This window comes from Lycorma delicatula, chromosome 2 (assembly GCF_047948215.1).
Source record: "Lycorma delicatula isolate Av1 chromosome 2, ASM4794821v1, whole genome shotgun sequence".
Classification (NCBI taxonomy): Eukaryota; Metazoa; Arthropoda; class Insecta; order Hemiptera; family Fulgoridae; genus Lycorma; species Lycorma delicatula.
Genome location: NC_134456.1, coordinates 54,895,918 through 55,019,236, shown reverse-complemented (window position 1 = coordinate 55,019,236; position 123,319 = coordinate 54,895,918). Strand labels below are relative to the sequence as shown.

At 31.2% G+C, this 123,319-nt stretch overlaps 2 protein-coding genes and 1 long non-coding RNA gene across 4 annotated transcripts; 2 read left to right on the top strand and 1 right to left on the bottom strand.

Moving 5' to 3' along the window:
- Positions 1 to 1,873: 1,873 nt before the first annotated feature.
- On the top strand, positions 1,874 to 44,516 carry LOC142320175 (RING finger protein 17-like). Of its 2 annotated transcripts, none has more exons than XM_075357855.1 (8): positions 1,874 to 2,389; positions 5,975 to 6,050; positions 11,316 to 11,545; positions 14,040 to 14,193; positions 29,486 to 29,701; positions 33,117 to 33,265; positions 41,916 to 42,072; positions 44,315 to 44,516. In XM_075357855.1, the coding sequence occupies exons 3-8, from the start codon at positions 11,316 to 11,318 to the stop codon at positions 44,423 to 44,425; spliced, it is 1,017 nt and encodes a 338-aa protein (XP_075213970.1). In that variant the 5' UTR covers positions 1,874 to 2,389; positions 5,975 to 6,050; the 3' UTR covers positions 44,426 to 44,516. The 2 variants fall into 2 exon arrangements, with proteins under 2 accessions (XP_075213970.1, XP_075213971.1); XM_075357856.1 differs by having other exon boundaries at positions 44,296 to 44,369.
- A 15,156-nt stretch (positions 44,517 to 59,672) lies between these two features.
- On the top strand, positions 59,673 to 66,494 carry LOC142320174 (uncharacterized). Its single transcript, XR_012755308.1, has 3 exons — positions 59,673 to 59,857; positions 63,138 to 63,322; positions 66,336 to 66,494. It is a non-coding gene; the product is annotated as an uncharacterized LOC142320174 (long non-coding RNA).
- A 5,431-nt stretch (positions 66,495 to 71,925) lies between these two features.
- LOC142320173 (uncharacterized) lies at positions 71,926 to 79,069 on the bottom strand. Its single transcript, XM_075357854.1, has 3 exons — positions 78,898 to 79,069; positions 74,118 to 74,384; positions 71,926 to 72,097 (listed from the first exon to the last, which is right to left on the bottom strand). Exons 1-2 carry the CDS (start codon positions 79,010 to 79,012, stop codon positions 74,152 to 74,154), a joined length of 348 nt encoding a protein of 115 aa, XP_075213969.1. The 5' UTR covers positions 79,013 to 79,069; the 3' UTR covers positions 71,926 to 72,097; positions 74,118 to 74,151.
- Positions 79,070 to 123,319: the final 44,250 nt, after the last annotated feature.

The window sequence follows — 123,319 nt, the reverse complement described above, 5'->3', positions numbered from 1 at the left end:
AATACTGAGATCTGAATTTAAGAGAGCATTAAAAGATTTAAATGGCAGAAAGGCTCCTGGAATAGACAGAATACCTGTACAATTACTGCGCAGTGCAGGTGAGGAAGCGATTGATAGATTATACGAACTGGTGTGTAATATTTATGAAAAAGGGGAATTTCCGTCTGACTTCAAAAAAAGGGTTATAGTCATGATACCAAAGAAAGCAGGGGCAGATAAATGTGAAGAATACAGAACAATTAGTTTAACTAGTCATGCATCAAAAATCTTAACTAGAATTCTATACAGAAGAATTGAGAGGAGAGTGGAGGAAGTTTTAGGAGAAGACCAATTTGGTTTCAGGAAAAGTATAGGGACAAAGGAAGCAATTTTAGGCCTCAGATTAATAGTAGAAGGAAGATTAAAGAAAAACAAACCAACATACTTGGCGTTTATAGACCTAGAAAAGGCATTCGATAACGTAGACTGGAATAAAATGTTCAGCATTTTAAAAAAATTAGGGTTCAAATACAGAGATAGAAGAACAATTGCTAACATGTACAGGAACGAAATGGCAACAGTAACAATTGAAGAACATAAGAAAGAAGCCCTAATAAGAAAGGGAGTCCGACAAGGATGTTCCCTATCTCCGTTACTTTTTAATCTTTACATGGAACTAGCAGTTAATGATGTTAAAGAACAATTTAGATTCGGAGTAACAGTACAAGGTGAAAAGATAAAGATGCTACGATTTGCTGATGATATAGTAATTCTAGCCGAGAGTAAAAAGGATTTAGAAGAAACAATGAACGGCATAGATGAAGTCCTATGCAAGAACTATCGCATGAAAATAAACAAGAACAAAACAAAAGTAATGAAATGTAGTAGAAATAACAAAGATGGACCGCTGAATGTGAAAATAGGAGGAGAAAAGATTATGGAGGTAGAAGAATTTTGTTATTTGGGAAGTAAAATTACTAAAGATGGACGAAGCAGGAGCGATATAAAATGCCGAATAGCACAAGCTAAACGAGCCTTCACTAAGAAATATAATTTGTTTACATCAAAAATTAATTTAAATGTCAGGAAAAGATTTTTGAAAGTGTATGTTTGGAGCGTCGCTTTATATGGAAGTGAAACTTGGCCGATCGGAGTATCTGAGAAGAAAAGATTAGATGCTTTTGAAATGTGGTGCTATAGGAGAATGTTATAAATCAGATGGGTGGATAAAGTGACAAATGAAGAGGTATTGCGGCAAATAGATGAAGAAAGAAGCATTAGGAAAAATATAGTTAAAAGAAGAGACAGACTTATAGGCCACATACTAAGGCATCCCGGAATAGTCGCTTTAATATTGGAAGGACAGGTAGAAGGAAAAAATTGCAGGCCACGTTTGGAATATGTAAAACAAATTGTTAGGGATGTAGGATGTAGAGGGTATACTGAAATGAAACGATTAGCACTAGATAGGGAATCTTGGAGAGCTCCATCAAACCAATCAAATGACTGAAGACAAAAAAAAAAATTAATGTTTGTTCTTGTGGACTATATGGTGCTGAAATTAATTTTTATGATTTATGACTGAGCTTGAAATTTCATATTGGACACTTGCAACTGTTTATTGTGTGTTAATTATTTTGGAGGTTCCTTAAGGACTCCCGTATCACATGTTTTTGTCAGGAAACTTACTTTATGGCTCCGCAAGAGAGCCAATTGTAATTGTTATTGAGAAAAAAAATTAGATAAAGTGAAATGCCCTGGTTTACAACAAAAAAAATCTGCTTTGTTTTTAGTAAATGTACTTGCTCAAAGTAACACTAGGTAGCATTGTTTTCGGATAACCTTTTCTACGAAACAGTTTTGTTTGTTATTTTTTAACCTCCGGGACCACCGTTATGTATTGCTTCAGAGGAGAGGATTAGATGAACGATTTGTAACGTGTATGAGAATGCCATGCCCTGACTGCGACTCGAACCCAGGATCTCTGGATGAAAGGCCGAGACAATACCACTCGTATCAAGGAGGCCGGCTACGAATCAGTTTAGGCGCCAAAAGCGTAATGAATAAATCAAAAACATAACCAATAAATCAACTGTTGGGTTTCACTCTTGTTATTCTATTGGAAATTAAAGTTGAAGTTTAGGTGATTAGTTTTGAAGCCAACATTGTATTATCTGAACCTAAGTTAAATTTTTATTATGTTTGGTTTAAATTTTTGACCATGGATGATACTCGCGATTCGTTTGGAATAGTTTCTAGATGTCGTTTTATTCCTAATGGAATTAAATGTTTAAAAATAAAACATCATTTAAGGTTATTTATTGCAGTTTGGCATTCGTGTTATGTTACAATCTTTAATTGTATCGATGAAAAAAATAAAGCGTTGTTTAAAGAACAAACTGTAGAAAAGGTATGTTACAAATAATTAGTGATGTACTTATTTCAGAATGTATATAGAATAACATGTCTTATTTAAGGGTTCAAAATAAGTTTAATGTTTTACCCAGGTACTTATATGATTCAAATTATTTTGAGTTACTTGGTAGCATGAATTGCAATTCTTGTATTCATAACTATTATAATAGACATAACTTGAGTCATTATCCTAAGAAAATTAATAATAATTAAATTACTAATTCATTTTAATTATATTTATTTTCTTTAGTAACTACATCCACATATTACCAAAAAGGAATTTTGGAGCAAGGAAAAAATTCCATGAACCTTCCAGATTAAAGACATTGTTGATATCCTAATATATCAGTTGCTAAATATCTTAATTATTCTTGTATAAAAGTGTATTTTTCAAATTTGACATGTTTTTGCTTGACTAATGGCAGATGTAATCTAAATACTTATTTTATAACAACTAAAACAGTGCAGTAGTTTCATTTATTCTGTTACCATTGCAAACAGGATTTCAATTAATATCTCTGTAGTGTAGTACAAGTGAAGAAGTTTTGCATTCCTATATTGTACTGGTTTACATCAGTTGAAATTTTTTGTTGGTAATATATAAATAAACTTACGTGAAAAGAAAGGCCAAACTCTGTGGCAGACCAATAGATTCTTGGCCTTTAATCTGGAAGCCCCGAGTTTGAATCCCAGTTAGGCATGACATTTTATTTTTTAATATGCTATAAAAGTATCGATTTTCATGTTCCCATACACATGCTTCTTTGTAAGCATCTGTAATGAATTAATTCATCAATAAAAAAAGGAAATTTTGCCAATGCTTGACTTAATGCAAAACTTGTGCTAATGCAACCAGTCAAAGTAATTTTTTGAATAAATCTCTAAGAAGTTGAAAATGATTTGTTCAATTTTATAACAAATTTGAAATTTCTAAATAACACTACAATGATCCAAAAGGTAAACTTTAAAAATACACTGAAAGAATGAACATTATTGTAATCTATAGTTTTATCTGTAGGCTCTGAATAAAACTGCAGATGGGATTGCACAGTTTACACATAAGCATTATTACTAATAGACTAACCGTACCTTTCACTTTATTGCAGTGTATTATAATAACCATTTCTTACAAACATTCCATGCTAAGTTAACAAATGCAAAACTGTCATTTTCTACCTAATCTATTTTTCCCAAATCTGACCAATTATTGTGCATCTAAGTTTTTTTTTTGGAATGTAAAGGTTGACATTTGCTGGCATACCAGTAAAACTAAAATGTGTGTGTAAACGCTTGCTGACATCTAAGTTGCATGCAGACATAGATAAAAGCCTTTCTGTTTACTAAAATGTTATTTTATACTTATGTAGTCATATACCAAAACTTTCTGCTGTTAACATCTTATTATTGTCAGAGTTTTCTTCAAACATTTCTAATAGTCTCGTATTCTACAGATTTTATTTAGTTATCGATTCTGAATGAAAAAAATGGAATAGCACACAAATTATTAACTTTTGTAGAAGAATGTGAGCATACAAGTGTAGTACTGGTCTTTATGGTAAGATTTCTTAAAAGTGCCTCACATGGCCCCAGGATTTGTCTCCAAGAAATTCATTTTCTCACTCATATAAATTCTTCACCATAATTTATTTTATTTGTTATAGATCAAATTCTTGACTTCCACCTTTACAAAAATTCTGCAGCTGTTGCTATCTTCTATTATCATTTTCACACTAGTTGAACATTTAAAAAATGAACTTTCTTTGAAGACCAAGTTGTAATAAAAATATATAAATCTTTAGTGTTTGCAAGTTCCAGCTTATATCACTACTAGTCTAATTAAGTGAAAGAACATTTTGAGATGTTTAGTAAAGTTAATTGTAGTTACAATATCTGAAAAGTAAAATTGTATTGATTGAAAGTTTGTAGATTATTGAATAAAATTTACATAATCCCAAACACACTGCAGTCTCTGCCAAACTGCTATTACACAAGAGAAATATTGACAGACATGAATTTAGAAACTTCCCTAATTTATCAACAGTATCCTTCAACAATGACGACTTGCTTATTTACTGCCAATACTTGAGAACCTCCACAGTGATTTCAAAGAACAATTCCAGGGCATTTTAAATATGGACGTACCAGACTGTGTGTTGGATCCTTTTTCAAATGTCATTACAACAGGATCATCCCAGTTAGAAGAACAACTTATAGAACTGACAACAAACAAAGAAATAAAATTCAAGAATGGGTACCAAGAATTTTGGCTACAAAAGCCAGTCTCAGAACTGTACACTGGATTATGGTCTATTGTTCAACGATTTCTGATAGCATTCCCATCATTGTATTTGTCTGAACATGGATTTAGTGCTGTAGCAACATTGCTAACCCAAAAAGAGAAATAGGCTGCATTTTACCAAATGTGTCAATTTAGGGCTGATTTTAAGTAAATTCAAGCCTGATAATAACAAACTCATTAAAGCACATCATATTCATCCTTCACATTAATGTAAGTGTAATTTTTCAATTGAAAGCTTTATTTTAATTATTGTTATATTGAATATGCTATCACTGATGTTGCTGGATAACTATATAGATACAATTGTAATTTCTTTGAAAGCAATTTTAATAAAAATATTTTCAAATATGACTAAATATGCATTTTAATTTTAAAATGTAAGTCTCAACTCAGAAATAGGATAGCCCACGCTTAGAAACAATTGCAATTGCTGTTTTTAAGAGTGTGTCTAAATTTTTAAGAGTTTAAAAATTTTGGGGGGTGGTAGAAAATTTTTGATTCTCAATGCGGGCGAAAGAGTTTGAGAATCAATGCTGTAAACCAAAAAAATTAAAAAGCTACCGAATAATGCTCGGTACTTTTTAATGAAAATTTGTATAAGAGCTGTTTTGAAAGTAATAATCATTCGGTAACTTTTCTTGTTGAGATTACCACATCTCCCCGCTCAACGTTAACATTTCTGTTGACATTGTTTGCTGCAGTTTACAATGCCTAGGTTTCTTTATCGCCTTGTGATCATAAAGATATTCACAGGCAGTAGTTGGTTGGTGTGTAAAGTGTTAGTATGGTGAATGAAAGTGGTGCGAGGTGCTTCTAAGTTGTAAAACAAAGATGTTTGAAAAACGTATTCAGGGTGTCGTTAAAGAAAGATGTTGATAATGAACTAAAAAAATTGAAGTGAAAATGGTTGTGTCAGTCTCAGGTTTTTAATTTATTTTCCCAGATGTTTCTAGAACAGCTCTAAGAAAAATTGTACTGGTTGACAAAACATGGTGTGTTGTTTAATAGTAGTGTATGTCTATCTTTTACAGTTATGAGGTGTATTTTTAAGCAGCTACAGATTCAGCTCTAATTAATCTCATTCTATTCAAAAAGTTAAAACTTTTATTTGGTAGCAATTCATAAGTTAATCAATCTGTGGTTAAATGAAGAGATGAAAAAAATTTAAAAGGGAGAACCTTTTTTTTAGTAGAGGAATGGTGATCCAGTCTTAATTACATAAAGTAAAGTATTATATTGTAAGCTAACAATTTTGTAATTTATATTTATAATTTTTTTTAGATCTACACTAGCTGAATTCCCAAATTATGGTTTTAAAAAAGACAGTTCATTAAATAGATCTTCAGGAAGAAATGATGTAAGTTCTTTTCATTTAACTTCTGTTCTGTTTGTATTTATAGCTTTATTTTATTTTTTAAATTACTAGTTTTTATAATTTATTTTATTTATATTTGAATTTCTAAGCAGACCAAGCAGAATATTTTAATGTGATGTTAAGTAGATATCTACCTAACATCACATTCTAATCCTAATTTTACCAGAACTATCCTCATTGCATCATTATACGATTCTATTTCCCAATTTATTACCCTATCTTTTTTTACACGCTTTGCCCTTTCAAAATATCAGTTAACGATCTTGCCTAATTGAATTTTTGTGGCAGCAATTGTTAAGTCTGCTACTGATAATATTACAAAAATTTTTTAAAACTTGCTTTATACTTTTAAATCATACATTAATCAAATGATTATTATACATTGCATGAGTTTAATTAGTAGGTTAATTTGGATTTAAAACCCTGCAGATAAAAAACCCATGGGATTTAAAAACCCATATTGCAGATTTTGCAATTTTTTACACCTTCACCCTTAATTCACTCCCATATGAGAAGGGATGTTTGCAAAAGTAATGGTGGAATATTGTATTGTCACCCAACCTTTGTAACTGCAAAATTTCATCAATCGGCAATGTCAGGAAGCTTGTTAAGGATGCAAGATTTGAGGACAAAATGAAAGAAATTGAAAATTGAAAAAACATTGTGAGTTGAAGTAAAGCAAGTAATAACAATATAGGTTATACATGTTGTCCAGCCAGAAGTTTTCTCATCCTGGTGAAGTAGTTCACCATCTACGTTACCTTGCATGATATTTCTGCATCTATCTGTATTTATCCATCCCCACAGCCTACGTTCAAAATATATTATAGTTTTCTTTAGTATTATGTAAAATTTTAAGGTTTTTATTGAGATGTTAGAGTATTTCAGAGTTTCAGATTGTTTCTAAGTTACAGACTCTTATCACATAGCTGATTAGTGGCTTTTCTGAAAAAATGAACAAGAGCCAAATCTTTTACAGTAATAACATATCTAGTGTATAATTGCTAGCACTATAATGTATCTTTAAATAGTTTATGAGAAATTTTTTTTTTTGTTTAATATTTGCTAAAAAATGTAAACTTTTGTTGTAATGTTATTTTTATATCTAAAAAAATTTAAACAGCATAAAAATAATGTTAGACCTGATATTAAAAAATGTATATTTTATGATTGGACACATTCTTTTAAATAGTTTTGTTTATCAAAAATAAAAATGATCAAAATGCTGCTATTTTTGTTTATATTTCATTTTCACTTTTACAGTCTTATGTAATTGTGGTGCGTAAGAATCTATACTATTTCACTTATTCAATTCTTCCTTCTTTTTTGCAGACATTCAATGATTTATTATATACTCTATCCTGATTATTTTAGTTTTTATAGCATTCATTTTCATTCTTTATTCTGTCCTGTTCTCATTTAAGTTTGAAATCATCTGTTGAGTGTCTTGTGCTTTTGTTTATAAGATAAACCATGTCATCTGCAAACCTTACACAATTTATTCTACTTCCTTCTTCTAGTATATTTTCGTTCCTATCTTAAACATATATATTAAACAAGGTTGGTGATAGACAGCAACTACTCTCCTTTTTACATCAAACCACTCAGTTGAAGCATCCGTTATTTGCATAGTCATTTTCTGATTAAGGTCCAATTATTTAATATTAATCTTCTATTTTTCCAATCTGCTCTTTGGTTTCTTAATATTTCCATTATTCTACCTCATTTTACACAATTGAATGCTTTTTCCATATTCATGAAATTTGCATTTATTCCTTTACTTCTTTCTGTGATAGTTGATATTACTCTGATAGCAACCCTTATTCTCCTCGTGATCCTGAATCCAAATTGCTCTTTTGTAGCCATTTTTATTCAAAATTATAGTCAGAATTCACAGATGAATATTTTTTTGAATGGAAAATTAGTCTATTTGCCCCATAATCTTAAAAGTTAACTGCACCATGCTTTTTAGAGGTTTAAATCTTGGTTATTTTAAGAAAGTCTTCTGGCCACATCCCACTATTGTAAATTGTATTACAGTCACCATTTTTCATAATCCTTATTCACTTGGCCGCTCATCTGTTCCTACTTATTTTCCATTCTTCATACCTTTTATTGTTTGCACAACCCCAGACTTTGTCATTACTGCTCCTACTTCATCCTCTTCCATTTTAACCTGAACTTCTATGGGAAGATCTTGTGATTTATTGTAGATAAATGTAGTTCCACCATATATTCCTTTCACTTTTAAGTACATCTCTCTCGTTGTATAACATTCCCAATTCTAATAGAAATTCCGTTAGGCCTTATATTCTTTCATTTACCCTATATTATTTCTTTTATTTTGTTAGATATAGGAGGACTGCAAATAAAATAATGAGATTAGCTCAGAAAAACTTTTTATTTACAATCCAATTATATATGGACTCTATCACCTTCGAAATAGTTCCCTTTGATAGCCACACAACACTTCAAACGGTTATCCCACTCTTCATTGCACTATCAGAACTCAGAAACCAGAGTATCGTTCAGATGGTCAGTTACATTTTTTTAATGTTTTCTACTATTCCAAAATTCCTTTGAAGTGTTTTTTTAAAGTCGGTAACAGGAAAAAGTCACTTGGACTCAAGTCAGGTGAATAAGGTAGTTGAGGAACTACAGGAATGTTTTTCTTTGCCAAAACTCAGTGAGTGTGTCAAGGTGCATTGTCATGATACAGCATCCAGTTGTCTTTGATGGCTGGTCTCATGTGGGTAACTTTTTTCTGCAGTCTTTCAAGAATTTCTCGGTAAACATATTGATTTACAGTTTGTCCTGTAGGCAAAAACTCCTTATGGACAATGGCATTGCTATCGAAGAAACAAATTAGCATGGTTTTGATTTTTGATTTACTCATTTTTGGGACGTGGTGAGTTTGAAGTGTGCCACTCCATGCTCTGGCATTTTGTTTCTGAGTTTACTCAAATATCCAAAATTCGTCACCAGTTATAACATTTTTTTTAGAAAATCAGGATCAGTTTCAATTTGCCCTAGAAGATCGTAGCACACTTCCACCCTGTTGTTTTTCTGTTCAATAGTAAGGTTTTTTGGGACTAATTTTGCACAAACTTTTTTCATGTCCAATTCGTTTGCTAAATTCTGATGGACTGTGGTATGGTTCAAATTTAATTGTTCTGCAATCATTCTGACAGTTAATTGCCGATCATTCCGTATCAAGTTTCTGATACACTCAACATTGTCATCACTTCTTGATGTTAACGATTTTCCAGAGCATTTTCTTTGATTTGAATTAATTATATTTTTCCTTTAGTCATGGAGTTACATAACAGAAAATGGAAAGTGATTTGTTTTTATTTTATAATTATAAAATTATTATGTTCTGCTTCTTCATTATCTTACACATTTATAACTTTCTTCATCATTACAAAGAATCTCCGTATGCATTTAACAGATTTTTTATCATTCTCTCTAGAATACAAATATTCCTAATTTTTCCCTAGTAAATTACAAAAAAAAAGTCCAGTTATGCTGTAAATTATTATATAATCATAATAGAGATGTTAATAAAAGAAATATTACTTAGATACAAAATAAAATAATCTTATCTTACAAAATAAACTCTCTAAAAAAACTTTAATTTTTTATTAATCGCAATAAGGTTACATAATTTTTGGATGGACGCAGGGAGAGCAAACAATCTCTTTATAAAACCCATTTAAAGTTGCTCAACTTCTGTCACATCACTTTATACCCCAAATCTCTGCAGCAAAATTCCTATATGGCAACAATGCATTTGTAAAAACTTGATATTTAGCTGGTGATGGTGTCCCATTTTAGTTAAAAAAAAAAATACCTGTCCAACAAAAACTCACTTCCCACAGCTTTTCCCTTAAATGTTTCTTAAAACTCTGCTGAGGAGCGAGTCCATTTTCCAGATATTTAAGGTAGTTAACAACCTCATTTAATTTCTCCTTATAATGCTGTTGTTAATTTGCTGAAAATTTCCTATCTTTCCTAAAAACTTAACTTTTTACTTATCTAAGTTGAGAGTTAAATTCTAAATTTCACAGTACTCCTCCATAATTTTAATTGTATTCTGAAGTGTTTTCAGGTCTGATGTAGTAATACAGACGACATCTGCATGTAACAAAGATATTCATATTATCTATCCAAACCCACACCATCCAAAAAATCAGAGAATCATTAATAAACATATATAAAAGCATGTCAGAACACATCCTTACTTTAAACAAGTTTTTGTTTCAAGACTACACGTTAATTCATACCAGTTAAAAGTGACGATTGACTGTCATTATATGAACTTTTCAAAATGTCTATAAATTTTGTCAAAACACTAATATTAACTTATAATACAAGAGATTTCTCTCCATCGAATCAAAAGCTGTGTAAAAATCACACATGGTCTGACTATCATTTAAATTACAATTAATTTTATAACAGAATTACCCCTCCCCCCATAATTAATTGAGATGCTTTCATCTCTCATATTCATGACAAAAAAAAACAACCTATCTGTCGATATTTGAAGCCAGACAGTTTTAATACAACAATTTTTTTTTAAAGTTTCTGTCAATATTTAAAAAACAAATATTATTTTTAAATTTCTTCTTTACCACTTAAATAAGCAGGACTTACAAATTAACTGCACAATTCTTAAGCAGTTTACAAAAAAAAAAAAACACTTATGAATGCTACTATCTTGCCTTTTACATATTCATAAGTACTTCAGTGTATTACTGAATCTTAATGTAAACAATTTAAATTTACTGTTTGCCTTTTAAATATTTTTCAATAATGTTGTGATTTTATTGTTGGATATTTGATATTTCAATAGAAAATAACTTTGAAACTAACCTATAACATATTAGAAGAAGAAAAGCATTAAATTCCAAAATGTTAAATCCAAGAAAAAGAATAATGTGTAGGATTGTATAATTTATTACCTGATTAATTCATAATAATAATAATAATAATAATGATTGTAGTGGTGGTGATTGTGGTGGCAGCGTTGTTGGTGCTGGTTGTCAAATTACTAATTAGCTAATTAATGTAAAGTGAAGAAATACTTAATCTGGTCTGATCTAATATCTTTCCAAATACCTGATATATGTACTGGGTACGTAAGCTTATTATTTGTTTATGACAAATATAAAAAGAAAACTTATTATTTAAATATTATGTTAATTTTTTTCAATATTTTATTACTAGTTCATATGGTAATTCCAGATGCAAGCAGAACATTTATTTGAAACTGTTAGTATTCATTCAAGAAAGAAATATAGCAAGAGTTTAAGTCGAAGCCTTCAGTCTATAAGTACAGTTAGTAGTCTTGAAGTGAAGTCATCTACTAGTGATGATGGAATGATTAGTACAAGACTTCCTGTTACTGTGAGAAAAGTTATTAATCCTGGCAGCTTTTATGTCTCTTTTAATATACAAATTGATGATATGAAAAAGTAAGTAAAAATTTTCTTAAAATTAAATAAAATATTTTTTAAGATTATTGTAAATGTATGTTGATCGTGTCAAATTATGTAATGAAAACACAGAAACAACAGAGTTAGGAAATTATGAAATTATTTTAATTGATGGTTAGTGTGTTTGTTATTAGTGGCCTGAACTTGTGTAGAATTAGCTATAAATTATAGACAAAGACCAATAATTGTACATAATAGTTAGCATCTTGAGTTACAATTAATTGTAATTGGAAGGTTTTAAGTTTGGCTTTAAGTAAATATCTTGTTATAGTAACAAGAACCTGAGCAAGTGGTTTTTTACAACGTATAATTTTACGTTATTGGCTTTTGTGTAGTAGTTTCTAAATGCACAAATTGATAATCACAACTCCACATCATTCAGTGATAAGTAAAAATATTAACTTGCCGTTTATAAAATTATTGATGGGTATATGAAGAACAGCTGTAGTCCCTTTGCAGAATTTCCTAGGTAGGCTTATTATTATTCTTCATATTTATTTGCTTATTATGCAGGAGGTGTTGAATCCATTGGCCTTTCTATGTTATCGCTTATTATATTCAGATAAACTAGTCGAAACAGCAATTCAAATCCCTATTTTACAGTAAGACCCATAAATCTAACATTGCTATGCCACTTCCAATTCTGAATAAAATCATTGCTAAAACACTGTACAATTTTGAGATGTGCAGCATCTGCATTTGGTATATTTATAGTCGAGATCAAGTTTATGTGTGATTTGATTATCTGTATCAACTGGTTCTCTGTTATCATTTGATTTATAAGGACTGAGATAATTACAAACATTTTTTAACAAAACCAACCTTAAGTTACTCTTTAATAGTCACTATGTACATTTAAGCACTAATCATACTGCCCAATACTTTTTCCCATGTCACATTGCTCCACTAACAGTTTAAATAGATAAGTAGGCACTCTTTTTTACAGGTCTTCATCACTCTCAAAACACTTGCCTCCAAGTTTGGTGAATGGATTATAGTCATTAGTGGCCAAGTCAGGACTGTAGGCTGATAAAAAATTTCTCACTTAAATTTTCGAGCAATTTGTTTGTTTTCTCACCATGCATTGTCAAGTAGGATCTAACTACCCAGTACACAATTGGCCCTTATGATTTTGAATTGCTTGATACAAGGACCTTTTTGGTCCCAGAAGACAGTAGCCATAACGTTTTGAGTAGAAACTGTCTGCTTATCTTTTTGATTTGAATGATGAAAGAGAGTTATGTCATTCCATAGACTGTTTACTCTCTGACTTAGCATCATAGCATATAAAACCCTGATTTCATTCCTCGTCAGAATATGGTAAAGAATTTATCTCCATTCTTTATGTAATGATTCAAAAATAACAATGATTTGAACACTTTTTCTGTTCATTACTAAGCCTATGAGGCTCCCACCTCATACAGATTTTTTGTACTTGAAATGAACAGTGGCAATTTTATGGATAGTTGTGCAAGAAACAAATGAAAAATTTTCAATTATTTTATCATGTTACATGCTTCTCCTGTTTAAACACAATGTATCATATCAACGCAATGTAGCAGATCATCTGTAATAATCGATGGGTGACTAGTTTGTTCCTCATTGCATATGTTCTCTCTCTCTCTCTTCCCATGCATTAAAATTTCACCATCACCATCACCGTACTGAAGATTCATCCATCGCATCTTCATAAACTTCCTTGGTTTGACATAGAATATTGCATGGTCACATTTTTCTTCCAGAAATTAAGAAATTGAATTACTTCAGATGTAATGATTGAATAACCTGTTCTCTAGATATGTCTGGTAAATGTATTACTTTGATTAAATAATGGATTGAATTTGTCCCTAAATGGCAGTATTATTGGTAAATTAGTAAAAAATAGTTGAGTAATTTATTTTTATTTTGTATTACTGTTTTTTTTTTAATTTTATTATTAATAATAGTCTCATAAGTGCTATATAAGAAAATGTATCCAAAATTATACCAATTCATGTTACTATTATCTAGTTATTAGCTAGCTATATTAGGTAGTTTTTTATTAAGCAGATTTTTTTAAAACAAGTTTTTGAAAAATAATTCTATTATTTGTCAGTATGTATTCTATTCTTTACTGTGTATGTGTAGCACATTGATTGAGTAAAATCAATAATATTAAGTAAATGAGTAAATTAAACAACAGAAAATTTTTTAACTATACATTCAATATATTTGTTAAATTATCATTGTCTTAATTTATTAATTAATCAGTTAGCTAGTGAATGTATTATCTTTATACCTAAGATGTATTTTAAATTCTAATACAAGTAGAACATAAAATGTTTTTTGAATATCTCATAAAAAAAACATAAATGTTGTATAAACTTTAGCCACTTGTCTCTTTTTCATTTAAAATATTCATAGTATAGTAAATTCTAGTATATTATTTTTAAGATTTTTTTTGTAGCCGTGATTTTATTTTTTTTATTTTTAGATTGTTTGAAGATATGAACATTTACTATAAATCATCAACACCTACCCGGAGTGAAATCTGGGAAAAGGGTATGATTTGTGCTGTATTTAAAGAAGATGAAGATCAGTGGTTTAGAGGAATTATTGAAGAAAATCTTCCTGAAGACAAATTTCAAGTATACTGTTATAAAGGATATATTAAAATTAAATGTGGTAAATCTTAGTATTTAAATAATGTTTTAAAGAAAACAGCATCATATTTGCTTAGTATCCAGTAATTTAATTTGTATTAGTGTTTGTCATTTATACAGGGTGATTCAAAGAAATGGGAAATTTAAAAAATTAAATAACGTTAATGAAAAGTTTTTTTTTGAAAATGAATTTTATTTCATGTAATTGTACAATTGTTGCCATTTTAGGATACATACATTTTAGTTTATTTTTTAAAGATGACATATTGCAGGTGACCTCCTCTTCTACGTAAACACTCACGAAGTCTCTTCGTTAAATTTTTCATGGTTTGATGTAACATCTCCACTGGAATTTCCGCAATTGCTTCTCGGATCTTTGCCTTCAGTTCTTCCGTTGTAGCAGGTCTACTGTGGAACACTTTGCTTTTAAGGTAACCCACACAAAAAGTAACCGCAAGCTGAGAGATCAGGCGATCTGGAAGGCCATCTAATGTCACCATTTCGTGAAATGACACGTTGTCCAAACAATCGGCGTACAGCTGCCATCGATATTCGTGCAGTATGTGACAATGCTCCGTCTTGTTGAAACCAGGCTGTGTTAAGAATTGGTGGAAATCTCTTTTGTTGTTCCACAACGAAGGTTTCAAGCATGTCTACGTAACGAGCCGACGACACTGTAATCACAAGACCGCTGTCATTCTCAAAAAAATAAGGGCCTATAACACCGTAAGATGACATAGCACACCACACGGTCACTTTCTGGCTGTGCAACGGATGCTGGTGTAGCTGCGTAGGATTTTCTTGTGCCCAGTATCTGAAATTTTGCTTGTTAACAAATCCACTGAGGTGGAAATGCGCCTCGTCTGACATCCACAGTTCGTGAACAAACTGTTAGTTATCATTTATCTTCTGAAGCATTACATTACAGACTTGTGCTCGCACAACTGCATCGTTCGGTTTCAGTTCCTGGATGATCTGCAACTTGTATGGATGGAATTGCAAGTCCTTCACCAACATTCTTCGAACACTTGAACTATGCAATTGTAAAGATGCTGAGAGACGATGGATTGACCGATGTGGACTTCGTGTGACAGCATCTTGTAAAGCTTGAACATTCTGTGGTGTACGGACGGTTCGCTCACGGCCTGGAGGTTTCTTTTTCATTGCCGAACCAGTTTCCTCAAAATTAGATATCCATGTTTTAATTGCTTGTGCTGATGGAACACGGTCGTGGCGTCCCAGATTAAAATGACGGTGAAATTCTCTACACGCGCCCTCCACACTGTCATTGTTTTTGTAAAACGCTTTGATAGCAAATGCACGTTGCGCACCACTCCAAGGATCCATGACAACTAAATGGCAGGTTAGGTTAGTGAGGCTGGCGCCACTTATCAAGTGGTACCAATCACCCACGGCTACCAACCAACTTTCTAAATTTCCTGTTTCTTTGAATCACTCTGTACATACTCAGCGTTCCTTAGAAGGCGGAGGAGTATTTGCAGTATTTTTCATTTTATCTATACAGTATTATTTTTATCAGGTTTACAATATTTTTTCATTGTTTATATTTAAATAAATAAATAAAATTAAAATATAAAACATGAAATAATTTTTTATTTAAACTGTTTAGAAAACTAATAACAGGACCGTCACAGAAACATACTGTACAACATAAAAAGTTATCATCTAATACAGTCATACGGTAAAGGCTAATGCTTGATTATAAATTAAAAAAAGAACATATTTATTTGTATGCATGTGGGTCTTTTTGTTGAAATCTGTTAAAAACACTTTCTTTTTATGGCTATAAACATACTTCTTCAAAAGATGTAAATTTAATAAAATAGTTAAATACTTACGGATTGTTCATTAGTGTGCGGTGTGTGCTGTAGCAATAAAATCCAATTACTACTGTGTATTTGTTTGTATATTATTAAAAACATCATCTGTGTGTTTTTGTGTTGATGTAGCAGTAGCTAAGTGCAGGCGACACTGACTTCTGAGCATCGCTCTACTTGCGTAATTTTAATTCAAGCTTTCACGAGTTCTAAGTATTGTTTTTACATAAAATCATTCCCTGTTCAAGCAAGTTTTATCAGCTTTATTTATTGTGTTGCCCTTAACGCTCGTTGTAGCAGTAACAGATATTTTCACATTTAATTAGATACTCATTAGAATTTAATTACTGTATTATTTATCGTAAGAAAAGTAACTTACATACATCAAAATTTAATTTACATTTATACATTACACTTTCGCTGCCTATCCTTAAAATAACGATAGAATATGTTAAAATTGGCCCAAACTTGAAAATAAGCTCTGTTAAAAAGAGTTATTATTAAAGTGAAAACTTTGTAAATGTAAAAAACACTTGGTATAACGTCATTCAGATTTTATATAAACCGGCAAAAGTACACGAATATTCTAATTTTTTCTGTCTTCCTCTAAAATTGGGGATTCAGGAATAAAAAAATATAGTAGACATAAATAAAGAAGGGAAAATTTCAGAAAATTCAGTCTTAAAAATTTTTACCCTGTAGATAGATTTTTTAATAAAAAGAATATCATCAGTGTTTTGTGCATATACAATCCATGAACTAATTTGAACTCAAAATCCTGTTATAAATGTTTGGCATGATGGCAGATAATCCCCAACAATCCCAAACTAAAAGCCAAAAATCCCTAATTTCATATTCCAACATTTCAATATAAGAGGGACATTCAGTATTTAAAGAGACAAATTGATGTAGAGAAAAAACGATTTATTCAATGACAATGAAACTTACATTACTTTTCAACATAGTCTTCAGCAACATTTATACACTTTTCCCACCATTCTGTGAGCTTTCTGATTCCTGGAACGAAGAAGTCTTTACCTTGTTATTTGAACCATTCATGTACCGCTTTGTTGTTGTCGAACTTCTTGTTGCATAAAAAATCTTATCTCATGCAAGAGAATCACACCTTTTGATAGAGTACTCTTACGTTATCGCCTTGTTGCAGGTCTCACTTTCTGTTGGAGCATGTTAGAATAGTACTCGCTGTTTACAGTACATTGTTCTAAATATTCACTAAAAATTGATCCTTGCAAGTCCCAGAAGACCATCAACATCACTTTACTGGTTGACATATGAGTTTTGAATTTTTTTTGGTGGGCAAATCCCGATGTTTCCACTAAAGACTTTGCCGTTTGGATTCGGGCTCGAAATGGTGTATCCACATTTCATCACATGTTATTATACAATCTAGAAAGCCATTACTTATTGCTTCAAACTGTTCTTTGAGCTCAGAACAAATGCGAATCTGGATGTCTTTACGGGCTTGAGTCAACTGTCTTGGAACCAATCTTCAACACGTTTTTCGATAATTCAACATGTCAGTAATGATTGAATGCGCAGTTCCAACACAAAGTAGCAATTTGGGAAATTTTGACTTGCCCGTCTTCACAATTAAGATCATTTATGCGATTTTGCAGCGCAGTAGTCAAAACTTCAACTGGTATTTCAAAGTGATGGAGATCAGTCACACTTGTTCTGCTGAATTAAACTGTTCCACCCACTAATACATGTTACTGCGATTTAAACACTTTTCACCATACTGTTTCAACATTCTTGAGTAAATTTCCACCTGTTTCACACCTTCTGATAGCAAAAATCCGCTGCATGTTGCTCTTTCAGCATACATGTTTCAAGCATACCTGACCTTCTGAGATCAACAAAATAGGTTATGTTAAGATTAATTATTATCAGACAGGTGATTAAATATGTTTCGAAGGTTGCCAACTAGATCTCAAAAAGATTCATTTTCATTGAATGAACATTGAAATTAATGTTCAGGTGTTACTTCAGAGGATGAATGAGGATGATATGTATGAGTGTAAATGAAGTGCAGTCTTTACAGTCTCGGTTTGACCATTCCTGAGATGTGGGGTTAATTGAAAGCCAACCACCAAAGAACACTGGTATCTATGATCTAGTATTCAAATCCGTATAAAAGTAACTGCCTTTACTAGGACTTGAATGCTGGAACTCTTGATTTCCAAATCAGCTGATTTGGGAAGATGCGTTCACCACTAGACCAACCTGGTGGGTGTCATTGAATGAACCATTTTTTCTCTTCATCAATTTGTCTTATTAATTATTGAATGTCCTGTGTATCCATTAATAGATTTATTAAACACTCTTACTTTTTTCAAAAGTTATTGATAAAATGTTAAAAGCTATACTTAAAATAAAATATAGAGAATGAATTTGAAGTTATGTCACCAAAATACATACCTGTGTAATGTAAATGACACTATTTATGTAATTAAAACCAAACTTACAAATAATTCAAGAACAGAAGATTTTATTTAGTGTAATTACTATCATTCAACCTTGGCTGGTCTAGTGGTGAACGTATCTTTGCAAATCAGCTGATTTGGAAGTTGAGAGTTCCAGCGTTCAAGTCCTACTAAAGGCAGTTACTTTTATATGGATTTGAATACTAGGTAGTGGATACTAATGTTCTTTGGTGGTTGGGTTTCAATTAACCACACATCTCAGAAATGGTCGACCTGAGACTACAAGACTACCCTTCACTTTCATTCATACATATCATCCTAATTCATCCTCTGAAGTAATACCTGATGGTAATTCCCAGAGGCTAAACAGGAAAAAAATTTACTGTTATTCAGTATATATTCCATCAACTCTAATTTGATACTAAAATTTATCTCTTTCATTTGTATGGCATTATAATGTGATGCACATCTGTCTGAAATTTACTCCATGAATTGGATTTCAAATTAGCATTTTATATAACACAAATACTATTATGGGTCATAACTTATTTATTTATAATCCATTCATAAATGACAAATATAAAATAAATGTAATTACATTAATAATAAAAATAAACCTTGTTATTCTGTTGAAACAAGTTAAAACAGTTTTTTTTTTCACATTACTGTAAGTTAAAATAATAACATTGAAACTGATATTTATTATAAATCCTTTACCTTTAATATTTACCATACAATTTTTAATATGTAAAATTAATTTTTATTCTAATCTTATTTTTACTTCAGCTGTGTTACACACAAGGAGATGTACATAAATTAAGGAAAGAAAGAAATTATTAAATATTTGTAGTATTAATTTCATCAACAAATCTATGAAAAATGTGCAAATAAAAGTTTTGTAAAGTATAACTGAAGTGCATAATGATTATATAACTCTTTTTATCTCTCATTTAAGTGATCTTTTTATATGATATCCTAGTAGTATGTTTGAAAACAAATATCTAAAAAAGATGTTAAAATAAAAATATTTTAATAAAAACATTATAAATGACATGAACAGTTAATTACAGTAAATATGGCATCAAAACACGTGATATGGTTACACTGGAAAAATGAACTGAAAGTTTAAAATAAGGTCTAATGAGGACATGCTTGCATTTAACCTAGTAGTCATTATAAAATGTCAGTGGTAAAAATGGAAAGAAAAAGGATAGAGGCCTTTGAAATATAATGTTATTAGAGAATATTAAAATCTTGCAGTATGAATTGAAGTGGTTTTTTAGATAAACAATTTAAGAGAGAGATTTGTGACAGAATCTTGTAAGAGATTGTTAACACGTATTAACATATAAAATAAAAACAACATAAACAAAGTACAACAAACATTCTAAAATAAAATAAATATGATTTATTTTCATTTATTAATTGCTTTTACATCATAGTTTTTTTATTAATTTAGTCATTGAGGGATATATAAAAAGTTAAAAATGTAGAGAAGACAAAGATGAATTATATAAACAGATAAATCAGGTTGTAAGATAGTAAATTATGCTAAGCGTAAACACAAACACAGAAAGGAATGGAGAGAAGCATCTGGTAACTAATAGCATTATTTAAAAAATACATATATGAAATCAAATGAGACACTTATTTAAAAATAAACATACTATCTCCAATGAACAAAGTAACTTAAATTTTTTATATATTAATAATAATAATAATGTATTTAAAACCTTTCCAAAAACTATACTTGTGCAATTATAAGTAAAAATGTATGATCCACCAAATTATTGAAAAGTATGGTTTTGGTAAGTTTGTAGAATTAATAAAATAAGCAGTGTAGTTTTTTATTTCAGTAGAACAAAGAAGTTTAATAAATATGTGAATAGTCTTTTTTATTTCATTTTTTTTACTGATTGTGATATTCTAACTATGTATACATGATACATGTAATTGAATAGAATTTACTAACTGATAGAAGTCTTTGATTGTTTACGTAAAATTCAAAATTGATTTTTAATGATAATTAAAAATGATTCTTAATGCTGATAACAGTAATACTTTACCATTTTCTAGGCTTCCCTGTTGGGTAATTCTCCATTTATTCCTCTCCAAAAAAACATCTTTTAACGTGATTCTTCACTTCATGGCTTTTTTTTACTTTGCAGTCATATCACCTTCCTAGGTCTCAAACCTAAGTCTTCTACTTTCCTCTTCTGTTTCAAAAAATTACCGCTTCCCATTCTGCACTCTTTTCAGATGTCCTGAGCCATTTCGGTTGCTCTTTCTCAAATCTCTTACTGTATAATAAGCTTTTGACATTCTGGTAAAAATTAAATAATTGTCTTGAACTTTTATACCCAATTCTTTCTCTTACTTGCTATCTTCTGCAAATCTTATCCCTAAATATATAATTTCTCTCATTCATTCCAGTCGAATACAATTAATTACGCATAGGCTTTTACCATCATATAACTGTTCCAGTGCATTATTTTTTCTCTCATAATTTTCATTTCTATCTTCTAGATGTGTACTTACATCTTAGTTCTTTTTGAACCTTTTTTCCTTTTATTCCCAGATGATTGTGCTGAACCTGAACCACTTTTTCCCTTTTAGGTCTAGTGGTTAACGAGTCTTCCCAGACTAAGTCTGGGAAGACTCGTTAACCACTAAGTCCTAGTAAAACCAGTTATTTTTACACGGATTTGAATACTAGATCGTGGATACCGGTGTTCTTTGGTGGTTGGGTTTCAATTAACCACACATCTCAGGAATGGTTAAACTGAGAATGTACAAGACTACACTTCATTTACACTCATACATATCATCCTCATTCATCCTCTGAAGAATTATCTAAAAACTGTAGTTACCGGAGGCTAAACAGGAAAAGAAAGAATGAAGGTTGATTACATAAGAATGCTACCTATTGTAATGGGTACCATGATTTGACTTCTGGAAAATTTTGACATATCTTTGCGTTTCACATTCCCAAACTCCAAAACCACCATCAGCTCAAATTATATAACTATATCTATATATTTTTTTTTTCTCACTTTCTTGTGGACACAATAACTGCTGTAATTTTACCCCAATCACTTTCAAATAATTCATAAAATTACTAAAGGTTATTTTTCCTTTATTAATTTATAAGTACAGTATGTGGTAAATTTATTTTTATTCATATTTAGAAAAAATAGAAAGGAGTGTGGAAAATCTGATCAGTATTATGCAGCTTGTAGAGTAGTAAATTTCATAGGTGCTTAATTTTATTAAGATGTGTTGCTTAGAACTGTCAGCTACAAAATGCCAACTAGAGAAGTATCGGCAACCAAGTGATCATTCATCAAAAGGAAAGAGGGATGAGAGATCCCTATATGCACGTGATGGATGCATAGTCACCTTTTTTTTATTAAGAAGTTTAATTATAGTAGACTATTGTTTTGATGCCATATTTAATTATTAATTTATTCACCTTTGAATAATTTAAATTAAATATATTATTATCATTCTAAGCAGCCAGTCTTTATATTCAACTTTTACTTATTCATTATTTATATTTTTATTACCATTTTATATTATGAAAAATTGTTCAATTATTTGAAATATAACTTTGTTACTGTGGGTTTCTAGTATTGTCATGTTTGCTATACATAAAAATATGTTACCAATATATATTTAATAAGTTCAGTAACTTATAATTTAACTGTAATTGTTAGAAATGAATCTGTGGGAGAAAATCCTAACAGCAACAGAATGAACCAAGTGTTACACACTACACATTGAGACAAACAACATAGCTTCTTAACACACTTCCCAAGCTGAGCAAGCTATTCAGTTACTGGTGGTAATATTTCACCACCTATTTCCCCAGTTTTGAAACTTTATTTTTGGATAAACCTTTCTTATATCTTTATATTACTCTCAATTGTCACTTTTTTAATTTTATTTTTATCATTTAGTTTCACATTTCCTTATGTTAATAGAATTTGTTTAACATAAGATATATTGATTTTCTATAGAAATTATTTTAAGTCTGGCAAAGTTTTAAGGATAGTTTATTTCAAGTTTTAAAGTGAAAATTGTAAGTGCTTTGAATAAATTAAAATATTTATTGTTAAGTCAGTAATTTAAATATTTTTTTTTAATATAATAAAGTTTTTAACATTTGTATTATCTATAGAGATAAAATAAAAAATAATAAAGTGTTAATTATAAAAATATTATAATTAATTACACAATTGGATTAACTAAATTAATATTTAATATTCATTCAATTGGATTGGTGATAAAAATAATATTAAATGGAACATAGACTTATAAATATTTCTTATATCATTAGTTATTAAATATCTTTTTTAAAGAAAAGTTACAATTTAGCTTAACTTTTGGAAATTTTGCATATTTTTAGCAAATGGAAATTTAACTGTCCTTAAAACATTCATAATAAATCATCTACTATTAAAAAGCAGCTTTATTATTCATAATACTTTTCAAATCATTGTTCTAGGCATAAGCTAGTTAAATTGGGGCAATGGAAGCAAGTATAACTGGGTCTAGTTGTTCTTTCTTTCTGCCATACATTTTTTACTGTCTCTTTATTTTCTTGTTTTACTTGTAGGAAGGAAGGTGGATAAGTGCAGTTCTTGATTAATCTTAGGTTTCTTTACTAGTGTTACATCTAGGTCTGATAACAAGAACTCACAGGCTGCTATACAGAAATCCTGTAATTTTGTTTACGTACCACTGAATTTGTTGTATAAATTATGGCCATGTATGACTATAATATGAAATATGTGAATAACCAAATGTTTATATCATCTAAGAGAATTAGAAGAATAGGAGTAATAATCTAACATTTTGTCTTGTCTCTTGACCCCTTTCATGTATTTATAAAACTCATAAATCATTTCAGTGATTACTATAGTCTTGTCTCATTTATTTTCAGGTTCACTTCCACTCGAAAGTAAAACATCTATTTATGTGTAATTAGTGCTAGAATTATTGAGCCCTATGAGTAGAGACTAAATTCTATAAAATTAAATTATGAATAAACTAAATTATGTAATATCTCAATACAAAAATGTTTATTTGCTTATAAAGGTTGCCTGCAACAAATTATTTTTTAAAATTTTATTCATAGTAAGGCATCCAAAGTAAGAAAAATTACCAATTGTGCTCTCGATTCTGTAAGATTATTATTAATGAGCCACATATATTTCTCAGCAGTTAAGGTAATACATGAAACACAATAAAGGAAAAATACCTAGTTGTCAAAAATGGCTCATTAAACTTCACGTTTCATTTTGTGTAAATTTTAAAAAAGTTACTGGTTTAATGAATCTAGACGTATATGCAGAAATTACTAGAAATTTTTCAAACTGAAAGAAAGACATGCTTTTTTACAGGTAAACAGGTCTGATGTCTACCAAACCAAAAATTAGTTTATGTAAAGGAACATTCAATTGATATCTTCCCTAAAAAATAGAATTATCAGATGGATGAGTGTTGGGTAAAGTTAAAAAATAAAAAAAACACACAGCTAGTATTTGCCAAAAGAAATTGGACTTTAATTATGTAAAACAACTGAACTTATGTTAAAGCATAACCTTAAATTGAATGAAATTATGAACTAAACATAACTTAATTTCACATAAGAAATATCAACTGAAATCAGCAAATCAGTAATAATATTATTAAAATGAGATTTACAATTATAAACTTAGAAAAACCAAACATCAATAGACATAATATAACTGGAAAACTATTGCATTACTGACAAATGCTGTAATATTGAAAAATTAGTAATGAACAAATGTCATAACCTTAGAAAAATAAATTAAAGTAAATCTTGATTGGCATTGGCCTTTCCTGATTTATGAACCACAAACTTAACGTTAAATAATGTAAAAATGTAATTTTAGTTGACGTAGAAAAATACACAATAATATTACAGTACAAAAGAATTAATTACAATATAATCACACTGAACTTAATTGAGCACATGAAATGGGTTGCAGCTGAATTGACAGCCTTCTGTAAGTGACCTGTCGTGACTGTACTGAAGTGAAATTGAAACTTGAACGGCATAGGTAGGATGAACTGAATGTTCCACAAATTTGAATGATAACATAAAGGTTTAACGTAATGAGTAAAGAAAAACTGAACTTGCCTGTAGCACACAGATATTTGCCAGAGATGACCTCGTAACAGCAAGTACGGAAGAATACCTCTGTAGTCCTGGGCGTAGTCCGCACGGTGAGTCAGGAATACAGCGGCGTGATGTGGTTTAGTGGTAGAGTGAGGCGCGGAATCTCAAATGTGTTGTGATGAGTTTGAAATTCTGCTTGAGCGTGAATGTTAACACAGATTTTGCAGGAGAGTATTGCCCGAGGCGACTGCAGTGGTGAGATGTTGGAGGTACTCTGCCGAAAAGATGGCGAAAAAAGGCGGGGGTAACCAGAACCAGGTAGTGGACAGGATATTGTGTGTGTGTATATTAGTAAGAGGACGAAAAGATAACGGGTGTTTGAAAAGGTTAGCCAGAAATAACTCGATAGAATAATGGGCGCGGTCGCTAAGGATGACGGGGGGAGGGTCGAATACAATAACAATAATAGAGACAGGTGGACTTTACGGACCCAGTAATACGAAACCAAGTGGAATTCAAACATTCCTTGTAACAAAGCAACGGGACCTACCCTAGCTGTGAATTCGTAGAAATAACGGAAAAACTTTATGCCAGAATGGCGTAAACATACTGGGGGGCGAGCGAGCAGAATCATGAAGAGAAGACCAGAGGAGGAATCTTGTTTCCAGGAGGAGTGATGAAACCAGAAGAGAGTTTGATACGGATGACACGGAAGATACCATCCTTACCAGGAAATGTTTCCGAGATGACACCAATGGGTTTTTCGGGAAGTCCAAGGATTGGAGATCCGAAAAGGAAGTGTCCAGGGGAAAGCGTGCAGGATTCTTCAGCAGGGTCCGATGAAAGAGAAGTTAGAGGTCGGCTATTCATAATTGCCTCAATACGGGCGAAAATTGTGCAAAAATTCTTCAAAGGTGAAGGGGGCGTCACCGAAGGTTCGATGTAGTAACGTTTTGGCCGATTTGACAGCGGCTTCCCACAGACCACCGAAGTTGGGAGCATAAGGTGGATTAAAAATGCCAAGTGACGCCTTGGGACGACAGATTGGTTGAGATTTGATCTTGGGGATTGGCAAGGAGATTCGAAACTTCCCTTAAATGCCTCGAAGCGCCGACGAAATTTGTACCATTGTCCGAGTACACTGTATGAGGTCGGCCTAAAGCGTTGGAAGGATGCGAGGAAGGCTTGAGTGGATAGATCAGAAACAAATTTCAAATGCACAGCTTTGGTGGACAAACATTTAAAGATACACAAATATCCCTTTTGGATTTTGCCGTTTCGTAAATTAGAAGATTTATAAGGGAAGGGTCCGGCAAAGTCAGTGTCTACAGCAGAGAAGGCCCGTTGAGGAATGACACGATCAGCAGGAAGATCAGCCATGATTGGTTGGGTTGAGAAGGGTCTGAAGCGTTGCCAAGTCAAACAGTTTTTAATGGCTTGACGAATTACAGTGTGTGCAGATATGACCCAAAAACGTTGCGCGACGAGTGCTTGGGTGTGTCGAGGACCACAGTGCATGCCATCGAGATGATGTTTTCTGATGAGAAGTTTGGATAAATTGGAAGTTTTGGGCAGTAACAGCTGATGTTTTGAATCATAGGCCAGTGACGACTGTTGACGTCCACCAACGCGAATTAAGTGGTTGTTGTCATATCTAGAAATCAAAATGTCATAAGCGACTTGATAATTTTCCGCAGAAATTGGCAGAGATTCAATTAATAGGAGCGCATTACCAGATAAATGTGTCCTTAGAATTTGCAGTTTTTGTTCAGAAGATAACTGTGAATTTTCATGGACGGAACCTTTGAACAGATTGTGAAAATTTATCCAGTCGTGGAAATTTCCAGAAAAAATGGGAATTTTGAATTTCGGAGTCTCTAATAAGGAATGAAAGACTGGTTTGATATTCTGTTTTAAATCGGGAGTTTCTGATTCTACACGTTTAATGGGACAAAACAATGAATCCCATTCGGTGCTGATTAAATTTATATCACAAATTTCTGACTGGTTTTTTATTTCTGAGTTATTGACAAGAATTTCATCGAGGATGCCATAAAACTGTTGATCGAGGGCTTTGATATCATCAAATTGTTTACTAGATACGGAAATTCCGTGAAAGTTGACGATTCTCCTGAGTTTGTTAACACGAAGCTGCGCTTTGGCTAACAGCGCAGCGTTAGCTGAAATGATGGTGGCCTGAGCACGAGTCATGTTGTGCATTAAGTTTACAATAAATATTTAAATAGTAAGATTAAATACAATATGAAATACCACTCTTAAAAATAACAACTTAATTACACAACAATACTATAAAATCAGAAAGAATTTTTTATCAGAGAATTAATACATACGATAATCGTTATATTAAATTATCACAAGCAATAATTAATTATATAATTACTGTAATTAGTAGTTGTTTACAACTTTCATGAAATCATTACTTTCAGTAACATGCTTAAAAACAATACAATATAAGATATTCTAAATTTGAAAGAACAATTTAAAGTATTTATATAATAGAAAAAGTTTAGATCAAAAATGTTTGAAAGAGATTTTATGACAAAAAATTTACTTTAAGAAATGTAGTATGAACTGTAAATCCGGAATGATATCCGGCAGCCGGAGGACCAAAAACAACTAGCTATGTTGGGTAAAGTTAAAAAATAAAAAAAACACACAGCTAGTATTTGCCAAAAGAAATTGGACTTTAATTATGTAAAACAACTGAACTTATGTTAAAGCATAACCTTAAATTGAATGAAATTATGAACTAAACATAACTTAATTTCACATAAGAAATATCAACTGAAATCAGCAAATCAGTAATAATATTATTAAAATGAGATTTACAATTATAAACTTAGAAAAACCAAACATCAATAGACATAATATAACTGGAAAACTATTGCATTACTGACAAATGCTGTAATATTGAAAAATTAGTAATGAACAAATGTCATAACCTTAGAAAAATAAATTAAAGTAAATCTTGATTGGCATTGGCCTTTCCTGATTTATGAACCACAAACTTAACGTTAAATAATGTAAAAATGTAATTTTAGTTGACGTAGAAAAATACACAATAATATTACAGTACAAAAGAATTAATTACAATATAATCACACTGAACTTAATTGAGCACATGAAATGGGTTGCAGCTGAATTGACAGCCTTCTGTAAGTGACCTGTCGTGACTGTACTGAAGTGAAATTGAAACTTGAACGGCATAGGTAGGATGAACTGAATGTTCCACAAATTTGAATGATAACATAAAGGTTTAACGTAATGAGTAAAGAAAAACTGAACTTGCCTGTAGCACACAGATATTTGCCAGAGATGACCTCGTAACAGCAAGTACGGAAGAATACCTCTGTAGTCCTGGGCGTAGTCCGCACGGTGAGTCAGGAATACAGCGGCGTGATGTGGTTTAGTGGTAGAGTGAGGCGCGGAATCTCAAATGTGTTGTGATGAGTTTGAAATTCTGCTTGAGCGTGAATGTTAACACAGATTTTGCAGGAGAGTATTGCCCGAGGCGACTGCAGTGGTGAGATGTTGGAGGTACTCTGCCGAAAAGATGGCGAAAAAAGGCGGGGGTAACCAGAACCAGGTAGTGGACAGGATATTGTGTGTGTGTATATTAGTAAGAGGACGAAAAGATAACGGGTGTTTGAAAAGGTTAGCCAGAAATAACTCGATAGAATAATGGGCGCGGTCGCTAAGGATGACGGGGGGAGGGTCGAATACAATAACAATAATAGAGACAGGTGGACTTTACGGACCCAGTAATACGAAACCAAGTGGAATTCAAACATTCCTTGTAACAAAGCAACGGGACCTACCCTAGCTGTGAATTCGTAGAAATAACGGAAAAACTTTATGCCAGAATGGCGTAAACAATGAGTAATATGGGAGAGAGAGTGAAAACAATTGAAAAATTGCAGAATCAAGTAAATATGTTTATATTCTTTGTTGAATAAACAAAGTACTTTAGCACTTGTTGTAACTGTTAAATGTTATAGTGGGAGGTATTACAAATTTTATATAAATATAAAAAGATTTATTAAGAGATATAAATTAATTGAAATATTTAGATATACACAAGGAAAATATGGCTGCCTTAGATAAGCATGTATATTGCTAAGAGATATATGAGCGTATGGTTTTACTATCCTTGAGAAATAATTTCATTAGGTGATATTTAAACAGGAGGTATGGAAGATTAGAGAATAATTCAAAACACTATACAACAGAATAATAAAAATACATAAGTGACATTACAAGATAAGCAAATCTAATTACATATTTTATTAATATTTTCTGTATTTTTTATTTAAAATTTGGTATAATATTATTTATTTTTGGAGAAAAATAAATGCGAATTCCCAATATTAATAAAAGCTAATTTATTAATATTATGGTCATTTTAATATTTCCTATTTAATTGTAATTTAATAATTTTCTATTAAATTAATTTTTGTTGAAGTTAATTATAGTTTTATTTATGCTCGTAAATATTAACTACTGTTTATTATGAACACTACCAATTAAAAAGAAATTCAGGAAGTTTTAATAACTAAGTTTTAATTTTGTTTCTTTCTTAAATTTTTTTGTTTCTTTCTTCTGTTTATAGTCATTTATTGAGTTTTCCACATTCTATTATTTTAAAGAAATAGCATAAAAATTATGCTATTAAAGAATAATTTAAGAGATAATGATTTACTACTCATCATTGATATTACTACATTATAAGTTTTCAAAATTTCAGTGTATTGCTTTACTTGTATATTTTATTAGTATTAGAAGTATGCCACTTTTCTCAAGTAACTTACTAAAATATCTCATTTTAGGTATTGTTAAAGGACATAGCGGTTACTGTTGCTGTAAATTCATCATGTCTTGCGACTCTTGTGGATGATTTTTGCAGTGTGAGAGATGGTGCTTTTAAATGTCATTTGGCAGGGATTGTTGCTGCTGGTGGACAAAAAACATGGCCTGGAATTGCCATTGAAGTCTTTGAAGAACACCTTGAGGAAGCTAATAATAAAATTTTCTTCTCTCAGAAAGTAAATATGTGCATACATATTTTTTAGTTTCTTTATCGCACTTAAAAGTTAAAGATTTCTTTTAATGTGCTTAAATTTTTTGAATATTTTTCTTTAACTCTACACATCAGAGTGATTATGAAGAAGCTCAATTGACATACTTAACTTAGCCAACTTAGTTCTCTAAATTAGCGTGTCCAAAAACTTGTTTAAAAACATTTTTGAATTTTTGTAGAATTAACTCTAGGGTGGTGGGCAGAAAAAGTTACAAAAACAATTGGGCTAAGTCTGTTCGACCCTAGAAATAAATTAATTAAAAGTAAAATTAATTAAAAAAAAAATTAGTGCCTACTGAGATACAAGATTTCATAAGATAATATTGATTATTTCATTTTGAAAAGGTTTTAATTGTTTTTAAGAAAATTTAAAAATATATTGGTTTTTATTGTAAGTATTTTGAAAAAAATTATTTATTTAAAAAATAAAAATCGTATTCTAATATCTTTTAAGTGCATATTTACGAAGGTAATAATGTAAGGTTTAATTTGACTTAGATTAGAAGAGAAATGCATGATAAATAAACAGGATACTTATCGGTAAATTCTTTACTTTTCAAAACATTCTTCATACACACACACACACACACACACACACACACACACACATCAAAAATCTAAACTTCTCCAAAGATATAGTTGCTCTAAAAGTTTTTACCCCAATCCCATCAGTATTCCAAAACTTTAATGTTCATTTTACTTTCATACAGAGCTCCAGCTATGTACAGCAGTCCAAAATAAGGTTTTATTTTTTCATGTTTTTTAGTCTAGCCATATGTGTATCACTTTGGTAATTTTATTTAATGGAGTCAATAAGAATATTTGTAGATTCGATTATTAATCAAGGGTTCACTGAAAAACAGTTACCACAATTCTGGTGTGTGTGTTTGTTCATTGCATGTCTTGCATTCACTGCCAGGTAAATGCTTGGAGATTATGATGTGCCACCTAGTTCTGACATTTGCAGGAAAATGTTTTTCTTCCATTTGATTTTTTATCTCTACCCAAATAGAAGCATAGTGGCATCGTACCTGATTCTGCATCAATAGCATGGCCAAAGTGGGTGTGGGAACGCTAGAAATGGAAGGCACTTATGGTTCTGCAGTTTCTATTTTGCCATCACTAAGTTCACATTCACTATTGCTATCACGGTCAGTAAATTGTTTGAATTCTGAATCATCAACTTCACTTAAATCGTCATAAAAATCTGTCCAACTTTAATATTAGAATTTTTTTTATGATATCGCCACATAAGCTTTAAGGTTGTGTGTGGGATATGGAAATGTAGCATATGAAAAATGCCATGCTGACCGAGATTCAAACCCAGGACCTTTGGATGAAAGGCCGAGATGTTACCATTCAATGGCCAGCAATTTTATTTTCAAAGTTTATCAAAACATTGATAGAGGTTATACTAATCACAGTACATTACACAACTGGCTAAAATTGCATATAGAACACTAAAATACTATGTTTTACACAGACTAAAATTAGTAATGAGAATGGTTGGCTAGGTCTGTCACAACCACACGCAACTTATTGTTGTTTACTTTGAAATTATTATTTATTGTTATTACTTTTATATAAGTTACACTTGCTATTTACTGTGAATTGTTATTCACAGACTGATGTGATGAGTTGCTGAATTGTGACATTAGAGGCCTCTTGAGGGTGTTTTGGGAAGGTACATGAGAGCTCAATTAAAAATAATAACTTTTAGTAGAAAAATAGTTAAAAATCAAAACTGCTGGGTTTTAGAGACCCGGCTTGACCATTCTAGTGTTAAACTGATTGATTCTTGCATTTAAAACTAAACGGACATATCTGAAGTTTTCAGATGTAACTTTTTTATTAATGTAGATATATTAAGAATTCAATTTATTCATTTTGTTATAAACTTCTTTATTATGTACATGTTTGTAGTTTAATGCAAGTTTAAATTATAAAATGGTGGATTGATTCTAGTCTTAATAAATTTATTTACATTTGGCATATTAAATTAACTTTTGTATAGGCTTAAAAAATTGTATACTTTTTAGAATTCATAATTATACAGCTTCATCATTAGTCTCATCAGATTCTTCGAAAATGACAATAATTCTATTTCACTTTGCAAACAGTCTTAGTTATTATCTTTTAATGTCTATCTTGTTAGCATGTACACAATACCCAAGCTATACTCCAGAATTTATCTCTAAATATTTGGTAAACCAGTTCCACTACTGAAGTCAAAATATGTAGTTGAGAACACAATACGGTAGAATATGTAGATTTTAATAGAGTCCATTTCAGATCAAGAGGTAGATTATTGCTGTAAACAGGTATCCTTCTTCGGAACAAAGTGATTGATTGGTTGCAATATTAATATAATTTTTAACATGACAGCCTTTCTAGGGCTTTCACAGCTAAAGGCAGATGCAATAAATTATAGTATTCTATTGTACAAAGTACCTTGTTTTATTTAAGAAACCTATTCAGTTATACATTCTATTTTATGTTCACAGCTGAAGACAGAGTATTCCAACCGAGTTTTGTTCCCTAGTTTTTCCATATCAGCTCTGATGTATATTCAGATTACTACCATATTTCTAAGCGTCATGTAAAATCCACAGTTGTTATACACGAGTTTCTTATGTATGTATCAATATACTTGTTTGTATCAAAATATTTTTATATTGTTATTTAACTAATTTTATGAAGTGCTTATGTAAATGTTGAAAATTTCATATCAGTTTTAAGTAGTTTCAATGTTATTATTATAGTTATTTGCATATATATATATATTTTTTTTTATATATATCTATTTTTAATACATTCCTCTGTTTGTATGGTCTTTACAACCTAATATTACTTTTTCGTTATTCTTTGACATTTGTACAAATTTAAAAATATTTGCTTTTTCAACTTCAATTCATTTTTGGATAATTAAAAATCATCAGTTAATTTACAATATAAGCATTCCACTATTCATGGATTGTGGGCAATAATAATCTGCCAGTTTGTTCAGAAAAAAAAAAATTGGAGAGTTGAAGTATTGAAATAACTGAACATATGTTTATTTTATATATATTTCAAGTTTTATCTACTTCTAAGGTTATTAACAGATACTTTATGCAAACAAGTAGCTGTATCATCATTTTAACTTTGGGAATATACACAATTTTTTTTAGTCTTTGTAACTGTGTCATAGTACGAATCTTTCAGTTTCCAGGATGCTTTCTGAGATAGTTGTTTATGTTCCATCAGGTCATAAGGAGTAAGTATTTCCCAGGACCAAAAAGCTATACTTTGATGTTCTCTAAAGTAACCAATAGTACAATAGATTTATCATATTTCTGTGATGAACTGTTTGCAGCCTTAAGAGTTTTTGTGTGTTGTAGGGTGAAGTGGATCCTGAGGAAAAGTCATTACCTGCTGAGTTATGGATTAAGCATACCATAGATGGCGGTCCTCTTGAACCTTCAAGACATGAATGGCGTTCAATAAATAAATATCTTATTGATCAAGGATTTGCTCTGCCTGACAAAAGGTAGGTCTTTGTCTTAAAACTGGAAAAAAATCTTTGAAGATTTTTTTTCAAATTTTAAGAGTGATGAAAATTGAAAATAAAAATGAAAATTACTGTAATCTTGCTGGAAATTCTTAGACTAATGCTAAGATCAGCTGATTCAAAAAAGCATACATACAACTGCTCAGCCAACCGGTGGTTAATTGTACTACAGTTTTTTTTTAGCCACATTTCTTTTTAATTATTTAAAAATAAATAAAAGTATATAACATGAGTATGATGGTAAATTTTACCATAGTGTGGAATTTTTCATAATACTGCTGCAGTTGTGAACAGGTGAAACTGCTTTAGGTTCCAACATCGGTAATGTTTATTAAAGTTTTTAGGAAAGAGTTCAGGTGATGATAATGCAAAACTGTTTTCACCCTCAAAAAAAAAAAAAAAAAAAAATGGAAGAGTCATTCAGGTGATGGTAATCTGTTATTAGGTGAAGTGATGGCTGCTAGAAACTTACATGAGCAGCTGACCTTAGTTAAAACGTGAAGATTTCTACTTCTGGCTAACTATGTCACTAACCTGTTACTAAATGCTCTGTTTATTGTTGATTTAAATATGGCTTGTACAAAAACCTATGTAATAGATATTTCTGAGTTCAGTTCATTTCCATTCAGTTTGGTACTCATTATATAGTTCTGTACTTGATTCAATACAAAGGGTGCAGCAGAGGAAACGCATGTTTTTCACTATTGAATAACTTCGGTTGTTTTAATTATAGAAAAAAAAGTTTTACATTAAATAATGATATTTTACTGTATTTTTGAAATCAACATACCTTAATTAGGTTCAGAAAATAATGTTAGTAAGATGACATCCTTCTTGTCGGATGTAAATTTGGAGCTTCTCCTCAAAGCTCTGCATTACTTTCTCCAACATTTCATTCTACACAGCTTCAGTTTCTTGATGAATGGAAATTTTCAGGTCTTCGATTGTGTGAGGCTTGTTCACATACACTCTCGATTTCACATAGCCCCAAAAAAAGAAGTCATAAATCGATAGATCAGGAGATCATGGGCCAAGAAACATCACTGAATCGTGAAATGACATGTCCAAGAAATATTTGGCGAACCACTTCAATTGATGCTCTCGCCATGTGAGCTGTGGTACCATTCTGTTGGAAACACATTTCTATCATGTTCACTCAATGTCTTTCCAGTTATGGATGCAGGAAGTTCTTTTACATATCAATGTAGCACACTCATGTCACTCTAACTTTGGTTCCCCCCTCTTTAAAAAAGTACCAACAATCCCTGTCTTGGAGACACTGCACCACACTGTTACTTTTGAACTGTGGAGAGGTTTTTGGTGTAGTTCACATTGTTCTTCAACACCAGTACCGACATTTCTGTATGTTAACATAGCCATCTAGATGGAAATGGGTTTCATCACTCATCATTATTAGGGCGTTTGCATCTTCCATAAGAATGGCATTTATTTTGCCATAAAATTCTTTGCGATGCACAAAATCCCTTTCAGTTAGCTGCTGGACGATCATTATTTTTATGGGCGAAATTTAAGATCACCGTGTAACCCCAGCGCTTCAGCCTGTCGCCTAGTGGATTGTTTCGAGCTAGCAAGAACTGCCCTTCTCACTCCGTCTACATTTTCCAGAGTTCACACCGAATGGGGAAGGCCAGGTGGTTTTTTCTTCATCACTAATCTAGTACTCTAAATGCCTCAACCCATCAGAGTATGGTGTCTCATTCTAGAACTGTACCTTGACGTTTGACATTAAAATTTTGATGGAAAAGATGTTGAACCGTGACCACAGAATCATTGTTTTTAAAAAAACTGCTTGACAGCAAACACACGATGTTCTACGCTCTATAGCTGCTGAAACTTTATAGTCTGGGCTGTCCACCAAAGGTCACCAAAGATCAATACTCCCACTCACCGCTGACTATTAGCAGTTTAAAAAACACATGTTTCCTCTGCTCCCCCTGTATAAGCATTGATTGTCTATAGAGTTGTATGTATAAAAAAATGAGATGAATTATTGAACCCTTATGAGACATGTGCGTCAGTAGGTAATCCTGGCTTGTGGCTTGAAAATTCAGTTAATCAACTGTTGTGAACATTCATTATTATTTCCATCATTCATGAACCATTATCGCTTATTGAAAAATTAGGTACTTAGGTATTATAATGGCACCATGGTGATTAGAAGGTTTTATGTAATAGGTCTGTTAATTTATGATGGCTGCTGGAATCTGTTAGGAATAAAGTAGAAACACAAAACTAGAAATTTAATTATTTATTCAAATTAACCTTTACTATCTTTTTCCTGTTTAGCCTCCGGTAACTACCGTTTAGATAATACTTCAGAGGATGAATGAGGGTGATATGTATGAGTGTGAATGAAGTGTAGTCTTGTACATTCTCAGTTCGACCATACCTGAGATGAGATGTGTGGTTAATTGAAACCCAACCACCAAAGAACACCGGTATCCACGATCTAGTATTCAAGTCCGTGTAAAAATAGCTGGCTTTACTAGGACTTGAACGCTGGAACTCTCGACTTCCAAATCAGCTGATTTGGGAAGACGCGTTCACCACTAGACCAACCCGGTGGGTAGTTCTACCCTTTTCTAATCCAACTGATCCTAACCATATAAAAGTTGGTTACCTTTTTGTCCGTGTGTGACCATATCCCAGATGCTGCTTCCAATGTCAGGGTTTTGGTCACACTAAAATTGGTTGCACAAAGGAACAAGTTGTGTGCATTACAGCTGTACAGGACACAATGACATCACATGCACTGAGGCAAAAAAATGTATAAATTGTAAAGGTTCACACTCAACAAGGTCTCGAGAACATCCCATTTGTAAAGAAGAAAAAAATCTGTACTGAGCAGAAAGTATCCTTTGGCACGTTGAGAATACTGAAAATCACTCTACATGAGGAATCCTGTACAACCTGGTATTAGTTTTGTAACGGATGTCTCAAACAATGTACAAAAGGAGAATGAATTCACATCATGTAAAGAACTAACCAAATTGGTAGAAGCTTTGCCAGAACATGTTAAGTTCCTCATGGCTGCTATTACAGGATTGAGTACTAATAACAAGTAACTTCTGCCAGAAAAACTGATGGTGGTTTATTAAATCCACTTCAGTTGTTACACCATCACGTAAAGTTCCTGGTGCACCAACTACTCAGCAAACAACTAAGATCCCTGTGAAGGGATTTGTTAAAATATCGCCTGGCATAGCATCTCCGAACACCCAGGCTTTCAAGTCCCTTCCACCATCTTGAGGTTTCTACAAGACTATGGTGGCAGATGAAGTGCCCAAAGAAGCAAAGCACTTCTTAAGCATTATAAAATCCAAATAGTATAAATCCAGATAATCCTAAAGAAAATCGAGTAAATCCGATAATCCTAAAGTAATCTGCACGCAGTTTTTATATATAATAGGAAAAAGTATTTCTTATGGCTACAAATATTATTCAGTGGAATCTTTGCGGTCTCCATTCTTGCAGTGAGGATTTTGAAATCCTACTAAAGGAAGAAAATCATTTGCTACTGTGTTTACAAGAGACTCACCTCCATCCAAAGGATGATGTATCCTTTTGCAGTTATGTCTGCGAAAGATACAACCATCAAACTGAGGGCAGAGGACGTGAAGGTGTGGCTGTTTTCCTGAAGGAAATCATATTAGTCGTGCGTATTCCACTAATGACAAACATCCCTGCAGTCTCAGTGATGATATTGGTGCCATTTAAATGATTATCTGCAATTTATATCTTCCACCAAATTCCAATATCAGTCAGGATGATCTATGCAGTATATTTTCACAGATCCCTTTACTCAGGCTAATAATTGGCGTTTTCAATGCCCACCATTATTCAAGCCATCATATTCTTCCCAAGGTACTATAGTTGATCGATTCAGGCAGAACTTAGATCTCTGCTTATTGAACAATGGGTCACAGGGATTTGTATCATCTTCATCAGGTACATTTTAATGCATCGATCTGCCTCTTATGTTCAGCAACCCTACTCCCACGTCTTACCTGGTGTGTTTAGAAAAACTTCTTTGGAAGCAGTCACAGACCGGTTGTTATTTCTGCCTGTAATAGTGATTTGTCTCCAAGTCAACCATGCAGATACGTGGTTTGGGAAGCAGGCTGGATCAGACACAAGGATTCCCTTGGCCAATACGTCAATAGTGGTAGTGCAATCCACCAACTGCCAAGTTTACTCACCAGATACTCAATAGCACAAATGAATTTACTCCTTTAACACCTGGAAAGCCAAGGTGCCCTGCTGTTCCTTGGTGGGATGAAGATTGCAGGAATGCACTAAGGGATAGGGACAGGGCTTTACATAATTTCAGTCAAAGACCTATGACTGAGTTGCTCTGCGCCTTCTGCAATGTGAGGACTGTCTGCCGTTGAGTGTTTCAGTATGCTAAATGGAAATTTGGATGAATTAAGTAGATACCATTTCTCATATAACGTCATTATTGGTTGTTTGGAGAAAGGTTCAGGCCATGTGTGGATCGGTACAGTCACCGCAATTGTTTGGACTGACTAGCAGTAGAATCCTCATTATTGCACCAATTGATGCAGTGAACACGTTTGGAAGGTTGTTTAGGTCAGTTTCACTTACATCATTACTGTCCTGAGGTTGTGAGATATAAGTTGCAGGTAAAAAATATCCTGTTCATTATTAGAGACTTGCAAAATGAAATAAACATACCCTTTTCTTTTAATGAGCTAAGGTATGCCTTGTATAATTCTCATGATAATTCACCCAGAAATTATAATATCAGTATGTTATCACATCTTCCAATTACTGCATTACAACATCTTTTATGTGTCTATTATAGAATATTCTCTGACCAGGTGTTTCCAGATTCTTGGTCAGAAGCATTGGTGACTCCAGTACTGAAATCTGATGAAGATAAATCATGCTCCTCAAGTTATAATCCTATCTCCTTGACCAGTATCCTGTGCAAGGTGATAGAATGAAAAATAAACCGTCATCTAGTGTGGTACCTTCAGAGAAATTCTGTAATTGTCCCACAACAATCAGTGTGGTTTATGCCAAAATAGATTGTCAGTTGATCATGTAGTTGCCCTGGAGGTTTTTATTCAAAGTGCCTTTTTACTTCACCAAAGCCTGGTTACTGTATTTTTCAATTTGCAAAAGGTAAATGACATGGCATGGAAGAAAGGAATCCTAAATACACTTCATAGGGGGTAAAGGGAATCTCCTTGCATTCATCAGGGGGTTTGCTCAATAATTGGTCCTTTTGAGTTGAAGTTGAATTGACAATATCTGAAAGTTTCACACTAGAAAACGGAATACCACAGGGAAGTGTTACTTTGTTTGCCATTGCCATAAATAGTGTAACAAACTGTATGCAAAAACCTTTATGTGTTCATTGTTTGTAGGTGATTTTTCTATTTATTTAGCATCTAGAACTAGTTACTGTTGAGAGACTGCTTCAGAACAGAATAACTCGCTTAGAATCGTGGTGTAAATAGGACACACCTAGACTCACTCATAGATGTTTGATGACTCAAACAAATGCACCGTTTGTGCTCACTGTGAGTGCCAACTAACTGTGCACCACATCCTTGTGATTGTATCTGTTATGCGGCATTGCATTGCAAATTTAAACTAGGAGCTATATACTAAATATGTTGGGGAACAATGTAAATGATGTTATCAAATGTCTTACAATTAGTAAAAACCATGCATCTCGATTAAAAAATTTGATTATTCATAAGATCTTTATCATCTGTTTACGCCATTAGTAATTATTTGTACGAATCTGTAATCTTTAATACTAATTGGCAGTTTGTAATAATTTGCTGTTTCATAGCAAATTATTAATGTAATGATTACAAAATACAGAATAATACAATGAAGGGCACCTACATGCTTTTATTATTCATGATATAAAATGTAAAGGAATTTTGTTAATAAATTAACAAAATTTTATATTTGATTTACCCTTGTACAATACTGAGATCTGAATTTAAGAGAGCATTAAAAGATTTGAATGGCAGAAAGGCACCTGGGATAGACAGAATACCTGTAGAATTACTGCACAGTGCAGGTGAGGAAGCGTTGGATAGATTATACAAACTGGTGTGTAATATTTATTAAAAAGGGGAAGTTTTGTCAAACTTCAAAAAGAGTGTTATAGTCATGATACCAAAGAAAGCAGGAACAGATAAATGTGAAGAATATAGATGCATCAAAAATCTTAACTACAATTCTGTACAAGAATTGTGAGGAGAGTGGAAGAAATGTTAGGAGAAGACCAATTTGGTTTCAGGAAAAGTATAGGGACAATGGAAGCAATTTTAGCACTCAGATTATTAATAGAAGTAAGATTAAAAAAAAAAACCAACATACTTGGCATTTATAGACCTAGAAAAGGCACTTGATAATGTAGATTGGAATAAAATGTTCAGCATTTTAAAAATATTAGGGTTCAAATACAGAGATAGAAGAACAATTGCTAACATTTACAGGAACCAAACAGCAACAGTAATAATTGAAGAACATAAGAAAGAAGCTCTAATAAAAAAGGAAGTCTGACAAGGATGTTCCCTATCCCTGTTACTTTTTAATCTTTACATAGAACTAGCAGTTAATGCTGTTAAAGAACAATTTAGATCCTGAGTAACAGTACAAGATGAAAAGATAATGATGTTATAATTTGCTGGTGATATAGTAATTCTAGCTGAGAGTGAAAAAGATTTAGAAGAAATAATGAACAGCATGAATGAAGTCCTATGCAAAAACTACCGCATGAAAATAAACAAGAACAAAACGAAAGTAATGAAATGTTGTAAAAGTAATGAAGACTGACCACTGAATGTAAAAATAGGAAGAGAAAAGATTATGAAGGTAAAAGAATTTGTTATTTGGGAAGTAGAATTACTGAAGATGGACAAAGCAGGAGCGATATAAAATGCTGAATAGCACAGGTGAAATGAGCCTTTAATCAAAAATATAATTTGTTTACATCAAAAATTAATTTAAACATCAGGAAAACATTTTTGAAAGTATATGTTTAGAGCGTAACTTTATATGGAAGTGAAACTTGAACGATCGGAGTAACTGAGAAGAAAAGATTAGAAGCTTTTGAAATGTGGTGCTATAGGAGAATGTTAAAAATCAGATGGCCGGATAAAGTGACAAATTAAGAGATGTTGCACCAAATCGATGAAGAAAGAAGCACTTGGAAAAATATAGTTAAAAGAGCAACAGACTTATAGGTCACATGTTAAGGCATCCTGGAATAGTCGCTTTAATATTGGAGGGACTGGTAGAAGGAAAAAATTATGCAGGCAGGCAACATTTGGAATATGTAAAACAAATTGTTAGGGATGTAGAATGTATACCAAAATGAAACGACTAGCACTAGATAGGAAATCTTGGAGAGCTGCATCAAACCAGTCAAATGACTGAAGACTAAAAATAAATTGCACATTATGTACTGTAATGCTCAGTCGTTAAGTACAATACGACAACAGTGAGGCCTGTGCAGTATAAGTCAAATTAAAGAACTTACCATTGAGCATTGTACTGGAATTACGCAAATGACAACAAGCACACAGCGACTCCCTTTTACGGTACATATAGGTGCCGTACCACAGTGAACGTGAAATAAATATTCCAACATCCTAGAAAATAGACTCTAAATATTATTTATTTTATAAGATAGAATAAATATTACTCAAATCAATTTCAGTATTTCTCTTGATCATTATTGTTTTGAAAACATTTTCCCTATATTTTTAAAGCATATTTTGCTGTGCCAGTTTTATTACAAGTGTGAGATATTAACCTTGATTACAAGGTTAAGAGAGCAAATTGCAAGGTTAAGAGGTACAACCTTAAGTACCTTGATTACAAGTGTAAGAGATATTAACACATAAAATTTTCAGTTTATTTTAAATTTATAATTTTGTTGATTATCTGCTGACAACTTGCTATCAATTATATTAAAAAGAAAGTTATTATCTCCTTTCTATTAAAATATTGGTGAATTCATACTCTTTTAAAATTTTGAGAATCTTAATCAATCTTACGTTGAATAAGCATATTTCCAGTTTATCATATAAGTTCTAAGGTGCCATTTCTTTTGAGAAAACGAATAAACTATTCCGCTAGCAGCAATGTTAGAACTACATATTTTTGCTATGTTCCTTAACTTACAATTACTTCTTGGAGTGCTCCTAATGCTAAAATTATTTTTGGTACTCAAAAAAGTCATGCTGACTTGTCAGCATTCTTTTAACTTTTCAGAGAGAATTTAATCGCAACCAAATTATTTTACAGGCTTAGCCAAATTATTTTTACAGGCTTATATGTTATTTAGAGATTAAATGTGCGGTTAAAGTAACTGATGTTAATTTGTTTAAAAAATTGTGTCTTTAATTTATTTATTATAATTTAATTATAAGAAACTTTTGCTTTTGGTAATGTAACATGTTATCTGATAAGTTACTTTTTCTTTTGTTTGGGAGGGCCTAATGAAATTTTCATAACTGTGTTTAGTTAATATTATCAAGCCCACTATTTATTGTGTATCTAATTATTAATTGTCTTATCTTCCACTTCAAAAAATTAATTTATTCTGATGCAGAGTATTAGCAATAAAAGAAGAGTGGATGGCTGTACCTAAACAAGGACTGCAGTGCTTCCTGTGGGGTGTTAAACACAATGAAGACTATGACATTAAAACTTGTGTTGAACTTCTTCAAGAAAATATTTTTGTTTCTCCTTTGTTAGTTAAAGTGAAGGTAATAGTGTGTTTCTAATACTATAGGTTCATTTTTATTATATGATTAAATTGATTTTCAAAAGCATAATTAAGTGCTATAAAAGTATTGTGTTAGGTAATAATTATCATATTGTTCATAATACTACGTTTCTCTTATCAATATGATAAGCAGTGTGTCTTTGATTTACAGTAGTAAAAATTTGAACATTCTTATCAAACAAAAGGGAGACTCAGGGTAAGACAAATACATATTGCAGAATCCTGGTTCAAATCTAATTATAAATTTAATAATAATTTGCCATGTGTAGATTCATATGTTTACATAAATTTTTGTTATACAAACTTAATATCATTTAGTATCTGGAATACATAATTAATATTTTGTATCATTTTACTGATTACCACATGTTTCAAGCAAAGCATTATCCTCACTTTATAATGATTCAAATATTGTAACTTTTACTTTATAGAGAAATTAATAATATTGCAAAAAAGGCTGAAGAGGTATGGCAGTGAGATAGGAAAAAAATAATCTCAATTTCATTCCTTAGACAGTAATACACAAATGGAAACTTATTACACATGACCTCTTGTAGCTCAAGAAAGATCTGTAATTGCTATTTCCATGTAATTTTGAAAGTAAAAATGCTTAATATTTACAGTAGTATTTAGGTATTATGTTAGTTTCTTCTTCTTAATGTTTTTTTGTTTTGTGCTATGATAAACACTTATGAAAATAAATAAAAAGATATTTAAAACAATTATATTTTGAGTATTTGGGTGTTCAGAGCCAGCTGGAACACAGCTGGCTATCATAAAGAACATAAATATATGTCGCCCCAACATTATTAGTATACATACTATAAAGCGTTTACATATTGCGTTTGTGAAAGTACAATTAGACAAAAAAAAAAAATGTATCAAAACTAAAAATGTATATGCATAACTATACTGTACCCTCTGTTACTCTATTAGTAGTAGTTGTGATTTAGCAATTTCAAAAGAAGGAAAATTCTTAGATTGACTTGTTCACTTGTTTATACAGAATACTAGTATTATCCAGAATGATATTTTAATATCATCATTTAATTTAAATTGACTTTGTCTCACTATCTCTTTGATTCAATAATCTGATACTTTAACTCTGCTAGCACAATAAAACTTAATACACAAACTATGTTTTAATGTTTGTTATTACTGAAACTCGAATAAGCATCTACACTGCTCTTCTCTGGTCACTCAAAGCATTAGATAACCAATTATTGCTGCTTAGATTAATCTGTTGCAACTTCCAAATCTCTAAAATGTAAATAAAATTCTTTTTAACAAATGAAGCAGTTGGATCGATAATGGGATCTAGAAAGTTCAGAATTAAAAAAAAAATAAATTTCTATGTTCATGACATAAAACCACTGGGAATTTTTTAACACATGCCAGTCAAATAATTGAAAGAGATTTATCTGTATTTTGTAGCAGTAATTTAAAATCTGTAAAATATTACCCCGCCCCTTTCAATGTGCTGTTTTACAGATAAAGTTAGTATTCCTGTGATTAGAGGAATTCTTTAAAAGAAGACCTAAAAAAAAGTTTACATCAAAATATATATTGAAATAGTTGCTTTTATCAAACTTCAAAATTTATCTCAAATGAATAATTGCAATTATTTCTTAATAATACATAATGAAACTACTGAGGAAGTGCTTCAACTTTACCTCAAGTGTGTCGAGTCAAATTACTATCTTTGGCAGTTGAGCATCAATTTCTCTTAGCGATGTAATTTTAGATTTTTTTTTATACAATAGTGATCATCAGCAAGTAAGGCCTACTTCATTTTGTACACGATTACAATCTGTACTGTAATATACGAATCCAATATTACTAAAAAAATTTCACATTTATTATGAACTTTATTTAACCTAAGCAAAAAATAAAGTAGGACATATGGGAGACAACTATAACCATGAGCAGCTCTATGTTGGTTTGCTTTGCCTAAATTCATTTATCGAGAGAGTTAAATTCAGTAGCTGGATGAGCGATACCAATAAAGCTACAGAAAAAAAATGATCAAAGTATTACCAGAATGCATGTTATATTAATGTTAATTATGCAGCTTGATCCAGGCTCTTTCTGATGATAATTCTTGCAGATGTTCCTTGTGCTTTGAAATTTTGTTAAACCTTATAGATCATACGAGTGAACATTTTTCTTTTATATAAATAATTTGTTTAAATTTTTTCTGCAGTTATGAATTTTTTTTACAGCAACGGGAGCCACTTGTACGAGTTCAGCTATTCAGAGAGGGAGGTACAGAACTGGTATATCAGAAATTAATTGATAACAACATATTTCAAACTATAGAGGAAGTAGATTAATGTTATTTCTTTGTAAAATATGGTGACTGAGGAAAAAATTGTGTAGAAATTTTGAGTTTGATTTTGTTCTGATTGCCGTACTGGATATTTGTAAAAGGATGAAATATACTTGAAGTATTGTTTTTTTTAAAACGTTTTCTTTTAAAGAAAACAAGAAATAAAACGATATTTAGTTACGTTTATTGAATGCAGTGGTTCCAAGGCCCGCGACATGATGTGGTAATAGATTTATCTACTATCGGATTATGTTGCAAATGGTGAGGAGAGTGTTTAAATATTTTTTTCTTGTTACTACACAGAATACAAGTCTCTCTTTATTTTTATTCGGAGTAATTTTTATAGTATCCAACTTAATTTTTAGCTTATATTTTAAATCATTTGCTTTTTTTTGTACGAGTGTTTTGTAGGCCTATCGGGGAGAGATTTCACTCTAATAAAAAAAAATCTCAACGCGCTGCAGTTGCTACCTCTTGGGTGGTGTGGAAATGCAACAATAATATTATCATTATTTTTCAAACTAATAATTTTTTTTGTTTGCAGACTTACTAATAGACTACCGTACTGCGCGCCAGGAGTGACGTCACAAGATGGCGGTTGAACCACCGCCCGCCGCTGTTGTCGTCGACTTATATACAACTTATTTTGCTCATTCCCCTTCAAGGACGGATTGCAAAAATCTAGAAATCGGTTTATTGACATGAAAATTATTTTCACCAAATATCAGTTTGATTTCTACATTTGTCACAATGAAATAAAAAAAATTATAGGGTTTCAAAAATAAATCAAAAAACAATTTTAACCTTCGAAAACTTGGAATGAAACTCAAAACATCTAGAAATTGGTTTTAGATGTTCATAATCACTCAGTTCAAACCCATCTCACACAGAGATAGACAATCACAGTTCACAATACATTAATTCAACTCATTAAAGTTTTTGCTTTAATGAAGTGAATTTAAAAAACGCTCTTCCTCTTTTACTTACATATATATATATATACATATAATTTTTTAATTTTGTTTATATTTTAATTTGTTTATATTTTTCACTTCTAAAATATATTAATTTTATTTTTTTTAAGTTAGTCCAACAATGAAGCAAGTAAATATGATTTCTTCTAGTTTATTTTTCTTTTCTCTCAATATATATTCTTTTATTCTTTCTGCGTTTTGATCTTTCTTTTTTCCGGCCATTTCATTTTTTGTGTAATTCTTTACTTTCCTCGCCGTTATACGTACCCATGGTTGCTCTTTTGTTTCCAGAGTTTAATGAATGTTTGTTTATTTACTCTTTGTTCATCGATTCTGTATATATATATGGCCCAGGTATCTCAGTATCTTTTTTCTTACCGCTCTTTAACAGTTCCAATCGGTAAGGTATAACGTTTCACCTCTATGGTAACTTTCTCATTACTGTGGCGGATTGGCTGGGTTTGAACCTTTTAAGAAGTTCTTTATATTATAGATTTCTTTGATCAGGCAACGTACAGGCGGCGCAACGAATATTCATGTTTACGGCAGCCACAGCCGCAGTTCCGATTATCTACTCGTGCCATGCTTTTAGCATAATATTTGCTTCATTACCTAACAACGAATAGGCCTTCTTAAGATGTGTTGTGGTGTTATTATTGGATCGCAGAACACAATATTTTTATATTTTAATCACCTCAATGTTAATATTTTGAACTTTATTACATTTTTAATTTTAATTTGATTTAATTATATATATACATTTTTTATGTCAAATTTAATTTCCTAACTGAAACCTTTTAATTAATATTCGACCATTTTCTGCGATTTTCTCCGAATAATAAATTTGCTGCCTTTTGAAACAGTAACTTTTATCCATCACCTGAATCAAAACACTACGATGTAGTGAGAGAAAGATTTGTCGAGATATATTCTCGGCCTATTTTCGGTTCTAAACATTTTTACGGTAGTCACGATACTGAATACTTTTAAATCTTATGTCATGTCGCTCAGACAGCTTTCCCATTATTTTAGTCAAATAAGTCTCTATTCCTGAAAAACCAATGGCATTTTTAAGCGCTAACCTTATCGTTTTCATCGTCGGCAGTTGTTTGTGAATTTTGTCAAATTTTTTTATAGTCAGTCTCGCCACACAATTGAATGATTCTCAGAAAGGTGATTGACTCATTTTCTGAGTTATAATGCTTGGCTTGTACGTGTTATTTTTACAATAACTAAAATCACGATGGTTTAAAAAATGTAGTTATATACCTTACTTAGGCCTTTAGGCCAGATCTGTGCCAATTCGGCTTGGACAAGCTATACTTTGTGTATAGGTATGAATATGAAACATTTGTGTGCTTTTGAAGACAAAAATTAATGTTAGTGATCAACGTAGATAATCGGGATGGACTTTAAATACAAATGATCTTATATTTACGCATACAGTTGAAATATTAAAGTTTGATAGAAAAAGCATAATCAAATGAAATGTTCTTTAAAATATTACATTCGTATAGTTGTGATTAAATTTTGGCTGTATAAAGAGAACATTTACCGAGATAGTTCTGCGTTTAACCATCATTTTTACTCGATAATTTTTACTAAGTTATGTTCCTATACCGTAGATTGAAGGTATAACGAAGTTAAAATTTAAAACTCTTATTTTTAAAAATTTTTAAATACTACTACTATATAGACGACCCGTATAATATTTGGGCCAAATTTGTAGAAAGTAGGGGCAGTCTATCCCGAGATATAAGGTCAAAAGCGGCGCAAAACACACATATATTAGCAAAACACCTCACACCCAATTTTTGGGACATCATATTTCGTCATGCAAGTCTGTCACCAGGAGAGCCATGCAGTATTTGTCCCTTACAACAGCCAGCAACGTTTTTTACTACTTTCAATGGATCTATAAAAAATATAACATTATAAAATTTTTTATTACATATGAACTAATTAAAGTATTTCTATTTTTTATTAATAAAAATTAAAATAATAATTAACAGTGTTTAATTCGTAACACAGCAACGTCATGTAATTTAAATATTTAATTATATTCAAATATCTAATAAAAGTGCATGTGTAAAATATCGGTTAAAAACTAAAGATAATTACAAGTTACATAAATTAAAAAATAAATTTTATAATAAGTAAATAAAACAAAAGCTTCAAATAAGGTAAAGACGTTATAAAGAAGACCTGGAAAAGACAAGTGGTACATATTTACAACATTTATAATGGGTGTTTGTTTTAGAGTGATAGAATTTTGAATTGAAATAAAACACATGAAAAGGTAAGTTAGAAGACAATTTTGTTTTTATCTCAAAGATAATTTTTCCGTTTAATTTTTGAAAATAAGTTCCGGCATATGTCAACCACGATTAGTTAGATTCGACAATTCCAATTTTGAACCAAATTAAAAGTAATTCTGGACCTATGTTGTTAATAACAAGATGTTTGCTTCCAAAGCGTGATTTGTTGTTGGTTTATCAGCATAAACAGAGAGCAAAACATCTCCAAAGAAAATAATCCACTGATGTTAAGTCACATGATCTTGGAGGACAATTCACTAGAACATTACGTCAAATAATTTAGTCGCAAAATTGTTTAAATGAATGGAATAATTTGGGAGCAGTATGTGGTTTGGATAATTCGGTTCTTCTTGAAAACTATCACTGACAACACCGATATTTTCGTCTGTACATACAGGTCTTGTTGGTTTTTCATCGAGTAGAATGAATGTTTTTAAAAAATTATCAACATTGGGACGAATAAGTTGCTCTGATGGACGATTACGTGCACCATAAACATGACTAAGTACTCTACAAGTTTGGCGAACAGAACATTGATTTTTTGAATTATAAATGGTGATGATTAGAAACATATAAACATGTTGCGGCCTCATTTTTTCCATGATAATTGTCCAATGATCATTATTACAAAAATGCATGAATAAAGAAGTGAGTAGTGACCTCTAAACATTTACAATAATTCATAAAACAAGAAGTGAAAAGTAAACAGAATTGGATGAATAACATGGTTATTCTGGGGAGGAGATAAAGTGAGGTGGGGAGGAGGGCCCCCACCTCTAAACATTTATAATAATTCATAAATCAAGAAGTAAACAGAAATGGATGAATAACATGGTTATTCTGGGGAGGTGATAAAGTGAGGTGGGGAGGAGGGCCCCCACCTCTAAACATTTACAATAATTCATAAATCAAGAAGTGAAGAGGAAACAGAATTGGATGAATAACATGGTTATTCTGGGGTGCTGATAAAGTGAGGTGGGGAGGAGGGCCCCCACCTCTTAACATTTATAATAGTTCATAAATCAAGAAGTGAAGAGGAAAGAGAATTGGATGAATAACATGGTTATTCTGGGGTGGTGATAAAGTGAGATGGGGAGGAGGGCCCCCACCTCTAAACATTTACAATAATTCATAAATCAAGAAGTGAAAAGTAAACAGAATTGGATGAATAACATGGTTATTCTGGGGGTGGTGATAATGTGAGGTGGGGAGGAGGGCACCCACATCTACACATTTACAATAATTCATAAATCAAGAAGTGAGGAGGAAACAGAAATGGATGAAAACATGGTTATTCTGGGGAGGTGATAAAGTGAGGTGGGGAGGAGGGCCCCCACCTCTAAACATTTACAATAATTCATAAATCAAGAAGCGAAAAGTAAACAGAATTGGATGAATAACATGGTTATTCTGGGGAGGTGATAAAGTGAGGTGGGGAGGAGGGCCCCCACCTCTAAACATTTACAATAATTCATAAATCAAGAAGTGAAGAGGAAACAGAATTGGATGAATAACATGGTTATTCTGGGGTGCTGATAAAGTGAGGTGGGGAGGAGGGCCCCCACCTCTAAACATTTACAATAATTCATAAATCAAGAAGTGAAAAGTAAACAGAATTGGATGAATAACATGGTTATTCTGGGGTGGTGATAATGTGAGGTGGGGAGGAGGGCACCCACATCTACACATTTACAATAATTCATAAATCAAGAAGTGAAAAGTAAACAGAATTGGATGAATAACATGGTTATTCTGTGGTGGTGATAAAGTGTGGTGGGTAGGAGGGCCCCCACCTCTAAACATTTACAATAATTCATAAATCAAGAAGTGAAGGGGAAACAGAATTGGATGAATAACATGGTTATTCTGGGGTGGCGATAAAGTGAGGTGCTGAGAAGGGCCCCCACCTCTAAACATTTACAATAATTCATAAATCAAGAAGTGAAAAGTAAACAGAATTGGATGAATAACATGGTTATTCTGGGGTGGTGATAAAGTGTGGTGGGGTGGAGGGCCCCCTCCTCTAAACATTTACAATAATTCATAAATCAAGAAGTGAAGAGTAAAACAGAAATTGAAGAACAATATTAAACTAATGTAAATACTTAAAGAGACTAAAACCCAAAGGAAAAAATTAAACGGAAAGAAACAAGTTAACACTAATTATAAAGTATAAAAAATAATAAATAAGTTAATAAGTAAAAAAAAAAACAGAAATAAATCATAATGATAAAGGGCCGCCTTGCCGAAAATTCAAGATCTTAATGAATTATTTTTTTAATGAAAGTAACTAATGAAATTGATGACATTTATTCAAAACGGTAACATTATTTGTATTGAAAATATTTTAATTTTTAATAAAATATTTTATGTCTTCCTAATTTTTGTACTATATTTTTATGTAAATTTAGTAAAATATATATTTATCAATATATTTAATAAAGAAAAAAATATTTATAGAAATTTTGTTATTGTTAATTTTTTTATAATCACCTCTTAAATGTTGACCCAAACATTTAAAAATCAGGGTTTAATTTTTTAAGATTTTTATTTTGTTGGTACGACATTAATCTTCGAAAGGCTGAAAGTTTTCAAACTAAATTCACTAAAGTTTCATCCATTTTTCTTCCATTTCTTGTTTTTAAATGCGTAAATAACGATTCAGTTATTTTATATTACAAGTGTTTGGAGTCTCCCCGAGATCCGTTTTTAAGTACTACTTTTAAGTGAATAATACACCGTAGTTATAAACAAAATATTTACACAGAAACAAGATAGTCGAAAAAGGTTGAATCAGTTAATTAGCAACACTTAAGAAAACATTTCTGTACTGTTCATAAGAAAGGTTTTAAAACCTAGAGAAACAGGTAATCAGACTTGTAAATTGTAAATACATTTAAAGAACCAAAAGAAATAAAAACCAATCAATAAATTAATGTAAAATTTATTGCCTGTATTTCTTTATAAATATTGAAAAATTACTTTGATTCATTTAAATAGTATATTTATTCCAAAGAAACATTGTCATCTGCTTTACTTTTACTTTTATGCTAGCCAAGATTTTTTACGATTTTTTGTAAGTGTAACAGGGATCAAAGGTAGATATGAAATGGATTTCATGTTGGTCATTCATCTTGGTCTTAGTCTATAGTGGGTTCTATATTTTTGTAGAGATTAAAATTATTTAGATATAATAAATTATTACAAATGCATAAATAGTAATTGATCTTAATTTATAATAATAATTATATTTTACATACGAGTTTTTTAAATAAAGCAATGAGACTGATTCAAAAAACTTTTTTAAACCATCCAAATTATACATGGATTCTATCACCTTCGAAATAGTTCCCTTTGGTAGCCACACAACGCTTCAAATGGTTTTCCCCCTCTTCATAGCACCTCAGAAACCTCTTCATGGAACTCAGAAACCGGAATGTCCTTCACGTGATCGGTTACATTTTTAAACAGTTTCTACTGTTCCAAAATTGTGTCCAAGTCAGGTAATTAAGGTTGTTGAGGAATTACAGGAATGTTTTTCTGTGCCAAAAACTAATTACTTGAGAATGCAGCGTGTCAAGGTGTGCATTTTCTTGATGCAGCATCCAGTTATCTTTGATGGCTGGTCTCACGCGGGCAACTCTTTTCCGCAGTCTTTGAAGAATTTCTCGGTAAACATACTGATTTACAGTCTGTCCTGTCGGCAAAAACTCCTTATGGACAATGACATTACTATCAAAGAAAGAAATTAGCATGGTTTTGATTTGCTCATTTTTGCTTTTTTTGGACGTGGTGAGTTTCAAGGGTGCCACACCTTGTTCTGGCGTTTTGTTTCTGGGTCGTACTCAAATATTCAAGAATCATAACCCGTAATAACATTTTTTAGAAAATCAGGATCAGTTTCAATTCGCCGTAGAACATCGCGGCACACTTCCACTCTGTTGTTGAACAGCTGCTCAACAGTGTGGAGTGTTTTGGGATAATTTTGCACAAAACTTTTTCATATCGAATTCGTTTGTTAAACTTTGATGGACAGTGGTACGGTTCAAATTCAATTGTCCTGAAATCATTCTGACAGTTAATCGCCGGTCGTACCGTATCAAGTCTCTGATTCGCTCAACATTGTCGTCAATTTCTGATGTTAACGGTCTTCCAGAGCTCGTCCGCAACTGATTGCCGGCCATCTGAAAATGCTTTAAACCATCTAAAAACTTGGGCTCGTGATAGAACGTCATCTCCATACACCTTTTCAATTTTGAAAAAGTTTTAGTAGCATTCTCACCGATTTTGATACAAAATAATTTAGAAATAATAATCGGTACTTATATATAAGCCCATCAACCGTAACCATAATGATCTCGTAACTTTGAAAATACTTCAAAGTTACAGGATCATTAACATCTTCCCAAATCAGCTGATTTGGAAGTCGAGAGTTCCAGCGTTCAAGTCCTGGTAAAGTCAGTTATTTTTACATGGATTTGAATACTAGATCGTGGATACCGGTGTTCTTTGGTGGTTGGGTTTCAATTAACCACACATCTCAGGAATGGTCGAACTGAGACTGTAGAAGACTACCCTTCATTTACACTCATACATATAATTCTCATTCATCCTCTGAAATATTATCTAAAAGGTAATTACCGGAAGCTAAACAGGAAAAAGGAAGATTGAAGGTCAATGAAGTTTATGGAAGTGATCCTTCAAACAATTTGGATTATCTTATTTATAGTTCAGGAATATGAAACAACACAGGTTATCCACTGTGTAGCACAAAGATGTACCAGTCTATTCATTTTCGGATTCTACTTACAAAAAAAACAAATGTTTTTGTGAAAAAGCGATTTATCCTTCGGTTTCTTCTGTCCGCCTGTTTCTGTTTTTTAAAAAAAAAACTTGTATCCGAGATTGAAAATCGTAAATACAGTTTAATGGATCCTTTTTCACAAATTTTCTTTAATAAATAAAAAATTAAGTTGTAAATATATTAAAAAATATTTTTAAATATTGCATCCATGTTTATTTTTTTACCTTATATATCTCAGTAATCGTGAATTTGATCAAAATAAGCTTTATTGGATAAAATATTAAGCCTTTAATTTTAAACAAAATGACACCATATTTTTGAAAATCGATCGACAAACAACCAATTTATTTCACTTAATTTTCATTTGAATTTTATTTCCACCACTATTAAACTAGTTAATTAAAACAATCTTATTCCGTTGTATGTTACATATACCCATAAAATTAATATTTCTTACATTGCTGATGTAAAGATCACAACCACACCAACAAAACAACTTCATTGTAAAAGTGTTAGTGAATTTCTTGTCATTCCCCAAAAATACCACCCTTCCAAAAAAGTATTGTTAGTAGGAAAGAGACCCAAAAAAACAATTGTTTGTCCATAATATCAACAAAAACAGAATGGTATAAAAAAATGGTGAGTAATACAAATGCTCGGCTAAAATTTACAGTACGAAGGTATCCCACAAAAGTGTATTTTTAGGTTTAACATTCCTGTAAAAATTATCAACGGTAATAGTCATGGGCCTTTTAAATACAACTAGAATGATTCCTGACTGATATACTGTAATAGTTCCTTGATGGTTCTCTGTAGAAGACCAGTATACTTCAAATACTGTTTGATGGTGTCAAAAATAGATTTATGTAACATTAGATGGTTAGGGTGAGAAAAAGATCTTAGGGTGTCATATTCATAAATTAGTTTATATGTAGATAATCAAAAGGACATTTTAGAATTAATTTTGTTGTTAAATATGGTTGTTTATTTAAGAAATTACTTAGTGTAATTATAAAATAAAATCGAATCCACAAAGAAAATAAGATGCGTGGCTGTTTTACATACACAGATCAAATAAGATTGAAAAAAGCCAATATTATGAATTAGGAAATCACAAAATTCTGCTTATTTAAAAAAAAAAAACTGCAGTAAAAATAATAAACTTATAAGTGATGAAATTGTATTAACAGCCTGTTAAGTGGTATATATACACTTTTCCTTAAAACAATTATAGTTTAACCTCTTTGAAGACACAGTTCTAATTAAATACTTGAAAATCGTTTTATATTACATTTAAATTTAGATATTCAACTCAAATACAGCAGAATAAATGATATGCATAAAATACCCATCACCTAAACTTAAATTACTATAATTAATGTTGTTAGTATGTTAGTAAAAAAAAATATTTTATGATTAAACAGTTATATTCCTAAGCTACATAAAAAGAACATGCAATTACAAGCTACGTAAAAATGCATTAAATTACTAGCTACATAACAAGTACATGCAATTACAAGCTACCTAATTATTTTATGTATATTATTAAAATTACTGTATATGAGCCAACAAAACCGTGTAAACATAATTTGTATATGAAATATACATATTAAAAACATTCATCTCTCCAAAGAGGTTAAAGTTAAAAGTTTAATTAAAAGGTTAGGAAAATAATGCTTATTTTTTTTTTGAAAAATTGTATTACATTACATTATTAAAAAACCGATAATTCACGTAAAGAACAAAATTACACTGTACTACTTGTTATTATGAAAATAAATGGAACCTTTATAGTATATGGTAATTTGACTACTTGCTTAAAGGCATGAATATAAACTGCGATTGTATTTTTCTTCCTGTATTAAGTTTTACTAACGGCTATACATAATTAAATAAATTCAGTAAAATAATTGTAACTGAGAAGAAAAAGCAGAGTAAAAATTGTAAATGATTTCAACGAAGAAATTATTTGAAATAATTGGCTAACTTTTTGATATGAATGTAGTGACAAGGTAGGGGTATATGTCATCAGTACCTTACCACTATAGTACCTAACCTAACAAAGTTAAGAATTGCATAAAAAATATACTAAAGCGTAGATTAAAATTCATTTAGAAGGAAAATGAGTAATTAAAAATATTATGCCCTTATTTTGTCTTTCTACCTAGTCACCTGTATTATCAGAATAAATAAAAAATTTGCACCTGCTTGAAAATTAAACTTTTTTGATTGTATTACAGTATTCAGAAATGTGTGTGCCAGTTGGCAATTCACTAAACATTAATGGATCAAATGAAAATGGATTAGAACAAGTTTTATTTGGATTAGAATATTCTGATGTAATTTAATAGTGAACTAAAAGAATTAAAATAAATTTAGGCAAAAAATTAAAATGGATCGGTTGATTACACAATGAAACAGCTTTACAAAAGATTTCTTTATCAGGTTACAATCGAGAGGCCGAAAAATGAATGCAGTTAACTACAACCGACGTCCAGGAAAAATTAGAATTATAGGAAACAAAAATAAATTTCATCTTTAATTAAGGTAAAAGATAATTTATTATTATAAACTCTTGAGAGATAAATGAAGAATACCTCTGCAATAATGGAAAATATTTGTAAAAGGATAATTGGATTTTATTTCTAGAATTTTCTAGAGAATTACAGAAAAAAGAAATTGAACAACATAGATGTGAAAATGTGTGGATGTCCAATAAGATTTGGTTCAATGATTTTGTATGAAAAAAGATTCAGATTGTTCTAGTGGGGAAATAACACAATTATGATCTCAAAAAACTAAAAAAGAATAAGTGCATTTTAAATATGATGATATAGGACTGCATATTATTCTTTTCCTAATTCAAAATACCAACTGTTCCTTAATACCGTTTCTAAAAAATATTTCCTAATTACAGTGTTTGATACATCAAACAATAAAATTTGATAGTTCTTGCGAGATATTCATTGTACTAAGGTATTTATACTTATTTTCAGTAGACATTAAAGGTAGCCAAGCGCAAGAAAAAACATGTCTATTCAGTACACATAAATTACATTACTATTTATACAAATAATGTATCCAGATGTAATATAAAACTTAGGCAATTCCTATAAAATTATTGAAAATATCAATATATTTTATAGCATTTTTTTGAATAAAATTCATTTTAGTTCCTACATAAAATTCATCGGTAATTAATTTTATAAAAATTTTGCCACGTTAGCACGTTATGTATCCATTTCAAAAAAAGATTACATCACCCCTCTAATTTTTAATGAAACAAATTATGTAAAATGGAAAATTATTATTTATCATCTATAATTTTTTTAAAAAATCATTAAAAAACTGTAAAAATTTCAACAAAAAAATTGTAACAACGTGCTTTAAAAAAACACGTTAAATTTTCATTTTCATTAACCTGTAGATTAAGAAAGAAATGTTTAATTTAAAACCGATATATTAAAAAAAATAAAATTATGTTGTGTGCAATAAAATAAATGTTCCTCACTTAAAATAATGTCCTAAATTGTGTGGTTTTGTCTTCTAGAAGATTGTTCAAAGTTCCACAGGGATGAGATGTGCACACTTGAACGTATTCGGCGAGACTGAGGTACGTCTTTTACTTCGTATGACGTTACAAGATTGAAAAACATCTAAATTACTGTTCTGTGTTTCTGATTGGTCAATGATATCGGAGTGTTTACTCGCTACAGCCTGAGCGACTCACTAGTGACGTATGTTAATCTTTCCAACGTCAAAATTATAGACAAACAACTTTGTTATAACTATTGAAAAACACGTTAATTACTTTTCTGTGTTTCTGACTGGTCAATGGTATTACAGTTGTTTTTAGTCGTTCTAACAGATCCCTCCTGACGTACCTTAGTAATCTTATTGCTTTAGAATATATATTTGAATTTAAAATAAAAAGAAGGAACCAATTTCAAAACTTTTTTTTACTTTTACCTGTATTAAAATATTATTTAATAAAAACAAATTACGTCATCAGAATTGCCGATGTAGCCGAAAATTATCGGGGCGTCCTTGTACATTTTTGATGCACCTTGACCTTCGGCGTTTTACTTACGACAGATTCTGAAATGACTCTATCATTTCTGACTGAAAGCTCGTTTCGCCTGTGCTAATCGGCATTTTATATCGCTCCTGCTTCGTCCATCTTTAGTAATTGTACTTCCCAAATAACAGAATTCTTCTACCTCCATAATCTTTTCTTTTCCTATTTTTATATTCCGTGGTCTACCTAGATTGTTTCTACTACATTTCATTACTTTAGTTTTGTTCTTGTTTATTTCTTGCGTAGGACTTCATCCATGCCGTTCATTGTTCTTCCAAAATCCTTTTTACTCCCGGCTAGAATTACTATGTCATTAGCAAATCGTATATCTTTATCATATCTTTATCATATCATATCTTTATCATATCTTATCATATCATATCTTTAGCATATCTTTATCTTTTCACCGTGTATTGTTACCCTGGATCCAAATTGTTCTTTAACATCATTAACTGCTAGTTCTATGTAAAGATTAAAAAGTAACGGGAATAGAGAACTTCCTTGTCAGACTCCGTTTCTTATTACGGCTTCTTTCTTATGTTCTTTGATTATTACTGTTCCAGTTTGGTTCCTGTAAATGTCAGCAATTGTTTTTCTATCTCTATGCTTGAACCGTAAACTTTTTAAAATGCTGAACATAGCATTTATTCCTGGCGATTATGTTCAGTACTCTTTTGTTATATGCCACCTAAAAATTCTTGCCCAAATCACTCAAAAATAATTATCATGCAAAAAAACCAATTTTAAGGCGAGAAGAAATTGAAAAAATTTTTTATATTTTTGAAAAAAATTTGTCAACATATTTATTCAATTTTTTTGTATATTTTTCTTTTAAATTATCGGAACGTAAAATTATAATTTTACATTTAGACCGTATATTGTAACAATCGGAGGGGCTCTATCCACCCCCCCCCCCCCGCCAAACCCATGAACAATCATTATATTTCCTTAATTTTGGACATAAAAATAATTTTAAAATTAAAAAACATTATTTTTCCTCGTTGATCAAGTTTGAACATCTTAGGAACTCATTCAATATAATAATTTAATTTAATCAAACTTAACATACGCTCGCTTCGCTCGCTAACCTTGCCTAATTAACACAGTAATATTTTGAGTATTTAAATAATAAATTCAGTAATTATTGAAATTATTCATTATTATTTTAGTAATTAAAACATTATTGTTAATTAGTCGATGTCAGCAAGCGTAGGTAAAGAAATATTTTTTTTTTACCTTAATTCTCGCCTAAAAATTGTTATTTTTAATAAACAAAAAAATATGTATGCTTAACACCGCTCGGCCGAACTGAATTCGTCTATGGGATGGAATCGTTTCGAATTAATATATATTACAAGTAGCATATAATGATTACATTCAATAGCCACTAACGTTTGACTCCTAGAACCAATTTGAACGTGTGTTTACCACGATTATCCCATGTTTGTAGTTAAATTTTCACGCAGAAAGACTGGATTTACTGCAAAACACGGGTTCGAGATGCCCCCAAAATTACAACAAAGAAATTGGCTATTTAACTATTAAGAAACTAACTAATAACTTCTTATTTGTTGGATATTCTTTCTTCAAGTAATAGTTATGAATGTGTCTGCTAATGGCATCTGCTGCAAACGTTTATAAATCAGTTTACGGTCGTTTGCGAAAATCAGTTTATAGATCGTTTTACGGTCGGTGAGTGCAATCAAAATATGGGGCTAAACGGTTTAATTTCCGGATAACCAAGATTCAGTCGATGAAGAGTGTACCCGATACGTTAAACAGTTACCGCTCGACCTGCTGATACATACGCCGTTTGAATCGTGAAAATCGGACGAACGATTGCCGAGATATTACCATCACATCTACTCCCCAATTTCCGAACGGCGCCCCGAACGGCACTTGGAAATACCATCTGACTGGAACCACTGGAAGCGGATGGGGTTGTCGTCCAAGGGGGTTAAGAAAATTTTTCAGAGCGCTAGGACCGACTGTTTTCGAGATATTTGTGATTTTCGTCCGAAAATTCTGATCCGGTTAAAAAGTACTAAAGTTTTCCAAAACTTCGGTCACGAATTTTAGTGACCGAATTAGGTCACTACGCCGGCAAGCGAATAATGTGTAATAATTAATATGAGAAAGGAAAAAGTACTCAAGTAATTGATATATGCAACAAAATAAGACCGCGGGGCATAAGTCGAAATGTAGTTGGATGATATGAGAGCTGGTTGTGGACGTAAGATAAACACAAGGCGCTACTACCAAGTCAATCATTTGACTTACAACCAAAATCAACCGAAGAAACATTTTGAACTTTTATTTTTTATTTTTTTTTATAAAATGCGTTCAACTTTTATTAATTTGGCTAGGATCATACCTATTGCTAAAATTAAGCGATAAGCGAGCATTTAACCGGTGTTTAGCTGTGTTATACACAGTATAATAAAAGAATGTAATGTGTCCGAAGGAATAACAGTCATAAAGGAAAAATAAAAGTGTTAAATTCACATATGATGTTGTTAATACGACTAAAACTAGGAATGATATCGGCAGGATTTCGCAAGGATTGACAAGGTGAAGTGAGTTGACTATTGGAGCATGGATGTTGGTGTCAACTACGGTAGAGCGTCTTCTACCCTAGAACTATAGGTTTTAATGGGACAATCTTGCTCGGGTGATATTCTTAACATCATAAAAAGAAACTTCTCAATTGCCAACATGATATATTTTCACGTGTTATTGTAAATTTTCACTTTTTCTTTAAATATTTCTTATCAAAAAAAAATTCACCTTAGACAATAGTGTAATGTTTCTGGTAGTCGGTTTAAAGTGTGATATGTTATTATATTAATAGCATACGTATATTGTGCATAGTTGTACTTAAAATTAGAAATTTCCGGGAATAAAAATATATCTGGGGTTTATTAGAACGGAACTATCGGCTTATATTTCCTGCATTAGTTTTGTAATTAACTGACCACAAAACGTATAGAGATCAGAATGAATTTGGTTTCCTGATGATAATATTTTGGTATAAATAATGAATATGTTAAACAACTTTTGATTAATTATCAGAATAATAGATCTTATTACAATCTCACAGATCTTATTATATATATCTGTCTTATACATCACCTATTACTATCAACCATGAGACAATTTACAGTATTTCTTTTTGCTATTCTAACATTATCGTTAGTTTTCTGCAGTGCAGAAGCGCATCCTACGTTTGAGAATAGATTAAGTACTTTTGACAACTCAGATAGTAAGTCTTGTTTTTACATAAATATTTTAAGTTAATATTATTTTTGTTGAATAGTATTTTGATGTACGTTCATTTAATATAGTATTTGCAAGCAAATGATATTTTCTAAATTGAAAAAAGGAGATTAATAATAGTCGTAAGAATATTCAATAAAACAATTGAAGTACAATTATCAATCACTAAGCACTCATACTCGTTCCCATAAATATAAGCAAAGAATATGTGTTTTTAAATATACGGGACATCATAATAATGTGCACGTCCATGAAAAATATATTTATAGAAAAATTTCTATAAAAAAAGATATTTAGATATTTTACTTATTTAAGGAAATGTATTTTATAAAATTTCTAATTTATATTATGTAAAATAGATTATTTTAATATTATTAATATTTGTAAAAATATCTTATACTGATACCAGTTTACTTACAACTAAAGATAATTAAGAAAGTGGAGTAAACAGTTTTTTTTATTAGCAGTTTAAATAATCAGTGGTTTGATGGATTATGACAATATAACTTTCAATATACAAAATTTGCTACAGTATGCTTCTCAGGTAAAATGTACCATCGATATTGAGTAATTGATATTCTCGTTAATGATAAAACTTGTTTTTCTATATATAGTTCATTGTGTAAAATTGTGGGTTTTTTCTTTATGATGATTATAAACTCTCATGGAGCTATCAAATTTATTTCATTTGCAACAAGTCAAATCCGTAATTTCTTTAGCTTTCAAGCGTCTTAACAAGTCACTGAGCTTGACATCGTGAAATTTGTAAACACAATTACTAATTAATTTATGCTAAAGTTATTCGAAATGCTGAAAGAATGCAATATGATATATTAATAGTTAACAAACAAAAATAATAAATCTAAAATCGAATGGGAATTTGTAATAACTGAAAACAGATTTGGAAATAAAGCAGGTCAGATTGTTTAACAAAATACAAAAGGATTCACCTTCCGATATTTCATTCAGTAATCACGGTAACCAAGGAATTTAATAACTTATTTTCCTATATTTCAATCTACAATAATACTGATTTATTTCAAACAAAGCTTTGAATGGTGGAAATGTTCTCGAGTCATTTTTTCAATGTTGATGGATCAGTAGTTTCATTTTCCGATGAAAAGGTCATTTATTTCTTCCTTGAACAAAAATTATAGCTCAATTTCATTATTACCCGTCTCTTCTAAACCATTTAAAAAGCCATTAAAAACACATTAATAATTCTTGAAAACCCCAAGATATTGGCAATCTTTCAGTATGGTTTTAGGAAAAAATTTTATACTGACACTATTATCTTCTGTTATTAGAAAATATTTTTCACATCATAGATAACAATGAAAAAATTGCTCGGTTTCAATTTTTTTTATTTGATTGTGATCTCAGAATAGCATTCCATTTAATTCCACATTTTATACTAATAAAAAACTTATATTTATATTGTCAGGAGCTATATTATCAAGAGTTGCATAATATTGTTAAAATCGTACCTTACATACCGTAAACAGGCGGTTGACAAACCTTCACAAGATGTGGAATACGGAGTGACATAACAATTTGTCCTCGGTCACTTGCTTTTCTTATCGTAATGGTTCGAATAATAAAAGAACCAATAAGTGTTTATAACGGACAGAAACTATTGAATAAAGTAGTTTACGATTTTACTTATTATAAAATCGGATTTTATAATGTTCAAAATATTGGTTTATAAAGTTTAAGCAATTTGAAAAAACGCCGAATATCTGGGTCTTTGATTAAACGTAATGTTTAAGGTATGAAAACTGAAATTTTTTAGCCTCAAATTTACATCCTGAGTCAAACAAGAAAGTGATGATTTATTAAAATTTAGTATTGATGTTGCTTAAGAAGCGGGAAACATATGAAAAGATAATCATTTATCAGAAACGCCATAAACATCAAAAGAAAAGTGAAAAGGTTATAAACACGATGAAAGTTCGCTGAATTTTGTTTACAAACACTGCTTATTCACTAAATTATCTATCATAATTATGATGGCAAATAATTATAAAATCATCTATCGTTACAAAAAAATTACTACTTATACGTCCATTTGATTTTTTAAAACCTAAAAAAATATTCTATTTAATTTTAAGCTATTTCCCTCATAAAAAATAATAACAGTATAAAAATATATTTATTAATGTTTATTATTATATAAAACAAAGTAATTGCATAAAAAACTTTATTTTTATTTTAAACCATAAAATATCTATCTTAATGTACAACAAATTTATTTAAAAACAATTATTTTAGATAATCGCGAATTTCTATTACAAATCATTTTCATAAATCATATTCGCAATTCATCATCACAATCGAATGTACTTTACTTTTTATAAAATGAAAGAGAAGGGAAGTACCGACACTATGTCAGTTTTTTATCACTCAAAATACCATGATATTTAGAGATCCAGCTAACGGAACTGTGTGTATATTTATGTATGTGCTGGCCTCTGCTTTTCTTGATCTTTCAAGAATGGATTTTTTTTTATTTTGAAATTTGATGTGATAACTAGCAATTTTTCTGTTTTTTTTTTGTTTTTTTTTTTTTAAACCGTGTCGAAGGACTGAATGCTTACGGAGATAAAAGTATAACTTCTCGATTTAAAATGTAAATATGTTTCTTAACATTTTATTGTATTCTTGATACCGGAGGTAAATGGAAAAAATTCATAAAATCATCCTTTCCCTCAATCTGAATTTTCGAATATATAAATTTCAATTAATGCTGTTTTAGGGCTGCTAAAGTATGTCTCCTCTGGCAAATTTTTCAAACGGAGGATAACGGAATTCAGTTGCATTTTATACCTCCAAACTGCTTTAAAATAAACCGTTGAAATTTGGTAGGAAACCTTCTGTATTAGAGGGACATTGGTGATTAAACGTTTTAAAAAATTCATTGAGGAAGACGCAGATAAAAAAGTATCAATAAACTCAGTAAAAATGTTAGTTGGAAAATATTTTTCCTTACTTATTTTCCCTTTGATTTAAATAATATTTCCGAAGAAAGATTTTCAGAAAACAACATTGCCCTTTTCAAAGTAGAATTGAGCTCAATCTTATTCTTATTCATAATATATTATTGTTGTTCGGTTTTTTAAAACGATACCTATGATATTAAAAACTATGCTAAGAAAAAAATAAAAAATGGTTGTTCTCAAAACACTAAATTTACTTAGTTCTGCTTTGGTACTTTTTTAAATTTAAGAGTATTGAATATATCGGTAACATAATACAATTTTTTATAGCTCATTACAGAAATAAAAGGAGGTGTTGCCGCAATCATGCTCCAAGATATTCTTCGTCTCAAGCACATCGTTACCATAATATTGGTAACATAAAAAATGCATTAAATAACGCCAAAATCGGCTCAATGGGTAATCTTGGCGGCAATCATTTTACGTTTTAACAATGAAAATTGATGTTAGCTAGAGTAAGTTTTTTTCATTAATTATTATTGCATTCTAATTTAAAACACTGAGTGACCTTAACTCAGATCAGATAAAGTTAACGTGTCTGATAGAATTAGCATTCTTCTCTGTATAACTGTATTTGTAAAAAATTTATTACAATTTTTAAGTTATTATTTTGAACAAAATGAATGCTTAAATTTGGATCAATTTGACAAGAAAATTGTTTCAAATAAAATAGAAAATTTTTAATTAAAAGAACAATCTTTCATATTTGGTACCTATAAAACATGATATTTCTTTAAAAAATTTATTTTCAATTCTTAATGTATTCATTTTAATCTGTTCAAAAAGCAACCCCATGTCCCAGTGATATGAGAATATATGTATGACATAAATAATGAGATGTAGTCTTGTACAGACTCAGGTCGATTATTCATGAGATCCGTGGATAATGAATCCCTACCACCAAGGTACACCAGTATCCACTGTCTAGTAAAACAAATACAATACTTAGTAGCAGTCATACATCTGCATTTCTAATGTATATGAGCAAATGTGGTACCCATTTTTAAGAAAGATCTGATTACAAATACATCAAATACAAATTTGAACCAACAAAAATGAAATTTTTACATTTATTGAATAAGATACTATATTTTAATATAACGTACTCTAAGTAATAATTGCTATGTTTTTGTGATTTTTTTTAATGTGATTTTTCAACAAATAAGAGCTTAAAAAACTATACTAAATTTTCTCTGTAGATAACAGTTATCATGTTATCACAGACAACTTTCTACGCTGGTTCTGATGGATATCAAAGGCTAATACCAACTACTCTTTTTCTGTCAAAAAACAAATTATATGACATTGCACCCACTTGATTTTAAAAAGCATTCGAATAATGTACTTTGTAATACAATTTATTTTTTTTAATGCAATTCAAAATCTTCCATCTTTTCCTATTTCACCCTCATCTTTTTCAATGTGCACCATCTCTAAAATTGCAATTTGTGCAAAACTTCTTACACTTTTAAACTCGTGTCAATCTTTTTAATTGGAATATGAATCGTTCTCAGGATTCCTCCTAGGGATCCAATAACTGGAACTAGTTCAACCCTTTCTAAAATCCACATTAGTCAAAATTTTCTGCAAGTGACTGATATTTTTTAATCTTTTCAATTTGTTCCACTGAAATATTTCCAAAGCTCAGCAATCTGTCATAAGGTTACATAGATTACCTTTATCATATTTTTTGCAGAGAAGAATCTCAGGCCTGTTATGTTTTACTTCCGATCAATTATTACTGACTGGAACCACTAAATCTTACATGACTCTGTCTCTTACACATTCTCAGGCTCAAACAGGTAATACAGCATATGCTGTTGCAATCCCATCTTCAGGTTTATATCCATGGTGTATGATGCATGCAGTGTAGTCCTCTACTATACACATTTACTGCAAGCATCCTGAAAATATGACTCATATGTTCAACATTTTCACTTTCATCAACCAACAATCGACAAAAATAACTTTGCCCATTGACATCTTTCATGATATATTTTCAAAAAGTTAACTAAGATCCTGATCCTGTAAATTCACAATGAAGAAAATATACAGCCAATTATATATTCATTAAGTGAAAATTATCTCTACTGATTAAAGCTGAACAGTTTAGTTTCATTAAGTGATCACTAATTAAATACGTAATTTGTTGGGATGTATGTGAACTGATTGAAATACAGTACTTAAATTAATTTGTATCATTAAGAAAAAGATCAAAATTCTAAGTAAATATTTTCGGAAGCAATCGGCTCCTTTGAGCAAATAATTAAAATTACACTGCGTTTAGAGAAGAACTGTTAAAAAATCAAAATTTTTAGTAAAAAAGAAAATTGGGTCTAATTTGACCTTTGCTTGGCAGCTAACTTGTATTACATTTTTAATAACCATTATAACTTGAAAAACAGGTAAAGAAACAAAAATTATGAAAAATTCAAATACTTTTTTAAATTATTAAGTCAGATTCCATTGCGTCATTTTTTTAAACAAACTTTTAATGTCTTCTATATCAATACAAGATATAGTTCTTTTTTTTTCAAAAATAAAATATAAAGTTACAAAAAATAATATTTTAATACAATTACTATTCAGCCTCTTGTTTTTTTTAAGTTTAAAATGTATTAAAGTAATTATTTACTTCTTTAAGTTGACCCAATTTGGTGCAATGTTATTCAGCAAGGTTAAAAAAAATTACCTATATTTTTATAAAAATATATGGGTACCATAATGCTCACTTCACCAATGAGGTCAAAAATCAGGCCGAAGGTGTGTGATATATAGCCAAATGTTTGGGAAAAATTTCAACATTTTTGTCAGCTGTTTTCGAGATGCAAGGCAAAAACTGTTTAGAAATAATGGTGATTATCACCCCTCCAATAAATACAATTGATGAATTTTAAATAAATTAATAAGTGTTTACATCTTAATAAAGCTGAACTTCCTACGACCACTTTAAAAAGACCAAAACTCAAAAATTGTAAAAATTATCCATTCCCCTTTTTTTTTAAATAATCCGAAAAATTAATTAACTAGTACCACAAAGAGAACAAGTCCTTTTTAATGCTTTAGTTGATGATGAGAGATGGATTTTCCTAACGTTCAAAAATATAGTCCAACTAATAACTGCATTATACAGTTATGGCATTCATAATCCATTTGGGAAACCTTCCAGCATAAAACAAAAATAATACTAGAATTTTGAGTCAATTGAACTAACTAAATAATTTTTTACATTTTTTTCCTAATATTATGAGATAAAAATAGATAAAATAAAATTTGGTTGTAGATAAAAATAAAAGTTGCCTCTACATTTGTTGAGTTACAAGACTCAGAATATAAATGTTTGTCACATCATGTACAATATATGTTTGTCAGCTCCAGGTTACCCAAGTAAGCGGTGATTCAGGATGCTTCTGCCCACCTGTGAGGTTTATGTTTAATGGCATATCTTTTCTGATTTTCTTTTTACAGCAACTATCCAAGTGGAATAAATAAAGAAGAATCTAAGAAGTTAATCATAGACAAGTTTGTTGATTTTTTAGTTGTCATTCACAGGAAACAATTTTCTGTATTCATATTCACACTAAAATAAAGTTTATATTGATTAAAACAAAAAGAATATCTAAAATAATTTTCTCACCATGATTACCATGTAAGACTGAGCCTGTATACCTGGAACCAATGAACTTACACCGAAGCTAGACTTAAGAAGCTCAGTTTGTGCAGTGGTAACATTCTGGAGTAATTAATAATAGAATGTATGATATATATATATATCATAAGACAAACAAAATACAAAGAAGAGTTAGTGGTAAGATTATTGAAATAAATATCAAAACAAAAACTGCTCAAAAAAGTGATAGTTTTAATTATTAAACTGATTCTCTGAAAATATTAAGGGATTTATAAATAAAAAAAACAATATTAATAAAGTAACAAATGAAAAAGAAGCAATAAGAGAAATAGTCAAGAAAATGAATTACATACATTTAAGTTAACATTAAATATCTACAACAAAAGATCAGTATCTTATAACACAGTCATTTTACGCGAAGCCCTATATGCAGCCGAATGCCTCTAAAAATTTTCAAATAAAGAAATTTTCAAAGTGCAAAATAGAATCCTAATAAACATTAATGGCACAAACGTTAAAACATAATCCACAAACTCAAAAGCATAAACAAAATTTACAGAAAGATAGATAAAATCTACAACACAATAAGAAAAAAAAAGATTACAATTTTACAGCCCACTTGTACAAAATGGATCCACAAAGTAGAAAGAAAATAAGAACTAAGTAGCAGAATGAGAGAATACTGGAAGAAAAAAAAGAATAATTCTGTTTGACTTTATGTGTATGGTCCCTAAAAACCTAATCAAGTAACAAAGTAACAAATAAACAATATTCACTAAAATTGGTTGTTTTAACTAAGTATTGAAACAGCTATCCAATTTTAGATATTTTGTAAATTTTTATGAGAATGGTTTTTTCAATTTCCTTTTCCAGTTTACATAAGCTTTAAAGTTAGTGTTGGTGAGAACCTTAACCTGGTACTTCATTAGCTCATTCAGTATGCAAATATTAATCTGTTCTTAAAAAAAGCAGTTATAATGTTTCAATAAGTTCACTGATAAAAAGAAAATGATGTGGGTTATGTCCTAACACAATGGTTCTATTGATTATGGACTCGGATCCAAACAAATATCGTAATATGTCATTTCTTAGTCAGTTGTAGTTAAAACTAGATTATTCTTTCAACTTAATTTCTTAAACTTAATCTCAACCTTATTGTTTTGACATTTATTTTACTCTTTTAGCTTTTCAAAAATGTTTAAGAAAAAATTCAAAGTTGAAAAAACTGTTTCTGTAATAAGATAGCTACCATAAACAATATTTCATATCATTTATATATTGTTAATACGTGAATAAATATTATGCTCATATTTAAATTACTTTATAATTTTCAATAATCATGTCATAAAAATTGAGAATTCATAAGCACCAGAAATAATGATGAAAGTATCACAATCTGTGGTTTTCTTTTGACTGTGTTTTAATTGTGGTTTTGGTTTTTAGTCAACAGTCTTGACTGATTTGATGTTATTCCATTCTTTTCTGTTCTACGCTAATCGTTTAACCTCTACTTACTGTATCTTAAATCCTTAACTTAATAAGCAACCTTGACATTCTATACAAAAAAAGACACATCTTAACCCATCTGAACATTATGAAATATATAAAAAAAAAAAACAACAATAAATTATTAAACAGACACAATTCATATCACACACTTTTTGATCACAGTTTTTTAACTGTCTACCAAAAATCCCTATCAACATTGGCTGATCAAGGGTGTAAACAACAGCACCAGTCATGGTGATAAGGATAAATGAATTCATTTTGAATTAAGGTTTAAAAAAGAAATTTAATTTTAGAATTTGATTTGTTGTGTTATTACAGAAGTTTAATTCAGATCATAATGTATTTTTGGTCATTCTTGCAGTTGTGTAATAGCAGAAAGATTTGAAAATAATTTTTTATTTTAATGAACTATTTATTACGAATTTATGGTAATTATACTAAACCAAAAAGAAGTATTTTTTTTAAGTTCAGATTAGGTCCAACCCTCTTATTTTATGGTACTTCTTTATAAAAGTATTTTTAATTGCAATTTAGTACTTAAATCCATGCTAGCACTAGAATTTAAAACCAAATTAATGAACTTTTTAATGATAAAGTAACATAATCTAACTCTAATAGAATCTAGTAGATTCTAATAGGATCTACTATGAAGAATCTATATAGAATTTTAAAAATCTATTAAGAATTTGTCTTATCTTAAGATATAGATTCTTAATCAAATTTGTATCTTAAGAATCTATGAAGAATCTTATTTTCTAATAGAGTCTATGACAATAATCTTCCACTTTTCTCATCATCTCAAGCACTCCTCTTAACTATAAATTGCTTCTTTCTAAAAGAAAAACATATTCTCCCCATATTTTAGTTATCTCCTCACGATACCTTGGTCTCTTGAGGAGTGTTTGGTGAAGTGCTCATCCACTAGCTAGTGAAGACCTTGAAATAATCCTTTGTGGAGGATTATTATTTTATCTTACTTTATTATTCCTCTGTGGGTGAATTATCTCTTTCTCATTAACCACTCCTATCCTAGAATCTTTATAAACAAAAAAAATTATAAGAATTTTTTCTAATAAATTTAATTTTTAATTTGTTTAAATAGACCTTGCCCATCAGGCAAAAAGATTTTCAGCTTAGTAGTTTTTCCTTTCTTTTAACCAAGCTAAAAAACCACACATAAATAATCGCAAGAATTAAGCAGAATATTATTAAAATTGATAAGTATTCACTTTCAAATTACATTGATATTTTTCTTATGGTAAAGGGTAAAGTTAAAAAATTATGTTTTGTCAATGGAGGAAATAGAAAAATCAGTACATGTGGCTAGTGTGTTAAGCTCAAGTTTCATATGTAGCCAAGTAATTCATTTGTGGTTAATGTTGAACTAATGAGGATTACATCAGGGTTATATATGTTGTGTAAAAAGACTTTTTTTCGTTTTTTTTTTTTTAACTCTGAATCCACCATTAGACATTCTTCAGAGGATGAGATGAATGATTTGTAGCTTATGTGAAAATGCCATGCCTGACCAGGATTTGAATCTGGGACCTCTGGGTTTGAATCCCGGTTGTGTACAAGACTTGCACCCTACATTCTTCCCTAAAAACCTTTATTTAGTTAGAAAAGAAAGTTAAGTCATAAAATGTAATGATTTAAATTAAATGACAAAATGCTAGCTAGAATTAGGTTGTTAGTTATAAATTATTCATGTTGACTCAATCCATAAAGAAAACAGTTTTTTCTTTGTATAGCATTTTTTAAATGCAAATCCAAAATGAAGTCATTTATTGTAGAATTATAAAAAGTAACATAAAATTTGAAAACAAGCTGTTGTAAATGATTAAACACATAGTTAAAATCTTTCAGGCTGTTATGTTAATTTGAACTTTATAAAAGTTAAAAATTTGCGGTTCATATAATATTTTTACAGCTTATTTTTCAAAATTTTATGTAATGAATTTTTTTTTATAATTTTAAAGGAGAAAGAAGGCCTTCCATTTTTTACTTTTCTTCGGTGTTAAGGACATTGACTACTATTATCATTAGCCCTTTTTTCCCCCCAAAAAAAAAAATTCCTTTCCCTCCCTCATAAAAAAACACCAGCAAAACTAATCAGACGACTAGTTTTGTCAGACAGATCATCCAGAAATGGACTTGTCAAAGGATATTAAAAACCCAAAAAGACACAAGATGACAAGGGTTTAAAAGTCTCCTTCCAGTTAAAAACACACAATTCATTTCTAAAGAAATGTTGTCAGATCTATCAAAACAGGTAAAAAGTCATAAATTATTAAATAAATGATCCTTTCATTAAATTTATCAAAGATTCATAAGATTACCTGTATTCATTTCTATCACCTAGGTTTTACCTTAGGTTTTTCCTTTTTCCTTCTGTTTTCCAACTTTCGTAAGGCTTCGACATCAAATTTCAAGGTGTCTGAGACCTCAGAGATGATCCTTTATAATAAATTACAGAGGTTGTTTTGCTGCTAGCATCAAATGATACCAGCTGGTATCTTGATGAGCATTGCATCTGAGTCAAGACTCAATGCAGTTCTTGCTAAAGTGTGTGGGGCAGCAGAAGTGCTCATCCTCTCACCTAAAGGCCACTATGCTTCCAGAGGCTTCTTTGTTGGTCGTTAAAAATCTTCTTTTTCTAATATTTAATCTCTTTCTTCTCAGTTCCCTGAATGGAGATTTTTCAATTTTTACTTAAGAAGTAAGCCTTGGACTTAACAAGCATGCTATGCCACATGCTTGTTACTAATACTCTTGGGTTTGGTTTTGTAATTTTTGTGAGTGTATAATTCTCATCTCATTTTGTACAAATGTTTGGTTATGGGATCTAACCTACAAACACATTAATTCTAGATATAATTTTTTTCACCACTAGAGAATTTAATATAATGTTCTACTCAAAGTAGGTATAACTATACCAGCACTACTATCAAGTTTTATGCAAAACCTGCACAACACTAAATTACATAAGTTTTAGATTAAAAATTAATAATATGGCTTCAATCATAAATGAAAAAGAAATTATTGATCAAGTTTTCCAGAAAATAACAGGAATTCAAGATTACCATGGACAACATCTTTACTTTTACGGTGAACCTAAAGGAAATTTTCTAAGTTGCAATTACTATTATTTATTTTCATTAAAGAGTACTATTTTCAACAAAATTAGTCATTTCTTTCCATTCACAACACCCCAAATCTTTTAATTTAAATTGTAAAATTAAAATCCTTGCACAGTATACATACAAATTAGAGTGATTAAGACAATTAGAGCACACACAAATCTATATGTAGATTATATTTTCGTACATATGTTCATTACAATATAAAAATAAATACTTTGGAGTACAAAAAAGACTTCCTAGTCATCCTTCACAACAAACTATGATATATTTAGCTCCATAAATCATCATGCTGTTATAAGATGTTTACAGCAATAAAGTTCAGAAAAGCTTGATACTGACAGTTACTTTTATGTGGATTTGAACACTATATTGTGAATACTGGTGTTCTTTGTGGTGAGTTTCAGTTAACCACACATCTCAAGAATGGTCAACCTGAGACTGTACAAGACTACATTTTTTACATTCATACATATCATCCTCATTCATTCTGTGAAGTAATACCTTATGGTGGTTCTGAAGGCTAAAGAGAAAAGAGAGAAAAATATGATACTAAACTATCTGTTTTGAATCATCTGAAAACGAGAAAACGATCATCTGAAACCAACTTTTATTCTTTTAATCTAAAGAATAAAAGTTTTTTTTTTATTTTTACACCTGCTGCAAATAATAACATAGGAATGACAGGATACAAAGCACATTTTTTTCTTTAACAAAACTGTGGAACTATATTAATTGAGTTAAAGAAGAAAAAAAACAAATTATAATTATTTCTTTCAATATTTTGTTTAAATCATATTTTATTAAACAAATATCTTATTATATAAGTCTTATTTATTAAAAGGTCAGTTTTATTTTTTTATTTATAAGTCAATTACCAAAACAATGAAACTGTCAAAGCTTGACTACATGATCTTCATATATCCATTACTTTTCCTCTTGGATACAAGCTGTAAAAAGAAGGAAATAATATCAGGAACAAATTAACCAAACAAATATTTCTGAAATATGTCATCTTCATGACCATCTAACTATAAACAACTCTGAGCACCTACTGCATACTACTCATATAACTATCATTAATTTACAGAGAACTATAGTTCAATCCATAGTAAATATATTATGTGTTTAACAGATCTGAACACAATCAAAACTGTCAAAATGATAGCCTCCCAGTCATCATTTCTTTTATGGCTCCAATGTTAAAAATACATCCTAACTTAAAAAGGAACATTATAACATTGCAACATGTACATTGTTTATAGGCAATGACAAGAGATGATGCAACCAACCAATACCAACAAAAAAGACTGCTAAACTAGATGAACTTAGTAACCCAAATAATACAACTCCATCATCATTCAATTGACTCATAGCAGCATCAAAATGACTTTTTTTACAATTGTTCCCTACTCTACTTTATCTTTCTTCATTGCTAATGGGCTAAGCATAATTAAGCATCTATGAATTTGAACAAAAAATATATTTTCATTAAAATACAAAAGTATTGTACATCATATATACCAATTATGAAGAATTGCTTCATTTAATAGTGAAGATTTTTTACCTTGGCCAGAGAAAAAAAATTCTGCACAAACTGATTCAGATTTAAACATACATTTGGCCTACACACTTTCTTAGGTAAATATAAAGACATTTTAGAAATACATAGACTGAAACCTCATTTGTTTTCATTGAAATTTAACAATTTTTTTTGTTACATTTTTATGAATATAAACCAGATATTACAATTTAGCCAAAAACATAGGCCTCATTTCAAATGATCTATAAAAAAAATCATTATGTAATTTTTCTGAAAATGTAAAAAAGAAATAGATAAAAAATAAATAAAAGCAATAGAATAAAAATTTACAAATAAAAATCTGTAAGCAATGCAATTAAGATGAAAAAACACAATAAGGTAGTTATAGGACGTACAAGTAAAAGAAATCATCAAACGTTTATAGGTTGATAATAAATTTCCCCCAAAAAACCAATCACAGAGAGAAAAGCTGGAAAATAATTTAAATAATTGAGCAGTCTATGCAGACTGCAAGTAATTATATATAAATTGTGTTTAATCAAGATGAAAGTGCAAAACACTTTGAGTGTAAAGTGTAAAGTCTAACTGATTTTAGAAAGTTTTCCTATTTAGTTCCTATTATCACCCTTCACTCCAATTTTATGGATCACCAGTACCTGAAAAAAATCCTGATAATGAAAATAATCAAAAGATTATGATGCACCAATATGCTGCAGTACCAAAGTACGCACTAGATCATCACCAGAAAATGATTAGGACTAATTTCCATGTCTTAACCACGTATCCCCCAAAAACAAAGAGCTGCCCTTGTTCATTGTATTGAAGCACACTTCTTTATGGCTGTCTCACACAGATGCCATTACCGCGTTCTATGAAAGCTGACTGAATGTACGATTCCTTAACAGATTCATTTCTCTTTCAAAGCCTGTGATTACAAACTTCTCTCACAGCTCTCTTATCACAAAGATAGATCCAGCAGGACTACTGTGCTTATGTAGACCTATCAGTGTAAATCACTACATCTGGGTTCACCTGAATAGGTTTTTCTTAGGCCAGTTAGGTGAAGATAGAAGAATCCACTGGAGAAAAATATATCCACAGTCAGTGGATCTAGAAAGCAGTTCAAATTAAGCAAAGAAAGCATATGCTGAACTTAAATACCCTTAGGAGTTGTTAATTATGGGTGTTCAAGGAAGTGGTTATTAAGTCCTCACCTGAAAACAATATATATATATATATATATATATATATACACACACACACACTGAATATTGAGTTGTATTTTTATTTTATACACGTCACAATTAGTTAATCATCATTGCTAGGAAAATACTCTGCTCTGCCATAACAATTGATAAGCTAATAAATAAAACTAGCAATAATTAATAAATTAATTAGTATTATTCAACAATAAATGAATATCTTACTCAAAGTTGACAGAACTTTCATCTTGAACTATAATCAGTTGTCTCCAAAATTATTCTTCTGACCAATAAGACCACCACCTAAGATGCCATGGGTATTGCCAATATTTTTATAAATTTGGTTCACGTTGTTGTTTGGTTGTCTTAAAGACGATTTTTGATTAAAAATCCGTTTCTTATAACCATTTGGATTGGATTGTCCTGTTAAATATTTTTGAGTAAAAATCCGTCTCTTAGTAGGACATGGGTTTCTCTTATTCCTGTAGTCACCTGCAAATAATTTTATTCTGTTTTTCATGTATTAAAGTCATATATTTTTTACAGATTTAATAGAATCATAACTTACAACTTGTTTATCATGTGAAAAGCCATTAGTTCTCTTAACATGGTTTGTTAAGAGAAATTGTACCAACATCATCATCAGTGATGATATTTTACCCTTGCATTTATGACTATTCTTTTAAATATTATTTAAAATTAATTTTTTAGATTATTTTTTAATGTAATAATGTTTGAATCTAGCTGCATGTTTACATTAAACAATATGTATAACTAGAAAAAGCTAGAATTGAACTACTCTATTTCTTAATTATAAATTTAATTAAAATCAGTCCAAAAAGTTTTGAGGAGAGATTAGATACAATTGATTCAAGTGTTCCAGAATTTGTTAGTAAATAGTGATAGTGTTTTATAGCACCATTTGTTTGTAGGATAATTTCATATAATTTTTTATTCAAATTGTAAGAAGTTTTTAAACTTTCAAATCGGGAAATGAGATATTTATGGAAAAAATTATACAGAAGAAATTGAATGAAAAATAAAATCTAATAATTTTTTTTCAATTGATTGGAAGTTTCCTGATTTAAAGTTTATTATTCGATCATTAAAATTTTTTTTGGCTATAATATCTTTATCAACACAAAATGGATTAAAATTTATAATACTGACTTTTACCAATATATTTGCTTTTAAATATCGAACTGACCACTTATCATGAATTAAATATTAAAATATTCTGGTTTAACATGAATAAACCGTTAAACCATTGCATGTGTAATATTTCAATTATCATTCTAATTGAATTTTCTATAAAATTATATTTATTTCATAAATATATGAAACTTATTTTTTTACATTTAAATAAAGGATTATAACCATAATTAGAGAAATAAAGTTACCTCCTAACTTTTATTATAAAATATGATATTCATTAGCAATAACATTGCAGAACTTCCCATTAAGATCCATTAGGAATTACAATTATTTACTCACAAATATCATTCTTAAGATTATGTGAGTACTATTCCAGCTATTTTAAATCCACTTAAGAACTTAAATTGTTCAACACATAATATCAATTATTATATTTCAAGTACTGATAGAAACTTTAATTTTAATGGTCAGATAAAAAATTCATCAAATCTTTAGAAAAGTTTAAAACTGAAGTAAAAAAATGAAATCGTTATGCATGAAAACCTTATTAAGTATGATATTGAAATTAATGAGATTAAATGTGTAAAGAAAATGTAATGTGTAATCATTGTTTTGAACACAATACTGTTTTAAATAATTGTAACAATAAAAGTTTGCTATTGATCTCTAGTGTAAAACACCTTACATTTGAGCTGGATGATGAATTTGATCCTGTCCTATTTTTGTCAAATCATAATCTCAGGTCCACAATCTTCCTTAGATTAACATTGCATTTATCCTGGTGCATCCATGCAGTACTCCTTTTATAGCACTAGCCAAACAATTGATCTTATACCTGTTGTATGACTGTGACTGTTTTGTTGATAAGCCAATAATCTCTCTATCACTGGTTTATAAATTAATCAAGAAGATGAACAAATAGGTAACAAAATTTTGTGAACTACATAAGATCTATTTCATTGGTTTATGGCTTTTTACTAGCATTTTCACACAAAACCTTTATTAAACTGGAAGAAAAAACTTCAAATTTAAAGGAAATAACAGTATATGATTTCTTTCTAATGTCTACTACAATTCACAATTATTACATGATAATTTCATGTTCTGATCCTCACCAAGACAGTCAGATGGTTTCTTTTCAGGAATTTCAAATATTCTTACATCACAGTGAATAAAAATCATCAAAATGCATCTGAAATTGATTTTATTTAGAAATAACATTTTATAAAAGACATTAGGTGCTGACAGTTGTAGTTGTAATACTGTTACGTCATAATTGAAGTAATCCTTTTTTTGTTCAGAAAAGTTAATTACAGTAATTTAATACTTATAGATCCAAGCGTAGTTCCTGTGATAATCATCCTAGTAATAAATTTTTCAGTTATTCTTTCAGATTTTCAGTCCTTGTGACATAATTCTGATGAAATAAATATTATTGGTAGAAAGCATGGAGCTATGACCACTTATTAGTGAATACAGGTTAGATTATTTGAAGTAATTTTTAAATGTATGAATGGTTTTAAACGTAAAAAATTAAACTTTTCTGCTTTTATAAATGAATAGGATTATGAACTGATGAGTACTATATTAGCCAAGCCTCAATTTATGGTTATTCCTGCTCACCAATCTCCATGTGATAATCTGGAAATATTTTTTAGTAATTTAATCTGCAGTTTTTATTTCATTTCTAAACTTATTACCAACTTAATTTGTCTCATCAATTTGACTGTAAGTGCAACAAATGATTATAATAAGGTTGTATTTAGTTGGACCAGTGGCTAAAACTCTACAACCAACTTTTATCAAACATTAATGGAACAAGACAGAAGATGTTTAAACAATGTAACTGCTTGTTTTAATGTTTAACATATTTATTCCTTTAGTGTTACTCATTTTTTTTTTTTTAACAAATCATTCAGTTTTGATATTTTCCTCAGATCACAATCTTTTTAATGGCAACAAGGGTGGAGAAATATTTGAGTAGATTATAACCAGAGATATTAATGAAAGAATTTTAATGATTTTCCACTCAATCTGCCTCAGTTGAACTGGAGTGAATGTTTAAGCGGTAATGATATTATCAGAGCATTTGAAAGTGTTCTATACTTTTTTGAAACTGTTTGATAACTATTTCCCATTTAGAATATTAATAAAGAAAATAAAGAAAGAAAGAAAAAAGATTAAATAAATAAAGAAAAAATAAATAACATAAATCCACATAATTTCATATTTGAACAAAAACGATTGTATAATATTAGTAATATTAACTTTTACTATGCCACTTATATTAAACTGAGGATGATAGAAAGATTTTATTTACAGATCTGTAATCTACACAAAAAAACAATGCAGAGAAATGTATCACATTTAGAGAAATATTAAAAAATAAAAGGGTTTTAATGTTTTTACTGTTTTTATTTTGTGTCAGTGTTATTAAAGAAACTATGTTCTCTGAATTTGAACTCTTTGAACTATGTTCAATGAGTGGAAATCATTGTTTATTGTTAAATTTTACCTATCCACTTATAATAATAAGGTTGTTTCATTAAATAGTTTGAAATAATGCCAGCTAATATATAATTAAGTATGGTATACCTGTCATTTTTGGGTTCCCAGCTTTCAGTTATGGAAAATGAAATCAGCAAAAATTAATAAAATTATTTCCCTTTCATTGATTTAAACTAATTCTAATTATATTTTTTATGTGTTGAAAACTGTCTTTCATCCAAGAAATTATAATTAGATAAAGCAAAAACTTTGAAATTCTTGTTTCGTTAAAACCTTGTCCTTCAGGTAATAATTGCATCAAACTCAAATTATCTTATTTCAGAAATAAACTAGTGTGTAGTAGATAAATTATATATGTAATAAGTTATATTAAGCAATACACATTTTGCATAAATTGGAATCAATTAGTAATTGTTATATTACATTACATCTTAAAATGATTAATTTTACATCATTTCAAAACGACTTTTTAAATGGGATTTTGTTGTGGGATTATTCATATGGAGTCCATGACCTTCTTCTGATTCAAAAGAAGAAAATTAGATTAATATCCAACAATATACGAGTATTAAATGATTACTGTAAACCTCTGTTAGTCAGATAGACTACAATGATTGTTTTCTCTTTTAAGATAAATGTATACTACTCTCATTGAGACCATTCAGACCTTCTACTCCCACTCAGCTCCATCACAGAGTCCCGTGTAACACTCACCACATAACCCATCGTCGAGATGCTGCCACACCTCACAGCTGCATGATGTTCCATGCCCATCGGCAGTGCAGTTGCTGTTCCGCCGACAGCTTTTACAGTCATTGACACCACTTATCTAAGTAACCGTGGCTCGCTGCCAAAGCGCCTAACTTCGGCCAATCAACTAGGGTCAGCTTGGGTCCAGGCGGACCCTAGCAACCCAGGTTCCTACTCTACTAGATCCCCTCAGCTGTCCTGCGCAGGGCGAGGAAGCAAAGGAAGTCGGCAACAATTACCCAGTCTCTGCGAGTCCTCCAGTTGACCCGTAGATCAAAGAAGGAGTTAACTCTCTCAAGTTCCCTTACAACTCTGGTAAGCTCACTTCATACTGTGGACAGACATACAGGACATGGTCCACCATGTCATCGACCCTAAATGTCTGGACACAAGTCAGAATCAACCAACCTAAACCTAGCCAAATAATCCCTGAAGGCACCATGTCCTGAGAGAAATAATCTAATCTCTCTCTAATTCACAGCAATACTTTGTAATTAATTTTAGAGGTTTCATTTTTTTAGCAAAAACTCAGTAAATAAACTTAATTAAGCTCAAAAAAAGTTATTATATATAATTTAAAATACAAACTTACAATTAGAATTCTCAAAGAAACTTAGTTCATTCCCCAGCATAGGATGTGCTTCTGTACTCCAACAAATTACCAAAAATGTTAGAATAGCAAAAAGAAGTACCGTATGCTGCCTCATGGTTGCTAGTAATAAGTGGATCTATAGAATGTACCTTACAATTAACAATTAGCAACTGTAACTAATAATTGTGAGGAAATTATAAAAGGGGATAAAGTTATATATATATCAAATTATTGTTTTATTATAAAAACCAATTTCCTGCTAACTTCACCACATCCCTGGTCAAAAAATTATAGTATCAATTTATATGTTATCTTGGATTAAATATTTCCGTTTTAATGAGGTCTCTACTCTTTTTATTATCTATTTTGTGTCATTTTTCCTTATGGATTTTAAAACTGGAAAAATTTATATGGCTGGTTTCAATAAAGAAATGTTAATAATACGTTCATGCAAAACACAACCATAAAAAAATTTAAAAAATTCCAGCAATAATAACTACTATTTATTTATTTTGTATTATTTAAAATATTTTTAATTAAAGAGCGCATTTCTCTAATTATTATCAGAAGGCAGTTAGAATTTCACAATACAGAAAATTATACATATGGATATTAAAAAGTGAAATTAAATATAAAGTGTATATTTTTTAAGAGAAAAGTATAACAAAAAACATTTCCTTCGTTAATTTGAAAAACGTAAAAGTATAGCCCATATATATAGAATAGAATACAATGTTTGTATTGTTTTCGTCCTGTGAATTCAAAATCCAAAATATCATTTCCCAAAATGGAAAAGAAAACTAAAACAAAATATTATAAAAGCCTGAAAACATATTTACATTTATTAAATCTATAAACAGTACAAGATCATTTCTTGAACTGAAAGTAACATTTGTATATATTTTATATTTAGATTTAAAATAGGCTAATAGTGCATAATTACTATAAAAATCACTTTTTTTCTGTTTAGCCTCCGGAACCACCATAAGGTATACTTCAGAAAATGAATGAAGATGATGTGTATGAATGTAAATGAAGTGTAGTCTTGTATAGTCTCAGGTTGACCATTTCTGAGATGTGTGGTTAATTGAAGCCCAACCATCAAAGAACACTGGTATCCACAATCTAGTATTCAAATCCATATAAAAGTAACTGCCTTTACTAGGATTTGGACCTTAGAACTCTTGACTTCAAAATCAGCTGATTTGCAATTACAAGTTAACCACTACAACAGCTCATGGGCAGTATTTCACAATCTGTTCAAATTCATGTTAACTTAATAAATGTCATGGAAATTACTTTTCTTTAAACTGTCATTATTTATCTTTAAATAAAAAAAATGTTATTCTGCAACAACCGTCCTCATGAGCCCAACATACACTGCCATATCAGGATCTTATCCTAAAGTAATTAAGTAAATACCCATAAAAAATTCAATTCAAAACTGTTTACAAAGTTTAAACTGTAAATAATAAATTTTATCTGTCAAATAACATAAAAGATTACGCTTTAATTCAACACAACTATTCAAATTAAAATACCCACCAACTACCACTCCTAAATATTTATATTTAACAGGATTGCTAAAATTTACTACCTTATTCCTTAAGTACTATGTTACAATTTATAAAAACCATCATTTTAAGAGAGGTGATATACAACAGCTTTATGGTTATAGTAAGACTATTACTATGCACTTAACATAGTAAACTGTTCTAATACTGTAAGATAATCAATAATACGGTCTAATAATATCGACTGGACATAACTATGGCAATATCATCAGCAAAGAGACATATTCCACACATTCAAAAAATCACTTTAATTAATTAAAAATAATAATTCATTAGAAGTGGAACTACAGGGTTTTACTGATTTTCTTATTAATATAGATTTTAATTCTGAAACAACTATTATTAATTTACTATAAACGAAATAATTAATTGATATTATTTAATAGCAAATCTTGCCATGGTAACAATCTCTCTGTGCAAGACTGGTAGCGTCTCGGCCATTCATATGGGGACCCCAGATTCAAATACCGGTCAGACATGGCATTTTTCATACGATTACCATTTTCATATTCCCACGCACCTTCAACTTCTTCGTAATCTACAATGGTGAATCAATCATTAAAAATATTATTAATAATAAACTAACAATAGGAGTAAAAATAATAACCAAAAAGTGTTATTATTAACGTCTTAAAAACCTTGATTTACTGTTATTATTAAAAACTTTAGAAGCTAGAATCTGAATTTACATATTTAGTAGATTAGATAGTGCGGCTTACTCGTTACGTATATCAACTCGTTTTAAGCATTTATCAAACAATTGAATATGAATCAAAGTTCCTGAACAGTTCTATAGATAGAACAGTAATTCTGTGTATTCCCACATCCTTAAATTACTACATCCTGTGGATTTTGGAACGGATCAATGGAGCGAGTCATCTAACCACAAAATAAGATAAACAGTGCTACTCCAAGTAACGAACGCTATAGGAATTAATTTTTTCAAAAAATTCAAACATTCCATTACAACGAAGAAAACATTTAAAAATATTTTTCACACTGCAGCCCACGCTCAAATTTAAAAATAAATAATTTTTGAGGTTTCAGAAAAATATTACAGAAAACATTTTGTTTTAAGTAGAATCAATCTACTTGAACTATTTTTCGGGTAAAGTTTTTAATGAAATTCGGCCATAGTTTTTTAAACTATTTAGATAAAAGATGTAAATTGTTTTAAAAATTATGTTTTTAATATTTATTATAGTTTTCATCAGGAAAAGGATGGAGTTTAATTTAAAATTCAAATATAATATTTGTTAAACGTTAGTTGTAAATTCTGCTTTAACATACTCACTATCCTAATTGTTTCATAACTAAAGTCCATTTTAAGTTAAACATAATGATTTTACAGATTAAAAATGTATAGACTAATAAATGACGCTCGTATGAGTGGTGCCCGGAATACCCTTGTATTCCGGGCAGCCAGTTACTGTTTTACTATTTTCCCGAGTTATTGTGCGTTATGATTGTTAATTTTATTATTTATATTGCTGTTATTTAGTTTATATCTCCGTTATACTTAACTTTAGTGACGTTAAAGTAGTTTGTTTATTTTAAAAGCATTGTGTCCGGGTGCTAATAACGAATCTTCTTAGTGGCCCACAAAACACAAAAAAAAACTGACAGCCGCAGCCGTTTTGCGTGTGTAACCGTGCAGCTGCTACGGCACGTTATTGTTTTTATGGATTTTAATTTGAAATAATTTATTTATTAATACTTTTATATTACTTATTCATTTCTATCGGGATATGAATTACATTCTTGAGTAAATTACCAATTTGGTCTTCAAATCGCATTGCGTCTGCGTATCTTTACATCTTTTGGTGATTTCGAAATGTATGTTTGGTTCTTTAGGTTATTCATATATAAACACTAAAATCATAATATGAAAGAAATTTATACTCCTATTAAAATTTATAAGTAGAAAAATATTCTGAAAAAATTAAGCAAGTCTATCGGAATATGAAATAAATTACGATTAGATTTAATGATGAACAAACTATTGACCGAACAGTAGTATACAGATATTCTATTACTGAAATTAATTTACAATTATGTTTACAGTAAGGTCATATATATAACTTTTCCGCCATTTTTAAACTAATCTTTTTAAATAAAATATTTCTATGACTATTCATAGTTTGATTAGAGAGAGGAAGATAATATAATTATTGAATATGAAAATAAATAATTAAATGTAACTATATATGTTATTTCTACAAAAAAATAATAATTTATATTTAAATAGAGTAATAAATACGAAATTAAGCCTATCCGAGGCAGAAAATCACCACAAATAATTTATATATTTATATATCAAGATACCGACTGCAATTTTTGATACAGGGGAAATAAATGAATGCCCTATGTAAATTATGCATCTTCATTTCGGTGTTCGGATAAAGGTAATCAGGCAAATAAACTCTGACTCGCTCTATCCGAGCGGTGGCACGCCCGTACCATTAACGGTGTAGTTTATCTCTAGAGGCAGAGGAGCATTTTATTTTAATCTTCACATATGATAGGATGAAAAGTAAGTGAGAAAGTAAAAGAAAACCTTTTCTAGTCAGAAAAAGAATGGAGCCCCTCCCTCAAGACTTTAAACAATGTTTCAAATAAAAATTGTATTTTCAGACAAAAAGTGTGGTTTAATGTCTACATACATTTTTTTAAATAGTCCAAAATAACTAAAAAAAAAAAAATAGTAATAATAATGACAGATAATAATTTTAACCAAGAAATTTTTTTATCGCTTTTAAATTTCAGAAAATTACTTAAAAAAAGTTGTATAATTAAATACATGCCCAATAATTTCCTGAAGGGATCAATAATAGGCAAGAATGTGGCAGAAAAGATTTTTTTTAGCTTCTTCCATTTAGTAGTAAATGATTTTTTATTTTATTTTACAAGTTATGGGTGCTTCATGTAATTTAGTTTTCTAAATATGAAGGTTTCATTCGAGGATCAATAGTGGTAAAATAAAAAAAGATGTTCCGATAATTTTCCAAATGATCGAAGTTTGTGTAATAAGATATTTAAAAGAAGTAAAAAATATTCTGCCTTTATATATTTCTGTCAACAGTGTAATCATCAGTTTGTCTCTTAACGTGCCAAAAAGAGCGCTTCTTGTCATAGAAAATTACATTTTGGTTGAAATATTGGCCTTCAACCAAATATTCGTAGATGCAACAACAAAAAATATTTTGAGATTTTTTATAGTAGGCTAAAAAATTGAGGTTGTCTAAAATTTTATATTCTATAAGATCGAGTTTACTTGTGCTTTAGAGCGTTTAGGATCTACTTGCCAACATATTTGAACTTACAAAATAAAAATAATTAGCTACAACTGATAAAAAAATACTTAATATGGGATCAAAAATGTTAATTTGTATTATAAAAAAATACCCGAAATAATTGTTTGAGATTCCACCTCAAACAATCTTCTTCTTCTTCTTTTCCTTTCTATATATCTAAAATAAAGGAAATCTCATAAAATAGCCTCTTTCCTGTCATATTATACATTAATATAAGTAGGAATATAGATTATTTTCCTTGCTGTTATATATTATATTACATTTACAGAAATATCATTATTCATTGTTTAATAAATGAAATCGGGCCGGTAAGAGTTTTGTAACATTTTTCTCTATTTTTTTCATATTATATGGAACGCTTAACATTGTTTATTATCTGTTATTGTATATCTATCATCCATTACATATATTTAACATGTATTTTTTTTTAAACAAATTCTAAATTAATAACAGATTTTGGTAACAGAAATGTAGTGTCACACTTTTTTTGATATCGTTTTGTTAAAAACAGTTTTATTTATATTACAGAAACTTTTGTTTTTTGAGCGGAAGGAATGATATCTGCGAGACTTACCGTACAATTTGACAACCAAAAAGTTTACTTTTTGGTTGTCATGTTTAGAACTGTAAACATAGTTCGTTGACTTCGCCGTGCCATCCAGTTCTACGAACTCTTACCGGCGAAGTTCTAACGAACTTCTTAATTTTATTTATTTTAGCATTACATTAAAGAAGATTATACATTTAATAAAACTATCAATATAAAAATTAACAGGAACAGGTAATTAAAATTAAATTTTCATTCAATCATGAAACTCTTCAGATAAGTATTTCGAAATTGGTAGAAAAATGTGATATGGACACCACATGACTTCTTTGTACACCTATTAAATTACATATACATATTTTTAAAAGTACATAAAATTTTATTTCACTAATAACTTCTGATTTTTTCGTATTTTTGTTTTTTTTTTATTGTTATTATTGAATTATTTATTGTACAAATTTTAATTTTATGTAAATTCATTTTTTTATGTAAAATATTTTATGTATAACGCACACGTATTCCAAAATATATATGTACGTTATATATAACGTATACGCTCCTCCAGTAGCTCCGTAAATGAAACGGAATACATCCCATCTAAGAAAAACTTGTTAACAGCTATAACGATAAAAAAGTTATTAAACATAATAAATTAAAATATTTTAAAATACTTCACGATTTTAATCCTAGAAGATTGGAATAACAGAGGTAGGATTATTCGTACAACATTGACTGCTGTATATTAGTATTAGCACTTATTACAAATAGTCAAGTATTGCAAAGTGTTGTTTATTTTGGACATCAGTGAGATAATTTTAGAAAATAGGATCTCAAGAAACCTGAGTGTCATTATTAATTGGATTATTAATAATTGGTATTAATAATAATAATAATAATAATAATAATTTTTTTTTTTTTTTTGAGGAGGGAGGTGGAAATGCATTTACGCACGGAGTGTCGGGCTCCCGCTGATGGTATTATCCAATCACCATTAGCGGACTACCGACTAAAACCACCCCCCTTTCTACCAGGGCTCGACCCGGAACCGTTTAACACATTACTTCCGGTCGAGTCCTCCTATACTAGCCTGTTAGGTGCTACCTAATTTTCAGGACTGTCCAGGTCAACCTTTTTGGCCCTGAGTATGTTGCCGACGAATCGGGCTACGCTTTCCCAGCTGCCCAAGTCACGGAGCATCATCGCAACCACGTTGTGGGGACTCAGTGCTCCGTGATCCGCCTCTAATGTCCCTCGATCTTCCGCCCCCCGAGCACATTTGAAAAAGGTGTGCTCAGCGTCGTCCCGTACACCGGGACAATACAGGCAGTCGGGGGACGGCGCTTTCCCTATGACATGGAGGTAAGCGCGGAAGTACCCGTGACCCGTTAAAAATTGGGTCATGTAGTACTCCACTTCTCCATGCCGTCGCTCCGTCCACGGTCTGACCAGAGGAATAAGCCTTGCGGTCCATCGTCCTCTGGTCTCGTGGTCCCAGGTCTCTTGCCATGCGAGGAATGTGCGAGTGCGTTCCTCGTTGGCAATGGTCACCCGGTCTCCGCCTGCCCGCCGCCTCCCGTAGATCGCCTGGCGCTCCCTTGCTAAAGTAGCAATCGGTATGACGCCGGCGACCACAAGTACTGCAGGCTCGGAGACCGTCCGATACGCGGAAGCGACTCGCAAGGCAGCGGTGCGTTGCACCTGCGCGAGCCGCTTCCGGTTTCTCGCCACTCTTAATGCCTGGGCCCACACTTCCGACCCGTATAGCAGGATGGAATGTACCGTGGACATCAGCAATCGCCGTCTGCTGGCCTTCGGTCCGCCGACATTCGCCATAAGCCGGCTGAGAGCAGTTACGGCTCTCGCAGCTTTGTCGGCGGCTGTACGAAGCTGCTCAGCAAAGCTGAGTTTCCGGTCAATCATCATACCGAGGTACTTTGCGGCCGGCTTGGTCTCAACAACCTCTACCCCGACCCGCAGGGAAAGAAGGGTGTCGATACGTTTCTTCGTGAGAACTACGATCTCCGTTTTGCTGAGAGCTAGAGACAATCCATGATCGTCCAGCCAGGCACCGACTCTGTGCATGGCCCGACTGAGCCTCAGTTGGGCGCGCTCCACGTCGCGGTCCGCGACAAGTAGCGCAACGTCGTCAGCGTACCCAACCAAGGCAGATTCTTCAGGCATCTCCAGCCTCAGCAAGCCATCGTAGACGGCGTTCCAAAGGTCGGGGCCGAGAATCGACCCCTGCGCCGCCCCTGACGTGATCGTAGTCCTACGCCAGCCTGCTGCGGTCTCGTAAATGAGACCGCGGTTCCTCAGGTATGCGTCTACCATTCTCAGAAGGTATTGAGGCACATGGAACGAATGCTCCAGGGCCCGAATCATATCGCTCCATCGTGCGGAGTTGAACGCGTTTTTTACGTCCAACGTAACGAGAAGGACCACACGTCGCGAAAAATGATTGTGGTCCTCTGCTCGCCGCACTGCCTCAACAACCTCCTGAATTGCGTCTAGGGTCGATCGACCCTGCCGGAAACTGTACTGGTTAGGTGACAGGCCACCTGCCTGATTCATCGCCGTAACCAGTCTTTTTTTTAACAGCTTCTCCAATACCTTCCCAGCTGTGTCAAGCATACACAATGGGCGGTAGGAGGACGGCGACTCTGCGTTTTCTTTTCCTTTGGGAATTAGCACAAGACGCGCGGTCTTCCACCTGGCGCTAAAAGACCCAGCCTTCAGACATGCATTATACATGTCTAGTAGAAGACGGGGCCTGCAGCGCCCCACTAGTTTGAGCACCTCGGCCGGTATACCGTCGGGACCAGGGGCTTTTTTACATTTCAGCGACCGTAGGACTCCTTCCAATTCCTCCATCGAGAAGAGCGAAAAGTCGCCCACGTCGCTGAAGTCCCGCTCGGCACGGACCGAGTGCGCCGGGAACAACGTCTTAACGACGTGTTCCGCTTTAGCTTCGTCTAGTGGAGCTGGTGACCGCGAGACCCCCAATCGCCGAGTTACTATCTTGTAACCTAGCCCCCAAGGGTCTGCATCCACGGTCTCCGTCAGTTCTCTCCAGCAGCGTGCCTTGCTCACGTTGATGGCTCGACGCAGCCGCTTCTTTGCCGTCTTGTACTCGGCTGACCTGGCGTTCGCGTCTATGCGATTCCTCGCACGTTGCGCCACTCGTCTTAGTCGAAGACACTCCCGGCGAAACCCCGCAATCTCCGGTGTCCACCAGTACACGGGTCGCTTCTGGTGCCTCGGCCCCCCGTGGGTCATGGAGGCGTCGCATGCAGAAGCGATCAGCCGCATAGTCGCAGCAACTACGGCTTCAGCGCCAGCGTCCCCCCCGTTGGCGAAGTTTTCAGGGGCTACCACCCCTGAGAAGATCTTTGAGGAGAATTTATTCTCGTCAATTTTGTTGATGTTATATCTTTTCGCCTGCTGTGGGGGCCCCGGGCGCTCTCGTGTACCATCTAGGACTCTAAATGAGATGTATTGGTGGTCGCTACCGGTATAATCCTCGAGGACTCTCCAGTCCTGGACGAGCGTGACCAACTCTTCGGAGGCGAGGGAAATATCAGGAATGGTTTCCAAATATCCTGGGCGGCGGAACGTCGTCGTGTTCCCTGTATTGAGAATCACGAGTCCAGTACGTGCCGCCATGTCCAGAATGTATTTCCCTCTGGAGTTGGTATGCGTCATACCCCAGTCTACCGCCCTGGAGTTGAAGTCCCCAGCTACCACCATCTCACCAGCGGCAGCGAGGATGACATCCTCCAGCGCGTCAACTTTCCGGCGAAAGTCCGCTATCGAATCATTTGGGGTGAGGTAACAGCTAAAAATCGTCACCTCACCGCAGCAGATCCAAACGAAACCCTCGCCTGCGCCGTGCCTCCGAACTTGGGCTCTGCTGCGATACGGAATCCATATCGCGGCAGTCCCGAGCGAGTCTCGGAACCATTGGGAGTCGTCACGGTCCCGGTACTGCTCGCTGATCAGCACCAAATCGGCCTCCCTGTCTCTGGCTAGCTGCAGCAGCAAGTCATCAGCTAGCCGGCTCCTGTTAAGGTTGGCCTGTATTATGTTCAGCATTTTAACGGAGCCTTCTCTTCGCCTGATCCAGGGCTGCCCGGAAGACCTGACACTCCCTTGTTCCAGGTACGTGAGCCAGCTGCGAAGCGTTCACCCCTTTTTCTTGGCAGAGCATGCACCGAAGGGGGGCCGAACACTCCTTAGCCTTGTGCTCCCCTAACCCGCACTTATGGCAGAGCCGGCTTCTGTCAGGCCCCTTGCATCCACGAGCCAGATGTCCATACCCATGGCACCTGAAACACCGTGGGACCTGTGCCCTGGGTCTGATTTGGCAGTACAACCAGCCAATCCTTATCTTGGATTGGCTGAGTAGTCTGGAAGCAGCCTTCTCTCCAATTTGTATTAATGCTGCTTTCTGCCCCCTGTAATTAGCACTGGTAACACTAACTCGGCAGTCTCCTATATCTCCGAGCTCTCTTCTCAGTGCTGCTTCCACGTCCTCCTTCTCTGTGACACAGTCTAGATCTCGGATTTCGAGGGTCTCCCTCGGTTCCAGACTGTGGACTACGGCTCCTTCTCCGAGGACAGACTTTAGGACAGCGCTAAAGGTCTTTTTGTCTTTGGTAGCGCTGCCGAGTTCAATCAGGACATCTCCCGTCCTAGTTTTCCTTATTGCCGCTACCTCTGCTTCAGTCTCCTCCAGATTCACCCCCTTCCGAATTTGACTGAGCGTTTCGGCATACGATTTCCCCTCGGTCTTTTTAATGAGAATCGCTTCTCTAAGATTCTTCCTCTTTTTATGATTTTTCTTTTGTTTGCTGCCTTTGGGAGATTTTTGTGGCTCCTTTGCAACCTCTTTATCAGAGGTCTGGCCCTTCTTTTTTCCGTTCTTATTTCCTACTAGTGTCCACGAATGAAATTCACTAGTGTCCTCGGATGTAAGAGGACTCGGTTGGGTCCCGCTCGTGGATGGTATTGGTGCCTTGTTTCCACCAGAGTCTCTTTTCTTCTTCTTCTTCTTCTTCTCTGCCTTGGACTGCTTCTGGCTAGTCGATATTACACTATCCTTCGACTCTGCGTTATCCTTCGACTCCGCAGTGTTCGTGGCAGCATCCACCACAACTCCTGTTCGTGTGATCCTGCTTTCCGCCTCAAATATAATAATAATAATAATAATAATAATAATAATAATAATAATAATAATAATAATACTGGATTATTAATAATTGGATTATTATTAAATCTGACTTAAATACACACATACACATCTTTTTATTTTTTATTATCTTTTATTAAATTACACACTCAAACCATTTTGTTAATTTTGATATTAGTAATTCACTGTAAAAACACCTCTATTTATTTCGGATTTTATTATTTATCCAAAATTCCAAAATAAATGCATTAAAAAACTACATACTACATAAGGAAAAAAGTTATTATAAGGAATTAGAGGTTATTATGTAAGGGAAAGAAATTATTATCTAGACAACTTAATAAAAATTTCAGAAACTCCAAGAAATAATTTGAAACGTTTCTGATAAAGAATACACAAAAATACGAGTATTATTTAACGTTTGAAATCCGAAATACTAAATCCTACAGCATGCTATGGGTGTGTGTGTTAGGTGCCATAATCATAAAGGCTGTAAACGTGCTATACGAGATACAAGTCACCCCTGAAATTGGCATTGCAATTTTCAAGATAACAAGCACCTCATGACAGGTTTACTAAGAAAAGTGAGTAGTGAAGCGATTTCCTGTTGCCTTCTTCAGTGAACCAAATGCATTGTTGTTGAACATCGATATGCCAGGCCCACCGAATCCAAATATTTTAGCTCTACAAAGAGACCTCTGCAGTCTCTTTTCAAAGGAACTGTCAGTCTCTGTGAAGGGGTTGTAAAATAAAACAGTACACTGTATGCACTACAGAGTGAACTATAAATATTATTACTCTCGGTATAAGCAACTTCGACTAGTGTCTCCTTTTTTTAGCTGCTTTACACATTCCATCTGCCCAGACTGGACAGATAAAATACAAAAATTAACGTATCCGTTCTGTCGAGAAACAATGCGTTATATATATCACTGCCTCTGATAAACAGGAAAAATGTATAATGCCCATATTTAGGATATATACCAGTAAACGATCAAACGTTAATGGGAGGTGGAAGTTGTCAGTTTATGTATATATGTATGCATATATCTCGTAGTTATTAGACAATAAGCAAATATAAGGTGAAGTTTTGTAAACAAAAATAATGGGATGGAAATGCTACTATTTTGACAAACCTCTCCTTTCTTCTGTATAAGAACTACACAAAAAAATGACTGAAGTTAATATTTCCCCGTTTGTTAAAAAAAGAGGTACAAGAAAAAAAATTGTAAACGTTTTGAAAAAAGGAGGTATCCACAAAAGATAATAGTGAGCAAAATAAAGTTATTTTTACTTGCATTCATTCACAGAATCAAACCGAGATAAAGTTAATGCGAACCTATATAGTAACCACATTTTTAAATAGCATTTTTTCATATCAATCGAATAAAAATATTACCGATTCAACGGATTTGAATCCCGCTTCCGAATAATACAAAATGACGTCTATGACGCCATTTTGTATTAATGAATTATTTGGTTAACCCAACAAAAACATAAGAAATTAGCTTATCAATAAATTTATAGCTCTGTGATAATGATTGAAAATCGTTTCCACCCTTATTACTCTAATTTATAAGAAAAAAAAATATTCAATTGGTTGAAATAGTTTAACTTAAATTTACTAAACTGTTTTATACGGATGAGCGTATATTATCTCCTCACCTCTAATAAAGATTATAAACTATTCACACAGAGATAGATAATCACTAATTGAAAACAATAAATTCAAATATAACAAATACGAATTTGTATTAAATAATATAAATTTTAAATCGATCGCATGAAACAATCTAAAGAAATAAAAACCATATTTTTAGGACTGAGAAGTTATTTAATGATATTATTTTAGATGGCATTTCAAATTACATTATTTTTCAGTAAACTGAAAGACACGCACCAGTAAGATTTTCATGAGTAAAAATTTGTAGTCCAACTCCCCTTCAAAATGTAGCAATGCCTCATCAAAATGTTTCTAATTTTATTGGAATTAATCCCCGTAATACGCAAACTCCCATAACAATTTTTACGATTGTAGATTAATCCATTACTGAAAATATAAAACCAAATAGAAGTATGCAATGCCGATTTTATAACAAAGACTTAAGATTCAGAGTAAAATATGATAAACAGAAATTCTGAAAAGGTCGTAATTTTACTAAAAACAATGCGAAATCGTTGTTCTACATCACAATAGCTGAAAAATATTTTTTTCCTTTCAGATAATTTTTCTTAAGATGTACCCCAAAACTAAATTGAAGGACAAAAAATAATATAATTAGTTTTAATGATGCAAATCAGTTTTATATCATGTTGTAACAGAAATCGTTCGATTATTGACGAAATACCGTAATGAACGTAAATTCATAAATACTGTGAATTTATTTTTTTGTATATTATTTATAAAATTATATTTATATACGGGCAGACGCCAATCTAATAAAAAAACATTTTTATTTTTTATAATAATTAAGTAATTATTAATTTTATTTGACGCAAGAATTTTTTACCAATTATTTTATCGACTAAATTGTACATATACAGCATGCTGTAACCTTGAAATATTTTATTACAGTATTAGATAATTTATAATGATAATTGAAAATTATTGGAATTCTGCCTATCAATATTTAACATATTTATAAATCTGTACTTAAAATTTATAAGACATAAATATAAGGATTACTAATTCATATTTCTCTTTTCCTTTATGAAGATATTTTAGGAAAAAAAAACTTACAACAAAATTGTAATTCTTTCCTGGCATTGGTTATTACTTATTCTTAAATAGTAAAAAAATAATGATCCATGAAAAAAAGTTACCTAAAATTTTTTTTAAGAGTGGGTGTAATTTATGATGAATTTTATTGTAAAATTATCAATATATGTTGAAATAAACCAAAAACAAGTTTAAAAAGTTCAAAACATCGGTATTTTTTTTCTCCTGAAATGAAAAAAAAATTTTGTTAAATTAAGCAATAAATAAAGATAGCTTTTTTCGATTTTTGGGGAAGGCAGAGAATTTGGGGGCAAATTTATTTTTTAAATGGTATGATAAGCATGTACGCATATACTTAGTTTAATATAAAGTGGGGTTAACTTTGCAAAATTTTGAGAAGATTGACCCAAAAAAACTATCTACCCCACCCTTTGAAGATATTGATCCAGAACTTTACCAACAAATTGCCCCATATGCATATGTCTGTAGGAAATTTCATTAATTAATTAAAAGAAAACTTCATCCAGTTAAAATTTCATCCTACCCAGGATTCTTTAGATAGAACTCATGATAAATAAATTTTCATCTAAGCTGTAAACTAAATTAAGATTTTAAAGATGCTTGTAGGTATTATTCAATATCTTAATAACTTACCTTTCCTTCATCATTATTATTTTAGGAAAAATATATAACAATCAAATCAGAATAAAGTGAAACTTTTAATAATATTGCTGTACGTTAGTGTGAGTAAAACTTATCTAACTTTTCATTTAGAGCAGAAAACTATTATTACTTATATAATGTGGTACATCATTAGTTATATTAACAATTAATATATTTATTATAACTAATCATTTAAAATACTAGAGCTTTCAGTTATATTGTCCAAACAGCTTTAATCAGAATTTCAGGATGTATAAAACCTGTTGCCACAAATTCATTTTCATTTAACCATGTTCCTGGATTAATTAATGCCAAAAATCAGAATTTTTCTGCTGAAAATGTTTAATAATTTCTTTGCTAACATTTTGGTCAGCATTTTTCTGCTAAAATTGATTTTTCAATTCCACCAGAGTATGATCTTCAAAAGCAGTACTGATGTTAGCCTTTGTATGTTGGGGGGCCTTTGTACTAATTTTGTGGCCTTTGTATGTTGAGGGGCCTTTGTACTGATGTTGTGGCCTTTGTATGTTGGGGGAAATGATGATTATATTGATCAATAATATTGTCAAAGCATTAGGCTGCTAATATTGTGCATGTAAAACCTAATCTATAGTATTTAGGATCCCATACTTATTACTAAACATATTTCCAGTGATTTACGTTTTTCATAGACATAATTCTCTTAATAAGTATGTCACATTTATTCTTAATTCATTAATTTTAATGAAATCTTTACAGTTATGAACCTAGTTAACAGCTTGAAGTTCTACTACTGTCATTTCAATTCATAGTTTTGCAATTTAAGCTCATTTGTTTCTTACAGATTATTTGCAATATATTTTAAAGCCAGATCACTGTTATTAGCACTTGAAATTCAATGTCATATTTCAGTGTCAGTAAACAGACATGTATAACTTATATTATGTGCATTACTGAAAAATATACCTTATATCTAAAAGATATTAAATCATTTTTAATGATTTTGTCACACTTAAAATCATATAATCTCTTAAATTTTCCAATACAACAAGTAACATAACCTGTTTTTTTAATTAAGCAATCCTACACTTTGACAGATGAAAAGAAGAACAGAAAGCTAAACTACTAAACATTTTAAGGTGACATCAACATTAATCATTTTTAAATTTAGTACATGAGTAAAGTGGTATCGCAATTCAACAAATAGTAACCATTAAAATAGAAATGGCAACATATAATCATTTGGTAGTAAGATTAACAATTATTTAATAAATATTTTCATATTAGGTAGAGTTTTTAATTTTATGTTATTAAAGTGTAATGATATTGTTGTTTTTATGTGCGATATATAAAACATGCAGGTATGATTGATATCTTTGAATGGATATCCAGGGATTCCATAAGATTATTGCAAAGGTTAATTCTGTTATAAGTTTCTTTTCACAAATACGTACCAGTTACAAACATTTTTCACATATCATAGACCTACAAGAAATAGTGAAAACATTATTAGATTTAATTAATAATTAATTTCAAAACAGAATACTTCATGAACAATTAAAAATAGCCTGATTAAACCTTTACATAAACAAAATTATAAAGATAGAGCATGGAATTACTCACATAGCTCTCACCTTTTTAAAGTATATTTGAATGGTATTCTCCTAGAGATTAGAATCTCTTCTGTACAGAACAATGATAATTGAAAACTGTACCAACATTTTAGGAATGCTACTAATTGAAAACAAAAAGCAGCAAAAGAAAATTACTAGAAAGAGAAGAAGGAAGTGAGGAGAATAGTACATTTTTCAACTTTAGATGGTACTGCTATTTAGCTGTCACAAATGCATCTTCATGCTACCCAAACCATGATGGGTAATAGTGTCTTCTTCATTCAAATTTCTATTTGTATAATCAGAAATGAGAGGAAACATCAAAACTTTTGTTTTGAGGGTGAATAATCCAGATATGAAGCTTCTTAATGAAAGCATGAACTTTGTCTGTCATTAATAAAATGGTTTTATCACGTCCTTGTAAATTCACATTCAAGTTGTTTAAACGCGAAAATATACCAGCTAAGCAAGCAAACAGCAACACATACTTATTATTCTGTAAAATGATTAAAAATGGCATTTGTTTATCTTGAAAAAATATTATTAATTCTCCCAATTCCAATAACTAGTTTAACAGTTTCCCCTGCAATAAGCATCTGACTTCTGTTTGGAAAAGAAGAGATTTTTTCTTTTCACCCATTTCATCACATAATTTGGCAAACAGCCTATTCTGTAATGGTCAACTTTTAATAAAATTAACCATTTTTACAGCTTTATAAAGAATTTGTTTGAGATTTTCCGTCATATGTTTTATGGCAAGAGCATGTCTTTTGAGGAAGCAGTGCATCCATTCCACTCTTGGCATAAGATGATCTTTAATTTTTTCATATATCCACTGTTATTGCCTTGGCACCATTATTACATACTGCAATACATTTTGCTCAATCTACGTGTCCAATTGCATGATCAGGTATTGATCTGCAAAGCAACATATTTTCTTTGATTGACCTGCTGCTATTGCATTCATATCTCACAAAACATAAGAACTGAAAAATGTTTGCTACATCTGTTGATTCATCAAACTGAAAAAATTCACTTGAACTCACCTGCTGAATTAGCTGATCATGAACATCAGCAGCCATGTCATCGATTCGCCTTGATATTGTGTCATTAGAAAGCGGAATTTTTTTAATGTTTTTCTTAATTCTTCCACACCTATTAAAACACTGACCATATCAATTGCAGTAGGCAATATTAGGTTTTCTCCGATTGTATGGTGTTTGGACATCTTAGTAACTTTTAATGCTACAAAATAAGATGCTTCAAGTGTACTTTTATCAGTACTGCTTGATTTACAAATAGAAGCTTGTTGAATTTTCGAAGTATGTACTTTCTTTCAAAAAGTTTCAAGGGTTTGCTGTTATGTTCTGGTTGATTAGTTTCCAAGCGTCAAATTAATTTTGATGGCTTCATGCTTTTATCGGAGAGGACTTGAAAGCCAACAACACAATGTGGCTTTCCATCCATGAGGTAAAACCATAATTTAAATAACTGTCATCATACAATCTTCTCTTTTTACCAAATGATTCACTGGATGCAGATGGCTCACTTTATTTTTTCACAAATTTATCCATTTTGCATAAGCATCTAATAAAAAAAAAAACAAAAAAAACGACATTCTGCAATCCCTTACGCCCCTTTTAAACTACTGAAAGCACAACATATTTAAACATACCATGCATGCTGAAGCATGATGCTGTCACAGTGAATATTATGCAAGCAGACCAAATTAAAGAAGCACATATAAATCAAGTTGGGACCTGTAAATTGCTCATGTTTGTACACTTCATGCATGCATGTTCATACCCATTACTATCAACACAGCTAAATAGTTTTAACTAAGTTTCGTTGGGTTGGAGTTGGGGAATCGCAAAATATTCATTATATATTTTTTTTTTTTTGTGGGTCATGAAGCTAAAAAGGTTGAGAATCTTTGCTTTAAAGAATCATGAATATATGAACTAGAATAACAATGAAAGATTTTAAATCAGAAAATTATGCCTCTGAAGAGACAGCAAACTTATTGTTAGAGATACTATGAAGAAATGTAAGAACCTTTACTTTCCTTCTGGCCTTTAGTGAATCCAAATCCAATAACTTCCTTAACTCACTAGTAGCAAATCCCAGAAGACATTATTTTAAATATTTAAAACTCATATACCAAAGGAGTTTATTTTGCACAAGTACAATGAAATGGATAGCATTATCATTTTCAAAAACACTACAGACAACTCACTACAGTAAACAGAAGTACGTCCTCAATAATGAATCCAGTACTAGTTTTAATTATTATAAAACCTAGTTATCAATTAGCTCTATTTAAAATTGTTGTTTTAAGTTTAGAGAATTTTAAATTTGTATCTAATTTGTTTTAAGTCTTTAGTACACTTAAGTACTATAATATCTAACTTATATATAATTCAATGCACGGTCACCCTACATTTTCCAGCACTGAACTTCAAAAACCTGGTGATATATGAACAAGAAGCCATTGTACATCATCCTGCAGCAAATCATAATCTCTCACACCATTAATTTTCTAAAAATCTTTGAATCATCAACAAACATTTAGCAGCTGCAACATTACATAGTGGAGCACTTTCATATTAATCATTCATAAATAATAATGATTCCAGATAAACCTATGAAAGGCCAGACTATTATCAAATAAATATGACTTTTTATTTTGAATAATAATACAATCAGCAAATGATTGTGTGTGCCAGATGATGGCAGTCTTCACTTACCAGCAAACAATCATTGCAACGAACCTCAAAGTAGAAGAGTGCAAATCTAATCGAAGTCAGTAGGATTATTAACATTTAAAATCAAATTATAAGAAACATAAATCGTGAACTCTGTGGCAGAGGGGTTGCATCCCTGCATTTCACACAGAAGGTTCTGAGTTCAAATTCCCATTAAGCAGGTATTTTTTTACATGTTGCAAAATTAATTTCTTATTTATTTTTATTAAAAAAAGTAGGACTACAGGAAATTGGCCTGAAATCTATTGTTACCAGAAAGAGAATAAATAAATAAAAAATATTTGTAAAATTCCCCAGTAAACCAGCAACAGTAGACTCATTAGTGAAATCATGTGTACAAAAATTAATTTCAGGTATGTTAAATTACCAGCTATAATGTTGAAATCAGCTATAATTGCTGAATTCTTTACAAGAAACAGATTCAAAAAATCAAACTAGCTTGAATATATTAACAAGACAGAAAAATGGGAAATACATATCACTAATCAAATAAACATGACTATCAATCATAAAGTTGATGTAAACTGATGAAAATCACTACTAAAATCAGGAGAGAAGGTAACTGAAAATTCTCTGATGTAATTTTCCTGTCTACAGCAGTCAACACATCTCCACTACAATAATTGCTTTTATCTGTATTTTATACACACTGTAGTTGTTTAAAAACTCATCCTCACAAACTTCATCGTGAAGCATCTTCATTCGCAGTCCTGGTAAAAAATTGATAAATTTTCATTATAAATATAACAGAAAAAAAATTACTCATTCATCCAACTTTTATAAAACAACCAACAAAGTCTTTAGAACTGAATCAGTCATTTGTGCTATCTCATATAACATTAAGAAAAATATAAAAAAGTAATCAGAATCACAAAAAGAGAAATTAAAACACAGTGATACCTCATATATCAGGATATAAAATATTGTTTTATATCTGTACTCGAGTACAGATTTATACATTTATTTATGTTAAATACTCTGAAAATTAACACACATGTCAAAATAAACACAGTCAGTAACTGCATATAATTTATAATAATTAAAGCCATCACCCAATTGCTTAAACTAGAAATATGCATAGAAATATGATTTTAATTAAGTAATGATATTTATTATTGTTAAGAAGTGTTACAGTTGTTAAATAGCAACTTGGAAATACAATCACATTAGTTAAATTTTAGGATTTTTTTTTTATTAAAGGTTTTTCATTTATTTTCAATATTATTCAATTAAAAATAAAATAAATATATAGTTCATAGCTCTCATTCTTACTTTCTTGTACAAAGTAAAGGGAAGTATTGTGATCACGAAAAAATTCAGTTTTCAGATTTCAATGGAAATATCCATTTTGAATATCCCTGAATCCAGTATGACTAGTTTAAACGTGACGTCTATGTATGTATGTATGTACGAGTGTATCTTGCATAACTCAAAAACGATTAGCCATAGGATGTTGAAATTTTGGATTTAGGACTGTTGTAACATCTAGTTGTGCACCTCCATTTCGGATTGCAATCGACTAAACCAATAGAGTCCAAAAAAAGGCCAAAATAAAAATGGATTTTGGACTTTTTCTTAACTGCAGTAATAATCCCTCATTGAGAGCTTTTCAATGATTTATCATAAGTGGTACTTATTTTTATTGGTTCCAGAGTTATAGCCAAATGAAATATTTGGATCTTAGAAGGGGAAGGCACATCGGTTCGAATCAGACTTTATCTCCTTTTATTTTTAATTTAAATATATTGATTTATTAATAATTATTAACCTGTGATTGTAAAAAAAAAATCACAATAAATAACACTGATAAACATAGTTTTTGTTTCCTACCATGTGATACATGAATTTAACTTTTTTTTTGATGCTGATAACGAATATGAACTCAGAATTTTTCTATCACCCACCATTTTTGAAAAATCTTTAAATTTTAATTAATGGATGTTTTTCATTTTCCAACATACAGTTAGCACTTTAAGCACCTATATTGTATTTTGTTAGCTCAGTTTTTATTGTTTAACTTTGTTAACATAATTTGTAAGCTATACGTAAACAATACTACACAAAGAATTAAATCATACCATAATCATATATTATGACATCATATCTAATACTGAAAAGTGAGCCTTCACGGACAAGATTAATCATGTTTGTGCAGGTCAAAACATGCAGCTGAAAACACAGCTGTATTGTTTGTATTAAGCACTGGATTTAGGAATGAATCAATTCTGTTCAGTCTTATTGCTGTCTTAAGTTTGTTAACAGTGCACTGTCATAATGCCTAAAAATTGGGAAAATGATGTGTATGCCTTTTGTTATGTATGTTTACCATAAGATCAAATAGAAAAAACATTACACCTTTAATTAAAAAACATATCATTTATACTTTAGTGTAAAATTGGTGACCAGGATAATATGTGGGTTCCTCATATAGTATGCACTAATTGTTCTGTATATTTAAGAGGATGGTTGAAAGGTACACAGAAGGCTTTTGACATTTGGTGTACCTATGGTTTGGCGTGAACCAAAGGATCATGTAACTGATTATTACTTTTGTTTAACAAGTATGTCTGGAATTTCTAAAGCATACTATAAAATTTCCTTCATTGCAATCTGCAATCAGGCCTGTATCTCACAGTAAAACTATTCCAGTTCCTGAGCCGCCTGTGAATGTATGTTTCGAAAGCAATGAAGAATCAGGCAGTAATGATTTTAATTTTGAATCAAACAATGTTGTTTGTTATACATCAAACATATCTTCCAATAACAATATTCAATATCTTCCAATAAACCACATCTTATATCACAAGGTGAATTAAATGACTTGACTAGGTATTTAAATTTATCAAAAAATCAAGCTGAACTGTTAGGATCAAGACTGCAAGGTTGGAATTTACTTCAAAGTAATACAAAAATTTATGGCTTTCAAGGCCGACAAAAAGAACTTTCTCAATACTTTATTGATGAAATAATTTACTTTATTGCACAAATACTGATGAGCTTATGTTGCATTTAGGTCAAGTTCATAAACCTGAGGACTGGCGCCTATTTATAGATTCATCCAAGTGTAGTTTGAAAGTGGGTTCTACTACACAAGGGTAACAAATATCCTTTGATACCAATCACTTACGGAATTAATTTGAAAGAGACATACGATGTGATGAAAGACTTTTTTGAAAAAATAAATTATAAAAAACATAGCTGGAACATGTGGTAATTTGAAAGTTATAGCCAATTTGTTAGGTATGCGGTGAGGGTATACTATGTACGTGTTTACTTTGCGAATGGGACAGCTGAGTTAGGGATAAACATTATGTTACCAAAGAGTGGAAGAAATGAGACAACTTCTTCAAATGGGAAAAATATTATTCATGAGACCTTAGTTGAACCCAAAAAAAATATTTTTATCCCCGCTCCATATCAAACTAAGACTAATGAAAAAATTTGTAAAAGCAATGAAGAATGATAATCCCTGATTTTTGTACACTAAGCAGAAATTTCCGAATGTAAGTGAAGGATAAACTAAAGAAGGAATTTTTGTTGGTCCTCAAATAAGAGAGTTGATCAGAGATGATGTATTTAACTCGATGTTAAAAAATGTAGAAAGTGCAGCTTGGGCTTCATTTAAAGACGTTTGAAAAAACTTTCTCAGCATACAAAAATCCGACAATTACCACAATATTGTTAATCAACTTCTTACTTCATACAGAGCTATGGAATATAATATATCTTTGAAAATACATTTCCTCCAATCACATCTGGATTTTTCCTGAACAACCTCAGAGACATAAGTGACAAACACAGTGAACGTTTCCACCAAGACATTTCGGTGATGGAAAGCTGTTATAAAGGGCAATGGAATACTAACATGCTGGCTGATTACTGTTGGACATTAATTTGGGTTGTGCCAGAGGCTATTTATAAAAGAAAAACATCAGCGAAATCATTCTAACACAGGTATAGCCATGCAAAATTATAAATTTTACAGATTTTAACTAAATTTTCCCTTAATTTTTTTTGAAGCGTAATTTATTTAAAACTAAGTGTTATAGAAAAATTGTATTTACAGATCTGTATGTGCACAAAAAAGCAATTTAAGAAATGATATCACACTTATAGAAACATTAAAAAATTTGTTTTTTTCTACAATGTAATTATTCAATATTATTATTATTATTATTATTATTATGCTTTTACGGTCAACATGGGACCACTTAAGTCAATTTTAGTTGGATCTTTTCTGAGAAAAGCGTGTTATTTTACTCTTTCGTGCTGTCCAGTGTTTCTTCATCCGTTCAGATCTTGCTTTCTTTTCTTCATCCGTAAACACCCTCTTCGTTGTATTTTGTCGTTTGTCTGTCTTTTGTTTAAATCTAATGCTTTTGTCTTTTAGCTTTGTAATTTTTCCAGTTTTATTCTGTAGGTCAGTCAGGGAAATTCCCAATTCTTTCATATCTTCTCTAATTTCTTTGATCCATCCTACTTCTAGCTTTTGGAACCAGAGCTTTTCAATGATATTTCTTGACAGTCTTGTTTCCGGTGTCCTTATGAGATGACCAAAGAAAGAGATTCTTTTTTTCCGCATAGTATCAGTAACAGGCTCCATTTCTCAATACACCACCTCATTTGGCACAATCCACCATTGGCCTTCTTTTTGGTGTTTTTTATTGATACACGTTCTGGCAATTCTCCTCTCTATTTTCAGAATTTTTTCAATTCGTTTTTTCTGAGTGATTTTGAAAAGGGTCTCGCTTCCGTAGGTGACTTCTGGCTGTACTACAGTTTTATAATGTTTAAGTTTTGTTTTAGCAGAAAGGCATTTTTTGTTATATGTTGACCAAGTTAATTTTTGGGATTTAATCATTTTATTTGTCCTGTTTTGCCATGTCACTTTTTCATTTAAATTATAAGTTATTATTTCCCCTAGATATTTAAATTGTTTTACTATTTTAATTTTCTGATTGTTTACCGTAATGTGCTCTATTACCAGAGGATCTATGGCCATTAGTTCAGTTTTTTCGAAAGAGATATGAAGCCCTATCCTTTGTGCTAAGTTTTGAAGGCTCATGATTTGTGTTTTGGCTTCTTGAATATTATTTGCTAAAAGAGCGAGGTCATCTGCAAATCCTAGGCAATTTAGTGTGATGGTGTTTTTCTTAGTACCCATTTTTATATTTTTGGGATTTATTTCATACAATTTTCTCATGACAAATTCGAGGGCGCAGTTAAAAAGGAGTGGTGAGAGGCCGTCTCCTTGCCTCAATCCAGTTTTTATGTAGAAGGGTTGAGAGAGTTCACCTCTGAATTTCACTCTGGACTGGGTATTGGTTAAAGTTAATTTTATCATGTTTACGAGTTTAGGGTGAAGGCCCAGGTTTCTCAGAATATTCAACATGGATGGTCGGTGTATACAATCATAGGCCCTTTTAAAGTCGACGAAGGTGATTATTAGTTGTTTTTTCCGTCTTTTATATAAGTCCATCATAAGTTTTAGGGATATTATTTGCTCCGGGCAACCTCTCCATGGCCTAAATCCCCCTTGGTATTCCCCAAGTTCCAGTTCAAGTTGGTCTTTGCATCGGTTGTATATGATTCTCGACAGGATTTTGTATGTGCAATCCAGGAGAGATATGCCTCTGTAGTTTTCCGGATTAGTTTTATCCCCTTTTTTATGTAATGGATGAATGAGGGCTGTGGTCCAGTGTTCTGGAAGTTTTTCTTCGTTCCATATTTTCACGAGGCATAGATGTAGGGAAGTTTTGACTGAATAAACTGATGAGTGTTTCCAGAGTTCTGCGAAAAGCTGGTCTTCTCCGCTTGCTTTGTAGTTTTTTATTTCATTTAAGGCTGCGAGAACTTCTTGAATTGTTGGCGGGTTGATATTTACTGGTGAAGTTTTAGCTGGAGTTTCAGTGTCAATCTCAAAAAGCTCTGGGGGGTCGTCACAGTTAAGGAGTCTATTGAAGGTTTCTGCCAAAATTTCAGCATTTTCTTTATTGGTGTGGGCCATATTTCCTGTTTTTCCTCTCAGCATAAGGGTGGGTGGTTCATATCTTTGAAGAGCCTGACCAAAAATTTTATAATAGTCTCGGGAGTTAGTTTTCTTGGAACTTTCTTCTATTTGCTGAATCAAGTTTTTTTGGGCTTGTCGTTTGGTTCCTCTTATAATTTTCTGAGTTATTTTCCTTTGTTTGGTGAATTATTCAATAATAACAATAAATAAAAAATATGAAAAAATCAAAAGTTCTTAGTGAAATAAAATTATAAGTACTTTTAAAAATGTGTGTATGTAATTTAATAGGCATTATTACATATGTGCATATGTAATAGATTTGGTGAAACACCTGATTTTATATTAACTGAAAATTGTTATTTAGAATCGTATTATTTTTGGATTTTCTAGTTTAATTTCTGTTTAATTATGACTGATTTTTAACTGAGGCACACGTGCCTGATCTGTAATAAATCACAAAAAATTCTTATCTTTTAGTTCATTACTCCTCTGATATGGTCGGACAATATTCTCCCTAAGTCGTACAAGTAGGTCGTACTGTAAATAAAAAATCTGATGTGGACATCAGATTTTTTATTTACTGTATTATTTACTAAAAAATCTCAACTAAGATTTCTGGTGAGATGCTAGAGTAATTCACACTAGTTATAAAATTTGATTGATTCATTTTTCTCAGTAAATTGTATCTTTAAATACTGTACCAATAAATACTAATTAATTTTAGGAGAAGTATTAATAAAATAAAAATAAATAAATAAATTTTTAGATAATATACACATTTTTAACTTTAATAAATTCTATGACTGTCAGCAATTCAATCCATTTACCAGTACAATTTTGCCATTTTAAATTATTCTTCTACTTATAGATTTATTTTTCCTGGGACCACCAACAAAACCTTAAAATATATCTATCTATTCAATAACTTTACTAAAATTAATATCTTATACACTGTATAACTTATGCACTATATCCATACCATATTAAATACATACACTGTTTGCGATTATTACTAGACTATTGGTAATGCCATAACAATGTTGCCATCTGGTGTATGTGAATAATATATTATTTATACATGCATGAGTAAATGTAAGAAAATGGTATGGTGGAGCGGGATAATTCTTTAGTCGTATGATTTAGAGTAGTCACTCTTCTTGCTAGCACATATGTACAAAATTGTTATGTAGCACACAACATAATTACAACACATTACTTCTTTATTGACAATAATGTAATTTCAATACGTCTTACCCTATAAGGTGATTAAGGTTACTAAAAGTTCATTTTTTGGCATGTGTTAAATTTAATAGAACTTTTTCATATAAAATTTAAGTTTTATGATATACAAGTATTATGAAATAACCCATGCTACAGAATTTATAAAGATAACAATTTATTTAAAATATAAAAAAGCGGACTTTCTCAAGATGGTAACTTCAGTTCTTGCACTTTCTTTTCTTAGAACATTCAAAATGAAACCCCTTTGGATAGGTCATTTAAAGGCAGCTGGCAGTCTCTTGAGACTCTATCTTTTATACTTTTTTCTGTTTTATCTTACCATTTATAAAATATACATCTCCTCCTGGATTTACCCAAGTTCAACCTATAATATATATATATATATATATATAAATAACTTATTGTAAAACCTAGTCACTATTGTGGCTTCAGTTATCACTCTTCTGTAACTAAAAGAATTTTGGAAACTTTTTATGTAGGTTAACCCAGATTTAAAGATTTACAATGATAAGACTGTGATTCCATTAATACAGTGATTCCCAATGAATAAGTTTGTAATCCTTTCTAATTTTTTTTAATTTTCCTCAGGTAATCATGACAACATGTGATGAGATTTTTGTAAATAAAATATTCTTCCAAATCTTACCATTTTTACAAAAAACTGCAAAAAACCAATAGAACAGGATTGTGTTCTTTTATATGATTGTTTAAGTTTAATATTTGAATTTATTAATTGAAAAATCTGTTCACCATTTGGAGCTGTATTTTACTGATAAATTTCATATAGTTTCTGATGGATCTCAGTTCATTGTATTTAACTAAGGTGACCAACTTGTTGACAATGAAAATGAGGACATAAATAAGTTGAAGAAAAAAAAATCATAAATAAAAGACATTTTATTCATTGCAACAATGATGCAGAATATACTATAATATTCATAATTTAAATGTACTAATTTCTTCAAAGAGATAATTGCACTCTATTAATGTCTGGTATTTCTTTAGATAAAAACTCAACACAAGATTCAGTATCTGTCCAATGTACTTGGCAATGAAGTCATAAAACACCATTGAAAACTATTATTTCCAGTCATGTGGAATTCAGATCATTCTTTGAAACATTGAAAATATGTTTGGTAAAAATTCTGCACTTCTTTGACATACTTTTCTGTTATGCCCGGATTTGATTCATCTAAGCCTGACCACTTTTTTTATAGCTAAAGGAAGAAATGTTTCTTCAAATCAGGATGTACATTGAAGGATAAAGTCATTCAAAGTCATTCTGTAGCTGAAATGTGTTCACTTTCAATCTTTTGAATCATTTTGTGAAACATAAATGCTTCATATGTACAAAATACACTAAATCTCAGATACTTCATTATTAAAAAACGATTGTAGGATTTTAGGTCATTTGTCTAAACTTAAAAAATATGAACATAGAGACTCAAAAAATTGTAGATCATACTCTACAGTATGTGTTAGAGCAGCCATCTAATTTTTGAATATCCTAAGAGTTTTTGTATTCAACTTTCCCTTCTTCACAAAATTATTTTAAAGTAGTCACACAAACAGTAAAATGACTAAAATACAAATAAAATTTAGTTATTATTATTTTTACATCAACTGGTCATTGTACATGACACCATGTTGATTGCAGTTGACAAAATATATGAATTACAACCTATTCCCACTATTTTCTTTTGAAGTAAATCTTCTAATTTTACGTACGTACTATTCACCCCTTTGCATCTTTGTCCACCAAAATTTGTGTTTGTATTATCAGCTGTTAGTGCAACTATTCTGAATTTCAAATTGTTTTCATCTATTACTCTGTATAGATGATTTGACAAAATTTCAGCAGTTTCATTATTTATATTCACCAACTTTATCAAGTTTACTGTAAAACCTAATCCCTATTTTGGCTTCAGTTATCACCATTTTGAAACTAAAGGAACTCATCCCAAAAACTGTTGCATTGGTTGATCTTGTGATTGGTCTTTCCCTACGCAGTAGTGTATCTATGACTTAATGTATGCCATACTCATCGCCATTAATCGCATCACTAAAGGATTCATCCCTATTCTAGAATCTAGTGTGTAGTACAGTCAATTTGTATTTTTATTTGAAAATCCTTACCTACCGATTGATGTTTTTTCCATATGTTAGGGGTGATGAGGGAAGCTTAACTCCAGATTTTTAACATCCCCCCTCCCATAGATTTTTGAAAAACTCAAAAAGTTTTTGAAATGTGTTTTTCTCTGAATCTATGCATTTTAGAGAAAAGTTTTTCAAACAAAAAATGTAGAGGACATTCTATTCTACAATTAATGTTTTAGAAGTTATGTCATATAATTTGAAATTGAAATACTAGGTGGAGCTGAAGTTGTAAAAAACGTGTTTTTTCGGTTTTTTCACCGGAAAAAATTGTTTTACGTCTGTATTGCATTTGGAAAAGTTGTTAAAAAAAAACAAACAACTTTTATTTAAACAATTTTCTTATACGACTTACCGTTTTGGAGCTGTAGCTTGTGAAAGTGTTGTGAATTGAGCACGTGTTCGAAACCGGTCTACTCGTTTACAACGTTTTTACTACTTCAGCGGCACCTAGTATTTCAATTTCAAATTATACCGCATAACTTCAAAAACATTAATTGTAGAAGAGAATGTCCTCTACATTTTTTATTTGAAAAACTTTTCTCTAAAATGCATAGATTCAGAAAAAAAACGCATTCAAAAACTTTTTGAGTTTTCGAGTTTTTCAAAAATCTATGAGAGGGGGATGTTAAAAATCTGGAGTTAAGCTTCTCTTATCACCCCTAATGCATGGACAAAATATCAATCGGTAGGTAAGGATTTTCAAATACAGCCTATTTTGATGACAAATTGCCTGTACTATGTGTTGTGATTTGGTTTTAGACGTCAGATTTAATAAAGTCCTCTTCAACCAATATCTGACACATATACTTACTTATCTAATATTTTTTTAAATATTTACACTTCTGTTCCTATGCTTAGTAACCTAATGTCATTTTTTGTAGGATTCCTAGCAACAGAGAATCCTAGGCAATGAAACTGTTAATGCAGCTGCCAAAAAAAAACTTGCACTTAGTTAATTTTTGAGAACAATGTTAGTCGTTTTCAGTGTGCATGCTTTGTTAAACATCAACTGAAAGCAGCTTGGTAGATAGGTACCAGTTGACGACTGATTAGTGCAAATTTTGTGACAAAATTTTGCACAGGAGTCATCAGTCCATCAGAATCAAGCGTCGACTGAAAGCAGCTTGGTAGATAGATGCCAGTTGTCGACTGCAAACTGCGACATATTTTGCACAAGAGTTGTCAGTTCATGAGAATCAACGTTACAAAAAGGTTTTTGTTTGCGTTTGAGTCTTAAGGTTACCGCAAGGATACCGGATGTCATCTCATGATCCTGTAATATTTCCTTTGAGTATCTGCAGTCTATCTGCAGTGTAATGCTTGACTGTCCTTCTTACACAGCATTTACCTCGAAAGTTAAAGCTAGCACACAGAATTGCAGAGGTTATTTGCGGTGATGATATGACTAAAATAAGAACAAAATGTAGTTCAAGACCACTGTGTCCAAAGTCCTAAAGGATTTTAATAATTAACAATGAAACTTAGCACGGTTAGTCCAGTAGTAGATTGAGAAAGCAAAGCTGTTCGATTCAGAACAAGAGAGAATTTATTATTCTTGGCAACTGTGTAATGTATGTACCTAACTTTTAAGGAGGTAAGTTACAGAAAAATTGTGCCTGAATTACTAGTGTTATTCTTTTTTCAATGTATTTAGAAACACCGCTGACGATGACGCTTAAAATTTTATATTACCATTATTTAGTTAATAATGATAATTGTAAAATAGTAAATTTTACTGTTATCAGTTACTTACGTACAATTCTTCCCACTGTAATTATTATTTTTGTAAATGTAGTTATGAAAATAATTACATTATTACAGTTTTTATCGGCTATTAATAAATATTAGTAGGCGTAACAAGGTCCGACTGTTGATTTATTTGATGCTAGTGTGTGTGTGTGTGTGTGTGTGTGTGTGTGTGTGTGTGTGTGTGTGTGTGTGTGTGTGTGTGTGTGTGTGTGTGTGTGTGTGTGTTTGAAAGAGACATAGATTGATGGGAATAAATTGGTTAAAAGAAAAGTTAATGACGAGTGCCGAAATATATTGAAGATCGCGCCAGTATCAGTCTACATACGGTTTGCACTACTCGAGCTTTGCCCGTTCTCTGCGTGTATTTTTATAATAATCTTAGTAGTGATAACTTTCTCCGTCCCTTTCTATCATGTTTTAATAATATTTCTCTTTCTTTCTTTGTTTAACATCAGTAGTGTTTGAATTACTGCATGTGTACATATGAATGCGTGTGTATGTATGTATCGTGGTGAATAATAGTAAATGAAATTTTTTTTCTTCGTGTCTTTTTTATTTTTATTTTTTTGTGTATTTTTTAATAAATGATAATTTAAGGTCAGTACTATTTTTTCTTTTTTTTTTAATTTTAAACGTAGTTATTAATTTTATATAAGAAACCTAATTGTTCTTTATTAACTTTTATGAACTGTTAATTTTTAAATTTATTTAATTACAATTTAGATATTTTACAATATTTTATTTATCTAAAAAATAAAAATTATATATATATTAAATTGATAAAATCAAATTTTTATAAAAAGTTTTTATTTTAATTTTTTTCTTACGTATTTTTTATTTTTTCGTATAAGTTTTTACGTATTTTTTCCCTCACACACGCGCGCGCGCGCGCGCGTGTGTGTGTGAGAAAATTCAATCACACAATCTGTTTAACAATTGTCCAGCAACTGATAAAATTGTTCTAAACTGAGGTACAAAATGAAATCCACATTATCATCTGGATTGTATAGATTTTCCGTACTTACTCATTTTTTTAATTCTTTTTTTATCATAATATTGACAAGAATTGTTGTTACAGATATTCGGAGTATTAAATTATTTTACTGACTTAATTATTTCATTTAATTTTGGTGTAAAATATCTTTCTTGCTTAATCGATTCGTATGAAAAATTGACTGGGAAAATAATTCTAGATTGCAGCAGGGCTATCAGTATGAATATTAAGCTGTATAATTAGAAACTTTGAAGGTGATCTGATATGAGGTATCAGTCACTTCCAAAACTTATATCCCTGCCCTCACAAGAATAACAAGCACCTAATGCTAGGCTTACTAAGGAATGTAAGAAGTGAAGTGGTTTTTCTTTATAAGCTTAATATACTGTTGTATGTCACATGCCTAGTCCACAAAAATGTTGGTGTTATACATTCCAACAAATGACATCTACACTTTAATTACTATAACAGGTTTATAATGACATCATAACTCTCAGCAAACCATAAGAATATTTAGTAAAAATATAAAGCAATTAATTTACGTACATTTTTCCATGGAAAGCACTTCATTATACTGGCCGCATTTACTCAGAAAAAGAGAAATAGACTTATAATCTATTGAAATTATTTTTTATTTGAATTATAGGATAGTTTTTGAGGGTTTGAAAACAATTATGGGTCAAATAATACAATAGGCTTACAGCCTGAATTTATGAAATGTTAATCTGGTTGTAGATCAAGAATATTAAAGGGCAAATTGATCCGGGAAAGGTACGTTTTAAAGAGTTTGTGAACTGCTACTATTCTTGAATCGAGCATCAACATCTGCTTTTTTAGACAGAACGACATGTTACGATTTTTTTTTTACAATTATTTTAATTCTTAGGAAAAATCCGTTAAATTAGCAATTTATTTACGTAAATTTTATATGATTTTTATTTCTGTTTAAGCTGCAAACAGTTAACATTTTTATTAATTAAATATTTACTTAATTAAGGCTAAAGAATGTTTTTTCTGAGAAAAAATTGAACGAAACTACCATTTAAACTGCTAAACCAAAACTGTTCTCAACTTGATGTGTATCTCCCGTCTTACTTGTCACAAGAAGGGACTAAAGGAAAAACAAACGGCCCTGAAATGGAATTAAAACTGAATTTCGTATGCTTCAGTCAATCATGCTGGTCTAACAGAATTCTTTCTTGTACCAAAGGTACAAGAAAAATTTGGTGAGCCTCTAAGCGCTTATGACTCTATAAAGCAAAATGTTTACGTGAGTCAATATGTAACGTGTTCTAACGTGCACGCTTAGTACAAGAAGCGTAATCTTTACAGTTACGTGCTGAACCATATTTTAGATTTAAAATACTTTTTAACTAGAAGCATGAGTGAACTGAGCATTATACATAAGATTTATTGCCCGAAAACAAATGATAGTCCTCTCTCGCACACTATCCAACCTCTGTCTTTAATCATAATCCCTTCTTTCCGGGTTAAATGTTGATTAAACCCTTATCTATGTTGGCTTTCCAAGTACTCCGTTTTCCGACTTAGAGAGATTAATCAATAATAATAGAGAGGTTAATCAATAATATTATAAGCTGACGTACTTACATGAATTAGTGCATCATAATCTATTGCCATGCGGCATTGAGTGATAACTTTATACTAAAATTTTTTTTTTTTTTTTTTTTAAACAGTATATAGCTCACACAGTAGGCTGCAAAGACTCATTTTATTTTTATCTTTCTTAAGCATACAGAATTAAGTTTGTTTTCATGTATGTACGATGACCTGTATATTTTTGATATGAATGAATGACGAAAACGTGATTGTGAAAAATGTTCATATAAATAAGGAGATTTTAGTAAAATAATTTTTTTACAAAATAAAGAGTTCATTAGACGTAGTTGTTAAAAGGTATTCTACAGACCTGCTCAATTAATTATGTGTAAAACGTTTACAAGCGCGTTCGCAATCTATCATGTACAGAATATACTTGCAATTTAGAATCTGTTCTTTAATTCAAACGTTTTAGAAAGTAAATTACCGGTTGGATGTACTGTGTAAATATTTGCTCGCTATGGAAGACAAATTTCATTAAGGAACCCGACCCAGCGTAACGATCCCGGACATGGTAACGGATATCCGTTATGGTAACGAGGTGCCATACCGGGAACGGTTGAACCCGTGGTGTAGACCATTCCTCCGGTCATGGCAGACTACCATGTCCGGGGTCGTTATAGTGGGTCGGGTAGGCTGGGTCGGTAGGTCAGGATAAGTGAAGTAGGTCTGGCGAGGTAGGTCAGTCGAGATAGGCCCCGCGTACTAGGCCAGGCGAGGTAGGTTTGGCGAGACCCACTCCTCTGACAGGTTCTGAAAATAAACCAAAAACATAAAAGATAAATAGTCCGTTATCAGTACCTTAATTTTTATTTCATATTATGTTAAAAAAGAATCGTTCCAGTTAAGTTTCGATGGTATCTTAATATTTCTTACTATTTATGTATTAGAATTAATAACATATATAGACATAAAAAAAATGTACGGAAAATACATTTACCGATTAATTTATTATGTACTGATGCTCTATCCATTTAATAAAATACGAGTAAATATATGGACTTGGATTAATAAAATAAAAGTTAGTTATATCGGTTGGATCTGTGAAAAGCTATAGAAGGGGACAACATAAGTTAACTCTACATTACCAGTTCTCGGACGAACCTAGCCGGTTAAAAAACGTAGGAATTATCTTTATATATATATATATATATATATATATATATATATATATACATACATATCCTTTTTTCTTTTTCCGTTATTAAATATTCTTTGTATTATCAATGAAATTCATATTTCCACTATTAACTGAAGAAATGTATTTAGTAGCATATCCTCTTTTTTTCAACTGATCAAATATACAATTTTCATCTGAAAAAAAAATTAAAAAACTTTAAAATAATACAGTATATTGCATAACTGAAATTAAAATTTCGATTATACAAAAAATAAATAAATGTTACCCAGATACATCTCTTACAATACAGACAAAATTAAAATATTTAAAAATATTAGTTATACAATTACTTAGTTGTCTTTTTTAATATTTCAATGATCAAATGTTAACTATTTGTATTCATAATTTATTTTCATATGTTATAATTTTTTGCTATCCCATGTAGTTAACGAGTGTAAGATAGTTTAAAACACTTGAACAACTTTTATAGCATAATATTTTATGCCATATAAATTTGTTATTTTTATCTAAAAAAAACCTCACATATTTCGATCAAGGGGGATGTTTTTGTTCAGTAGCTTCTCTGTGGAGTACGAGATTGGCGATCCTGAGCTGTCTATGCTGGTCGCAATTGTGCTTTTCACTTTCGCTGCTAGCACCGGATCCAGGAGGCATAACTGTGACCTTACTTTGCAGACGTGAGCGGACTGCAGACGGGGAGTGCTTATTCCCCTCCCCAGTAATGGAAACCGGGTTGGGGTGAGCCTGCTCTGTAGAAATCTTGCACCGTTCAAAGTGAGTCAGTCACTTCAGCCCTTGGCAGGCATTGTCCTATGGGAAAGGTATCCGAACCCTTACTGCTATATGCGAACTGAGATGTCGTTATATAGCGTATGTCGTATATAGCGGGTCAGGTAATACCTGATTTCCCAGCTCGTGTTAAATCTGTAGGAGGCGTCTGACTGAGGGAACCCAGGCAGAATCAATGATCCGGGAGATACCCGACTGCCTCTTCGCTCGCACTTTGCGACATATTGACTGGCGTCACTTCATTCATGGAAATTTAACTTCCACGATTTCTATGACGAATATATAACCTCATCCTGGAGAACCTTTGGCTTCACAAGCGAAGCGAAGCGACAGAAGAGCGTTGAGTTTGGTGATGAACAGGGACGAACTACCCCAAACGGTGGTGAAGCGTTGCCAAAGTGTTTGGTGATAAAAAGGAAAGAAGGAGATTTAACTAAGATCAGTCCTTTTGTGATTGCTGCAGGGACTGCAGTAGGATCTGTTCAGGAAACCAGGAACACTGCTATGGGACTGTTTGTTGCAACCATCAATGACCTATATCACCACGGCTACTCAGCCAGAAGATAGGACTTACAGACTCTGAGGTTGTACTGCATGGTACGCTAATATCTCAAAAGGAGTAGTTATGTGCAGGGATTTTGTAGAGGAATTCTATGGAAGAGGAGTTGTTGCATGTCGATGACTGAACACACGATGCAACAGAGAAGTTGCCTCCCTCCGTGTAGCATGTCTTGACATCTAACAAAACCAAATGTCCCGAAATATAAAGGCTGATTTTCATAAAGTAGATATTCGTCCATTCATCCCGACTCCATTGCGGTGCTTTGGAGGTCCGAAACTCGTGCATGCAGCTTCGCGAAGCACTAAGAAACAAATCTATGTCTGTGGTGACATAGTGGTGGTATCACATCCGGATAACCTGTGCAATTGACCGGTTTTGTGTCAAACGCCATGGCCATCACTCTGCGATATTGTGAAATCGTCCGATTTATAAGGAGGAAAGTAACAATCCAAAAGATAAAGACCATTCAACTGGTCAGCCACTTCGAAGAAGAAAAAATCATGAATAGCAGATCAGTGAAGGTTGAATCTTATCCTGAGGTTGTTGCAGTTTCTGCAGCTTCTTTTAACCAAAAGACTTAACCCAAACTGTCACCAGCTCCATCAAACATGGTCGAACATATCAGTAACAAATTGAAAAGGTGACCCTTTAGAGAAACTAGTCCAAATCCGACGAATGGAAAAAAGTTTCCAAACAAAATATTGTACGCAACATAGGAATCCTAAGAAGTTAACATGTACTTCTCTTAAAGTATTCTTAATATATTCGTTCCATTTTATATCATATTATTTAATAATTAATGTTACAGTCGAGGGTTATCCGAATTGTACATATTTAATAATAAATATTAGTTGTGTAATAAAAATAAATATTTAAAAAAAATACAATTCGTTGAGTCTCGAACTTAACTGGCGCAGTCCATAGGACACAGTGAAGACAATTCGTAACTACAATTGGACTTTAGTTTTTGGACTATTAACAGAGTGGACTAATTTGGAAACTTCGTAGGGGAAGATTAAAGTATTTTTCAGTAGTGTAAGTGCACGCGAAGTTACCAAATTTCTTTCATTTCGTAAGGAAAAATTATAACAATATTCAGTAGTGTTAGTGCACGTGAAATGACCAAAATTCGGACAATTCGACTGTGGTAGAGGAAGAAGAAGACGTCCAGCAGAAGTAATCGTGTAAATCAATCTACAACCGTATCCATTTGATGGAGCTTGGGCATTACCTGGTCGATCTGCAACTTCCTTGGGATTACTTACCAAAAGAAAAAGCAGCCAAATTTACAAAGGCAACAAAATGTATATGATGAAGTTAATTTTGTGAGTAAAAGAAATATATAATTGATTGAATATGATATAATATAATTGAATTGATATAATAATAATTGTTTTGATTGTATAATATATTTTGTGAAGTGTATAGATATTAATATTAATTGTATAGATAATTACAATATTACACATTATGTTATTTATTATGTATTTGTTATGTATTTATTGTTATTATTATGTTTAATATTATATAGGTAATTGTATTAAGTGTATAGATATTAATATTATATTAACATGGCAGTTCCCATACTAAAAAAAAGTATTTATACATGGTACTCAATATTTCTGGTTATTATTATTAAATCCATTTATTACCTTGTGATAAATTAATTGCAAAGTTCGAAAACAGTATTAACCCTGTTGATTTCCAAAATGAGTACTTATTTTCAACAATATTAGCCAAAATTAAATCACCAGCTTTAGGATTAGTAACAGGTAATAATAATTACCTGAATTAAAACAAGAATCATGCGAAACATCTTTCAACTTCTATGAAAAAATACAACAATTACATAATTTAAAAATAGCGTATTTTACAAATAAGGAACCTGCAATTGCCAATGTACTTTGTGAATGTTAAGAAAATTAACGTTAGGGATTCTATTACGTGGTTTACAAGAACCACTTGGATCATTAATGAGGACCAAAAATCCAAATTCGATAGAAGTGTTGAGTATGCTTACCAATGACTTCCAATTTAAAATGAACAAATATAATTTTGTTAGTAATAGTAACTTTAAAACCAGTTGATATCAGACACCGCAGTACCCCAACTAATATCCTAATTATTACCAAAGCTATATTCCAAGCAATTCTAGTTTCCAAACCAGACAACAACTCAATCATCCGCAACCATATTCTAACCAACGAATTCCTTTTCCAAACCAAAAATCCCAATTCAAAATACCACAAGAAACTCCTATGAGTATATTAACCAAAAGGTCTGTAGAATCTCCTAATAACCACCCCAAATTAAATCAGATAATAGGAAATAAAGAGGAAAATGAAAATATATTAGAGGTCAAACAGGAATTTCAAATCAATAATTTTTATTTACAAAATGAAATTAATTTTCAAGACAAAAATAATGAATTATACAAGGAATATGAAAATGTTGATATTCCAAATAATATTAGTATTGAAGATGTAGGTTATGATTTTTATTTTACAAATGAAATTTGTTCTGGAGAAGAAAATGACAAATTAGATGAAGAATATGAAACCATCAGCATTTCGGAAGAGATAGGTATGATTTAGGTGAGGTAATGGATATCGATCATTTTTTAGGAGAGTGAGCCTCAGAACAAAAATTTCAAGGTAGATTCATATTTAGCAAAGGATCCTACTTTAAAATTTTTAAGTTTAATACAGTGTATGGAACCAACAGACTATTATTATAATAATTGGCCAGTATTCTATAATGTTAATAAAATTAAAAATAATGCTAGTAAGAAAACCGAAATTAATGTCAGTAGTAATGTAAAAAATAACAAAACAGGATGATTTAAATAATAGAACTTAATAAATATAAATTTGGAATTAAAATCAAAGTGTTCTCACGTTGATAATAAAGTACAGGCAGAGCGTAAATCTGCTGATAGTAAAATTACATATAAGCGCACGTATAACACATAGTGTTAAAATTCTGATTGAAAATATTAAAAGCAGTAAAGATGTATTAGGTTATAAAAATATGAATGAACTTGTAATACAACCGTGCACAGTCAAGGTTAAGGACGGTGAATCCCACTGTACAGTATCTAATCCCACATCTGAAGACAAAAAATTAAAATTTAAAAAACCATTTTTTGTTAAACCAGTAACCAGTAGCTGAATTTAATAGTACTCAATTATCAAATGTAAGTGAATTTAATATAAAAACAAATCTTAGTTTAAAGTTATCAAAATTTAATGATAATGGTGAAGATATTAAGAATAACGATAGTGATTTGCCAAATATTATTCATAGTAGTGTTGGAAGTAATGATACTAATAATAATAATAAGTGTTTTGTAAATAGTGAATGTATATTTTCAAATAATTATGATAATGATAAAAATAAAAATACTATAAGTAGCAAGTCGTCAAAAAACAAGAAAAATGGAAAAAATAAAGTTAGTAGTAGTAGTAAATTACCACTGGTAAAAAAAGGGAAAGGTAAAAAGGATAACAAGAAGAAAGGTGACTATATTATCAAATATATTAGTAATAAATGCAATTATTGTAAAATAATTTGCAAATTGAAGAAAGATATATTATAGGTATTAGGTCCAACCAAATGATATCTTCATAATAAACATTATTATGAAGAATAATGATTACTGAATTTTAATTATGATTGAATTATTAATGATGTGTTTATAATTTTAATATATTTATTGAATATATATTTACTATGAAGAAATATTGCTAATTATTTAGTTTAGTTAAGAATTGTTAATTATTATTATATATATTATGAAAAATTTTAGTATCTACTGAATTTAATAATGTTAAATATTATTAAAATATATTAAGAATATTTAACTAGCATATAAATGTTATAATTATTAAAATAATATAAATATATATTGAGTCATTTTCTAGTATTTACAAAGTAAGTAAAATAAATATTATATTAAAATAAATGCTAAAGAATTAGATTCATGTTAAGAATTATTAAATTGAATGAGAATATAATAAGAAAGATGAAGAAATAATTTGTATAAAATGATAAGTATACAATTTTAAAATATTCAAGAGTAATTAAGAAATAATAAAATAATTAATTACGTTTTTTAGTAAAACAGTTCATAGGTTAGAATATATTTTTATACAGAATGATTTAATTACATATAAAGTAGAAATATACTAGTAACATATTCAATATTATTTTATTTGGAAATGTATTACTGAATGAATTGTTTAAAATATTTTACTATATGACTTACTTAAAAATGTTTTAATATGTTAATATTATATATTATTATAAAGACATGTTATATTTATTTAAAAGAATCCTCTCCCTCTGTGAATCATGAGACCTTGCCAATGGTCAGAGGGCTTGAGTGTTGTGATACAGAGTAGCTGGACCAAAGGTGCAGACATATTGGAGAGGTATCTGTTGAAAGCAAGACTAAGGAATGATTCCTGAAAGAGGGCAGCAGCTCTTTCAGTAGTTGTTAAGAACGTAAGTCAGGTAAACTTAAATGGCCATCACAACATCACTCAATCTTCTGAGAATTGAGCAGCTGAAAGCAATGGAAAACTACGGCTGTTTGTTTTCCAAAAAATTATAGCGCTCTGCATTTTCATGTAACAAAGATGGAAGTGCCTTCCTTGGTAAAAAATTCTGGAGGTAAACCAGTCCCTCGTTCGGATCTCCAGGTGGGGACTACTAAGGAAGGGGTCACCAGGAAATTGAAAAACAACATTCTACGAGAAAAGGTATGAAGGTTAGAAAATTTAAAAAGGGAAATGGATGGGTTAAATGTAGATATAGTAGGAATTAGCGGGGTTTGGTGGGAAAAGGAAAACGACTTTTGGTCAGGTGATTTTAGAATAATTAACTCAGCATCAAATAAAGGGGAGGCAGAAGTAGGTTTTGTAATGAACAAGAAGATAGGGAAGAGAGTAGAGTATTTCAAAAAAGCTTAGTGATAGAATCATTGTAATAACGATAAAATCAAACCCAAAGCCGACAACGAGTGTTAATGTCTATATGCCTACAAGTGCCAATGATGATGATGAGGTAGAGTGTGTTTACCAAGAAATAGACGAAGCAATTAAACACATAGAAGGGGATAAAAATATAATAATAGTCAGAAATTGGAATGTAAGCATTGGAAAAGGCAAGGAAAGAAGTATTGTGGGTGAATGTGGGCTGGGCAAAAGGAATGAAAGAGGGAACTAACTTATAGAGTTTTTCACGAAGTATAATTTAGTAATTGCCAACACCCAGTTTAAAAATCATAATAGAAGAATATACTCGTGGAAAAAGCCAGGTGATACTGCAAGATATCAGACAGATTATATCATGGTTAAGCAGAGATTTAGAAATCGTTGACTGCAAAGCTTACCCTGGAGCAGACATTGATAGTGACCATAATCTAGTAATAACATATGTAGAATGGAGTTTAAAAACCTGAAGAAAAGTTGTCCGACTTGAGGAAGAGGAGGTAAAGAAAATTTTTGAGGAGGACATTGCAAGAGGTCTGAGTAAAAAAGATAAGGTAGAAAATGTAGAAGAAGAATGAGAGAATTTTGAAAAGGAACTCCTTAAATCAGCAGAAGCAAACTTAGGCAGAACAAAAAGTACTGGTAGAAAACCTTGGATGTCAGATGATATATTGCAGCTGACGGATGAATGTAGAAAGTATAAAAATGCTAGTGATGAAGAAAGTAAAAGGAACTATTGACAGTTAATAAATACTATAAACAGGAAGTATAAACTAGCGAAAGAAGAGTGGATTAAAGAAAAGTGTTCAGAAGTGCAAAGAGAAATGATCATTGGTAAAATAGACGGAGCGTGCAGGAAAGTTAAGAAGAATTTTGTGGTACATAAATTAAAATCTAATAATGTGTTAAATAAAGGTTGTACATGGATTTATAATATGAAATAAATGATTGATAGGTGGGTGGAATGTATTGAAGAGTTATACACAGGAAATGAATTAGAAAATGGTGTTATAGGGGAAGAAGAGGAAGTAGAAGAGGATGAAAGAGGAGAAACAATACTGAAATCTGAATTTAAGAGAGCATTAAAATATTTGAATGGCAGAAAGGTTCCTGGAATAGAAGGAATACCTGCAGAATTACTGTGCATTGCAGGTGAGGAAGTGACAGATAGATTATACAAACTGGTGTGTAATATTTACGAAAAAGGGGAAGTTCCATCAGAGTTCAAATAGAGTGTTATAGTCATGATACCAAAGAAAGCAGGAGCAGATAAATGTGAAGAATACAGAACAAATAGCTTAACTAGTCATGCATTAAAAATTTTAACTAGAATTATGTACAGAAGAATTGAGAGGAGAGTGGAAGAAGTGTTAGTAGAAGACTAACTTGGTTTCAGGAAAAGTATAGAGACAAGGGAAGCAGTTTTAACGCTCAGATTAATAGTAGAAGGAAGATTAAAGAAAAACAAACCAACATACCTGGTATTCATAGACCTAGAAAAGGCATTCGATAACATAGACTGGAATAAAATGTTCAGCATTTAAAAAAAATTATGACTCACATACAGAGATAGAAGAACAATTTCTAACATTTACAGGAACCAAACAGCAACAGTAATAATTGAAGAACATAAGAAAGAAGCCGCAATAAAAAAAGGAGTCTAACAATGGTGTTCTCTATCCCCATTACTTTTTAATATTTACATAGAACTAGCAGTTAATGATGTTAAAGAACAATTTAGATCCGGAGTAACAGTACAAGGTGAAAATATAAAGATGCTATCATTTGCTGATGATTTGGCAATTCTAGCTAACAGTAAAAAAGATTTAGAAGAAACAATGAATGACATGGATGAAATCCTACACAAGAACTATCGCATGAAAATAAACAAGAACAAAACAAAAGTAATGAAATGTTGTAGAAATAATGAAGATGGACCACTGAATGTAAAAATAGCAAGAGAAAAGATTACAGAGATAGAAGAATTTTGTTATTTAGGAAGTAGATTTACTAAAGATCGAGGAAGCAGGAGCAATATAAAATGCTGAATAGCCCAGGCAAAACAAACCTTCAGTCAGAAATATAATTTGTTCAGGAAAGCAGGAAAACCTTTTTAAAAGTATATGTTTGGAGCTTAGCTTTATATGGAAGTGAAACTTGGACAATCGGAGTACCTGAGAAGAAAAGATTAGAAGCTTTTGAAATGTGGTGCTATAGGAAAATGTAAAAAGTCAGATGGTTGGATAAAGTGACAAATGACGTGGTGTTATGACAAATTGATGAAGAAAGAAGCATTTTGAAAAATGAAGTTATAAGAAGAGAGACTTATAGGCCACATATTACAGCATCCTGGAATAGTTGCTTTAATAATGGAGGGACAGGTAGAAGGGAAAAATTGTACAGGCAGGCATTGTTTGGAATATGTAAAACAAATTGTTAGGGATGTAGGATATAGAGGGTATACCAAAATGAAATGAGTAGCACTAGATAAGGAATTTTGGAGAGCTGCATCAAACCAGTCAAATAACTGAAGACAAAAACAAAGTAATAATGTAGTTTTTAGATTTAATAACCATCATACCTGACAGAGCATTACAATTTAATTTTTTCATGAGGGGAGGGTCTAATGGAATACAAACATTGCGGATTATTCCATTGATTTGAATGAAAAGTTAACATGTCTTTAACTCCCCCAGTATAAAGAATTGAATTCGGCACACTTGTCCAATTTATCCCCAAAAATCTTCCTCCTTCCTAAGGTTCACCAAAATGAACTCTCTTTTAAAGTTTCAGTGAAATCAGGTGGCGCTATTTGATTTAGACATCGCCTATAATACTGATTATTGTTGAACATTCACATATTCATCCAAAATATTTAAAGCAATTTTACTGCAAAGTCTGAGTAGGTCTTCATACCAACAGTTCATGCTAAGGAATGAAGGTATGTCATTAATTATGAAAGCTGTCTAGTACGACAAACATTTATTTGATTCGTGCTCACTTACTCTTATCTTAATATATATAAAACAATATGTCCTGACTGAGTGAGTGACTGATAATCAATGTCCAGAAAAAAATTCTGAAGATAAATTGATGAATATTAGTATATAAGTTTTTCTTACAATGTAAGTGCACACTAAGAAAGGAGTTTCTGAAATTTTGAGTTTAAAAGGCTAAAATGGCATAACATTAAATTTTAATATTTTTGAAATTCTGGGAAATAAATTGTGACAAGTAAGTGTACTCTACTCTGATTTGATTACCTGTTCATAATGATTAACTGTCATTTTATGAATACTATGAAATATCTTAATACTGTAATAAATCAATTCCTCTTTTTCTAACATTGTATTTTCTTTCTGGATGTCGTCTGAAAATGATGTAGCTTATGTCAAAGTTTAGTTTCAGAACAAGAAAAACTTTTAAATAAATATTTTCTTATATTATATTTTGATTAGGTCTGCTACCGACGGGTCTGAGCACAGAAATTGTTATATAATTTACACCGCTCAGGATGTCTAATAGAACAGCACTTCAGTGTATAAAAATTACATAAAACATATTTCTTTAAAAATACTTTCGGGATTTTTACTTAGACTTCTACTCCAGTAGCAAAAAGTTCATAAACAAAGGAACCCTGAGCCGAAATTTAGATTGTATTTTATATAAGTCAAACGTAAAAATCTTGCGAATGAAGAATTTAAAATATATTTTGTTCTCAAGAAATGTATGTATTCAATATTGGTACACATTTGACAAATAAGTTAATCATTACAATGTTTTAATATGAATATCAAATTCCTCCTTCTTGTTTTATGAATACTAAATTAATAATTGTTAATATACAAAAATCCGCTTACCAACAACGGCGGTTTTTTGTATATTAACTTTAATTATATACCATACCAACGAGTCATGTTAACAAAATTATTACTAAATTAATAACCTGCCTGGTTTGTCGTGGGGTATGACGTAAAATGCAATATTTAAGGTGGAAATGAGGAATTGTCTAATAAAGCGTAAAGAGTAGGCTATCATAACACGTTTATTATAAACTCTCTGTTCTGCCTGTCTCTCCCCCTCACTTTTTCTCTCTCACCCCTCTGGGGAAGGGAAAGAGATGGTAGAGAGGCAAAATTATAAAAAATTGTTTAATAAATGTCTTACAATCCGATAGTTAATTTATCAATTTTCAAAATATGAAAATACAACTTGAAATACATTGTGAAAATATGTTCTTATTCTTTTAATTATAAGTACATAGATTACACTATAGAAAATTTTTCATTGATGAAATCAATTAGAAATGCAGCGTAGGCCTTGAGTAAAATTTATATTGCATACTATAAAAATTAAGTTTTCCTTGTATGTAATATTAGTCTACTGTTAGCCATTTTAACTAGGTAGGCCTAAAATAATTTTTCTCAACCTTGGCAATCTAATGTAGAATGAAGAATTTTAAATATGTTTCGCTCTCAAGCAATGTATTCAATATTGATACACATTTGACAAATAAGTTAATCATTACAATATTTTAATATGAATATCAAATTCCTCCTTCTTGTTTTATGAATACTAAATTAAAGTTAATATACAAAAATCCGGTTACCAGCTTTCTAATTATATTAATAAAATACACTTTTCTTTCTACAAACGATTTTAAAAAAAAGGAATAAGTTCACAAACTGATTCGTAATTTTTATGTACATGCAAGCTTTATATTTAGCTAAATGGATCGATAAATGGATAGCTAATAGGCTTATAGTGCCGTTTTTTATTCTGTAGAGGAAGTTCTTCTGAGA

Excerpts from the sequence above, each read along its gene's own strand:
- LOC142320173 (XM_075357854.1), bottom strand. The coding sequence starts at position 79,012 with ATGAGGCAGCATACGGTACTTCTTTTTGCTATTCTAACATTTTTGGTA. Across the intron at positions 74,385-78,897 it reads TTTCTTTGAGAATTCTAATT|GTGACTACAGGAATAAGAGA; the intron begins GTAAGTTTGTAT and ends AATTATTTGCAG.
- LOC142320175 (XM_075357855.1), top strand. The coding sequence starts at position 11,316 with ATGCAAGCAGAACATTTATTTGAAACTGTTAGTATTCATTCAAGAAAG. Across the intron at positions 11,546-14,039 it reads CAAATTGATGATATGAAAAA|ATTGTTTGAAGATATGAACA; the intron begins GTAAGTAAAAAT and ends TTTTATTTTTAG. Across the intron at positions 29,702-33,116 it reads AAATTTTCTTCTCTCAGAAA|GGTGAAGTGGATCCTGAGGA; the intron begins GTAAATATGTGC and ends TGTGTGTTGTAG.